At 44.1% G+C, this 144179-nt stretch overlaps 6 protein-coding genes across 8 annotated transcripts in view; 3 read left to right on the top strand and 3 right to left on the bottom strand.

Annotated features, from left to right (window-relative positions):
* Nucleotides 1-43449: 43449 nt before the first annotated feature.
* LOC310798932 (meprin A subunit beta-like) lies at nucleotides 43450-56668 on the top strand (the record flags this gene model as incomplete). The annotated part of the gene is made up of 13 exons (XM_083661489.1): nucleotides 43450-43525; nucleotides 43791-43812; nucleotides 44047-44085; nucleotides 44216-44247; nucleotides 44339-44417; nucleotides 44726-44843; nucleotides 45842-46020; nucleotides 46118-46336; nucleotides 54347-54508; nucleotides 55094-55309; nucleotides 55457-55888; nucleotides 56245-56421; nucleotides 56559-56668. The coding sequence occupies exons 1-13, from the start codon at nucleotides 43469-43471 to the stop codon at nucleotides 56666-56668; spliced, it is 1842 nt and encodes a 613-aa protein (XP_083517615.1). The 5' UTR covers nucleotides 43450-43468.
* A 4650-nt stretch (nucleotides 56669-61318) lies between these two features.
* Nucleotides 61319-63992, top strand: LOC310798832 (uncharacterized protein). Its single transcript, XM_083661391.1, has 5 exons — nucleotides 61319-61474; nucleotides 62315-62529; nucleotides 63439-63503; nucleotides 63598-63746; nucleotides 63847-63992. The coding sequence occupies exons 1-5, from the start codon at nucleotides 61333-61335 to the stop codon at nucleotides 63933-63935; spliced, it is 660 nt and encodes a 219-aa protein (XP_083517517.1). The 5' UTR covers nucleotides 61319-61332; the 3' UTR covers nucleotides 63936-63992.
* A 7872-nt stretch (nucleotides 63993-71864) lies between these two features.
* Nucleotides 71865-81470, bottom strand: LOC310798831 (uncharacterized protein). The gene is made up of 11 exons (XM_083661390.1): nucleotides 81349-81470; nucleotides 81106-81211; nucleotides 79943-81011; nucleotides 77364-77425; nucleotides 76882-77266; nucleotides 76610-76674; nucleotides 76221-76429; nucleotides 73808-74037; nucleotides 73127-73191; nucleotides 72884-73032; nucleotides 71865-72783 (listed from the first exon to the last, which is right to left on the bottom strand). Exons 2-3 carry the CDS (start codon nucleotides 81175-81177, stop codon nucleotides 80019-80021), a joined length of 1065 nt encoding a protein of 354 aa, XP_083517516.1. The 5' UTR covers nucleotides 81178-81211; nucleotides 81349-81470; the 3' UTR covers nucleotides 71865-72783; nucleotides 72884-73032; nucleotides 73127-73191; nucleotides 73808-74037; nucleotides 76221-76429; nucleotides 76610-76674; nucleotides 76882-77266; nucleotides 77364-77425; nucleotides 79943-80018.
* LOC310798931 (meprin A subunit beta-like) lies at nucleotides 81275-109355 on the bottom strand (the record flags this gene model as incomplete). The annotated part of the gene is made up of 14 exons (XM_083661488.1): nucleotides 109295-109355; nucleotides 106477-106561; nucleotides 105874-105892; nucleotides 105728-105766; nucleotides 105566-105597; nucleotides 105309-105390; nucleotides 103619-103736; nucleotides 87670-87848; nucleotides 87365-87577; nucleotides 84592-84756; nucleotides 82467-82682; nucleotides 81887-82318; nucleotides 81349-81525; nucleotides 81275-81285 (listed from the first exon to the last, which is right to left on the bottom strand). Exons 2-14 carry the CDS (start codon nucleotides 106531-106533, stop codon nucleotides 81275-81277), a joined length of 1740 nt encoding a protein of 579 aa, XP_083517614.1. The 5' UTR covers nucleotides 106534-106561; nucleotides 109295-109355.
* A 2988-nt stretch (nucleotides 109356-112343) lies between these two features.
* LOC310798930 (uncharacterized protein) lies at nucleotides 112344-132759 on the top strand (the record flags this gene model as incomplete). Its single annotated transcript, XM_083661487.1, has 22 exons — nucleotides 112344-112443; nucleotides 112683-112818; nucleotides 113092-113113; nucleotides 114281-114319; nucleotides 114453-114484; nucleotides 114576-114654; nucleotides 114968-115085; nucleotides 117953-118131; nucleotides 118229-118447; nucleotides 122319-122480; nucleotides 123066-123281; nucleotides 123428-123880; nucleotides 124044-124217; nucleotides 124388-124493; nucleotides 124588-125389; nucleotides 127055-127116; nucleotides 127214-127583; nucleotides 127791-127855; nucleotides 128036-128244; nucleotides 129085-129299; nucleotides 130209-130273; nucleotides 132654-132759. The coding sequence occupies exons 2-22, from the start codon at nucleotides 112762-112764 to the stop codon at nucleotides 132757-132759; spliced, it is 3750 nt and encodes a 1249-aa protein (XP_083517613.1). The 5' UTR covers nucleotides 112344-112443; nucleotides 112683-112761.
* Nucleotides 132760-137077: 4318 nt separating this feature from the next.
* The window catches only part of LOC310798829 (uncharacterized protein), a 153412-nt gene continuing 146310 nt past the window's right edge, over nucleotides 137078-144179 (bottom strand). For all 3 annotated transcript variants that reach the window (XM_083661387.1, XM_083661386.1, XM_083661388.1), the window contains 8 exons: nucleotides 142763-142824; nucleotides 142311-142665; nucleotides 142028-142092; nucleotides 141639-141847; nucleotides 139257-139486; nucleotides 138570-138634; nucleotides 138327-138475; nucleotides 137078-138225 (listed from right to left, as the gene is read on the bottom strand). In XM_083661387.1, coding sequence (XP_083517513.1) covers nucleotides 138137-138225; nucleotides 138327-138475; nucleotides 138570-138634; nucleotides 139257-139486; nucleotides 141639-141847; nucleotides 142028-142092; nucleotides 142311-142665; nucleotides 142763-142824 — 1224 coding nt within the window. In that variant the 3' untranslated portion in view covers nucleotides 137078-138136. The remainder of the gene's footprint in view (nucleotides 138226-138326; nucleotides 138476-138569; nucleotides 138635-139256; nucleotides 139487-141638; nucleotides 141848-142027; nucleotides 142093-142310; nucleotides 142666-142762; nucleotides 142825-144179) is intronic.

Genomic DNA, 144179 nt, shown 5'->3' with positions numbered 1-144179 from the left:
GTAATATTAACATCCACACAACGTCAAATTCTAACATCATCAGACGTTGATATTTAGTCGATTTTAAGTTATGTTATAAAGTAACTAAAATCCAACGTCTTCTAAACATCCCAATATTAACGTCATTATAACGTAAAATCCCAACATCATTAGACGTTGATAATATGTTGGTTTTAAGTTGTGTTTTTAAATAACAAAAATCTAACGTCTGTTAAACGTTGTAATATTAACGTCCCCACAACGTTAAATTCTAACATCATCAGACGTGGATATTTAGTCGATTTTTAGTTATGTTATAAAGTAACTAAAATCCAACGTCTTCTAAACATCCCAATATTAACGTCATTATAACGTAAAATTCCAACATCATTAGACGTTGAGATTATGTTGATTTTAAGTTGTGTTATAAAGTAACTAAAATCCAACGTTTTCTAAACATCCCAATATTAACGTCAATATAACGTAAAATCCCAACATCATTAGACGTTGATATTATGTTGGTTTTAAGTTGTGTTTTTAAATAACAAAAATCTAACGTCTGTTAAACGTTGTAATATTAACGTCCCCACAACGTTAAATTCTAACATCATCAGACGTGGATATTTAGTCGATTTTAAGTTGTGTTTTAAAGAAACTGAAATCCTACGTCTTTAAACGTTCCAATATTAACATCAATATAACGTAAAAACCCAACATCATTAGACGTTTATATTATGTTGGTTTTACGTTGTGTTTTTAAGTAACCAAAATCCAACGTCTGGTAAACGTTGTAATGTTACTGTCCACACAACGTTAAATTCTAACATCATCAGACGTTGACATTTAGTCGATTTTAAGTTGTGTTATAAAGAAACTAAAATCCAACGTCTTCTAAACGTTCCAATATTAACGTCAATATAACGTAAAATCCCAACATCATTAGACGTTGATATTTTATTGGTTTTAAGTTGTGTTTTTAATTAACCAAAATCCAACGTCTGTTAAACATTGTAATATTAACATCCACACAACGTTAAATTCGAACATCATCAGACGTTGATATTTAGTCGATTTTAAGTTGTGTTTTAAAGAAACTAAAATCCAACGTCTTCTAAACGTCCCAATATTAACGTCAATATAACATAAAATCCCAACATCATTAGACGTTGAAATTCTGATGGTTTTAAGTTGTGATTTTAAGTAACCAAAAATCCAACGTCTGTTAAACTTTGTAATATTACCGTCCACACAACGTTAAATTAGAACATCATCAGACGTTGATATTTAGTCGATTTTAAGTTGTGTTATAAAGTAACTAAAATCCAACGTCTTCTAAACATCCCAATATTAATGTCAATATAACGTAAAATCCAAACATCATTAGACGTTGAGATTATGTTGATTTTAAGTTGTGTTTTTAAGTAACCAAAATCCAACGTTTGTTAAACGTTTTAACATTAACGTCCACATAACGTTAAATTCTAACATCATTAGACGTTGATATTTAGTTGATTTTAAGTTGTGTTTTAAAGAAACTAAAATCCAACGTCTTCTAAACGTCCCAGTATTAACGTCAATATAACGTAAAATCCCAACATCATTAGACGTTCATATTTTGTTGGTTTTAAGATATGTTTTTAAGTAACCAAAATCCTATGTTTGTTAAACATTGCAATATTAACGTCCACACAACGTTAAATTCTAACATCATCAGACGTTGATATTTAGTCGATTTTAAGTTGTGTTATAAAGTAACTGAAATCCAACGTCTGTTAAACGTAGTAATATTACCGTCCACACAACGTTAAATTCTAACATCATCAGACGTTGATATTTAGTCGATTTTAAGTTGTGTTATAAAGTAACTAAAATCCAACGTCTTCTAAACATCCCAATATAAATGTCAATATAACGTAAAATCCCAACATCATTAGACGTTGAGATTATGTTGATTTTAAGCTGTGTTGTTAAGTAACCAAAATCCAACGTTTGTTAAATGTTTTAACATTAACGTCCACATAACGTTAAATTCTAACATCATTAGACGTTGATATATAGTTGATTTTAAGTTGTGTTTTAAAGAAACTAAAATCCAACGTCTTCTAAACGTCCCAGTATTAACGTCAATATAACGTAAAATCCCAACATCATTAGACGTTTATATTTTGTTGGTTTTAAAATATGTTTTTAAGTAACCACAATCCTACGTCTGTTAAACATTGCAATATTAACGTCCACACAACGTTAAATTCTAACATCATCAGACGTTGATATTTAGTCGATTTTAAGTTGTGTTATAAAATAACTAAAATCCAACGTCTTCTAAACATCCCAATGTTAATGTCAATATGACGTAAAATCCAAACATCATGAGATGCTGAGATTATGTTGATTTTATGTTGTGTTGTGAAGTAACCAAAATCCAACGTTTGTTAAACGTTTTAACATTAACGTCCACACAATGTTAAATTCTAATATCATTAGACATTGATATTTAGTTGATTTTAAGTTGTGTTGTAAAGGCTCTCTGCGTGCGATAGGTCTGCTCTGGGCAAATTGCCGGCGAGACGATGAGGGAGACGGCCGCCCTGTGAAGCATCTGGGGCTCCTGCCTCACCGTCCGCAAAGGCATGTCCTCTGGCTGGCCTGTAAGGGCCAGCTGCTGTGCTGCTGGGTGTAGGAGCACGGTCCACTCTGAGCGGTCGTCCATTATGGCGTATGTGTCCAGCCTCTGGTCCCCATGTTGGGTCACCACTTTGCAGACCTTACGGAGGGCATGATGGTTTCCCCATGGAGGTTTCCCAGTATAGTCGCCCCCCCCCCCCCCCCCCCCCCGGTTCCCCCTGGGGGAGCAGGGTGGCTTGATCCGTCAGGGGGAGCCGGGTGGCCGCTTCTTTCTGGGGGAACGGGCTTGGGGCCCGTTCTTGGCTTCCTCTGCTCGGACTTCTTGGCATCCCTAGAGGCCTTGGCTGGAGTTGTCTCCATGAGCCCGGGCAGGGCCAGGAGGTGAATTCCGGGAATAGGTAATCGTGATGGCTGGTCCCGCCCTCTGGGGGGGTCCCAGCTGTCGTGTCCGGCTATCTTGTGGGAATGGTTGACGCCGGCCGGCTGACTGTGCCCCGTGCTGTTGGTCCCAACGTTCGCCATGCCTACCTGAGTGTGGTGTATCCCAGTGGCGGGCTCGGCGGAGCCGTGCCCGTTGCACTCTATTGCATGCTCAGGGTCGGCGACCTTTGTTGGCGGACGTGTCCTGGGTGCGGGTGTTGGTGGCATTGGCAATGGCCGTTGCCCTTGTCTGGGCAGTGGAACCGGGGGTTGCGTAGTTTGGGTCATTGGCTCTGGGGCTGCCGTGCTGACCTGACCCTGGTCGTGGGAGGTGCGAGGCACGGGTGAAATGTTGAGCCGGGGTGCGGGCACCGGTAAAGTGGGTGGCGCCCTCCGGGGTGCTAACCCTGAGGCCGGTACGCACGCCGGCTCGAAGGACCAGTTTGTAAGGAAGTTTATGTGCTTGCCTTGTGTGAAGTGTGAAGTTGCCGGATCTTAGGTAAGGGCTCATGGGCAGTGGTCGATTAGAACCACAGAGATGTCTTTTCAGGCTTTAATGAAATATCAGGCAGATAGGAGCAAGGCAGAAGCCACGTATAGAGCTTACAGATTGCAGAAAGGGGAATAGGACCAAGAAGCATATCATAACAGAACAACACCTTTTTATACCCCCCCACATTCGGGGTATGACACCGTTGGTGATGTCACAACGTCCGGGGAGGTATGACATCATCGGTGACCTCATAAAGTCACGTCTGCCATCACAGTCAGCCTAGACCGTCTGCCATCGCTGATGACCTCACAGGTGAACTCTGACATCATCATCGCTGATGTCACGGCGGTGTCATCATCATTACGTCGTTGGCTCTGGAGCTGCCGTGCTGACCTGACCCCGGTCATGGGAGGTGCGAGGCACGGGTGAAATGTTGAGCCGGGGTGCGGGCACCGGTGAAGTGGGTGGCGCCCTCCGGGGTGCTAACCCTGAGGCCGGGACGCACGCCTGCCTCTGGTCTTGGGAGGCGGGAGGCACAGGTGGAACTGCCTGCTAGCCTGAGTCGTTTTTGAGATATAAGCTTTTACATATTACATGATAAAGCATGCGCGGTGTACACCAACATATGCAGGGTGAACACGGCTGTTTCTCAAGAGAGGTGAGGGCTAGAAGGCTGATCTTTTGGTATGTTTGTGGCACCCCCTGCTACTCTACGACCACCAAGTGTCAGCCTTCTAGCCCACACACAGCCCGCCCACATGGCACCAGGGCTACTTACTATCTAAATTGATCTCAGAAGGGTGGAGGGTGACGCCCCTTGGCCTCGCCCACTTCCATTTAAGGTTATCATTGTAGTTCAGGACCTCCGGCTGAACAGACGTGCAAAGAATTTAGTCATTCTATCCATCCGTTGCAATGCTATGGCAAATTAGCTGTTCCCCGGCCTTCTGAGCGACCCTGATTGGCTCTCATCTTGGCATGGCTTAACGGAATGAAGCGATATTCGCTACACCAGTTCAGGACCTCCGGCTGAACACACGTGCAAAAATTTTAGTCATTCTATCCATCCGCTGCAATGTTATGGCAAATTAGCTGTGCCCCGGCCTTCTGAGCGACCCTGATTGGCTCTCATCTTGGCATGGCTTAACGGAATGAGGCGATATTCGCTACACTAGTTCAGGACCTCCGGCTGAACACACGTGCAAAAAATTTAGTCATACTCTCCATCCGCTGCAATGTTATGGCAAATTAGCTGTTCCCCAGCCTTCTGAGCGACCCTGATTGGCTCTCATCTTGGCATGGCTTAACGGAATGAGGCGATATTCTCTACACTAGTTCAGGACCTCCCCCTGAACACACGTGCAAAAAATTTAGTCATTCTATCCATCCGTTGCAATGCTATGGCAAATTAGCTGTTCCCCGGCCTTCTGAGCGACCCTGATTGGCTCTCATCTTGGCATGGCTTAACGGAATGAGGCGATATTCGCTACACTAGTTCAGGACCTCCGGCTGAACACACGTGCAAAAAATTTAGTCATTCTTTCCATCCGCTGCAATGTTATGGCAAATTAGCTGTTCCCCAGCCTTCTGAGCGACCCTGATTGGCTCTCATCTTGGCATGGCTTAACGGAATGAGGCGATATTCGCTACACTAGTTCAGGACCTCCGGCTGAGCACACGTGCAAAAAATTTTGTCATTCTATCCATCCGCTGCAATGTTATTGCAAATTAGCTGTTCCCCGGCCTTCTGAGCGACCCTGATTGGCTCTCATCTTGGCATGGCTTAACGGAATGAGGCGATATTCGCTACACCAGTTCAGGACCTCCGGCTGAACACACATGCAAAAATTTTAGTCATTCTATCCATCCGCTGCAATGTTATGGCAAATTAGCTGTTCCCCGGCCTTCTGAGCGACCCTGATTGGCTCTCATCTTGGCATGGCTTAACGGAATGAGGCGATATTCGCTACACTAGTTCAGGACCTCCGGCTGAACACACGTGCAAAAAATTTAGTCATACTCTCCATCCGCTGCAATGTTATGGCAAATTAGCTGTTCCCCGGCCTTCTGAGCGACCCTGATTGGCTCTCATCTTGGCATGGCTTAACGGAATGAAGCGATATTCGCTACACCAGTTCAGGACCTCCGGCTGAACACACGTGCAAAAAATTTAGTCATTCTATCCATCCGCTGCAATGTTATGGCAAATTAGCTGTTCCCCGGCCTTCTGAGCGACCCTGATTGGCTCTCATCTTGTCATGGCTTAACGGAATGAGGCGATATTCGCTACACTAGTTCAAGACCTCCAGCTGAACACACGTGCAAAAAATTTAGTCATACTCTCCATCCGCTGCAATGTTATGGCAAATTAGCTGTTCCCCAGCCTTCTGAGCGACCCTGATTGGCTCTCATCTTGGCATGGCTTAACGGAATGAGGCGATATTCTCTACACTAGTTCAGGACCTCCCCCTGAACACACGTGCAAAAAATTTAGTCATTCTTTCCATCCGCTGCAATGTTATGGCAAATTAGCTGTTCCCCAGCCTTCTGAGCGACCCTGATTGGCTCTCATCTTGTGCATCTAGTCTTGTAGCGAAGCTTGTGGGCTTGCCTCGTGAAGTGTGCTGGATCGAAGTTGAGGGCTCACGGGCAGTGGTCGATCAGAACCACAGAGATGTCGGTCCTCGGATGCGGTTGAAGGAATACCACTCGTGACCTGGCTGGTTGTAGGCAGTCGGTCACCAGGGCCTGGCTGGTTGTAAGACAGCCAGGGTTCAGCTCGGGTTCGGATTTGGTCGTGGTAAGGGTAGACATTATGAAGTAGAAAAGAAGTATATAAGAAGTAAGTATACCGGATACAGCGTCACAGAACACCTTGTATATATATGTTATGTCTGACATCGCCGATGACCTCACAGGTGAACTCTATGCTATGACATCATCGGTGACCCCGTAAAGTCCCGTCTGCCATCACAGTCAGCCTAGACCGCCTGACGTCGCCGATGACCTCACAGGTGACCTCTGACGTCATCATTGATGATGTCACGGCAGTGTCATCGTCATTACGTCATTGACGCGCCGGTTCGCGAGCATCGACTGCCCCAAGAACAGGCCTAACGGTGGGCCATTATGGACCCTTTTCTACAAGTCTATTGAGGGTAATCTTCAGCCACATCAATCACATGGTTTCCTCCCGGTGTGCAGGGACCATATTTTCCATTGGGTAATGTGGGACGTGCACACGGTGACCTTGGAACTTTGACCCCACATGCCTGTCACTCTACTGAGGGATGGTACGCTCATGTGTATATTACAAGTCTTTGGTGTCTAAACATGATTATGAAACAATAAACTCCCCAAGTCCTTCAGGAAAAAAAGTTCCTTTGATCAACCTCTGCCCTGGGGGCCTGACAGCCCTTATGCCGCTGAGTCCAATGTTAGCAAAACGTTCTCTGAACATGGTAGCACTCCAATCTTTTAATATGTTGTATATGGGTCCCATATGAGTAGATTTGTGTTGTTTGGTGCCAATCGCTTTTCTCATTTCAAGATTGCGGGCGCTGGAACATACACAGTCGTGCCAAAATGAAATGGCCGCCATTCAACCAAAAATGGATGAAACGACTTGAAACTTGACATAACACCTCATTTCTATGGGTGAAGTAAACCGCAGGACAACACACTGCGGCCCCCACGGACCCCGCCCGCAGCAAAGCACCCCCGACGTTCACTTCACATCAAAGATGCCTTGCCACAAGCAGAAACCGCAGGAGCTACGACATGCCGCCCCCACGGCGGTATTCCTTGGTGAGAGTGTGGCCAGAGCACTCACACCGTTGGAAACCCTTCTACATCCTCAGCAGGTATCTCAGGGTCACCAGCGTTTCGCCCCCCCAGCCTGTACGCCTCGCCTGAGTGGGGCTGCGAAGATTAATCTTCGTCTGTAGAAGGGCTCCAACTGCGAGCTCTAGTCAGCCACACCGATCTTGCACCCCTTCTTCTTGTGCTCTGAGCAGGTTGAGCAAAGAGGTCCAGGGCACTGTGGTTTAACTCCTGACCCCGGTCCTCCGCCGACTAACAAGCAGTACTAATAAACCCAGAGATAACTCTCTGGATAGTATCAGGTGCTTTGCGTTGCTGTAGCTGCTCTTTGCACTTGGTCTTGTACTTGTAGCTAGCTTGCGCAGTGCCTCAGGGTGCCAGCCCTAACACTGTTGCGTGCCGTCTTTCCGAGCTGTCATCCGTTCTTTCACAGATGTCCGTGGGTCTTCCCCCACCGCCAATCTATACATATATTATGAATATATACTATAGTCAGATTTACATTCAAACATAAGTTGCTGCTATTTGGGCTACTTGGTGTTGGTGTGTGCTGTCTGGGCTACTTAATAATATATAATAATAATCATAAAAAAGGTATTCTGAACAAAGTAGCGCTCCGCCCTTTTAACCCACATTTTTTCTTCAAACGACACGAAACGTCAGCATCTGCATCGTTAGACTGTCCTACACAAAAGTATCAAACAGCTTTTCGATTGGTCAAAAATTGAGCCCACAGTGCATCAAAATGCACTGCCTAAACAGCATCTTAATTACCCTAATTACCTAGGGTAATTAGGTTGTATTTGTGATGTCATCAGTCACTCGAGCAATTGTGATGCCATCAGTGATGTCACTCGAGCAATTGTGATGTCATAAATCCTTCCTGGCTCACCCTATATAAGTGGAAGCAGTGTGTCCGTCCTGGCTCACCCTATATAAGTGGAAGCAATGTGTGTTTTTACATGCAAGCATCCAGTCCCATAAAACACCACTATTATGTTTAGGTAGAGGCTAAATAATCACACCATGTTGCTTGTTTCATGCTCTTTACTTCCCTGCCGTAAACCCACGCTTTTACAACAATGCCGTACATCGGGTGCAGTAACTCTTAAAGGCACAGTAACATGTACCTAAGTTAACAAGGCCAACCAGGCCGTAACATAACGTTATCAGACAACATTTTCTCCCCCCACCCCCCTTTTAAAGAACATAACATTCAGTCCACAACCCCCTGTGTCCCTTATCACCCAGTCACATAGTCTCCATGCCAGGCGGGCGGGACCCTCACTCTCTGAGGGCGCGCAGGCTGGGGAACAGCCTCTGGCTGTGGCGGTAGGTTACCCCCCACCCGATTTGCTCCTGGTCTGGGCTGCCAGCCGAGCGCCGTCGCTGCAGACAGGGGTGGTGCAGGTGCTGTTGGAGCTGCGACTCTGTGCAGGCGGTTTGCGTGCCAGCGGCTCCCGTTGTCCAGTCTGTACGTGGCCGGACCCAGCTGCTGAGTCACCTGGAGGGGTTCAGACCAGAATGACTTCAGCTTGTTCTGGCGGTGGGGATGTTTAATCCTGACCCAGTCCCCTGCAGACAGTGTGGGGGTCTGTACTCTGCGAGAGGCATCAAACCTCCTTTTCATCTGGGCCTGTGAACCTTGGACCCGGGCTCTGACTTTCTGGAGCCCTGGCCTCTCTTGTGCAGGAGCTGGCTCAGCTCTCAAACAGTCCAGTGGTTGCTTTAGCTCGCGCCCGATCATGAGCAGTGCAGGTGACACCCCCGTGGTGGAGTGCTTGGATGCCCGGATGGTCAGGAGAGTTTGGTTGAGTGCGGCACTGAAGGTTTTCCCTTCCTCCAGGCAGGCTCGGATTCCATTTTTGAGGGTTTTATTTAGTCTTTCCACCCCCCCATTACACTCCGGGTGATACACTGCTGTCCTGATGTGTCTGATGGACCGCAGTGCCAGGAACTCTGATAACTCTGCTGATGCAAATTGGGGCCCATTGTCCGTTGTGATGACACTGGGTAGGCCCCATCGCCCAAACAGGTTGGTGAGGCGGTCGATGACTGTGTGTGTGGTGATGGAGCTCAGTTCGACAGCCTCCGGCCACTTCAAATGCAGGTCATGCACCACCAGCAGGTAGCGCGCATGTGCGGGCGCCCCATGGAGCTCCCCACAGAGGTCAACCTGGATATGTTCCCATGGTGCAGATGGCCAAGGGATTGGAGTGAGGGGTGCTGTAGCCGGCTGGCCTGTCTTCCCGCTCAGAAGGCAGCAGGCGCAGTTACGCACCAGCTCCTCTATGTCAGAGTCTATATGGGGCCACCACACTGTATCTCTGCAACGTTGCTTCACCTTGACCACCCCCAGATGCCCCTCGTGCGCCATGTGCAGTATTCCGGCCCTCAGAGTCTCCGGTACAATGGTGCGGTGGCCGTGAGCGAGGCACACAGCCCCCCAGCAGGAGAGCTCATCACGGACCCGGTGGTAGGGAAGCAGATTGTCGTCCACCGTGGCAGGCCAGCCATCTTGGACATAAGCCCGGACGGTTTTGAGAGTCTCGTCTTCAGTTGAGGCCTGCTGCAGCTCTGCCAGGGTGACTACCGTGCTAAGGGGCCCATGCAGAATGTTGACCCAGTCTTCGTCGTCCTCCAAATCGGGTGTCACCCCACCCGTCTCCTTCGTCACGGAGACCGCTCTGGATAGGAGGTCAGCCGCTGTATTAGCACGCCCCGGCACAAACTTAAGGCTGAAGTTGTACTGATTCAGCCTATCAGCCCACCTCAGCAGTCTGATGGGCCTGTGCCCCGAGCCCCGGGTTGCCAGCAGTGCCGTCAGCGCCTGATGGTCCGTGCGGATGGTGAAAGCCCTGCCGTACAGGTAGACGTGCCAGCGTTCGCACGCCCACAGACAGGCCAGGGCCTCCCTCTCCCCCACAGAGTACTTCTGCTCCGCCGGAGAGAGTGCCCATGAGGCGAAAGCTACAGGGCGTTCCACCCCCTCCTGGACCTGGGAGAGCACCGCACCAAGCGCCACCCCAGAAGCATCACAGGTGACCAAGGTGGGCGCGCTCAGACTGAAATGCGTCAATGTGGGTGGGGACGTAAGCTGCTGCTTGATGGCATGCACGGCCTCATGGCAGGCAGGGGTCCACTCCCACACAGCATCCTTTCTGAGCAGCTGGCGCAGGAGGGCAGTTGAGTCAGAGTAGTGTGGTATGAACCGCAGATAGTAGGTGGCCATCCCCAGGAAAGAGGAGAGATGGGATGGCGACTGCGGGTCTGGCAGGGACAGAATGGCTTCAGTGTGGGACATGATCGGGGCAATACCGTCCTTGGAGAGCCTGAAGCCGAGGAACTCGACCTCCGCAACTCCAAACACGCACTTTTCAGCATTAAGTGTGACCCCCTGCTGTTCAAAACGTTGAAAAACCTGCTCCAGGCGAGCATCGTGCAGCGCGGTGGAGGGTGCGTGTACCACTACGTCGTCCAGGTAGATGGAGACCCCCTGGATTCCGGCCAGGATGAGTGACATCTTCTGAAAGCAACTTGGGGCCGATGACAGTCCAAACGCCATGCGTTTATATCTGAAAACCCCCACGTGCGTGACAAACGCTGTGAGGCTCATGCTGGCAGGTGCCAGGCGAGTCTGCAGGTAGCCGTGACGTAAATCCATCTTACTGAAGACAATGGAGCCGTGGAAATGACTAGTAAGCTCCTCGGCCGTGGGTAGAGGGTACTTATCCGGGATGATGGCTTTGTTTACATCCGTCAGGTCGACACAGAGGCGCAGCCCGCCCCCCCGTTTCTTGGCTATCACCAAGTTGGACACCCACGGTGATGCGTTGATTGGTTCAATGACATCCCCCTCCACCAGGCAGCGTAGCTCCGCCTCCACTGCATCACGGAGGGCGAGGGGAATGCACAGCAGAGGCTGGATAACGGCGCGGACAGACAGGTCAACAGTAGGCCGGTGAACAAATCCAGACATGCAGCCCAGCCCTTTAAACAGATGTGGGAAACGGTCGGGCCAGGAAATGGCGACCTGCAGGACATGCAGGCCCCTCGCATCAGTCATAGTAAAGCCCAGGGCGAGGAACAGATCAAGACCCATGATGTTGGCTCCCCTCTGTGTGATGTAGAACTTGGTGTCAGGGGCAAATTGTTGGTCATATCTGACAGGAAGGCGGGCCACACCCAAAGTGGAGATGGGGGAGTGGCCATAACCCGACAGAGCGTTACCTGCTGCTTCCAAAGGCACGTGTTTGAAGAGTCAATCATACGTGCATTTGTTCAGTATTGACACTTTTGCCCCCGTGTCCACCAGGAGCGGTACGCTTGCTCCACCCACACGACATGTGCAATGCTTGAGTGAGGTCTGTGGGCTCTGTATTGTGTTGATTGGAACAACAGCTGTATCTGAGTGGGCAGGAGGGGAGCGACAGCAGCGTGCAAAATGATTCATCATGTTGCAGTTACGACAGCGCTTGCCCACAGCAGGGCATGACTGATCTCTGGTTGCATGTCTAGAGGAGCCACAGTTATTACAGCACTTGGGCCCGCCCTCTCTAAGGCCTCTGTCCACTCTCTGTACATCCCAACTGTCACTCACCACGTCTGCAGCAGCGGTCCCTGCCGTCTCCTGAGCCACAGTCTGAACTGACGGGGCGAATGACGTCACAGGCTCGTGCACAGCGCGGCCCAACTTGCGCACCTCCGATAGAGCCGTTTCCAACTGCTTCCCAATCACTAACGCATCCGCCAGTGTCATGGAGTCTGGCTCCAGTAACAGCCTCTCTCTCAGCTGGTTACAGGACGTTTTCTCTATCAGTTGGTCCACTATAAGTCCATTCTCTAAAACCCCAAAGTCACAAAGCCTAGCCAGCTCGCGCAAGGCAGACACAAAGTGCGCGACCATCTCACCCGGCTTCTGAGCCCTCTGACGAAACTCAAAGCGGTGCATGCGTCGGCTCCTTCCCGTGCTGAAGTGAGACTTAGGGCCGCGGTAGCTGTAGCATACGAGCCATCCGTTAACGTGAGTGTGGCGAAGATCCGCTGTCCCTCCTGGCCGAGGCAGTGGCGGAGGAGCGCGCACTTCCTATCCTCTTCCAAATCGAGTGCCCCAAAGCCAGCAAATAATCCTCAAACGACCTCTGCCATCGATCCCAGGGAACAGCTGGGTCACTGGGGACGGGTAAAAAAGGTGGCGGCGGCGGCAAAATCAAGTCAGCCATCCTCGCTAAATAGGCTAAATAATCACACCATGTTGCTTGTTTCATGCTCTTTACTTCCCTGCCGTAAACCCACGCTTTTACAACAATGCCGTACATCGGGTGCAGTAACTCTTAAAGGCACAGTAACATGTACCTAAGTTAACAAGGCCAACCAGGCCGTAACATAACGTTATCAGACATAACAACCACCACCAAGAATCCAGTCAGCAATGGGTCGTGCCCGGCCACAACCCATTGCTGCGCAGCAGCTATAATTTTAATTATATTTTATTGGGGATACTGTAATCCTTTAAGGGACCACTCTCATTTGTTTTGAAACCATGCAGTAGCTATAGTAAAGATAAATTAAAATGTGCAATGTGTATACAGTGTTCCTGGCCATGGCATAAGGGGTTATCATACCAGTTTTTTATAAAGCAGGCTCTGGTAATGTTATACCTTCAAGGATTTTAGTAACCACATACTACTACTGATGTTGTAGAGGTTTTAAAGGCAGCCGTGGGGGACCAGTTCCCACCATCAGCTGTCTCTCTCAAGGGCCTGGCTCAGGTCTTGAAGCTTGCGTTGACACGGGTGTGTCTGCCAGGACACGGTCTAATAATCTCTGAGTACTTCTAATTATCCCGTCCTGTTCCGGACTGCTATTGGCTTCGTCTCCTGAATCACTCTGCATGGGGCGTGGTGTTCGTGGCATAGTTAAGAAGAGCTCATTCTACTTGATGTCATACATCGTCGGCAGGGGCATCACAGCTGTCATGATGTCACAGGGCAGCATTGTGATGTCATGGATGGACTCAGGGATGTCATGTGATGGACTCAGAAGGCCCAGAATGTGCCCTGGGAGCTGGCCGGCCCCTGGTGTTGATGCGAAGTCTCCGAAACAACTGACATAATTATTGTTATTGTTATTATTATTGTTATTATTATTGTTATGATTGCTATTATTGTGATTACTATTATTATTATTATTAGTATTATTATTATTATTAGTATAATAATAATAATAATAATAATAATAATAATAATAATAATAATAATAATAAAGTCTGACATTTAGTCATTTCTGGTCATATCAAAATCAAGACTGAGCAATTACAACATTTTGATCAAACACAAATATAAGTAAAATTAATAACAAAAAAGAAGTCAGAGGTCTAATCATAAATCAAAATCTGATTGATTGTCTGTACTACCAACAGGAAAGACAGATCCTCAAGAACAGATTGGAGAGCAATCGAATCAAGCTGGAGTTAAAATAAATATTGCAGTTGAATTCAGGGAATGTGGGGTATAGGGATATATTTTTTTTTAGAGGAAACTGGACGAAATAGAAGAATATAGTCAGGATAGTGTTTTAGAAGTCCGTTCTATCAGCGCAGTGTCCACGTAGAGTTAAGGAGATTGAAGTGAGCAGGATCAGAGAGAAGAAAGGAGTGTCGTATGCTGAGGCTGTTAAGTGCAGGGAGATTGAGAGAAAGGAAAAAGTGGTAGAGCAAAATGAATTGGAGCAGAAGAGTGGAAATGGTGGAATTGAACGAAATATTTGTGTGGACAAGAAAGGATTTTTGACATTCATGGCCATGGTAATTAATTGTGCGGAACAGGTCAAAGGAAAAAAGGAAAAGATTAAGATGATGATGGATGCAGCTAGAAGGTTCTTGAATGTTGTTGACATTTCTGGAGAGGAGATCGAGAAGGCGCTGAGGGATGAGTTTCCGCCGACTGAGTCATAGAATGGACATAATATCGTGAATGGGAGTACTATGGGTGGATATATGATGAACAATGTAAATAGTTTCCAATATGAAGAAGACATCAAACTTCATCCAGTTGGTGGCGGTAATGCACCTTTAAGTTGGCTGCCAACCGCCATAAAACACTAAAGAAGAAGAAGAAGAAGAAGAAGTCCGTTCTGATCCACACTCCATTTCAGAAGGTGGCGGTAATGCACCATAAGTTGTTTGCCAACCGCCATAAAACACTACTAGAAGAAGAAGAAGCTGGCATGAGTTTGAAGTTCCTGCGCGGGTTAAAGCATGAAGATGTTCACTTTTTGGCTCTCATCGGATGGTCTCATGGGATTAGCAGTATATTCAACTAAAGTAAGCAGGAAAGGTAAGTCCACTACTAGTAACAAATGAGGTTAGACCAGCCAAATCTGTGTTTTTAAGTCGCGCAAAGTGACGCTAATGGCGTTAGCATTAACGTTAGCATTGAGCTAACGCTAATGTTATGGGCTACGATTGCAACTCCCCAGCAAGTTACTGTTAGCCTACATTACTAACGTGATTATAGGTACAGGACACACTGGGCTGATGTACCACAGCCTGCCAGTTAACTTTCAGACCATGTCTGGCTAATTTGAATGAGTTTAGACTTATTTTAGTTTAAAGTGTGTTGTTACTAGTTAGCTTGCTAGCTAGGAGTTCTCTTCACATGCATGGCTTGCAGAAATGGAAATTCTGGGCCAAACTCAATTTATTTGGTGCAGGGTAATGGATAGCACAACTTAGTTGTGTCTTCTGATTTACTTCTCAACATGTGCTCATTAGCTCAGTGTCTATCAAAGTGTTTGTATGCAAAATGAGAATGTAGTGGGTAGCTTCAGCAGCACACATTGCTGTGTATTAATGTGTAAATGTATTCTTGTTAAGTTAGCTAAGAAAGCAGTATGATGAAACAGTATGAGATTTTGGTTGATTAAATTGATTGAGGACAAGGATGTTTGTACTCTATAGACCAGGAAATAACTGGGAGCCTGTAAGATGTTTCCCACCTGCTGCTGCAGTGTCCTCCCTGAAATCCATCCACAGCTTTCCCCCACCTGGATTTCATCTGTCTCCCTCTGCCTCTATGCTTCAGGTAAAATCTATTAGACTTCTGAGTACAAACTTGCTTGAATGATTCATAATTCACTGTATGAGAGAGTGACTGAGACGCTTTTATAGAAATGTCAGAGAAACCTGTATGTAAGTCATGCCTTTGCATATCTTTGCCAACAGCTACAGTGTGTCTAGCCACATATGTTCCGCTGTTCTCTGTTCCTCTGTGATCCACTCTGAACTCGCGTCACACAGCATAGCATAAGGAAATTGGGGAGTCAAGTGTTCAAAACTCTCTGCTACCAGTCTCCGACGTCCAATCACAGATCCAAAGATATAATAATATCCCTATGCTATGGAAGCCAGTAGTTTAGGCGGCGGTTTTAATGATATTCCTGCATGAAACAACCTTTAAAAAGCAGTCTTTCCACAGCCTGTGCTGAATTTACAGCAGGGTGTTTGATCTCACTATCATGGTGCATGCGTCTGAGCAAACATACAACATTGCAGTCACACGGATACGGCAGCACATTGATCAAACCATCAAATCAAGTGTTGAACTTGAATGATTTGTGTCTTGTAAGGACATACAGGCTAGGCACCACAAATATGGTGCATGACAGAAATAAAACTGATCTATCTAGTATCTATCCAGTGCACCTGGGAAGTAAAACTTCATGAAATATTATTATATCTTTGGATCCGCGATTGGACGTCGGAGACGGGTAGGAGAGCGTTTTGAACACTCTACTTCCCCAATTTCCTTATGCTACGCTGTGTGATGCTAGTTGAGAGTGGACCACAGAGGAACGGAGAACAGTCAGGCTGGGGACCTTCAACCTGCCTCTCGTCTCAACATGATGGAGCCCAGCAGATACAGGTAGAGCTGTTGTGTGGTGTGTTTCATTTCATGTTCACATGGATGACCAACAGAGGTTTGATGACCACTATTGACAAAGGCGCATTATCTCACAACACTACTATAGACGGTTTTCACAGAATGGCCAGTCCTCCACTTTAATGATTTTTTTAATGCAACAGGAAGTGAGCTGGGGTTCAATTTAGAATGTTTTTGTTGTCAAGTTAAAACCATTTATAATAAGGCATTATGACTGCATACAACCACACATAACATTACACTGCGTCATTGTATGGTAACACACTTGTCTGCTATCTTGTCTCTTGTGTCTGCTTCCAGGGCCAACCAAGTGATGCATCTGCCTCCCCCTCTGTCCAGCCAATGGACACGTCCACTGCCATCCACTCCAACTCCTCACACCTCTTCTGCCCAGTCTGAGGACAACAGCCCATGCTGGACCCAAGTAAGAAAACATCTGCATCTCACACTGGATATGCAGTACAAGCAACTTAAAAAAAAAATCTACTCCAAATTACAGGATTATTATTAACTTGTTGGATTAAATGTGGATGCAGGGGAATGTGATTGGCTCATTGTTGTTATACAATCTCTTTACTTCCACGGTGATAGACAGCTTGAAGTCTGGCATTGTAAGTGTGTATCTAACTTCTGTATCATGATGTACTTACTGCCGGGCACATTATAGAGAGCCAAAGTGAACGTCACTTCCTGCCTTTCTCTCGGTACGAGCATCTGGAAAAATATGAATGGGGGTGAATGGTGAGAGACAATACTTTTTTGATCCCGTTTGAATTCTGCCACGGGGTACACATGTACATTTGTCAATTTAAAAGATAACTTTGCAAGTCAAGAAAGTCGCAGTTTGTTCTGAAACTGAAACGTAAGGTTTAGTTTTGTCAATCAACTACATCTCTCGTGTCTCACAATACGTCACACCATCAACAACGTGGACTGGCAGGAGAGATGTCACTTATGCGACTGGTTGTGCATAGTCTTTCTGATTTATAACTTATAGTGGGACAGTTTTACCACAAACTGCGACTTTCTTGACTTGCATGGTTATCTTTTAAATTGACACAAAATGACATTTGTACCCCGTGGCACAATTCAAACAGGATCAAAAAAGTATCGTCTCTCGCCGTTCACTCCATTCATATTTTTTCAGATGCTGGTACAGAGAGAAAGGCAGGAAGTGACGTTCACTTTGCCTCTCTATATAATGTAAATCCAGCTTACAGTCCCTGGCTGGCTCACTATGCTGCTTCCCAGCCGGGGAGAAAGGCGCTGCCGTCATGCCGCCAGGAATGAGCCATGAACCGCGGATGGGACATTGTGAATAGCGATATTCTAGAATGAGAGTTATGAAAAGCCAATTAAATTACATAGGCCTTTGCATTAACATTAATCCAAGTAATCTTTTGCATGCTTATCTGCACAGATATGGACATTTCCGGTGATCTGTGCCTCCTTGTGCTGTTTGATGCCTGCCCGGTAGTGATGCGCGGGTCACCCAGAACCCGCCGGGTCCCGCGGGCTGGGCCGCCCCGCAGGCGGGCTGGGTTGGCAAATTATGAAAATATCGCGGGTGCGGGCGGGGCAGGCTCAGAACGTGACAAAGCAACATTATTAAATAATTTAGAGCAATGAAACACGCAGAGTAATTAACCTTAAAGACGTTAATTCTCTCTCGCATGTAGGTACACACAATCAGACAGACTCCTGCTGCACTCTCTATAGCCTACATGGAGTAAAGAAACGCTTCAATGAGGTAGCCTATGTGCTCTCAAAACAAACACTTTGGAAGGATTATTCGCTGTAATTATTATTTGAAGTGTCCATATAATGCCACCGCAGATTTTCTGTTGTGGACTCGACTGTGATCTATTTGTCAACTTTACTGCAACGTGAGTAGGCTGTGAACAATTGAGTGCGCATGAGGTAATTAAAAGAAATCAGACAGCGAGTCTGGCCGTATCTGCAAGCCGTGTGCGCACCTGCTGCACTACTACGTTTAGCCTACTACTGCAACAATTGAGAGCGCATGAGGTAATTAAAAGAAATGGGGAAGAATAAGAACTGTTTCTGTAGCCTGCCTAGTGCCTACCTCTATACCTGCTACCTCCATTTGAAACACTGCGCGGTCACGCCATCCGCACTTTGGGGAAGCGTAGTCGGTCGTGCTATCTGAAGACCATGGATTAATTGAAGAAAGACCGACATGAAAGCAGCAGCGCAACTCATCCAGAGCAGGCCTAGGCTACAACTGTTGTCGCGCAGGGCAGCATGTGAGTGTCTGTGTGTGTGTGTGTCTGTGTGAGAGAGAGAGAGGGGGGAGAGAGACAGAGTTATTAGCTGCTTTGCACACCTTGGAAGCTCTGCTGTGCTCCTCCTGCGTCCGGAGACATATTACATTAAATTGGCCGTTGCGGGCTGCTGGGTTGGGCTGGGTTCGGAATTTTCAGATATTTTAACGGGGCGGGCGGGGCGGGCTGGCTCCGATGACGGGTTGGGTTGGGGCGGGCCTTAAAAAAACCTGACCCGCGCATCACTAGAAAGTAGACATCATTATTGTAGTAAGCTAAATTATTTCATACTTGTAAAATAAAACTAGAGAAATTATTCCATTTTCGATTTGGGTCTTTTGAGAGGGGGGTGGGTCGTTCTCGCGTGGGATCCTTACGTCACCTGACAACTTGGTTTTCACTTTGAAAAACATGTCAAAGAAGCTGTCTGAGAGAGCCAAGTCATTAAAAAAATCGATCCTAACCCCTAAACTAAAAAGATTATTGCTCCTAAGGGACCCTAAAGCTGCGTTCACACCGACCTATTAAAGTTTTTCGCTGGCATCGAAAATACGCTCTCCGCCCGGGATGAAATATCCCAGCTCGAGCTAAATTACGCTGGCATCAGTCGCTCCCTGTTCAACGCTGATTGGCTGCCGTGTGAGAGTGTGTCAAATATCACACTGGCTTGGAACAAACCGCTGGTTATTGTGTGGCAACAAACCGCATTGACAGCTGACATGAAGGCTACGTTCACACAGCCAGCCTTAGTGCTTGAATCTAATCTTTTCCCACCTAAGTGACTCAGGTCAGTCTTTTTTATGACTGTGTGAACAGTACAAGTCACATTGAAAGTTACTTTTTTAAAGACGACCTGGGCTACTTTCAAATGTGGAAAAACATCAGATTCGAATCTGATGTTTTGGAATGTGACTCCGGTGTGAACAGACATCTTGCCCATATCTGACTTAATGCTTCAATGTGACTTTTACGTCATTCCAGAGCGACATTCGTCACTATTCTGCACTGGCGGGAGGAGGGAGGACCAGATTGTGATTACAAACATGGAGGACAGCTGCGAGGGAGGTAATCAGTGGAGGAACAGTGAGGTTTTAGACCTCATAAGTATTAGCAAGAAGTAGCAGCTATTGCTCCACAGAAAGCCATTATTAAAAAAAAATCTAAAGGCTCTCTTTCTCCTCTTCCTCGCTATCATCTGCACCTATATGACGGCACGGTGGCTCAGTGGTTAACACTGTTGCCTCACAGCAAGAAGGTCCCGGGTTCGAACCCCGGTCCGTCCCAGGTCCTTTCTGTGTGGAGTTTGCATGTTCTCCCCGTGTCCGTGTGGGTTTTCTCCGGGTGCTCCGGTTTCCTCCCACCATCAAAGAAAGACATGTATGTTAGGGTTAATACTCCTGGCTGTCAGTGCCCCTGACCAAGGTACTGGCAAAATAACTGGAGTTGGTCCCCGGGCGCTGCACAGTGGCTGCCCACTGCTCCTAGTTCTAGGAAGGTTCCTAGTAGAGGATGGGTCAAATGCAGAGGATGGATTTCCCCAAGGGGATAAATAAAGGATAACTTAACTTAACTATATTCCCTGTCTTCCACTGCACAATAACTTGTAAATTGAACCGTAAACAACAGATGAAACAACATCGTCAGCTACCGCCATGTTTACTGCTGTCTTCTTCTGGGTTTATGTAGAACAGCAGTGTGCTGCACATGCGGGTCACTTCAGGTCCGCGACCTGTTCACACTGGAGTCTGATATGGGCCACTTTTAAAAAGTCTGTGTGAACAGCCACACAAAAAATCAGATGTGAGCAACAAGTCAGATTCAAGCACTAATGTTTGCTGTGTGAACATAGCCGAAATGAAGTCTGTACTAGCTCACGTTAGGAGCACGCTGATAGGCTTAGCTTGTAAACAACTACAGTGGCTCGTAGTGGACAAATATCATGACATTGCGTAACGTTATAGCCCCCAGATGTCCGTCAATTATTGTGCCTGTTGACAAGCGATTTAAACAGAGCGACAGAGTGATTCCATAGGGTTGAATCAAGCGACAGAGAGAAAAATAAATATCTCTGTGTGAACACAGCTTTAGGAGCAAGAAATAAATGAGCACAGAATGATTAAAAAATAAGGAGGCTCTAGTTAGTCTCAAGAGATCAGAATGAGCAACAGATTTTTTTGCTATGGTTAGATGGATAACAGTGAAACTATGATCAATATAGTATTTTTTCTATGTTCTCCAATTGTGTTAACTATTACTACTAACTTAACTACTTTATTCAGAATTGACATCACAACATACGTTTACTTGCATTTCACTTATGGTTATCCGCTTGTGTAAAGTAAAGTAAAGGTAAAGTCCCACTGATTGTCACACACCTGAGTGTGCGAAATTTGTTCTCCGCATTTGACCCATCCCCTGGGGGAGCGGTGAGCGGCAGCAGCACCGCGCTCGGGAATCATATGGTGATCTAACCCCCCAATTCCAACGCTTTGATGCTGAGTGCCAAGCAGGCAGGCAAATGGGTCCCATTTTTATAGTCTTTGGTATGACTCGGCCGGGGATCGAACTCACAACCTCCCAGTCTCAGGGAGGACACTCAAACCACAAGGCCACTGAGCTGGTGTAAGCACACAAATTGAAATATATCATGAAACGACAATGGTTTAAGCAAGTGTACTCAAACTTTTGACTGAGTAATGGCTAACTTAAGTTCTGGCCAAGGGACAACAGTTGGAAATTAGCCATCTGGCTAACACTGTCACATTGACAGTGATGTTATGTGCACTGTAGTGCGAAAGCATGTGAACTAAGCACAAGGCCAAAACACATGCTGTGTGGCACTAAAAATCTTTTTCCAAGGTTGGCAGGTCTGCTGTAGCAAGAGTGAGCAAAATCTCAGAACACTGGCAATTGTACAGGAAAGAGGAAATGTCACAATTAAAAAAAAAAAAGATAGTGGAATATCCTCAACTGTTATGTACACAAGGCTGAATTAATTCAGTGATAAGCTCAGTGTCTTCTTGCCCCTAACTGTAACTTCTGTTCCAGCTACTAATGTTGGAGAAGACTTGCTGCACTCACTCTCCCGGGATGAAATCAACAATCTTTTTCCCGGTCCTGAAAACTTCCTGAGGCTGTATGGCACCTTGTGATGTGAGACAAAAGGGTCAGTGCAGGGAGCACGTCAGTGCAACACCAGCCCCCTGCAGGAAGCACCAGCACCCCAGTGCAACACCAAGATCACAGTGATAACATGTATGTGGTATTGCATTTAATATACTGTATGCATCTGTGAGTCTTTGGATGAAAACGTTAGGCCACGCAACAGCTTTAGTGTCTGTCCAGGGATCTTAGTATTCCATTCATTTGTAAGTGTTTGGAAACCTAATATTTCCCAATACTTTTTTCTTCTGATGTAACCTGCAGCCAGCACCCAAGTGCCATGCCGATCTGAAACCAGCAATGCCAGTCACCTGCAATGAGCACCGCAGAGCAACGCCAGGATAGCAGTGATGAAACATGTATGTATTTTTTAATACTCTGTATGCAATATTGCAACAATACATTAGCCCACAGTCCACATACCTTTTGTTTTTGGGTCATGGTTTCACTACGCATTTTATGCATAAGGAGAAAAAAATGCTTCCATTTCTAAAATGGAAGCATGGAAAATGGAAATGCTTATTAGCAAAAAATCTATTTCTGGTCTATAATATGAAAGTATAAAAAAACACTTGCAAATGTAAAAGTGCTTCTTAGTAGGGCTGAACGATTTGGGTAAAAAATCGAATTGCGATTTTTCTGACCGATATTGCGATTTCGATTTAATTTCGATTTTTTTTTAAATCAAGTTTCAGTGCAATATTAACTGTAATAAATGTAAAACACAATGGAGCATTTGCCTACCACATTCAAACATCACAATCAACAAACTGCTCTATATTATAATGCAAGGATGAGAACTTGGATCCTTCCAGCAACATTTATTTGCTTTTAAACAACAGCTGCAATTCTCTCTGTGTCTCAGTCTTTAACAATACAAACAAAACAAAAAGCACCAGCATCGCTGCAGCTCTTGAAGTAACTGCCCAAGGATCGCTTGGCCTTTTTTGCAGCCGATGGCCTGGCTCCTTCCTGTTCTGCACTTTGAGGCACAGCAGCAGCATCTGGGGGTGATGGCAGCCCTCTTCTCCTGCAAAACACACACAACACAGACACAACTGTTAAGTTTCACATTAATGCAATTCACAGCACACACATTCATTCACACATCAAATACGGGGCACAGGGCAGGCTATATACACAAGCAGTGTTTCAGTGAAGCCCTATTTTGCAAGGAAAGCCAGGGGAGAGAGGGGGAGGATAAGGAGAGAGGAGTGGGAGAGGAGAGAATTAATGCAAGTTACCTTTAGTGCCACCTGCACTTGTTCCATCTCTCTCTTCACCCGGGCCTTGATTTGTGGGACATTCTCTGCACTTATGTAGCTTGTTCGCAACTTTTCTGAAAAACAAAATAATTAACCAAATTATTCTATAAGTACTACATGGCTGTATTGCATTTTTAAGATTGGAACTAATTATAGATGATGTAGGAGGGAGAGAAAGTAGGGAGGAGAGATGGGGAGGGAGAGAGCAGAACGCTGGGAGAGAGGACATTAGCTACTACAGAATCATTCCATTTCCCAGACTGACAATATATTGGCTATATAATATATTGGGGGAGGTGAAGAGGGGCATTTAGACATTACTGTAGGCTTACCAAGCTAACGTTACAATACAAGTAGCCTACTGCATTCAGGCAGAGTCAGACTGATAATGTTAAGTGAGCTAGCCAGTTAGGGCTAGCAAGCTAACTTTACTAGCTAAATGAGCTATCTCCTTAGGGAGAGAGCTAGCGTTAGTAAAGTTAACTTGCTACGTTGCTAGCCCTAGCTGCTAGGCTAAATAACGTACCGATGGCAAGGTGTAGTCTGTGGTGAATCTGGTCCATCTGTTGATTTCCATAGCTTTTATGACGTTTGAAGCGTTGTCGGCACCGCGCTTGCTTAACACTGTCTAACTAACCGATGCTCTAAATCCAAAGTAGTTCCAGCCTTTCTTCGGTGCTAAATCATCCGGCGGCCGCTTCTTGTTCTTGTTCGGCTGAAGCTATTACACTTCCGAGTCTTGTTAGATAGCTGCCGTTCCATTGTAGAGAATCCAGTCAGTGGCGCACTATTAAAAATCCAGTCAGAGTGAATAATGTGTCAACTTTTGTAAAGTTCGCTAATCGGCTCGCTAGCTATATTCTGCAGACTGCTGCAGCCATGGGGCTGCAGCTAGGTTTCTCCTCCTCCATCCAGGCACGTTTGATGCTGGTGCTGCTGCGTAAACATACGTCCGTCTACTACGGCGTGCTGCTGCTGCGTAACGACGTCACGTAACGTGTACCTACATGCAGTCATGTCACATGTTAAATCGAAGCCTTTGCGATTAATCTAATTGCGTTGTTTCAAATCTCGGTTTCGATTTAAATTCGATTAATCGTTCAGCCCTACTTCTTAGCCATGACTACTTGTAGGATAACCTAGGTAATAACATTACGAGACATTGTACATTTTATTTTCGAAGCAAATAGATAGCCGGAGCTACTTTCCTGATAAAACAGGAAATGTCAGGAAAGTAGTCTCTTATGGGGTTGTGTTTCTGTGGCTTTCTCTTTAAAGCTGGAGTGAGTACATTTACAATTGCTGGAGTGAGTACATTTACAATTTGTTTATATAAACAAATGTCCATTACGTTCAAGGCATTGCCAAACAAGTTCCCACAATGCTGTATTTCTCAATATACCAGAGTTTTCAATCCGACACAGTCGTGCCCGACAGGTAGAAAACTCAGGTATACTGAGAAATGCACAGAGAGAGTTATGTGGTGCAGATAGGCTTAATCAGCATTGTGTGAAGTCGTTTTGCAATAGCTGAATATGTGCATAACATAAACATTCGTTTATGTTATGCACTCCAGCTTTAAGCAGCGAGGCCCAGTTCCATGTCTTTACGGTGAGACTTGTGCAGTATATTGGATACTGCATGCCTACATTATGTTTTGTACTTTGTCATTTTCACAATGACATAAGGAGAAGTGTTCACACTGTGATTTTTGTTTTAAGAGTCGCTTTATTGAAACTTGGTTTCAGTATCTGGTCAGCAAAAAAATTATACAAAATCTTTTTCTCCGATTTGATGTATAATGATTGTTTTAACTGTGATGGTTTTTCTAATTGGTAGTTTTCTAATCTTTTACATTGACTTTTGTCATCTAGGTTTCAGAAGACCCAAACGGTTTCCTGCGCCAACAACCTCTATCATCTCCAGTTGTGGTCATCAGTGAGGAAAACTGCATGATCGCCATGGGAGCATGCCAGTGGCGACCTTCGAAAGAGATCGGTTGAAAGAGGGACTTGTCTACCCGATGGCATATTATTATGTCCTACACCTCACTTACTCCAAGTGTGACTCAACAGTGCTCTCAGTACTGCAAGCTGAGATCCACCATGATGCCATCCGTGATGGACATTCAACCCCTTCCTACAAAAAGCCTATGGGCGAATGGAAGGCCTTCATGAGTGAGGTGAGTGTGAGAGAGTGAGGGACAGGCAAATGGAAGGCCTTCATGAGTGTTCTTTTTTTGGAGGAAAAATATATATTGGTCTGCCATCACTGTAGAAATGTCTTAAAACCTTGTCAATTGTTGTCTGAGCTTCAGTTCTGTGTTGTAACAGTCATGTTCTGCCATTTCACATTCAAGACCTTTTAAATGTGTTATTTTTTCAATGTGAATATATATGTTCTTAATCATGATGTTCATTTACGCTGAGTTAAAAATAATTTGCGTGCTTTTAACACCTTAAGTGCCATAGCCGAAATAATTCGTCTTACATAATCCAGCGCTTGAGTGCCAGAGCCGAGTTTTTTCGTCTTAGATCTTTTTCAGTGGTTTCCACTAGCTGGCGCCCTTGGGCAACATGTGAATGTGGATCCGACCTCTCCCGCTGCCCCGGAAGTACTCTAACAAAGATTTCTATATAGGGAAGGCGGGCTCTTTGATCAGCGGGTTGTGTAGGTAAGATTGAGCGAGTAGACAGAGACATAGCGATTTATATATAGAGAATTTCAGCAATTTAGCAATTTAGAGTCAGATTTAGAGCGAGTTGGTTAGCGTAGTTGATTTAGTTGTTAGTACAGTAGTAGTGTTTAGTATAGTCTTTATAAAGACTTTGTTTAGATAGATAGTTAGCGGTAGTTACAGTTAGTGTTCATTGTAGTTAGCTTAGCACATTTAGCGTCAGTTCATTTTAGTATTTAGCCTTTATTCTAGTTCAGTTTATTCTAGTTCAGTTTGATCGAGTTGGTAGCCGGTAGATTAGCCTTATTTCAGTTCAGTTTGAGCTAGTAGTAGCAGTAGTTTTATTTCAGTTCAGTTTTAGCTAGTCGTAGCAGTAGTTTTATTTCAGTTTAGTTGGGAGCGGGTGGCGTGTTTGTGCCATGCCGGCCAAACGCAAGCGGTCTTCGGCGGCTGCACGCAAGCGATCGGCCGATCAGAGATCACTGCTTGATTTCTTTTCCGTCCGAAACGAGCTTGTGCCGGAGACCGATTCCGAGGTCTCGGATGATGAACGGGGTGAGCCTCTGCATGTCGCGGCTGCGGCTGCAGGGCTCACGACTGAGTCCGAGTCGAGTGACCTCCAGTCTTCTCCAGACGCGGAGGATTCTGAGGAGGAGTGGGCCCCGTCGAGGAGCGAAGCTCCAGAGAGCAGTGGTAAGACGATGTTTGAGATGACTTGTGTAACTTGTGGAAATGTAATTACTATGACTATACAAAAGCCAGCAGTCAGTCAATTCATTTTACTTTTATTTCAGACTCTGAACAGTCTGAAGATGAGCCTGAGGCAGCCAGCTGTAGCGGTACTGGTGCTGCAGCCTCTGGTGCCAGGAAAATGGGTAAGAGCACACCTCAGAATCAGGTTTATTTTCACATCACAGGTTCCAGCCAGCATTCAGTACCACACATATAAAAAACACTATTTTATGGTAATTATGTATTTCTATAATTTGCAGATTGTGGCAGTGGAGCTGGAAGAGGGAAACGGCCTGCAGGTCCAGGCTGGAGTGGAGTTGACTGGGAGCCAACCCACATCCCCTTCACAGCTGAACCGGGTCATCATAGTGGTGGTGCTGCTGAGCCAGTTGACTTTTTCCAGCTCTTCCTGGACGATGAGCTGCTGCAGGCTATTGTTTTCCAAACTAACTTGTATGCACACCAGTGCATCAGTCAGGTGAGCGAGGCTCTGCCACATTCGAGGCTTGGGAGGTGGAAGGACACTGATGTGGCAGAACTCAAGAGCTTCTTGGGACTATACTTCCTCACTGGGATCGTCCAGAAGCCTAAACTGGCCATGTACTGGACCACAAATGAACTGACTGCTACCCCCCACTTCCCCAGAACCATGTCTCGCAACCGCTTTCAGCTCCTGACACGATTCCTCCATTTCAGTGACAATTTTGATGTTGATGGGTCAGACAAGTTGTTCAAGGTCCGGCCAGTTCTGAACGACCTGTTAGCAAAGTTCAGAGACATGTTCACACCGAGTCAAAACATTAGCATTGATGAGGGGATGCTCCTGTGGCGTGGGCGGTTGGCCTTCAAAGTCTACAACCCCCAAAAACCCATAAAGTATGGGATCAAGTCCTACATCCTGTGTGACTCCCACACAGGTTACTGCCACAACATGAAGCCGTACTGTGGTGAGCGGGCCACCCTAGGCGAGACGGTGGAGTTCCTCCTCGGGGACTTGGCAGGGCAGGGGTACCATTTGTACATGGACAACTATTACAACTCTGTTGGAATGTGTGCACAGCTGCTGGAGTGTCAGACACATGTCTGTGGCACTCTGAGGAAGAACAGAGGCGAGCCACCTGCTACCATGGTCACCAACCACACCGTGAAGCTGGGGGAAACGGTCATGCGCCACAATGGTGGCACCATGGTTCTGGCCTGGCGAGATAAAAGAATCGTGAAAATGGTTTCCACGCTGCACGACGACACGATGGAGACGGTGCAGGTCAGGCAGAAAGGCAGCAGAGAGAGGGTCGCACACACAAAACCCAAGTGTGTGGCAGACTACAACAAGTACATGAATGGGGTCGACAGATTGGATCAGAACATTGCATACTATCCGTTTGCCAGGAAGACAGCCAGGTGGCCCTTCAAATTTGTCATGTACATGTTTCAGATCTCTTTTTATAACGCCTTTGTTCTGTACAAAGCTAAACACCCAGCTAAACGCCACAGAAAGTGTCAAACATTGCTGGATTTCATATTGAGTGTTGTCGGTGCATGGACCAGACCTGTGGTGGGGGGTGGCGGGGAGGAGGTGGGGGCTGGCGGGGAGGAGGTGGGGGCTGGCGGGGAGGAGGTGGGGGCTGGCGGGGAGGAGGTGGGGGCTGGCGGGGAGGAGGTGGGGGCTGGCGGGGAGGAGGTGGGGGGTGGCGGGGAGGAGGTGGGGGGTGGCGGGGAGGAGGTGGGGGCGGGGGGCAGTGACCAACCACCCCGGCGACCATACCTGGACCCTCAATGCAGGCTGGAGGTCAATCTAGCAGGCCATGTAATGGTCCTCATACCACCCACACTCAAAAAAGATACCCCAACGAGGAGGTGTAGCATGTGTGCCAAGAAAAAGGTTAGAAGAGAGTCACGCTACATGTGTGTCAAATGTGGGGTCTCATTACACAGGGGTAGCTGCTATGAGGAGTACCACTCAAACAAGAACCTTGCTCAGCGGAGCAGGCGCTGAGTAGGCATGGGTTGTAAAAAAAAAAAACCTGCCAGGGATTGTTTTTGCTCTTTGTTTGATTGTTTGCTAGCTAGCAGGAATACATAAAAAGTACCTGCTGATTTTCATGTAACTTTGTGGATGGGTGTAACATGGGCCAAGGAAGTACCCATTACATTTTGGAGCAGTTCTGGATTCGGTGTACGAGCCCAAACCGGTTTGATCACGAACTGAAAAAACCTATAAAAAAAAAAAACATGTAAAAAAAAAAAAAAGCTGAGTGACCTGTGGTCTGCTGTTGTTTTGTATTTATTTTGACATTTATTTATTTTATTATGGTATTATTCCTCCATTATTGAAAACAACTATTGTTCAGATGTCTGATGTCTCACTGATGCCAAAAATAAATGGTTAAAGTGACTGTTCTGGCTATTTGATTGAATTTCACAAAACTGCGATTATCTCAGCTTTCCTTCCCAGAGGCCAAAACCATGCTGTATTCAACGGCTAATATCTACATAACTACTAACTCTACAAACTAACTCTTTTAGACAGAGAAAGCACACATTCTATTAGTTGTTTTTAGATGATTGGTGTTCACGAAGTCATAACACAAAAGAATCCTCGGCTGTTTTAAAATGAGCCAGAATCGTCAAAAACACCCCTGGCACAACTTACCTACAGGAATGAAAACATGGCTGGCACCCAATGTGTTAAAAGAAATAATTTTATGTTACATGCATGTGACATTGTGTCCATGTGGGGGTGTGCGAAGAGTGCTCCAAGTGGTGCTCTGCTTTAACTCCCTGTCGTGGGCGTCCCCCCCCCTCCTCTCTTTCACTCATTCAGAGCTTCAACACAACAAACATGGCTGCTGTGAGCACATACGGTCTTGTCTTGGACATGGACAGAGCGAAATATGGGATTATTTTGCTTACGTTACATTGCTGACAGTGACAGGGACTGACACTACATAGCCCGTCAGTAAACAATGTTTAAAAGTGCGGAGGCGAACTGGCGAAGGGAGCTGACCAAACGCCGACAAACATCCCGACTTAAAAGAGCAACAGGTTAGCGAATGTGATCGATAACCTAATTACATTCCCTCAAATAAGTTTTTTATTTTGTGACGAGCAAACATTTTTCACCGTCAGTTTGACGAGGAAATGTGCTCAGTACGAGCGACCCTCTGCCAAGTAACATTATTGAGTCATGACGCTGTTTATTTAATAGGGTGATCTGGTTGTAAAAATAAAACATTTACATCAGAAAGACATTGAAAGCAGTGATTGATAAATGAAATCCAATGTTTTTCTACAAATTGCATCATTGGGAGGTTGATTCTGGCACTCAATATTAAGGGTGGGCAATATATCGATTTTATATCAATATTGTGATATGAGACTATACATGGCAAGGCTGTCCAAACCCTTTTGAATGGGGGCCAGATTTGATAATGTGAAAATACCTGGGGGCCAGCTACTTTCTGTTGTATCTGAATTCTGTTGAATTGATACAGTACATAGAAGTTATGGCAAACTTAGTCTCGACGCCAGACCCATGAGAGTTCTTACGCTGATACACTAGGTTACTGCATGCTGCAGAGCTCTCTCTGGGTCTGGGACACTTTCCCTCAGAGGGCTGGTTATGGGAGGGAACCGTTCACTTGGCCAGTCATATGCCAGTGATGGCTTCAGTCCTCTCCAATCAGTAACGACTTTGCGATCAGACAACACGGGAGGCGCAGCCCATTTGCTCTCTCATCGGTGCTACGACCTGTCACTCATTCAATTTCAACCCGCCTTCAAAACCAGCAGTGGCTGTTAACTGGCACAGACTCACTTATGTAGTATACGGAGCGCAGCGATTCAACGTAATATTTGAGTCTGGGGAGAGACTATGGCAAACTAAGACAGATGGAATTGAATGCTTATGGGAGAGGAGAGTGACTGCTGTGAGGAAGATGTTGAAGATGATGATGGCTAAGACACATCCTTGTTTTACTCCTACTTTGACGTAGAAGGGTCAGACTGTTGTCCACTTATTTGAACGTGGGCTTGCATGCCGTCATGAAATAGCTTTAGAATGGAGAGGAATTTGGGTGGGACTCCAAATCGACTGAGTAGGTCCCAGAGTAGCTTTTGATTTACTGTGTCGAATGCCTTCGAGAGATCAATGAAAGCCATATACAGGTCTTGCTTATGTTCTCTGCACTTCTCCTGGATCCAGGCAGTGGTGGCCGATACAAATTGGCACTGACCTCAAACTATCCAATCAGACAAAAGTTGACATTTTCTAGGAAACGGAAGGTCAGATCGAGATGCCTATAAAGGACTATAATATATTTTCTCACCCCAAATCCATCCATGAGTCTCTACGAGTTACAGTTGCAGAGATACGTCCGCCCTGCATGCAGGACTACAGGAGAGACATAGAGGACAGCGAAGTTGGGGGTTTAAGTCACTGATCAAACACTCGATTTCAGTGATTGCTGTCAGAATATAGAGCCATTTAACACTTATTTTAACACAAAAACATTGCTGAATGTACCTTTAATGTGATAATCTAATTTCTTACGTTCTGAAAATAAATCCTGTTTTCTAAAATTCTGTATTCAATGTTGATTTTTTTCTTTTTGTGATACGAAAGTTTTGACATCAACCAGATTTAAATTTCTACCCATGTCTAGCCAACATTGGAGGCTGATGCCTAGCCAACGTTGGAGGCTGATGTCTAGCCACCGTTGGGTTTTGATGTCAACCCCAACCAAAATTCTGTGTCTATATAACGTTGGAGGCTGATGCCTGGCCAACGTTGGAGGTTGATGTCTACTCAACATGGGGTTTTGACGTCAACCCCAACCAAAATTCTATGTCTATCCAATGTTTGAGGCTGTCTATCCAACGTTGGAGGCTGATGTCTAGCCAACGTTTGAGGCTGATGTCAGCCCAAAGTTGGGTTTTGACATCAACCCAATTTTCATTCTCAACCAAACTTCTACATCTATCCAACGTTGGAGGCTGATGTTTATACAACGTTGGGGGCTGATGTCTGCCCAACGTTGGGATTTGATGTCAACCCGATTTTCATTTCCAACCAAAATTCTACATCTATCCAATGTTGGATGCTGATGTCTAACCAACGTCAGAGGCTGATGTCTATCCAACGTTGGAGGCTGATGTCTTGCAAACGTTAGGTTTTGACGTCAACCAGATTTTCATTCTCAACCAAAATTCTACATCTATCCAACGTTGGAGGCTGATGTCTATACAACGTTGGGGGCTGATGTCAGCCCAACGTTGGGATTTGATGTCAACCCGATTTTCATTTCCAACCAAAATTCTACATATATCCAACGTTGGATGCTGATGTCTAACCAACGTCAGAGGCTGATGTCTATCCAACGTTGGAGGCTGATGTCTTGCCAACGTTGGGTTTTGACGTCAACCAGATTTTCATTCTCAACCAAAATTCTACATCTATCCAACGTTGGAGGCTGACGTCTATACAACGTTGGGGGCTGATGTCTGCCCAACGTTGGGATTTGATGTCAACCCGATTTTCATTTCCAACCAAAATTCTACATATATCCAACGTTGGATGCTGATGTCTAACCAACGTCAGAGGCTGATGTCTATCCAACGTTGGAGGCTGATGTCTTGCCAACGTTGGGTTTTGACGTCAACCAGATTTTCATTCTAAACCAAAATCCTACATCTATCCAACGTTGGAGGCTGACGTCTATACAACGTTGGGGGCTGATGTCTGCCCAACGTTGGGATTTGATGTCAACCCGATTTTCATTCCCAACCAAAATTCCACATCTATCCAATGTTGGATGCTGATGTCTAACCAACGTCAGAGGCTGATGTCTATCTAACGTTGGACGCTGATGTCTTGCCAACGTTGTGTTTTGACGTCAACCCGATTTTCATTCTCAACCAAAATCCAACGTCAGTTCAACGTTGGAGTCCAACGTCGATATGACGTTAAACTGACGTCCCGTGCCAGCTGGGTGGTGTTTCTGAGGAGCAGAGACTTCCTGAAGGGGGACACTGCTATCTTCCTGTTTGCAGTGCAAGGTGTTCCCCCATCACGGGGGAAAAGCTCCGTTCATTTCCACACACCAGCGTCATTTTCCTTGAATTAAACATAGCTAAAAGCTGTTGTGTGGTGGGGCTGCGCAGACAACAAATGTAAAACATCGCCAGTTCAAATTTTTTTGTACTCCCGAGGAAAACAAAGAAGCCATTGGGAATTGGCGAGAAGAAAAATGTGGATCTAGCTGTCAAGGAAGTAAGTTGGAGTGTTCATCTTCCGTATATACGATCTTTTTGTGCAACACGCAACCATACACGCGACATAGAGGAACGCCAGGATTGGAGGGGGGGTTTCTGTTTTCCCCCGTCTTGGGCGTGGCTTCTGAATGATGACGCGTTACGCAGTGTCTCTATGTTTGGCAGTAGTGGGAAATCTGATACTGTGGCTTTCAGCTTTGTTAAAAATACAAACATTACAGAGGTGACATTTGACATCTGCTATAGTTTTAATTTGTGGTTTTGTCATCTCCTGGCTTCCCTAACTGCCTTCATATCCCTATCTAGATATTTCCAGTCTGCAGCATGAAAACGTTCTACCATGTCCAACATTTCTACCAACCAACTTTACTGCACACCCAAACAACCGGGACAAAGGCGCATGTGCTAAACAGTGAGTCCTGAGAGTTTTTGAAATTAACTGCTAATAATAGTATGACTCTTTGTGATATAAATCTAAAATCTTAATTCAGTGAGGGTGGCTGTGTCACCTTTTATGTGTAACGCTTAAAGCTACATTCATTAGGTTTCTGATATTTTAGGTTGGGCACAAAAGCGGAGTCACCTAGACACCTCTGTGTTTTGGCCTAAGAGACAGTAGTGTCATGGTACGTTTACACACATGTCTCCAGGACATTATGGAGCTGGATGAGCAGGAACCTTTTGAAGCTCAATGGTAGTACAACTGAGGCCCTGATCATTGGCTCCAAAACCTCTTTAAAGCCCAAAACACCACAGCAGTAGCGGAACGTACACCGGGGCAGAGGGTGCGCCCGCCTGGGGCCCACTCGTCAGTGGGGCCCCATAAAAAAAAAAAAAAAAAAAATGCCAGGCCAGGCCAGGCCTGAGTGTGAGAGCAATTCAATCAATAGACAATAACATTGGTGTATTTAAAATGAGATATTCCACTAAATATGGCTAAAACAGATTCAAACATGCAAAAAAGGCCAAGTTTTCCTCACCGCCGGCCTTAATTGGACCACAGCCACAAACATGATCATGGATGGCTTCCCTTTACCCTTCTCTAGCCAAGTCCAGAGCCTGTGTCCTTCTTGAGAGCACCCTTCCTTCCCTTGACACCTCACATAACAAACATCAGCCGGTCTGCTCTTTATCACCTTCACAACGAACATTTCCAGACTCCGCCCATCCCTGTCCCAATTCAGCTACGGAGGTCTTGGTCCACACATTCTGAATTGACTACTGTAATGCTGTTGTTCTGTGTGTGTCAGGATCGGAGTTAGACATGTGGATCTATTCGCGGGTAGTTGAGGGCCAAGACACTCTCCAAGAGTAGGGGAGTTGTGGAACTTGATAGCTGGGGCTGCACTGTTCGAGGTTTGGGAACGGTTGCAGAGATTGCAGAAGTTGCAGGTTGCAGAAGTTGCAGGTTGCAGAGGTTGCGGAGGTTGGTGTGATCCTTGATGTGAGTTTATGAATCACTGGCCAAGACCTGCAGGAGCAGGCCCTTATAGACCCGAATATGACATCACCTGTGTTATGACATCACCAGCGAAAGGCATGAAAGACACTTATGAATCATGACATCATCAGTGATCGATGACATCATAGTAGGAATGACGACGTCAAAGTAGGAATGATGACGTCATCCTAACAGTACCCTCCCCTCAACGGACGCCACCTGGCGTCCAATGAGGCCATCAAGGATGGCATCTGGGAGACAAAAATCCGCAGGTTCTGGTGGAGGTGCTCTTCCGCAGGTGGTTAGACGCAGGTGGTTAGACCCCAAAGGGGGTGTAGGAGAGTGAGGTGCTCTTCAGCAGGTGGTTAGATGCAGGTGGTTAGACCCCAAAGGGGGTGTAAGAGAGTGAGGTGCTCTTCAGCAGGTGGTTAGATGCAGGTGGTCAGACCCCAAAGGGGGTGTAGGACAGTGGAGGTGCTCCTCCCTAATACTGGATATCGAAGCCATAGATGGACCGATACGTAGACAGAACTTCTACCGGGTCCGGTGGATCCTCTGGGGCCGGCCATCCCCCGGGGCACGATCCAAACACGGGAGGCTGGGGACCATCAAAAGGGTCAAATGCTGCCGTCTCCGAAGGCAGAGCCACAGGGGGATCTGACTCAGCGAGGCCTGCCCTCCCGACCTGTAGTTTGGGGAGGTCACCCACCGTCTCCTCCTTTAAACGCCTCTTATTTCTTCTTGCTCTTGACCGAGGGCTGACGACACTACGGGAGCCTCCCAGCATGAAGCTGGAACCTACGTGTGGGTCAAGGACAGGAATTGGCTGCTGCTGGGGTACGGGTTCAGACTCGGCGAGGGGAAGGTCCACAGGTTGTGCCTCAGGTACGGGTTCAGACTCGGCGAGGGGCAGGTCCACAGGTTGTGCCTCAGGGCCAGCAGACTCGGAGGCCCCCTGCGGGGGGACGGAGCCGATCTGCAGGCAGCGATTGAACTTCCCAATGAGACGATCGACAGTCCTCTCCAACTCCTTAACCCTCTTGGAGACACACTGCCACTCCTGGGTCCTGCAGGGAACGCTACCCAACCGTACAGATTTCTTGGCTGGACACGTAGAGTCTTGATCCACTGAGAGTACCACGGGCCGGCGAGCGGTGGGACCACTTACTGGACGCTGGGAGCAGGGGGAGAGGTAATGCCCGGCTCGACCACAGTACAGGCAGCTCCGGGTGTCCAAACGGCGCTGCCTCTCCTCTGGTGTGATGCGGACCCTGCCGGTCAGATCACGGTACAGATGGCTGCTGGGACTCAAATGTGGCTGCCCCTGCTCTGGGATGACGCGAACTCCCCCCCAGAATATGCCCTTAGCAGCTGGAGGCGGCCGAGAGGCAGAGCTAGAAGCAACGGCCGCTGTGGACGGGGGGGTAGCAGGTCTGGAAACCTCCGGAACGACGGTGCGCTCGGAAGCTGGGGCAGGAGGGGCGGAAGGCTGCGGAATGGCACCCTGGGGGCCTAGCCCGTCGAGACGATCTAGCCGGCCAATCAAGAGGGCGTGCCGATCAGCGGCTTCGGAAGCCAGAGCCTGGATTGCTTTTTCCTGCTGGGCAATCAGCTCAAGTATTGTCGGCAAGTCTCCGAACGTGATGGGACGGGTGGAGACATCAGGATGAGTGGAGATATCAGGATGAGTGGAGATATCCAGCTGACCGCCTGGTGGGTCAGCTGAAGCGACCGGCCGGGTAACTGGCGTTGGGGCGACTGATCGCTCAGAAGCTGGGGCAGGGGGGGCAGGAGACCGCGGAATGACGCCCTGGGGGCCTAGCCCGTCGAGACGATCCAGCCAGCCAACCAGGAGGGCGTGCCGATCATCGGCTTGGGAAGCCTTGAAAGCTGCCTCCCTCTGGCCGTCGAGCACGTCCCGAAGGCTGTCCGCGAGGAGCGCCTGCTCCCGTCGCGTCTCGGTGAGTCGCGCACCCAGGCCAGAAATAGTAGAAATCAGCGCTGTTTGGAAGGTCTCGTCTGGTGGACCACCTGACGTGGCCGGCGGGAAAACTGGGGTCTCGGGAGCTTCCTCCTTGACTGGCGGAAGTGTGTCCGCTAGATCCGCTTTAGAGTGATTCATACTGTCAGGATCGGAGTTAGACATGTGGATCTATTCGCGTGTAGTTGAGGGCCAAGACACTCTCCAAGAGTAGGGGAGTTGTGGAACTTGATAGCTGGGGCTGCACTGTTCGAGGTTTGGGAACGGTTGCAGAGATTGCAGAAGTTGCAGGTTGCAGAAGTTGCAGGTTGCAGAGGTTGCGGTGGTTGGTGTGATCCTTGATGTGAGTTTATGAATCACTGGCCAAGACCTGCAGGAGCAGGCCCTTATAGACCCGAATATGACATCACCTGTGTTATGACATCACCAGCGAAAGGCATGAAAGACACTTATGAATCATGACATCATCAGTGATCGATGACATCATAGTAGGAATGACGACGTCAAAGTAGGAATGATGACGTCATCCTAACAGTGTGGCCTTCCCAGTTCCCACCTTCAAAACATCAGAAATCATTCAGAACTCGGCTGCCTACTCAACCGACCACATCGGCCCCCCGTTCTCACCCGTACACTGGCTCCCTGTTCAATACCAGATTGACTATAACAACCTTCTGCACCTTCAAAGCCCTCCACAAACTGGCCCCATCCACTTATCCTTCTGACCTGGGAACCAGGAACACACTCCCTCCTCCTGCTCCTTTCACTCATCCTCAGCTCACGCTACATGCTCTTAGCCCGGGGCTATCTAAGCCCTGGGCTAAGAGTAGGGCTAATCGTGCGTTCCTTTATCGCAAAGAACTGGGATGTGGAGGCTAAATGACATCCGTTTAGTTACCATTCCATTTGCATAAAAGTTGAGCTGGGAAGTTCACTGTTCACTGGTCAGATCCACTCACTAGCCAGGCTAGCCATTGTTAGCAATAACAGCTGATAACAAGGCATTTCGTCACATTTTGCGCATACAAACACTGCAGCCTCATGTCCACACAGATAGATGTTAGGCAGTGCTGTGTGTACAGCTGATTTAATGAGACACAAACAAGACAGAAGTGCTAAATAGCATTTATACGATTATAACTACTGTTGTTGTGCGGAGCAGCCATGTTGGATTTTTTAGGCCGGGGCTGCTGAGGCTCCTACGAGTTTGGAATGGGAAATACCAGCTCTGGTGACGTCACCGTCCCAGCTCATGAACTTTGAACCGTAAGATTACCAGTTCCCAGTTATAAAGGAATGCACGATATGATAGGCCCAGGCTAACTTAGCCCCTTTTCACACACACACACACACACACACACACACACACACACACACACACACACACACACACACACACACACACACACACACACACACACACACACACACACACAGCACATCCAGTGCAATATGAGTTTAGTAGCTGACTAGAGATTGTTTTATGTGTGTGTGTGTGTGTGTGTGTGTGTGTGTGTGTGTGTGTGTGTGTGTGTGAGAGAGAGAGAGAGAGGAGAGAGCGTATGTACTGTATGAGTAAGAGATAAATCAAGTGAGACAGAGAGTCATTATATGAGTGTCCATGAGTAAGTTATGTATGTATGTATGTTATGTAGCCTACAGCAGTGGTTCTCAACTGGTGTAGCCTCAGGACCCACTATTTTCCTTGTCATGAAGTCGCGACCCAAAATTCAGATTTTTTTTTAAACCACTCAAATTTATTGCACAAAAAAGTAGCACATTAATTTAATACACAATGCCTTCATGCACTGTTATAAACCTCAAATGAACAAAAAAGTGCAACAGAAGTGCAACTAGGCCTAAAAACCAATTTAAATAAGGCAGACTTGAATTACAGGCCTATATGTTTTTAAATTTAAACAAGTCAAACTGGTCATGCTCAGAAAGTCTTATTTGAACTGTATGAAATATGAAATAAAAGGCAGACTTGAATTACATGCCTATATGTTTTTAAACAAGTTAATAATAATACTAATAATACTAATAATACTAATAATACTAATAATACTAATAATACTAATACTAATAATAATAATAATAATAATAATAATAATAATAAAACAAGTTAACCTGGTCATACTAATCCAGTTTCAATAGTCTGAATTTAACTAATATGAAATAAAAAGGCAGACTTTTCTTGAATCACAGGCAGCTATATGCTTTTTAGTTAAACTGGTCATAACTTTCTATTAAACTGGGGCCATGCTAATCCAGTTTCAATCATCTGAATTGAACTAAAATTAAATATGAAATGAAAAGACAGACTTCTCTTGAATTACAGGCAGAGCATATGCTTCAGCTTGTTAAACAAGTAAAACTGGTCAGGCTAATCCAGTTTCAATAATCTGAATTTAACTCAAATGAAATATGAAAAAAAAAAAAAAAAAAAAAAAATTGGCCAATGTCCGCGACCCAATCAAAACGGCCCCGCGACCCACCTTTGGGTCGCGACCCACCAGTTGAGAAACGCTGGCCTACAGTATGTGTGTAATTTGTAAAAGAGTACGAGTTGAAGAACCGGATGGACAAACCCGTCTTTATTTGTCACACGACAATCCAACACACGCATGCGGCCACACACACACACACACACACACACACATGCTGACGGACGGTGGCCGGTGAAATATAGTCTCTGCATTTAGCCCATCCAGGCTTGTCCTCCCTCCGGTGGCCAGGCGAGGAGTAGTGGGCAGCTTTTTTAGTGTGCGGTGCCCGGGGACCAACTTCAGTTGTAGTGGTCAGTGTAGCATTACATTTACATGACATTACGTCATTTGGCAGATGCTTTTATCCAAAGCCACTTACAATAACACATTTTTGTCAGCAATAGAGCAATCAACTATGCAACACAGTCTGTGACAACTACAACTTTTGAAGGAACAGTGGTACAAGTTTAGTTTAGGTTAGTTTTTTTTTTAATTTTCTTTTTTTTTAATTAAAGAGAAAGAAGTTTGTTCAAGAAGGGCCCAGATGGAGCCTGAAAAGGTGTGTCTTTAGTCTTTTCCGAAAGATCGGCAGTGATTCGGCCGTCGTGACCGAAGGTGGAAGCTCGTTCCACCATTGAGGTGCCAGGGACGAGAAGAGTCGCGAACGGGATGAGCGACTTTTGAGCCCCCGTAGTGGAGGAGGGGCGAGGCGTCCTGCACTGGTGGAGGAGCGGAGGGAACGGTGAGAGATTTGGAGCCTGACCATAGATTGTAAGTACAGGGGGGCTGTCTGGTGTACTGCCCTGTAGGCCAGAACCAGTGTTTTGAATTGCATGCGTGCCGAGATGGGAAGCCAGTGAAGGTCCCGGAAGAGGGGAGTGACATGAGAGAATTTGGTTTGGTTGAATACCAGATGGGCTGCAGCATTCTGAATGAGCTGAAGTGGTCGGATGGCTGCAGCAGGTAGCCCAGCCAGAAGAACATTGCAGTAGTCCAGGCGAGAGATGACAAGTGCCTGGACCAGGAGTTGTGTTGCTTCCCTTGTGAGAAACGGACGGATTTTGCGGATGTTGTACAGGGAGAACCTACAGGAGCGGGCAGTTGCTGCGATGTAGGCTGAGTTGGACAGCTGATTGTCAAGGATCACTCCAAGGTTCTTAGCCGTTTGAGAGGGAAACACAGTAGTGTTGTCAATGGAGATGGAAAGGTCGTTGAGGGGACAGTCTTTCCCGGGGAGGAAGAGTAGCTCTGTCTTACCAAGATTCAGCTTGAGATGGTGGGCAAACATCCAAGCACCAATGTCTTTGAAGCATGCAGCGATACGTGCCTCGATTTGTGTGTTTGAGGGGGGGGGGGGGGGGCGGAGAGATTGTCTGTTTAGATGGAAAGTCGGTGTTATCTGCTGCAGAGCAGGGCCAGCTAGCCAGGGCTGAAGTTGCGGTTAGCCCACTTTGGAGTGGGCCAGGATTGTGCAAGTGTGAAAGCTGTCTTAGCCCCAGGCTAAGACACTGACTTAACCTCACTTAACCTCACTGACAATTCCTCATGTTGTGGAATTTCACTGAACGTGTTTTTCCAGTGGTACCTTTTAAAGTATTTCTTCTTTTGTTGTAGGAATGTTTGGTGATGCCTCTATCCCTCGGGTCATCACGACGACGCTCCATCCTGTTCTGTGTCTCCATCCTGCTCAACTGATACCTGTTTCATTGCTACAAGAATGGGTGGATGTTGAAAATGGCACCAGCGGGGTCATAATCTCACCTGCTAATAGTTAGAGCTTTCAGATCTTATGTGATTTGTGTGCGATGTTTGCTTACAGTGTGTGAAGTGTGCACTTCCCAATTGATGCCAGTGAAATAGAAAATCATATTGATCTTTACAGCAACGCCAGTAGAGCTGTGGAAGTAGCATGTGTTGTGGTTGCAGCATTTTACGTGAATGTTCTCTCAGAGACATAAAGCAGAGTTTTTCATTGAATTTCATTGTGTTGGTTGTGTTTTTTCATGTGACGTGATTTTGTAGTTAGTCAGAATCCTGTTGTCTCCATTGAGGCACAGCATTTTTGCCTTCAAGGTCCGTGTTTATCAAGCTTCTCACAATGATTCATAAGAACACTAGATTTGACTTAAAGGAAGGCATTGCTGATTATCAACCCACTTTGTATCATTATAATCTAGGTAATATAAGAAATACGAAAACATCGTAGCTAACTTGATCTAATTCTCAATTTAAGCGACGTGACTAAATCTTAAAGGCTGGAAGCAAGCCGACCCATTGCCTACTGCATCGTGAGTGACCATAAAACATTCGATTTTGAGCAAAAACAAAAAATAACAGGGGGGAGAAATCTAATTCCAGCCTTAAAACTCTGTATACTGTATAAGGATCTTTCTAAATGTCTATGGAGAAAATTAACGGAGAACTTACTTCCGGGGTGGGAAACGTCACGAAAAGTCACATGACTGTTCTATGGCTCTATATCCTTTACATCAGAGGTTCCCAACCTTTTTTGTGCCGCGATAGATAGATAGATGGACCGCGGACCGGTTGTCAATTTTAATATATATATATATATATATATATATATATATATATATATATATATATTTGACATTTGACATTTGTTTAGACTAAATTATATGATTATGCCATACTATGATTTTGTGTAAAGAAATTATATAATTCAATATATTCAATTATATATATCAAATATATCTTGACAGCATAAATATCTAATTGCACAAACATAACACAATGTCCGAATCATGGGTGTTTTAAAGATAAATGAGTTGGATTTCAGTCAATTAGGAAGCTGTGCCACACCTCAGAGGTTGAGGACACCTGTAAGTCACCGGAGTTTGTGTAGTAAAGCTATCATTATGTCCCTGTGTGGTGACAGCTTTAGCGCTTGTTCTGCAACATGACATATCATCATCATCATCATCATCATCATCATCACTTTATTGTCAGACACAAGGTCCATTAAAAAACACACACAATACATATAAAACAGGTAACAACACAATAAGAGCAACTAACATTTCTACAGTAAAGCACTGTTACAGTGTTTCCAGATGGAAGACATGTATCTAGTGTCACTGAGATTGGGTTGAGAGAGCAACATAATGAGCATATTCTGAGACATATTCAGACGACAGATAAACCTATACATCAGGTTTCTCAACAGGGCATGAAAGGTGCTCACTCCTGCTCCACAACACATTTCACTGGCGCTACTACACCTTGGCTTCCTAAGAAGGATCCTCAGGCAGTCATTATAAGCAACCTGGAGCTTTTTAATGCTAGCCTGCTTATACTTGACCCACAGGGGGGCAGTATACAGAGGAGTACAGTAGGCTCTAAACAGGTTAACCTTTACATCATCTGAGCTAAAATAAAACTTCTTCCTCAGCATGTTAGCTTGAGCATACAGTACACGCCTCTGTCTGTACATGTCATCATCATCACTCATTTGATCAGTTATAATATGACCCAAATATTTAGTTTGACAGCAAACTGCCAGCACCTGCCCAGACAGATAAAAAGAAGGAAAGGAGAGATCCTTATCACCTCTTGTTCTGCAGATCATAGTGACACTCTTTTTAGCATTATATTTCACATCAAAACGACCTCCATAGTCAGAACAGATATTCAGCAACTGTTGGAAACCAGTACTGCTTGGAGACAGGATGACCAAATCATCGGCGTACATAAAGTGATTTACAGAGGTGTTACCAATCACATATCCCGTTCAGCAGCTGCTGAGCTGTACAGAGAGTTCATTCATATATAGATTGAACAGGGCGGGGGAAAGAAGCCCCCCCTGACGGACGTCATTCCCGACACCAAAAGGAGCAGAGACCGTATTACCCCACCTTACCTGCATGGTCTGGTTAGCATACCAGAATGCCAGGATTCTAATGATGCTATCAGGCACGCCCCTCTCCCTCAGCTTTAAAAATAGTTTCTGGTGGTTGACTCGGTCGAATGCCTTAGAGGCATGAATAAACCCCACTAAAACAGAGGAATGCTTACCTTTATACATATCAATAACCTCTTTCAATGCATAGATACAGAGGTCAGTGCCATGCTTGGCTTTGAATCCAAATTGATTGTCAGACGTGACTAAAAAGGAACTTAAATGATCTAATAAAATTCTCTCTAAAACTTTAGAAAGTACACTGGCCAGTGCAATAGGTCGGTAGTTGTCCACACTCCCCACCTTACCTGCCTTGTCCTTGATGACTGGCACCAAAGTGACCGACAGCAAGGAGTCCGGCAGCAGCCCATGTGTCATGAGGCCTGTAAAACAGATGGAGAGCAGGACAGCCACCCTGGGGCTCGCATGTTTTATGATGCTCTGATTTGCATTTGAAATGCGACAGCTAGTGTCACAACAGATGACAGATCCCTGTCACTGAATCACTGAAGAATGTGATGTAAACCTGTTCACATTGTCTGGAGAGAACTGTTGCATGCACGCTGAACACTTTCCGTCATATATAGTAGGCTACTTCAAAGCTGCATTCGAGGAAGAGACACATTCAACCAACTTGCTGACACAAGGTAAACATCAATAGGCTTATAGATACACATTTTCTGTCCTCTTACCTAGATAAATACAGATTTTACGGAAAGCAATTTAATCATTCATCAATTGGTGATTTGAAGTTTGTGTTGCAATATTCCTAATTTGTTTTGAACAAATCAAATGCATTTTGTTGGATACTAGTGGCTTAATTTGATTTGTTGCAAATATTATCAAATAAAAATAATAATAATATATGGGTGAACCTTTTTTAGGTGTTTATTTGTTTTCTTTTCTTTTTACATAGCCTCTGTTGTACAAAGTAAGTCTGGCCAGAGACATACTCTAAAGAGGATGAATACCTATATTCTCCTTGTGGTGAGCTTGGCAGTCTCATCAACATTCTCCATGGTAAGAGTTATTATTTGTTGTTGATTCATTATCTATTCCATTTTAATCGAAATGTGGCTTTAGATTGAATATGAATTAGCCTCTCCTGATAAGAGAAAATGGTACAAAAGTGCTAAAATGTGTCATTTGAAAATTGATAATGATTTGATTAGTGTTTTCTAAGAACCCTAATTTGTGTTATGGCTCAAGTCATATTGATATGAAATGATATGATGATATGAGATGATCATATGATATGATTATGAGATATGTGTTTTTCTAACAGCCTGAGCGAAGAAGGAAAAAGGGTAAAGCTTCTCTTGATTTTTGACTTCATTGCTCAATGGTACTGTATGGACAAGGTTCCTGACGTTCACTTAGCCTCTTATTCTGTGACTGATCAGCTACATGTATGTAACATGTAAACATGTCACCTTATTGTTCTTCTTGTCTGTGTCTTTATCTGTATGCCTTATCTGCTACTTGGTAAGCTTTCATCTGCAACTTCACAAAGCTGCATTTCCTCTATTTATCTTTTTCAGAAATTGATGACGAGAAGGACATCACTGAAATAAACAAGGGTAAAGTTAAACACAAAGGGATTTGAAATAGAGCTGTGTGTGTGTGGAGGCTTCATCCATGCCATGTGCCATTAAATACTTGTACTTGGATTTCCTTGGAAACATATTCACTTTTCTCTGCTTTGTACAGATGCAGGCTTGTTTGGGGATGATATTATGATGGTAAGTTTAACATTGTGTATACTATAGGTAAATCATTAAAATATAAAACTGATGTATGTGGACTTGACTTTATTCTTATATATTCTTGAAGAGCACACAAAGGTCCACCATTATTGAGCAGAGTCAACTATGGACATCCCCAGTTCCATATATCTTGGAAAACGACCTTGGTAAATTTTGCACTCAGCACATCATTATTAGATGCTCAGGTGAAGTTATATTGTGTGTTTTTGCAATGCGCCCTGAATTACGGTATGTCTGTTTATTGTGTCTCAATCCAGTGTTTCTGCCCCACGATACATATTGTTAAAAAAAGAAAATTTGCGATATTAAATTTCAATATATTGTCTCATCCCTATTAGACGTGAACCTCCTCCATCCATTTCATTGTCTGACCTTTCTCTCATTTGATCATTGCATGGACCATGCATGTCTTTAACACAACCTTGGCATCATCACCAATGAACTCATACTGAAGAGATGAATGCTAGAGGAATCATCCTGAGAGCCTTTGACCAGTTCAGACTCAAGTCATGCATTGACTTCAAACCCAGGGACTCTGAGGACTATTACATTTCTGTCCAGAAGCTAAATGGGTACGTATTGTCCAGCAATAGCTTATAACTCTGATGACAATATCTTTCTGGTTGCTGCTGTTGTTTTGGATTGCATACATTTGTGGATGAAACAATGTCAGCATGCACACCATTAGCCTGGTTAAACCCAGCCTCCACGGGACCTCTATCTATATGCTATCAGTCACAAGTCTTGTGACTGATAGCACATAGAGGTCACGTGGAGGCTGGGTTTACCCAGGCTAGCACACCATGCATATGACATGTAAACCTCTTGCATAGCCCATCATTCGAGGAGCCTTGTCATTTATGTAAGCTCTAAATAAATGCATTTACATGTACATTTAAGCCATGTTCAGACTAGGAGGACAAATCTGATTTGTGAACTTTAGTGACCTAATGACTTTATCCAGATTGGTTTTATGAGTCTGGACGCTCCAAGTCTGATTTGTGTCACTTGTCCCAAACCACATATGGAGGTAGTTTCCAATCTGCTTTCGACTGATGTGACTTAAGTGCGGACGCGCAGATCCACCAAATCTGATTTGAACGTCACTCGCAACTCATCATCAAATGCTTCTGCGCAGGAAAACCACGTCACCAACGAACGTATTTACTGATGCCCACGTCGTTACCATAGCAACCCATGCAGATAGGCTGTTTAGATCTGGACACACAGATCCGACTTGAGAATCAGATTTGTGGCAGTGCGGACACACTCCCAAATCAGATTTGGGAAACCAATCAAGATAATGATGATTAATGACTTTATCAGCAAATCGGATTTGCCTGTAATGTGACCATGGCCTTCGTCATTTAGCTGATGCTGATGAGATTCCTTTTGTATAATAAGAGTATAGTAGTGCTAAAGTGTATATGTGTTTATTCCTGCAGTATTATAGACCAAGACAGTAGAACTAAAAGTATATGTAAACAACTATTTCAAGTAACTTTCTGGCGTATCTGTGATATGAGTAGCCTAAATCTGAAATTGATGATGAGTGCCTTTTGCTTTTTAGATGTTCCTCATACATTGGGCAAGTGTTCAATGGACTACAGGTCCTCTCCATCGGACAATATTGTGATTCACTTGCCATCGTTGAACATGAATTCCTCCATGCTCTTGGCTTCTATCACGAACAGTCCAGATACGACAGAGATGATCATGTAACCATTGTGTTCGAAAACATCCTAGAAGGTTTGATTAAGAGTCTGATTCTGATATTTCTATTCATTGCTGTCACAAATGATTACTTTAGGGTGGTGAGGTAATTGATTTTTGTGTCTGTCTCTAGGTAAAGAGCGAAATTTTGCAATAAAACGCGAAGAATTCACCAGCACCCAGGGAGTTGCATACGACTACAACTCAGTGATGCACTATGGACAAAATGATTTTACCAATGGCAATGGCTCTACCATTATCACCAAAGACCCCAAATTCCAGGACGTGATTGGTCAAAGACTGGAAGTGAGTCCTGATGACATGCTCAAGCTGAACCGCCTCTACAAATGCGGTAAGTGCCATCGAATATTCAAGCTGTCTTTTGCTAATATATGTACAGCAAGATGAGTTAAAGGGTGCTGACACCTATCGTAGTTTAATAATTAACTATTCCCATGGCCAAGTTAAATCAGTGTTCCTGCCTCTTTTAAGCTTGCCTTGAAAAAATGGCTGGTTGGCTCCCAAATGGGTTCCTAACCTTTTATTTTCTTTTGTCTCTTGTATGCTCATAGTTTTTAAACCCTAGGTAGGTCTTTGATTTATTATATGAGCTGGTCTCTCTTTTTATTTATTTATTGGTGCATTTTTTGTTGTTATTTAAATAACCATTCGTCATTGAGTGTATGGTTGTGTTGTAAAATGTTTTCATTGTTTGTGTTTGTTGCCCGCGCACACACGCGCTCATACCTGCACACATATTCACTCCACTTGTCCCATACAAAGGACCACAATGGAAACAAGCCCTTGGGCTTTATTGTGTTATATTCCTTTTGATCAATATTTTTGTTGTATTGTCTTGCACAATTCTGCTCTTATTGAATCAATAAAGTTATCAATCAATCAATCAATCAATGGTCTTCCTGCCCACTCCAGTGAGTTGAGTTAAGGGTAGTTTAAGAAACCGTTATTTCTATGGCCAAGTTCAGTGTTCATGACATGACATGCCATCATCCACAGAAAGGAATTCTTGGGACGATCGCAGTTCGACTGACTCGCTGATGATTTTTTGAGATGATCATGATGATCATGATGTCCCATATTATGGGACACAATAATTCATATTCACCAATACAAATGGTGTATCCCACTTGGTTGCAGGGCAACTTGCACAATTTTGCCAACTTGTGTACAGGGCTCATTGTCTGACTGCAAAATGCCTAGGTTAACCACTTTTCAACTGTTCGATATATTCAATATAATTTGTGATCATATATGTTGAACAGAAGGACAAAAAGCCAGCACTCAAAATAAATCCTTTTGGGTTTTTTTAATACCTTCAAGCAGCAGTGACAATGGACGTTTCGGCGTAAGCCTTCCTCAGCATTGTGCTGACAGTAGACGGACATGACGTATAAATAGTGTCAAACCGGAAGTACAATCAATTACATCATCAAGTACTGGAAATATCTCACACCATAAAATATCAAAGAATACAATATCAAAAACATCAGAGAATATCAAAAAAGATAAGGTACAATTTAAACAGTACACTTGTATAGATAAGTCTGTATATATTACACAGCAGGAATGCATCAATGTTTTGCATATGAGAAGAATGAGGCTGGATGGCCACACTTGTGTTATATAAGCACAGATAGAAAGTCAACATATTAGAATAACAAAAAAAATATTAAAATAGAATTAGAAAAATACATAATAAAATGCATACAAGTGAATGCATTGGATAGAGATACTGCAGGTCCACACATGACGCTCCCACACTGCATTACAGTGCAAGAGCATCATGTGTGAACCCACAGCACATCCACCCAATGCACTCCCTAAAGGAAACAACCTAGCAAAAGTTCTTCATTCAAGCCCTTGGGGTGTTCTGTCTGTAAGGTATGTATCCAAAACGCCTCTCTTTGTAACAGGGCCTTGTCTCTGTCACCCCCCCTCTTCAGTGGACTGACATGTTCTATACCCTGGAACCTGAGGGAACACACGTCGTGACAAAACTCATTAAAATGCCTGGCGACAGAGGACTTTACATCTCTGTTTCTAATGCTACTCTTGTGTTCTGAAATGCGAGTTTTCAACTCTCTGATAGTTTTTCCAATGTATACTAGCCCACATGGACACTTCAATAGATACACAACAAATTTAGTTTTACACGAAATCCTACTCTTAATTGAGTACTTTCTTCCAGAGTGAGGATGGAAGAATGTCTCTCCTCTGATCATAGCATTACATTGAATACAGTTAAAGCAAGGAAAATTACCATTCTGTACATCAGACAAAAAATGGGAGGGGCCAGGGGGGCGTGTGTAGCAGTCAGCTCTGACGACCATATCTCGGACATTTCTAGCCCGTTTTTGAGCAAACAAGGGAGGCTCACCAAATAAATGGCCCACTTGGGGATCACTTTGCAAAATGTTCCAGTGACTTAAAATACATTTTTTTATTTCCTGAGAAGCAGGTGAAAAAGTAGCGGCACACACTATTCTAGACCCTCGGGCAGGGGCGGACTTCGGGACCAACAGGTCCTCACGTTTCAACCCCCTGTATATCATACAGTCATATATGTTCAAAATGCTAAAGCCTACGATTAAGTCCCCACTCACTGTATATGGTATGGGACTGGTAGAATGTATTATGGAATAAGATTTCTCCAATGTGAGGTCTCCAGACCATAGTTCAAGAAGAAGGCCACTCACGCATAATCCGATCATCCCCTGACGTCAGTCAAGTTCTAGCATAACGTGGTCAGTCAAAAATCCTAGTATGACGTCTGCTATGACGTCAAACATGACGTCAGTTAATCCTCATATATATAGCAAGGGTTCTACGTCACCTCTCTCTCTCTGGCCGATCATAGCAGCAGCAGCTCACGGCAGTCCATCTCCCTTGAAGCCGGCCTCCGAAGCGTTGTTTTGCACCAGATCCGCAGACCGAATCAGCACCCACGGGCCTTCTCTACCCGTGGATATTCCCATTCCTGGCTGTCGAGTTCCGAGCCGGAGCAGCCCACGGACCGTGACGGCAGCTTAGACATCGGTCCCCTGTCCCGGACCGGCCACGGAGCGTACTTGCCTTCCGAGGTGTCTGACGAGGACGTTGGCGAAGCGACCGGACCACGGGCTGCCAGCATGGCCCCGACGAGAAGGCCCAGCGCGCGTTCCCGTGTATAACAGAGGACGAAGCGCCGCGCCGTGGACGCCCAAAAACGCGTGCGAGCGTGCCGGAGGGAGAGGCCGCTCGGCGCGGACGTGCGAGAGGCCGCGGGCGAAGACCAGTGGAGGCGGCTGCCCCGAGAGCCGGGAGCCGCCGGGGAAATGCAGGCCGCGGGGCCGCCGCGAGACGCCACGTACTTCCTGGTCGGGAACCGGCTTGGAGAAGCGCTGAAGCTGGAGTTGCCGTAGCATCTCGGGCACTCCGGGCAGACCGAGAGGTCCATGGGGCGAACGGTTCATTCTGGCGGCGACAGCTGAAGTGTAGTGCAGTTTGCTTTCCCTTCCAAATCCAGCGACGTAAGGTGGTCCATTCACGAGGGGAATAAGCACTCCCAGGAATACATGGACGATAGAGGTTTGACGTTACATGCAGTTGAGCAGAGGGTCGCACTCGGCAGTAAAACCCGCATCCATGTAACGTTGATCCATCGGGTGTCCTGTTCTTCCTGTCACGAAGACTATAATCCACCAGATCACATGACGTTTTGTCATCAAGTCTTTAATCCACCGCCACACTTCAGGACATCCTCTTAATCCAAAACAGAGCGTGAAAAGTAGCTGTCTCTCTCCTTGTTGTTGTGTTTGTGAAACGGAGGTTTACGGTAACCAGAGACCTTTTATTGTAAAGATGCGACAGCACACAGCCAATCCGCCATTTTGGAGACTAAGCTTCTGCCCCAGCAAGGAGCCTTCTCATTCTCAATTATCTTTGCTGTTACACGCAGCTGAGTTTGTTTATTTTCTACCTCTGGGTCCCCAGTGACCCCACGTGACTGATGGTGACTGATAAATTAAATTAGGAAGCTTCCGTGATGATGACAATGATAATTTCTTAACTTTAGCCGATCTGAGGGGGTTCATTTGAACAACAATCTTAAAAAAAAAAAAAAAAAAAACTGGGGGCTGGGACCTGGGCCGGTGTAAACTCTACCACGACGGCAAGAACCACGCGGGCAGAACCTACCTTCCTGGAGCCCGACGACACCTTCATAATACCAGACTCAGCTGTAAGTCGCCAAAAGTCGAGAGTGCCTGCCGCAAAGAGCTGTAAGTCGCCAAAAGGTCGAGAGTGCCTGCCGCAAAGAGCTGTAAGTCGCCAAAAGTCGAGAGTGCCTGCCGCAAAGAGCTGTAAGTCGTCAAAAGTCGAGAGTGCCTGCCGCAAAGAGCTGTAAGTCGCCAAAAGTCGAGAGTGCCTGCCGCAAAGAGCTGTAAGCCGCCAAAAGGTCAAAGGCCGGAAGGGGGACACTGCGAAATACGAATCCGGTACATAAACGGACTCGATCCGGATCCCCTCCCTCTGATGGACCCGTGCAGGCGCTCTGTGCGGGCGGCTCTAGGAAGGGACCGCCTGAGCGGAATCCACGGACTGCCCCTGCCCGCCTCTCTCAAGAGCTACCTGCTCTACCAAGGACGGGGTTGACGACCACAGCACACCGAGCATACCCCGGAGGACCAGTCACCCGTGGACGCGAAAGGACCCATGAGGAAAGTATCAGTACTTCAGCATTTAAACGGGCAATCTACCAGTCCAGTAAAATCAATTCCAAAAAAAAAAAAAAAAAATTTTATTAGTCCCGCAAAGGGCAATTTAAGGCATGAATACTGCAAACAAGCTGTACAAGTGCATATTAGACTTGTTCAAGGGTTCAAATCAAAAGGTCAAGGTACAGACCTAGTCTAGATAAACTGACCACTTCTCGTACTGTGGCTGTTCACCAGTCGAATGGCCTCTGGAACCAAACCAAACTTCCTTCTGCTTGTTTCGCAGGCAGGCTGTCTAAAGCGCTTTCCTGATGGCATTAAGTCAAAACAGACATGAAGGACATGCGTGGAGTCATTGATTACCTCGTGCGCTTTCTTGAGCACTCGTGCACTACTAAACTGTACTAGGGATCCTTGTGCTTTGCCTATAATGCCTATAATCAGACGTATTCTCATCTCTTTAATACTCCGTCTGCCCGCAACGGCCCGCCCCACCAAACAGAAATACTGTCTTACATTGCTCTGAAAACACCACATGTACCGTAGGTGTCCCTCGTGCTTTGACTAAATAAAGCGAAGCTGACTGACAAGTTATTTGGCCTGTGATCTGACTATTCTACCCAGCGGGCATCTCAGCCTGCCTATTTCCGAAGCCTAAGCGGAAATCGCTTCCTGCCAAATGGCCAGCGGGAGTCACAATAATAATAATAATAATAATAATTATAATAATAATAATCACAATAATAATAATAATAACCACGCAAGGGGCCATTCTAACACCCCTGGCCCACGGAGCTTGTCTGAGCATCAGCTAGAATGAGTGTTACTGCATAACTTCGGACCGAAGCCAGACGGCCCAGGGAATGCTGACGTCTTTCCGCGTTAAGCTACCCGGTCTTAATACACCACCTCCTGTTCTTAACGAATTTCAAAGTAAAATGCCTCTGGCATTTCTTCAGAAGCAGAATCAGAATGACTTAATGATCCTCGAGGGGAAATCGGGACAGGTTACAGTAGCTCGCTCACAGTACACACATAGCTTAAAATAAAATAAACAGTAGTAAATGCAACGCAAATGCAATATTAAGCAATAAGCAGAAAAAACACAACATAGCATAGAATAACTAGTAAATGCGCTAGAAGAAAAAAATAAATAAATAAATAAATAAATAAATAAATAAATAAATAAATAAATAAGTGGAATGTCTAAGTAGCAAAATACAAAACACGTCAGGTAGGTATACATTCCGTGTCAATTATCATTATTGCACCCTGGACTATATTAAGTCGGCTTGCCCTATACGCCACACGTGGCTCAGCCAGGCACAGTTAACCTATCGGCTGGCTCAGTCTCAGGGAGACTGAGCGTCTCCGAGGCGCTCTTTAAGAGAGGCATTAAATAGACTAATGGCCACAGGCAGGAATGATTTCCTGTGCCTCTCCGTACTGCATCTAGGTGGAATCAGTATCTCACTGAATGTACTCCTGTGTTTGACTAGCACGCCGTGGAGTGGGCGCGAGTCATTGTTCACGATGGAGCGTAGCCTGGACAACGTTCTCTTCTCTGACACCGCAGCCAGAGAGCCCCGCTGCCCCAGCACACAATAGCATACAGGAAGGCACTAGCCCCTTCTGCCCTTTCTCGTTCATGGCTCACTACGTCAAGCCCAGGCCTCGGACCGGCCCCTCGGCTCCCCTGCTCCTCATCGCACCCTGTCACCACACGACAAGATCCCGGTTCACCCTGCACCTCAAGCAGACGCTCCAGCAATGCAACCCCCGACGAAGGACTACTCCAGCCACTCCTTCAGGATCGGAGCGGCCACCTCGGCCGCCGAGCAAGGAGTGCCCTCCGCCTCCCTCCAGCAAACGGGCCGCTGGCCCTCATCGGCATTCTCCAGCTACATCCGCCCGGAGCAGGCGGCCATACTGGCGGCCCAAAGAACCCTCCTCCCTTAATCGAACTACTCCAGCCACTCCTTCAGGATCGGAGCGGCCACCTCGGCCGCCGAGCAAGGAGTGTCCTCCGCCTCCCTCCAGCAAATGGGCCGCTGGTCGTCATCGGCATTCTCCAGCTACATCCGCCCGGAGCAGGCGGCCATACTGGTGGCCCAAAGAACCCTCCTCCCTTAAATCGGTGAGCATGGCAACAAACAATGTCCCGGACTTCCGTGCCGATGAAGAAAATGTCTCGTTGGTGGTGGCTCCCCGAAAGCATGGCGCCAGCAAGGCGCAGTAAACTCCCCGGCTCATTTTTGGGGGGGGACAGAGAAAGAGAGAGCAGAAAGTCAGGGTAGTCGCGCCAAGGCAGCCTAGTAGGCCAAGCCGGGAAGCGCCAAGCTAAATTTTAATGTACCAAGATCGAAGGCCCGACCGAGTTGGGAGCGCCGGCCGCAAATAGCCGTAAGCCGCTAAAAAGGTCGAAGGCCGGAAAGTACAATCGCGAAGCGCCAAGGCGGCCAGGTAGGCCAAGCTGGGAAGCGCTATCGCGAGGTGCCCGACCGAGTTGGGAGCGCCAGCCGCAAATAGCTGTAAGTCGCTAAAAAGGTCGAAGGCAGGAAAAGCAAGATCGAAGGCCCGACCAAGTTGGGAGCGCCAGCCGCAAATAGCTGTAAGTCGCTAAAAGGTCGAAGGCCGGAAAAGTGCAATCAACTACTGGCGCCCGCAGATCTCAATTAACCTCCGGTAATCAGATCTTCCTTTTGGGGGATCTCCTAGCCCATGCAGGCGCCCTCCTCTGCCTCAAGAGCAGCGCCACTGGCCAATGGAGTCAAGCGCCAAAGCATTTGCCATGCACGCCGATTGTTAAATAAAGTTTGTCTAATCCTACCAACTGGCCTCTCCTGATTGAAGTGAGGTCTCCAGACCATAGTTCAAGAAGAAGGCCACTCACGCATAATCCGATCATCCCCTGACGTCAGTCAAGTTCTAGCATAACGTGGTCAGTCAAAAATCCTAGTATGACGTCTGCTATGACGTCAAACATGACGTCAGTTAATCCTCATATATATAGCAAGGGTTCTACGTCACCTCTCTCTCTCTGGCCGATCATAGCAGCAGCAGCTCACGGCAGTCCATCTCCCTTGAAGCCGGCCTCCGAAGCGTTGTTTTGCCCCACCCACCTCCCCAGTCCGCCACCAACGAGTCTTGACTCCTGATCCCCCACGGGGGGGGGATCTCCTAGCCCATGCAGGCGCCCTCCTCTGCCTCAAGAGCAGCGCCACTGGCCAATGGAGTCAAGCGCCAAAGCATTTGCCATGCACGCCGATTGTTAAATAAAGTTTGTCTAATCCTACCAACTGGCCTCTCCTGATTGAACCACATTTTTGTGTATGTCTTGTACACTAACGATTGTTGCAGCAAGAGTTAGGTGCAACATTTTAACATCAACAAATGATTACCATTATGTTTGATGTATTAGTATGATTATTATAAATGAGACCATTTCCAGGACGATTGACAAGGGGGGGGGGGGGTGTCCGCATACTTCTGACATTCATTTGTATTGTCAACCGCTAACTGCTATACTGTGCAATGTACAGTATCCCATTTCCTGTTCCTGCAGAGCACATGATGTGTTGTGAGGCTTTAATGTGAAACATTAAAGTAATATTTTTGTATCCTCTGTTCTTCATACACCTCCACAGAGTCATCCATTGCATTTAAGATGTACTGCGGCTTTGACGATGAGACCATGTGTGGAATGAAACGCTGTTCAAAGAGTGGAGGGAGCGACTGGGAAAGAGTATCAAAGGCTGTTGGGGGTCCTAGCACTGACCACACCGGCCTATCTAGTGCCACTGAAAATGGTAAGATTTCTAAATGACTTTGATCCTATAATTCATACAGTTTTTTTCTCCAAGTAGTATTTTATGATTATTTATTCACTTCCTCATATCGCCATTTCCAGAAATTAGAACGTAACATACAACTGGGCAATCAGGGCCACCATTGTCAAAGCAGTAACGGCATCTCCCAAAGTAACACAAAAAAACGATGGGTAGGGGTAAAAATAAGAAATGAGATTGGGTCATAGACTCAATAACACTAATTAAACCAGAAGAATAGTATGTGTATAAAAGTAGTTTCTTAGCGGAAAATAAGTTTTCGGCATTCTTCTGAGTGGATTTGGCGACACTGATTGGCTGAAGGAGTTGGCTATCAAGGCAAGTACTGCCGCCCACTGACATCAACGTGAGCGCGGCTGGAACTCCAGGCTGATGTAGCGCGAAACAGAATGTGAGATCATCAGGATGATTTTTTACCAGGCTACCAAAATGCTTAATTCCTCCAAGTTTCATAAAAAAAGTGTTTGAGATCTCACGGTCAGATAGACGGACACAGTCCAATCCGCCTCAATACAATAACACTAGTCTATGCTGTTCTATTTCAAGATGCAGGTCACTTCATGCATGCCAGCACCGCATCCGGTCAGGAGGGAGACTCCGCCTGGCTGGAGACTAAGAGGATGAAGCTCAGCAGGGAGTGTCACGTCCAGTGTCTCCAGTTCTACTACTTCCACAGCGGCAGTGAGTCAGACCAGCTCAACATCTGGATCAGAGAGTTCAACGACTCTAGAGGACAGCTACGCCTCATGGGACAGATCACTGGTAAATATAGTGTTTTCTCTTTCATTGTGATTTATCATAGTTTGCATTCAGGTTGTATCTGATCTAGTGCACCATGTGTAAGTTGAGTAATTGAATGTAGTCATCACAGTCACAGCACATATTTAATTGCTAAAATCCTCCCTCCAGGTCCGCCCACATCTCATTGGCAGCTCCACCATGTTCCCCTGGATGCCGCCATGGACTTCCAGGTGGAGTTTGAGGTTCATAAAGGAGCAGGAAGCTCTTCAGGAGGCTTCTCCATCGATGACATCAACCTGTCTGAGACCGAGTGTCCACATCTGACCTGGCAGATTAATGACTTTGAGGAACGTCTAAGAAATAGTGCGTATGGAACCAGTTTGTTCAGCCCACGCCAGCACTCTGCAAACGGGTACGCCTACCAGGTGGAGATAGAGCTTTACAGAAGATATTTTGGGGTGTATGTGAGGCTGGTGTCTGGTGACTATGATGACCAGCTGGAGTGGCCTTGTCAATGGAGGCAGGCGACCTTTGTAATGCTGGATCAGAACCCCAACATCCAACTGCAGATGTCCAAGCAAACGAGCATTACCACTGATGGTGAGCTTCTGAAAAGCTGCATGAAATGCTCCAAAAATGCATGAAATCTTAAAAGAAAGTTACCACTTAAACAGAAATGATAAGAATACAAAGAATTATACTACTAAATATTTAATACGGGCGGCTGTAGCTCAGGAGGTACAGCGGTCGTCCACTAATCGCTTTGGATAAAAGAGGTTGATGGTTCGATTCCCGCTCTACTGATTGTAAAGCGGTTTGGATAAAAGCGCTATAGAAATGCAGGCCATTTACCATTTAATACGGATGAAAGAAATATTGCTTATATAAAAACAGCCTATATTACAGATTTTCCTTTTAGGTTATTTACTTTTTTGTTGTACACCTTCTGTAAACAGGTAGCTATCGTTGGGATAACCCTCGTACCACTGGAACCGAATATGCCGATGACGAGGAAAATCAGACTTACTTTGTCGGCCCTTCGGTTGGAAGAAGGAAGTTCGCAGGACGGCAGGAGATGAATTCTAAAGACTTCCTCAATGGAGGGAGCCTTGTTTTGCTCTTCAACTTCCAAGGTAGGCAGACAAAAATGTCACTGACAGACAAATGATGTCTTCACTTCTTTTCTTTCTTTGTAGTTTTTAAATGATTATTCAAACTGGAAGCGTTACAGTCTGACATGATCTTACAGTAAGTTTCCTCTCCTCCTTAGATATCTCCAGTCTTGCTGAGGCCAGCGCTCTTCCATGTGCTAAACGGCCACCAATGAAGATCACACATCCTCCTACAGTGATGGATGTAGGGCCATGTGGCTCACGGTAGGACATTGAATGTTTTGGTTCTTATCGTGTGTATACATTTTTGAGCATGAAGATTAAATATACTATTCAAACGATGCTATGCCTTCTGCAGGCCCCTGACCACCATCCGCCCACCTCAAACAACAACAACAACACCAACAACACCACCACCAACAACACCAACAACAACAACACCAACAACACCACCAACAACAACAACACCAGCGCCAACAACAACACCAACATCAACAACAACAGCAACAACAACAATACCACCACCAACAACACCACCAACAACAACAACACCAGCGCCAACAACAACACCACCACCAACAACAACAACATTAACACCAACATCAACAACAACAGCGCCAACAACAACAACACCAACAACAACAACAACAACACCACCACCAACAACAACACCACCACCAACAACAACACCAACAACAACAACACCAACAACAACAACAACACCACCACCACCAACAACACCACCACCACCACCAACAACACCAACAACACCACCACCAACAACACCAACAACAACAACAACACCAACAACAACAACAACAACAACAACACCACCACCAACAACAACAACAACACCAACAACAACAACACCACCACCAACAACAACAGCTACTCTAACCACAACAGCTGCTCCAACAACCACAACAGCTGCTCTAACCACCACAGCAACTGCTACAACCACCACAACAGCTGCCCCAACAACCACAACAGCTGCTGCAACCACAACAGCTGCCCCAACAACCACAACAGCTGCTCTAACAACCACAACAGCTGCTCTAACCACCAAAACAGCTGCACCAACAACTACAACAGCTGCACCAACAACCACAACAGCTGCTGCAACCACAACAGCTGCAACTACAGCTGCTACAACTACTTTCTCAGTCAGTTTCTCATCTGATGAGACATTTTCAACTGACCTGTCAGATTCATCATCTACAGCTTTTGCAACTCGAGCCACAAAGATAAAAACAGCGGTAAGTCTCCCACTTAAAATTAACCCTGTGATATCAGACAGATCAGGGCATTTGCTCAAAGGATTGAAAATATATACAGTATTGCTGCTGCGCTATATTGTTTCACTGGCAAAAACTATTAACTAAGACATTTTCAATATATTCAACTTTCAGAATTACCAATTTGTCCCCAAGCCTAATTCTGCTTCTACCATTCTTGCTAGGCAGTCTTAAGGTCTTTGCGCACACAGTCCGGTTTTTTCGTATGCGTTTTTTAATCTGTCACCTGGAAACACAGACAGGTCAAACAGCTCCCAAAAGCCTATTGAGTGATGCGAAAAACGCAGAAAATCAAACCTTTTCCGAAAACTTAAATGATGGATGAAAGTGCTGCAGTGACACAACATGAGGTCATATTTATTTTAAAACGTGCGACAATTTCGGGTGAAAAATACGGACTCGCTGTTCAAAATTTCCACTTGGTCTTTGCAATACGTCTTAACACATTCACTGCCACCAGTTTTTTTTTACTGTAGGTAGCTTCTGCCAAGGTTTTTTTTGAGGATTCTGGCTCATCTTTCAAGAGCCGAGGATTATTTTCTGCTAGGACTTTGTGAACACAAAATATCTCAAAATAACTAATAGAATGTGTGCTTTCTCTGTCTAAAAGAGTTAGTTTGTAGAGTTAGTAGTTATGTAGGCATTAGCAGTTGAATACAGCATGGTTTCAGCATCTGAAAAGGAAAGCTGAGATAAATGCCTTTTTGTGAAATTCGATAGAACAGTCACTTTAACCATTTATTTTTGGCATCAGTAAGACATCAGACATCTAAACAATAGTTCTGAACAGTAATTTCCTCCATAACAGCACCCCCACCCCCCTCTCCTTCAAACTCCTCCCTCCGTGGGTGTGTCTCTGGTGGCTTTGCAGCGTTTGTCACAAGCGAGTTTCTGCTGCCTGTCTGTGCTGCCTGGCTGCTGGCGGCCCCTCACGGGCGAGTCTGGATGGGGCTCGCTCGTTTCTTGGGGTTTCGGTTGAGAGATTTGATGAAGCTTTGTGCGATTCTGGGCTTTATGCTGCGTGTTTCAAAGTGTGTTGCACCCAGTCTATTTTTGGAACCCCCCACCGTTGTGCGCCACCGTTGTGCGCCACCGTTGTGCGCCAGCGCAAAAGCGTTTTCGCCAAACCATTCTACAGTATGAGAATGGTTTCCTCACGCTTTTCCCTGCAGTTTTGGCTCGGCTTTCTCTAGTCTGGAGAGCATTGTCGCCACTTAGTGGGTCGGTGGAATGGGTTGTACATGTTCGGTGGCTCCCATATTTTTATAGGAGATGTAAAAGGGTTTGATCCACGTCCCACCGTTTTTTTTTTTTGACGAGATAACTCGTCGACGGCAGTCAACCGTTGGATTTTTTTTGACGAGATAACTCGTCGACGGCAGTGAACGTGTTAATAGGGTATAGCTTGTTTTCTACAATGGTGGATCCTACAGTGAAATACCCAGGTCTCTTGTGGGATGACATCTGATTCCAGTTGCTGCGTTTCAAATAAATATAATCACCCCATCACTATGTGAGGATAGGATGCACTCTCAGTGCACTTCTGTTTTTGTAATTTTACAGTGGTATCAGGGGGACTAATAAAGACTAGAACGACCGCACCGCGGATATATGCCTCTGCCAATGAGCAGTTGACATCCATGTCTGGCCAGACTTAGATGTTTGAGCCAAATGTGAAGAAATTCCGTGAAGGCAAAGGGCGTTTGTGAGGTCACAGTGACCTTGACCTTTGACTACCAATATGTAATCAGTTCATCCTTGAGTCCAAGTGGACGTTTGAGCCAAATTCGAAGAAATTCCGTCACGGCATTCCTGAGATGTCGCATTAACGAGCTTGAAAATAGCATTTGTGAGGTCACAGTGACCTTGACCATTGTCCACCAAAATCAAATCAGTTTATCCTTGAGTCCAAGTCGACGTTTGAGCCAAATTGGAAGGAATTCCGTCAAGGTGTTCATGAGATATTGTGTTAACAAACTTGGGAATGGCATTCGTGAGGTCCAGTGACCTTGAACTTTGACCTTTGACCACCAAAATCTAATCAGTTCATCCTTAAGTCCAAGTCGACGTTTGAGGCAAATTTGATTAAATTCCGTCAAGGCGTTCCTCAGATATGACGTTAACAAACATCGTATGGACCGACGTACGGACGGACAAACCGAATCCATAATGCCTCCGGCCTGGCTATCGCCGGCGGTGGCATAAAAATGGCTAATAAAGGAAATTCTGAAAAGAAGGAAATTGAATTGTGTAATTAAACGTTAAAATGAAATAGTGAAAATTCTCCAAATTCAAGAGACTAAGGAAAAGAAAACATTAAGAGTATGCTTACAACCTGCTTTTATTCCTGCAGCTTGAGACCCTTTACAAAGCGGCGTACCCCTCCTCCTTCAGCCTTCCCCTCCTGGAAGTTTACTGTGGTAGTCAATAAAGAACTAATTAAGAAAATTATCCAAAGAAGGAAATTGAATAATGTAATTGAACAATGTGAAAATGTAGTAAAACTACTTGAAATTAAAACGACTACGGTAAAAACACAAAAGATATAGCAAACATAAAAATGCTTACAACCTGCTTTTATTCCTGCAGCTTGAATCTCTTTACCAAGCAGCATACTCCTCCTTCAGCTCCTTGACAGTGGTGTCATTCAGGTAATTTGTTTATGTTCAGCTTTGCAAGAATGAAAGAATAAACACCAGAAAGTCATGATGATTGAAACAATTTGTTTTTCTGCATTTCCAATTGCAGTAGTGGATCGATCGTCAACAACATCAAAGTTAGTTTCGCGGACTCATCTGTTCCTACATCTACCCAGATTGGAAATGTGTTGATCAATGGAGCGTCAAGCATTACAACCTTCGACATTGACACCACCACTGTTTATGTGGGTGGCACGCTCACAACTACTACAGCTGCTCCTACTACAGCTGCTGCTAAAACTACAGCTGCTAAGACTACAGCTGCTAAGACTACAGCTGCTCCTACTACAGCTGCTCCAACTACAGCTGCTGCACCAGTTGCACTTCTCCAGTCAGAGCTGGCACATCCATTCACAAAAGAACTCATGAACTCCAATAGCACACAATTCAAAGAGCTTTCAGTCACAGTTGTTGCCATGGTAAGAATAATTTCATCGTTTTGTTGATGTTGTCTTGTTAAGCAAATCATTACACTGTTCATTGCAACTGATAAACAAAGCATTCTAATGCAGATTTCACATGCATTGAAATTCATTCCATCCCATTTGATATTCATTTGGAGAATATTGTATCTGAAATGCACTCAATAATTATGTCTGATTTCCCCCCCGTTTTTCTTCTTGCAGTATCATATAATCTTCAGTGAGAAATTTGGTGTTCTCTTCATCCGCACCTATGTTATAGCATTTAGGTAAACTACAAATTCTACTTCCTTTTAAAGCCTCTCTCATGTATGTTTCTATGTGGATAATGATGTTATCTATATCTGTGTGACACCTATAAGTTACATATTTAAATAAGTCATCAATATAATTTATAATTTTCATAGATTTTGACTCTTGACTTTATGATTTTGGCATTTGTGATGCAGCCGTGGTGGAGCCAGAGCACAATCCCGTCGTGGAGCCAGAGCACAAGCTAATAACACGCAAGCAGAAATGGGGATTGAGTTCAACAGGACTGCTCCAGCTTCATCTATCCCAGCGGCTGATACCATTGTGGCGGCTGTGACAGAAGCTGTGAATAACCCCAACAACACCTTCAACGTCACTATTAATACCAACTCTCTCCAAATATCAGGTAAGTTAACAGTTAACACATAAGTCTAAATTCCACTCTACTCATTATTTGAAACATCATTTTAATTTGCCTGAATTGAAAAGTTGGGAGCAAAATCATGCTTGTAAATGTGAAACAGACATAGCTTAGTGACAAGTGCAATTTGTGGCAGGATTGACTATTCTAGATATCTGTCACTCAATGAAAATGCTTGTCAGTCACTAACTGGTAATTTGCTTAAATTCAGTTTGGTCTTTATATAATCCCATAGGGCAATTTGGTTTGCAGCTAAAACACCACCACCACACATAAAAACACAGTAACCATGTGACAATAAAGACATTAATAAAACATCACTCAAACACAATGGGAGTGAAAAGTGAGTGAATCATTTCTCAAGAACAGCCATTTTGTAGATCGGCATGGGACTAGCTTGTGACCATGGGTGTAGTGAAGGGTAAACGCAAGTAAATGCAGTTTACCTACCTCTTTGAAATGAGGCAGATAGTTGACTCACCTATTTTCAGATCAACTGTATAAATCATTGAGGGCAAACAAGGTGGGTAAACTACTCGCCTTGGATAGTTTACCCACCTCTGTATTTACAACTACACCCCTGCTTGTCACTACTTTCTTGACAGTATCGCAAATTCAGAATTATATGATAAGACGCTTGCAGTTTGCAAAACCAATTCTCTTTGACAGGATTGTTTTGATGCAGCAGCCATGTAGCATTGTGGAACTAAAGGTCTAAATGACATCAGACATGTTTTTGCCTTGCACATGACTGTACGATGCATTACTGATATACTCACAATGTAAGGGCAAGCTATTAATAATTTATTCTTCAAAAATTCACAGGTTATTTAAACCACAGAGCAACCACTCCAGCCCCCACCACAGCTGCTGCCACCACAGCTGCTGCCACCACAGCTGCTGCCACTACAGCTGCTGCCACTACAGTAGCACTCACTGCCGTACGGGTCACTTTCTCATCTGATGAGACATTTACAAGTGACTTGCTGACTTCAACATCTTCAGCTTTTGTAACTCGTGCCACACTGATAAAGACAGAGGTAAGTCTCCCACTTAAAATGAAGCCTGTGGTAGTATCTATTGCATTCTGATATCACAAGAGACCAGACAATATACATTGCTGCATCCTAATCTTTTTTTTTTTTTACAAAAATGTCTTAAAATATCTAATAACTATGTCATATTCTATAATAAGCCTTCCTTTGGGGGCAGATGTTGAGAAACTAATCACATCACATCTTCCAACAATAATTTTTGTCTGTTAAAACACATTTACATGTATTTGGGATTTTCTAAATGGTGGAAATTCAAGAAAATTACAGTACGTGGCCGTATACATTTTCAAATCAAATTTCAATCTAGTTTACAATAGCATTAACCCTCTCCATTCAGTTTGGGCTATATTGTCACTCACTGGCAAAAACTGTCTAGGTAATTCCACTTTTAACCATTAGGTAGTCGTGCATTTCCCCTTTTGTCATTTTAGTGGGGTAGTAAATATAATAAATAAAATGAGGAAAATAAGGAAATTAAATGGTGTAATTAAATAATGTGAAGTAACATAATAAATAGTTGAAATATTAATAGGATAATTAAAAAGACTAAGGAAATAAATAAATATAAATATAATAAATAAATATGCTTATTAAATAATTATGTATGCCATACTATAATTATTATACTATTGCCATTTATCACAGACTTTATTATTACTATATACTATTTATCATACTGCTGCCACTATTAATAGTCTGTGTCTATATACTGTGGCGCCTGGTGAATTGCTTTGGTGAATTGTTATTTAATTGGTGATTGTGATTGTATTGTATTGTACTGAATGGTTGCACGATGGGGAGCCTGGAATTTCGTTGTGTAAATTCTTATGCAATGACAAATAAACTACTACTACTACTACTACTACTACTTACAATCTGATTTTATTCCTGCAGCTTGAGCCTTTTTACAACGCAGAGTTCTCCTCCTCCTTCAGCTCCATCACAGTGACGTCATTCAGGTAATTTGTTTATGTTCAGCTTTTCTAGAATGAAAGAATGACCAGAAAGTCACGATGATTGGAACAATTCTTTTCTCTGTAATTCCATTTGCAGTAATGGATCAATCGTCAATAACATGGATGTTACTTTCACGGCCTCATCTGTTCCCACTGCTACCCGGATTGGAAATGTTTTGATCAATGCAGCTCCGAAAATTACAGCCTTCAACATTAACCCCAACTCTGTTTCTGTGGATGGCACAGGTATGCAATATTGAGTAATACTGTACTTGGATCAAAAAGTGCAAAAACTTTCCACACTTTTTTAAATACATGTTTCTTTTTCTTCTCTATTCCTTTACAGCGATTTCAAGTGGAGTAAGCCATGAGATCAGTCTCCTCACTGCATTCTTCTTGGTGGCGTTGTCATGGCTACTCTCAAACCAGCAATAAGTGTCAGCAGAGACATGTCAAAGGACTATGGCCACCGTCACTGGAATGAGAAATTAATACGAGATTTGTGAGAGTAAGGTCTGAAGCAGTAAGCGTCGGAATAACCTCCAGATATTAAATTCCAAATTGTAATGTAAGACATTAAGTACAATGGGCCAGGCAAATTTAGAGGATGCCTCCTGGTTGCATTTCAGTCACTATCCAACTATGCAAATGACAGCATACATATACACCTTGGAACGCCAGTTGGAAACCACTGAACACACGGTCCAATGAAAAGAAAATAATATGGCAATACTACAAATAAAAACACAATGATTTAAATCATGGATAGTCCATCCAAAATAATTGCACTATGTACATGTACAATTTGCCTCATTGAATGCCATGTGATATAGCAATATTTTAATAATAAATTAATAACTTTAGAATTGTTGACTTTAAAGGTCAATTTATGTGTAGAAAATTATATGAATGAAGTAAATACAATATCTGTGTTCCCACAATAACTATCAAAACATCCAAAATGATCATATTAAAGTTGTAAGAAAGGGCTGGCTCCCTGCAGTGACGCTTTGTTGTTGAGGAACTGATCACAGATATTGCTGCATGCAGGGTGAATGCTTCAGCAACAATGTATCCTTATATTCTATGCTTTATTTATCTTATAGTTATCATGGTCCAGTGACTTTTTGTGTAAGTCTAGACCACATTTGTCTATCAAATGGTTAAACAATGTCCATGACAATGAACAATGTCCTGTATGATTATCCAGTCAATTTTATTATTTATACATCTATTTATACTGTTATACATAAGTGTATTCTGTGAGCTTACATTATAACGTTTGTACAGCCTACTTTATGTAAAAAAGATATCTTTATGATGAGCAGAATAAAATTGATTTAAAACAGTCTGTCTAACTATGTGACTTTGGGGAGTGTGTGTGTGTGTGGGGGGGGGTGGGGGGTGGGGGGTAGAGTCGGACAAGCACACTGGATTGTGGCATATTCAAGGCCAGATTTTTCAATGAAAAAAGCAGAAATTATATGTATTAATGATGTATACAGACAACCAAATCCTGCCTCATCATAGAAAGTCATACATTCCCCCCTCCATATTAGCCACTGCTGTTACCGTGCCAGTAAATCAGGTTTGACCAGCTGCACATCAAACTTGGCACAAACATCTATATTATATTAAAAGGGAGCAAGTTGTTTGTTCTCTGTCTGTTCTGTTTACATTTTTGTCCCACTGATGATGTCATAGGCATTGTGACATCATCAGTGATGTCATAAGATCAATTGTGATGTCATCGGTGATGTCATAAGAGTAAATGCGATGTCATCAGTGATGCGAAGTTGTGACATCATCAGTAATGTCATAGCAAGTGAGCCCGCACAGCGGTCAAGCTGAGCCTAGGAATCAATCAATCAATCAATCAATCAATCTATCCATCCATCAATCTATACATTTGGCAATGTGGACTCTGTTTGTCTGTCTGTCTGTCTGTTTGTTTAAAGAATTTTGTCCGGCCACAGCTACAGTATGCCGTTTTACGTGCGATCGGGCTGAAACTTTCAGGGGGTGTAAAGAGCACCCACCTGGGTGATGGTGACCTGACGGAGACACATTTTTAAATTAGAGCAATTACGCCCTAATTGCTCTAAGGCTGATTGCCATAAGACAAAAGTTAAGTGATTAGCACTGAAGTGCTAAAGTTCAGTGATTATGTCATCAGTGATAATCTGATGTCTGTTCTCTGTCTGTCCGTTTACATTTTTGTGCCGGCCACAGCTATGTTAGTCAGTGATGATGTCACCAGTGATGATATCAAGGCTGAGGCTAAACATCATATCCACTTTTTTTAAAAGAAAGATGAGCTAGCAGCAGCAGCGCTAGTACTACTGGTAGCACCGAACAAGAGCCAGTGTTGGCCGTGGCGAGCAGCACCTGCAGGCCACCACCCAGTGACACTGAGAGGGGAGAGGTGGAGGAGGACGTGCGGGACGAGCGCCCGCTGCAGCCTGCGCCCGCCAGCGGGACGGGGACCTAATCTCCGGACCTCACCGTGGATCAGAGCACATGCAAGCCACCATCCAGTGACACAGAGAGGGGTAACATCTATCTGATCACATAACGTTGTCTATGTGCTGCTGGTGATTATGTTTTAATCTGTGTCTGGACTGGTGTGCTGTCACCAAAATGTGTTTTTAATCTGTGTGTCTGCCTGGTCGGTCGGTGTGCTGTGACGATGTTTTCATCTCTGGTGCGCTGTCACCTTTTCATCTGGTCAGGACAGGTGCGCTGTCACAGAAAATGTATTGCCTGTCATGTGGCCGTCACCAAAGAAGGAAATTGAATAATGTAATTGAACAATGTGAAAATGTAGTAAAACTACTTGAAATTAAAAAGACTAAGGTAAAAACAAAAAATATATAGCCAACATAATGCGGTAACACTTTACAATACTGGTGCAAACATGTGCATGAATGCATGCTTAACTCATGATGAATTAAGCCATTAATTGATGCTTACCGCATCATCAACTAATGAAAGGTATGTTTGATGAACACACTGAGTCATATATGAATTACTATTAATTAAGTAGGCTATGCCTATGTCATCATAGTTAATTCCTCATCAACACATACATCAACACACTGTGTTCAATAATACCGTAATTCATGTGTTAATTACCACTATCGACATCCAGCTCCCTGCAACCTGATAGATTTCTCTCCCAAATCTATGGTATTTTGATCAAACATTTCTCCATAGGCCCAGGTTGGACTCAACAAGAGGCAGATACTTCAGCATGGCGGCCCTACATGCTGATATGAAAATATGCAATTACAGAGATGATCTTGTCATTTGTTAATTCAAATATATCTTTAATTATGTTTTAACTGTTCTGGTCTAGGTCATCGGAGGAGCTGCTGTGAGTGTGTTTAGATAACATTCTCCCTCCCTGTTAGGAGACGTGCTGACCATAGAGAGGTGAATGATTCAACCACACCAGGTTGTCAGTTAATGGATTCAACAGATGGTTGAATGGTTCTGGCTAGCAGTAAAACTTCTCTTAGACTGTTATCTGAGGATGGTCTATTAACCTTTAATGGATATATGGTCTTGCTCAGTCACGTTTGGAAAACAACATAGGGTTTATGGCCCTTCTCTGGGATAGAAGCGTGCAGGAGAATGGGGGAAGCCGCATTCCACGGGATGCCCCAGCAAGCAGAAGCTATGTGGAAAGGAAGCGTTTCTCTCATGCTTGACTATTGTTGCTTATTATTCAATATATATCCTACTGATTGACTGACTGGTTTTGATATCTGATATGGAATAAAGTTTAGACTATACATTCGATGTGCTGACTTTTTCCCCCGAGGAGACAGGAACAGACGCAGCACAGAGCAGAGGAGAGGAACCATGATTTGAATCTCAGACGGCCCGGCTGGGAATGTTGGATGATCAGCAGAATATATATTGGTTATCTTATGAGAATAGAGTGTGTTTAGATCAGTCTGATGTTGTATTTCTGTGTTTTAAATAACTTCAAATTTGTCCCACTTGCTGCACGATAGGAGAGTGCTATAATATTTAGATAAATGATAGCCTATTGATATTATGTAATTATAGAATGGAAAATAAAGGTATAGTCGAATTAGTTGATAAGTGGTATTTGATAAGAGTTTCTCATCCGGGTTAAGCAGGGTGAGTTTTTCTCTGTTTTGATTGAAGAATACGCTCTCATTCTGGTTACATCCTTATAAGAGTGGTTACAGACCGAGAGACAGTAAGTCTGAACTGTAAGATGTTTTAAATCCAGTTCAGACTGGGATTAACCCAAATATAGCTGAATTCGATCCTATCCAGAATATAGTTTAGTTTAGCAAGTCTAACAATAACCTTACATAATGTTCTAAACCATAGGACTTTAATAGGTAAATAGCTAAATTAGCTGACCCAAATTATAAGAATCAAAATAGGAATTTAAAGTAAATATATTAACAGCTGCTTTGGTAGATAGGAACTAATAGATAACTATTTCAAGGAGAAGGTTAGTGCTGTGACCTCCAGTGGAAGCCAGGTCACATGATTGCGGACCAAGAGGAGGAGAAAACATGCCTATCATAAGAGTGACAGACCAATGACAGCTCAAGCAGTGAAGGATGTCCCCCAGGAGGAGGAACTTTCAAGGAGAGACCAGCCCACACATGAAGATGCAGTTTAAAAGGACAGGCAAAAGAGAAGGGAGGGGTCGGTTTTCAGGGGTCTTCTTTTGACCTGCTATATATTTTGCTGTGAGGGAGAGACCACTGGAAAATCCACCTCAGAGATCTCTGAATGGGTAATATAAATACTTGACCTGTCTTTGTACTGAATATGCTAAATCCTCTATATAAAATAATGTTCTAAATATCAGAATTGCTTGTTGTATTGATTTTTCATATATCTGGAATGATTGGACACACTGGAAAGGTATTAACATATGTCACACCTTCTGATTGGAGTGGGCACTTTTTAGCTAGGTTGAACGAGGTACAGAGAAATCCTTTCCATCAAACCGGAACTTTAGCGTTACCAGACCGCAATGCCGATAGTCCACAACCAGAACCAGCTGAGCGAGGCGGTGTGCAGCGTGTCATGGACCGGCTGGATCTAACCTCTCCCAGCCATTACCTCGTTCATCATGGGCATTCCTTCCTCTTCGAAGCTTGGTCCACAGAACATGTGGCCGGTGTTTTGTGCCTATCTTAACGGGTGTCTAAATGCACGACCCAGCAGGCCAGCCACCCACTACCCAGGCTAAGAGCCTCTCTCCTGGCCCGACACCCAGGGCAGCACCCCTACCACCACCCTAGCCTGGGTAAACCCAGCCCCCACGTGACCTGCTCTCAGACCTGTAGGTCTGAGAGCAGGTCACGTGGGGGCTGGGTTTACCCAGGCTACCACCACCCAACCCCTACCCCTTGTCTTTTGAAGCTTCGCTGTCTCTTTCTCCCTCTCTTCTTTCTTTGGCGCTTGTAGTTGTTCATGTTGCTTGCTCGCTTGTTTAGCTGATGTGATGCTGACCTGCACAGTGCTGTGCTTCTTCCGTTTTGAGATTTTCCTCATGCACGTGACCACAACATATGTTGTGGTCATATATAATATAGATGTTTGTGCCAAGTTTGTGCAGCTGGTCAAACCTGATTTACTGGCACGGTAACAGCAGTGGCTAATATGGAGGGGGGAATGTATGACTTTCTATGATGAGGCAGGATTTGGTCGTCTGTATACATCATTAATACATATCATTTCTGCTTTTTTCATTGAAAAATCTGGCCTTGAATATGCCACAATCCAGTGTGCTTGTCCGACTCCACCCCCTACCCCCCCCCCCCCACACACACACACACACTCCCCAAAGTCACATAGTTAGACAGACTGTTTTAAATCAATTTTATTCTGCTCATCATAAAGATCTGGGCCCCTATTCTCCCACAGGCCTTCGGCGCTAAAACGGGCCTTAAACACAAAAAAACGTGCCTTGCGCCTGTCTCGGGAAGATATCAACATGGCTTTACGCTGGCAAATGCGCTTTAGGCGGAATGGGCGTGGCGCACTCCCTGAATGGGCGAGAATGGGCGTGTCGGCCTTAAATACCGGCCTAATGATATCTTCCCACCTGCCGTAAAATTTAGCGCTTAGCGCTTTTGAAAACCAGGCCTATTCAGTGCGCTGGTTGCGTGGAGCGCTCCCCTCTGGCTCTCCTCTGTCACCCTTCTTTGTGTCACTCTCTCCCTCTCTCCTCAGTCTGACTGGCAATCTCTCTGACTCCCTCGCTCAGACAGACACAACACGTCCCATAGAAAAAAGAAGTTGTGAAATCTCCCAGCATGCATTGGACTAATCCATTTCGCTACTAAATAGCAACCAAATGAGCTGAAATAGATATAAAGGTAGATCTAAATAATGTGTAATGGTAACACAACCTGCAATTGTAGAACATTTCAACATTGGACCAAATAAAACATCGAAATGAAAACACCACCCTATGTGAAACATATATGTCATATTGGGGCTATATGTATCCCTGGTGAGTGACAGTGTAATGCGGTTCTACTGGCATGTGCTATGTGATGTCCGCTCCAATAAATTGGCTCTAGCTACTTCACATTTTAGTTTTACAATAAAAACACATTTATGCAATGACTTTACATCAGGGGTGCCCAATACGTCGATCGCGATCCCGGTCGATCGCGAAGGTAGTGTGGTAGATCGCATGGCATTGAGGGGGGGATTTTTTTTTATTTTTTATAATAAAATAAAATATAATGGAAGTACATGCAGTTGTTTATTTTAATTATGGATCATAATACAATGCAATTGTATTGTAAAGTGAGAAAAAATAAATCATGTATTGGGAGAAAAAGTGATGCATCGATTTAAGATGCATCGATAATCGTAATCGAATCGAATCGTAGCCCTCTGAATCGTAATCGAATCGAATCATGTGGCCTGTGAAGTGAATTCACAGCCCTAATGTCAAGTGGTTGTGGGACAACGAGAAAGTGTTGTGAGGTTAGTTACTGCAGGCTGGAAACGATGTGTGTGCGTTTGCGATGTTGAAACTGGACTGGTAGATCTCGGGAGGCTGGCTACTTGAAAAGTACGGTAGATCTTGGGTCAAAAAAGTTTGGGCACCCCTGCTTTACATAATGTAGGCTATATTTATGTGCATATCCTACCATCCTAGCAGGGGAGAAGAAAAGGTGGCAAAACGATATCATTCTGGATAAACTTTCACCAATCTAATTAATCTCATCATATAGGGATAGGCTATATTTTTCTAGCTGATGCTTTTAGAACATTCTTTTCACTTTGATCTTGCTATAGTGTAGCGTATTTACATGCTTGCGGTATTTAAACTGCAGTTAGATTGGTTTGAGAATAATATGGAATAATATGGAATAATAGCCAGACAGACAGAGGGGATAAAAGGGGGGGGGGAGATCAGAGCCCTCGGCTTTGAAGCCGGACTGGATCGCTCCGTGGAATTGGATCTGAAAAGTGAAGCATGTGATTTGTTTACTGCACTTACCCAATCAGCAGATAGTGCATAATTTTACGCTTAAAAGGCGTGGTTGTAATGCTTAATGCTGCGTGTAGCGCCAATACCAAAATATCAAGTGCGCTGGTCCACGCCCACTGACCAGCGCTGCATCGGGGCGGCTTTAGCTCAGGAGGTAGAGCGGGTCGGCCAATGACGGAAGGGTTGGCGGTTCGATCCCCGCTCCCTCCCAGCTGCTGTTGTTGTGTCCTTGGGCAAGACACTTAACCCTCCTTGCCTCGTATGATTGGTATGAATGTAGACATGAATGATGGTGGTCGGAGGGGCCGTTGAGCGCCGATGTGTGGCTGCCACGCTTTCAAACCACCGGTACGAATGGTGTGAATGAATAATGATTCTGTGAAGCGCTTTGAGCACTTGGAAAGGCGCTATATAAATCCAATCATTATTATTATTATTATTATCTGGCGTTGAGCGCAGTTCATAGGCCGATGCAACGATAGAGCCATACTCTTCTTCTTTTTTACATAAAGTAGGCTGTACAAACGTTATAATGTAAGCTCACAGAATACACTTATGTATAACAGTATAAATAGATGTATAAATAAGAAAATTGACTGGATAATCATACAGGACATTGTTCATTGTCATGGACATTGTTTAACCATTTGATAGACAAATGTGGTCTAGACTTACACAAAAAGTCACTGGACCATGATAACTATAAGATAAATAAACCATAGAATATAAGGATACATTGTTGCTGAAGCATTCACCCTGCATGCAGCAATATCTGTGTTCAGGGGTTCCTCTGCCTTTCCGAAGCCCTGCCACTCCGAACGTTAACTTCCAGTATTCGGACTGGCGGTCGTTCACCTTAGAAGCCGCAATGCCGACCTTAGGTTTAGGCGTGGGGGTGGGAGAGGTTAGGTTTTGGGTTAGGGTCTGGGAGAGGTTAGGTTTAGGCATGGGGGGAGGTTAGGTTTGGCGTGGGGGCTGGGAGAGGTTAGTGAAAAACGGGGAACATAGACCCCCTTTCTGAGTGCCGATATTTCGGAGTGGCAGAACGTCGGAGTGGCAGCATGTAACCCTGTGATCAGTTCCTCAACAACAAAGCGTCACTGCAGGGAGCCAGCCCTTTCTTACAACTTTAATATGATAATTTTGGATGTTTTGATAGTTATTGTTGAAGTGGGAACACAGATATTGTATTTACTTCATTCATATAGTTTTCATTCTACACATAAATTGACCTTTAAAGTCAACAATTCTAAAGTTATTAATTTATTATTAAAATATTGCTATATCACATGGCATTCAATGAGGCAAATTGTACATGTACATAGTGCAATTATTTTGGATGGACTATCCATGATTTAAATCATTGTGTTTTTATTTGTAGTATTGCCATATTATTTTCTTTTCATTGGACCGTGTGTTCAGTGGTTTCCAACTGGCGTTCCAAGGTGTATATGTATGCTGTCATTTGCATAGTTGGATAGTGACTGAAATGCAACCAGGAGGCATCCTCTAAATTTGCCTGCCCCATTGTACTTAATGTCTTACATTACAATTTGGAATTTAATATCTGGAGGTTATTCCGACGCTTACTGCTTGAGACCTTACTCTCACAAATCTCGTATTAATTTCTCATTCCAGTGACGGTGGCCATAGTCCTTTGACATGTCTCCGCTGACACTTATTGCTGGTTTGAGAGTAGCCAGGACAACGCCACCAAGAAGAATGCAGTGAGGAGACTGATCTCATGGCTTACTCCACTTGAAATCGCTGTAAAGGAATAGAGAAGAAAAAGAAACATATATTTAAAAAAGTGTGGAAAGTTTTTGCACTTTTTGATCCAAGTACAGTATTACTCAATATTGCATACCTGTGCCATCCACAGAAACAGAGTTGGGGTTAATGTTGAAGGCTGTAATTTTCGGAGCTGCATTGATCAAAACATTTCCAATCCGGGTAGCAGTGGGAACAGATGAGGCCGTGAAAGTAACATCCATGTTATTGACGATTGATCCATTACTGCAAATGGAATTACAGAGAAAAGAATTGTTCCAATCATCGTGACTTTCTGGTCATTCTTTCATTCTAGAAAAGCTGAACATAAACAAATTACCTGAATGACGTCACTGTGATGGAGCTGAAGGAGGAGGAGAACTCTGCGTTGTAAAAAGGCTCAAGCTGCAGGAATAAAATCAGATTGTAAGCATATTTATTTATATTTATATTTATTTATTTCCTTAGTCTTTTTAATTATCCTATTAATATTTCAACTATTTATTATGTTACTTCACATTATTTAATTACACCATTTAATTTCCTTATTTTCATCATTTTATTTATTATATTTACTACCCCACTAAAATGACAAAAGGGGAAATGCACGACTACCTAATCGTTAAAAGTGGAATTACCTAGACAGTTTTTGCCAGTGAGTGACAATATAGCCCAAACTGAATGGAGAGGGTTAATGCTATTGTAAACTAGATTGAAATTTGATTTGAAAATGTATACGGCCACGTACTGTAATTTTCTTGAATTTCCACCATTTAGAAAATCCCAAAAACATGTAAATGTGTTTTAACAGACAAAAATTATTGTTGGAAGATGTGATGTGATCAGTTTCTCAACATCTGCCCCCAAAGGAAGGCTTATTATAGAATATGACATAGTTATTAGATATTTTAAGACATTTTTGTAAAAGAAAAAAGATTAGGATGCAGCAATTGTCTGGTCTCTTGTGATATCAGAATGCAATAGATACTACCACAGGCTTCATTTTAAGTGGGAGACTTACCTCTGTCTTTATCAGTGTGGCACGAGTTACAAAAGCTGAAGATGTTGAAGTCAGCAAGTCACTTGTAAATGTCTCATCAGATGAGAAAGTGACCCGTACGGCAGTGAGTGCTACTGTAGTGGCAGCAGCTGTAGTTGCAGCAGCTGTGGTCGCAGCAGCTGTGGTGGCAGCAGCTGTGGTGGCAGCAGCTGTGGTGGGGGCTGGAGTGGTTGCTCTCTGGTTTAAATAACCTGTGAATTTTTCAAGAATAAATTATTAATAGCTTGCCCTTACATTGTGAGTATATCAGTAATGCATCGTACAGTCATGTGCAAGGCAAAAACATGTCTGATGTCATTTAGACCTTTAGTTCTACAATGCGACATGGCTGCTGCATCAAAACAATCCTGTCAAAGAGAATTGGTTTTGCAAACTGCAAGCGTCTTATCATATAATTCTGAATTTGCGATAGTGTCAAGAAAGTACTTTCCACTCTGTCTGACCTCGGCATTTCAGGTTCTGCACTCTCCTGGTTTGCTTCCTATCTCTCGAACCGCTCATACCAGGTCTTATGGAGAGGGTCCGTCTCCAGATCCTGCCCTCTTACCACTGGTGTCCCCCAGGGCTCAGTCCTGGGCCCCTTACTTTTCCTTCTCTATATCAGATCTCTTGCCTATGTGATCTCTTCTCATGGCTTCTCTTATCACTGCTATGCTGATGACACCCAACTTTTCCTTTCCTTCACCCCCTCCGACACTCAAATCGAGGCTCGCATCTCTGCATGTCTCAAGGACATTGGCGACTGGATGTCTGCCCACCACCTCAAGCTCAACCTTGGTAAGACAGAGCTACTCTTCCTCCCAGGGAAAGACTGTCCTCTCACAGATCTCTCCATCTCCATCGACAACACCACTGTACTGCCCTCCCAAACAGCTAAGAACCTTGGGGTGATCCTCGACAACCAGCTGTCTTGCTCAGCCAACATAGCTGCGACAGCACGCTCCTGTAGGTTCTCCCTCTACAACATCCGCAAAATCCGTCCCTTCCTCACAAGAGAAGCGACTCAACTCCTGGTCCAGTCACTTATCGTCCCTCGCCTGGACTACTGCAACGTGCTCCTGGCTGGCCTACCTGCCACCGACATCCGACCGATTCAGCTCATTCAGAACGCTGCAGCCCGTCTGGTATTCAACCAACCCAAATTCTCTCATGTCACTCCCCTCTTCCGGGACCTCCACTGGCTTCCCATCTCAGCTCGCATCAAATTCAAGACACTGGTACTGGCCTACAGGGCAGTACACCAGTCAGCTCCCCTGTACCTGCAATCTATGATCAGGTTCCAAACCTCTCACCGCTCCCTTCGCTCCTCCACCAGTGCAGGGCGCCTCGCTCCTCCTTCGCTATGGGCGCTCAAAAGTCGCTCATCCCGATCTCGACTCTTCTCCTCCCTGGCACCCCAATGGTGGAACGAGCTGCCACCTTCGGTCAGGACTGCTGAATCACTGCCGATCTTTCGGAAAAGACTAAAGACTCACCTTTTCAGGCTCCATCTGGGCCCTTCTTGATCTAACTTCTTTCTCTCTCTTTCTTAAATATATATATATATATATATATATATATATATATATATATATATATATATATATATATATATATATATCCTAAACTAAAACTCGTACCACTGTTCCTTCAGGATTTGTAGTTGTCATAGACTGTGCTCCATAGTTGATTGCTCTATTGCTGACAAAAAGTGTGTTATTGTAAGTCGTTTTGGATAAAAGCGTCTGCCAAATGACGTAATGTAATGTAATGTAATGTAATGAAAGTAGTGACAAGCAGGGGTGTAGTTGTAAATACAGAGGTGGGTAAACTATCCAAGGCGAGTAGTTTACCCACCTTGTTTGCCCTCAATGATTTATACAGTTGATCTGAAAATAGGTGAGTCAACTATCTGCCTCATTTCAAAGAGGTAGGTAAACTGCATTTACTTGCGTTTACCCTTCACTACACCCATGGTCACAAGCTAGTCCCATGCCGATCTACAAAATGGCTGTTCTTGAGAAATGATTCACTCACTTTTCACTCCCATTGTGTTTGAGTGATGTTTTATTAATGTCTTTATTGTCACATGGTTACTGTGTTTTTATGTGTGGCGGTGGTGTTTTAGCTGCAAACCAAATTGCCCTATGGGATTATATAAAGACCAAACTGAATTTAAGCAAATTACCAGTTAGTGACTGACAAGCATTTTCATTGAGTGACAGATATCTAGAATAGTCAATCCTGCCACAAATTGCACTTGTCACTAAGCTATGTCTGTTTCACATTTACAAGCATAATTTTGCTCCCAACTTTTCAATTCAGGCAAATTAAAATGATGTTTCAAATAATGAGTAGAGTGGAATTTAGACTTATGTGTTAACTGTTAACTTACCTGATATTTGGAGAGAGTTGGTATTAATAGTGACGTTGAAGGTGTTGTTGGGGTTATTCACAGCTTCTGTCACAGCCGCCACAATGGTATCAGCCGCTGGGATAGATGAAGCTGGAGCAGTCCTGTTGAACTCAATCCCCATTTCTGCTTGCGTGTTATTAGATTGTGCTCTGGCTCCACCACGGGATTGTGCTCTGGCTCCACCACGGCTGCATCACAAATGCCAAAATCATAAAGTCAAGAGTCAAAATCTATGAAAATTATAAATTATATTGATGACTTATTTAAATATGTAACTTATAGGCATCACACAGATATAGATAACATCATTATCCACATAGAAACATACATGAGAGAGGCTTTAAAAGGAAGTAGAATTTGTAGTTTACCTAAATGCTATAACATAGGTGCGGATGAAGAGAACACCAAATTTCTCACTGAAGATTATATGATACTGCAAGAAGAAAAACGGGGGGGAAATCAGACATAATTATTGAGTGCATTTCAAATACAATATTCTCCAAATGAATATCAAATGGGATGGAATGAATTTCAATGCATGTGAAATCTGCATTAGAATGCTTTGTTTATCAGTTGCAATGAACAGTGTAATGATTTGCTTAACAAGACAACATCAACAAAACGATGAAATTATTCTTACCATGGCAACAACTGTGACTGAAAGCTCTTTGAATTGTGTGCTATTGGTGTTCATGAGTTCTTTTGTGAATGGATGTGCCAGCTCTGAGAGGAGAAGTGCAACTGGTGCAGCAGCTGTAGTTGGAGCAGCTGTAGTAGGAGCAGCTGTAGTCTTAGCAGCTGTAGTCTTAGCAGCTGTAGTCTTAGCAGCTGTAGTTTTAGCAGCAGCTGTAGTAGGAGCAGCTGTAGTAGTTATGAGCGTGCCACCCACATCAACAGTGGTGGTGTCAATGTCGAAGGTTGTAATGCTTGACGCTCCATTGATCAACACATTTCCAATCTGGGTAGATGTAGGAACAGATGAGTCCGCGAAACTAACTTTGATGTTGTTGACGATCGATCCACTACTGCAATTGGAAATGCAGAAAAACAAATAGTTTCAATCATCATGACTTTCTGGCGTTTATTCTTTCATTCTTGCAAAGCTGAACATAAACAAATTACCTGAATGACACCACTGTCAAGGAGCTGAAGGAGGAGTATGCTGCTTGGTAAAGAGATTCAAGCTGCAGGAATAAAAGCAGGTTGTAAGCATTATGTTGGCTATATCTTTTTTGTTTTTACCTTAGTCGTTTTAATTTCAAGTAGTTTTACTACATTTTCACATTGTTCAATTACATTATTCAATTTCCTTCTTTGCATAATTTTCTTAATTAGTCCTTTATTGACTACCACAGTAAACTTCCAGGAGGGGAAGGCTGAAGGAGGAGGGGTACGCCGCTTTGTAAAGGGTCTCAAGCTGCAGGAATAAAAGCAGGTTGTAAGCATACTCTTAATGTTTTCTTTTCCTTAGTCTCTTGAATTTGGAGAATTTTCACTATTTCATTTTAACGTTTAATTACACAATTCAATTTCCTTCTTTTCAGAATTTCCTTTATTAGCCATTTTTATGCCACCACCGGCGATAGCCAGGCCGGAGGCATTATGGATTCGGTTTGTCCGTCCGTACGTCGGTCCATACGATGTTTGTTAACGTCATATCTGAGGAACGCCTTGACGGAATTTAATCAAATTTGCCTCAAACGTCGACTTGGACTTAAAGTCCCTGGAAACCAGAAATATTTCTTTATTATTTAGCATTTTGAGTTCATCACATCACAGGACCCTATGTTAATAAGCTACCAGCCAAATTTGAACGATGATGAACGTTGCAAAGTATATAAATTTAGGTTTGACAGGTGTGGCAAAACGCATGAGATTTCATTATTTTTTAGAGTGTACTTTCTCCCGCGGAATGTGTGGGCGTGTCCGTCTGCAGCAGGGACATTTATCTCCTCCGAGAGAGAGAGCGCGAGAGAGAGGGGGGGAGGGAAACGGAGAAAGAGATCAAGTTACACAGCACTTGCGAGTGTGTGTGTGTGTGTGTGTGTGTGTGTGTGTGTGTGTGTGTGTGTGTGTGTGAGAGAGCCACCAGCCTGTGTGTCTCTCGCTCTCTCTCACTAGTCGAGAGAGAGAGAGAGAGAGAGAGAGAGAGAGAGAGAGAGAGAGAGAGAGAGAGAGAGAAGCACATGGCCTGGCTGAAACCCGACACCTTGCTAATCTCACAAGCATAGCACTTGGCAGACGCACACAGAGGGAGACGGACAGCAAGGGAGCGCTGTCACTGGGGGCAAAGAACGGACTTGCCATAGGTGGGTGCGGATTGCGCGCGTGTACAAAGGTTATATAGAGCTTATGACGTCATAAGCTCCTGCGTTTTAGCACCTCACGCACTGCTGTCTTCAATGAGGAAGTACTTTGTAGAATCTTGTAGAAAAGTGGCGATTTTAAGGCTTTGGGTTGAAAGTAATGTATAATAATTTCGGAGGCACAAAATTACTAACATAAGACCCTAAATAACATAGTTAGAACGTTTTTGTGGATTTTGGTTTCCAGGGACTTTAAGGATGAACTGATTAGATTTTGGTGGTCAAAGGTCAAAGTTCAAGGTCACTGGACCTCACGAATGCCATTCCCAAGTTTGTTAACACAATATCTCATGAACGCCTTGACGGAATTCCTTCCAATTTGGTTTAAACGTCGACTTGGACTCAAGGATGAACTGATTTGATTTTGGTGGACAACGGTCAAGGTCACTGTGACCTCACAAATGCTATTTTCAAGCTCGTTAATGCGACATCTCAGGAATGCCGTGACGGAATTTCTTCGAATTTGGCTCAAACGTCCACTTGGACTCAAGGATGAACTGATTACATATTGGTAGTCAAAGGTCAAGGTCACTGTGACCTCACGAACGCCCTTTGCCTTCACGGAATTTCTTCACATTTGGCTCAAACATCAAAGTCTGGCCAGACATGGATGTCAACTGCTCATTGGCAGAGGCATATATCCGCGGTGCGGTCGTTCTAGTCTTTATTAGTCCCCCTGGTACCACCGTGAAATTACAAAAACGGAAGTGCACTGAGAGTGCATCCTATCCTCACATAGTGATGGGGTGATTATATTTATTTGAAACCCAGCAACTGGAATCAGATGTCATCCCACAAGAGACCTGGGTATTTCACTGTATGATCCACCATTGTAGAAAACAAGCTATACCCTATTAAGACGTATTGCAAAGACCAAGTGGAAATTTTGAACACCGAGCCCGTATTTTTCACCCGAAATTGTCGCACGTTTTAAAATAAATATGACCTCATGTTGTGTCACTGTGTCACTTTCGTCCATCATTTAAGTTTTCGGAAAAGGTTCGATTTTCTGCGTTTTTCGCATCACTCAATAGGCTTTTGTGAGCTGTTTGACCTGTCTGTGTTTCCAGGTGACAGATTAAAAAACGCATACGAAAAAACCGGACTGTGTGCGCAAAGACCTTAAGACTGCCTAGCAAGAATGGTAGAAGCAGAATTAGGCTTGGGAACAAATTGGTAATTCTGAAAGTTGAATATATTGAAAATGTCTTAGTTAATAGTTTTTGCCAGTGAAACAATATAGCGCAGCAGCAATACTGTATATATTTTCAATCCTTTGAGCAAATGCCCTGATCTGTCTGATATCACAGGGTTCATTTTAAGTGGGAGACTTACCGCTGTTTTTATCTTTGTGGCTCGAGTTGCAAAAGCTGTAGATGATGAATCTGACAGGTCAGTTGAAAATGTCTCATCAGATGAGAAACTGACTGAGAAAGTAGTTGTAGCAGCTGTAGTTGCAGCTGGTGTGGTTGGAGCAGCTGTTGTGGTTGTTGGGGCAGCTGTTGTGGTTGCAGCAGCTGTTGTGGTTGTTGGGGCAGCTGTTGTGGTGGTTGTAGCAGTTGCTGTGGTGGTTAGAGCAGCTGTTGTGGTTGTTGGGGCAGCTGTTGTGGTTGCAGCAGCTGTTGTGGTTGTTGGGGCAGCTGTTGTGGTGGTTGTAGCAGTTGCTGTGGTGGTTAGAGCAGCTATTGTGGTTGTTGGAGCAGCTGTTGTGATGCTTGGAGCAGCTGTTGTGGTTGCAGCAGCTGTTGTGGTTGCAGCAGCTGTTGTGGTTGTTGGTGCAGCTGTTGTAGTTGTTGGGGCAGCTGTTGTGGTGGTTGGGGCAGCTGTTGTGGTGGTTGGGGCAGCTGTTGTGGTTGTTGGGGCAGCTGTTGTGGTGGTTGTAGCAGTTGCTGTGGTGGTTAGAGCAGCTGTTGTGGTTGTTGGAGCAGCTGTTGTGATGCTTGGAGCAGCTGTTGTGGTTAGAGCAGCTGTTGTGGTTGCAGCAGCTGTTGTGGTTGTTGGAGCAGCTGTTGTGGTGCTTGGAGCAGCTGTTGTGGTTGCAGCAGTTGCTGTGGTGGTTGGAGCAGCTGTTGTGGTTGTTGGAGCAGCTGTTGTGGTTGCAGCAGTTGCTGTGGTGGTTGGAGCAGCTGTTGTGGTTGTTGGAGCAGCTGTTGTGGTTGTTGGAGCAGCTGTTGTGGTGCTTGGAGCAGCTGTTGTGGTTAGAGCAGCTGTTGTGGTTGCAGCAGCTGTTGTGGTTGTTGGTGCAGCTGTTGTAGTTGTTGGGGCAGCTGTTGTGGTGGTTGGGGCAGCTGTTGTGGTTGTTGGGGCAGCTGCTGTGGTGGTTGTAGCAGTTGCTGTTGTTGTTGTTGTTGGTGGTGGTGTTGTTGGTGTTGTTGTTTGAGGTGGGCGGATGGTGGTCAGGGGCCTGCAGAAGACATAGCATCGTTTGAATAGTATATTTAATCTTCATGCTCAAAAATGTATACACACGATAAGAACAAAAACATTCAATGTCCTACCGTGAGCCACATGGCCCTACATCCATCACTGTAGGAGAATGTGTAATGTTCATTGTTGGCCGTTTGGCACATGGAAGAGCGCTGGCCTCAGCAAGACTGGAGATATCTAAGGAGGAGAGGGAACTTACTGTAAGATCATGTCAGACTGTAACGCTTCCAGTTTGAATAATCATTTAAAAACTACAAAGAAAGAAAAGAAGTGAAGACATCATTTGTCTGTCAGTGACATTTTTGTCTGCCTACCTTGGAAGCTGAAGAGCAAAACAAGGCTCCCTCCATTGAGGAAGTCTTTAGAATTCATCTCGGACCGTCCTGCAAAGAACCTTCTTCCAACCGAAGGGCCGACAAAGTAAGTCTGATTTTCCTCATCATCGACATATTCGGTTCCAGTGGTACGAGGGTTATCCCAAAGATAGCTACCTGTTTACAGAAGGTATACAACAAAAAAGTAAATACGGTAACCTAAAAGGAAAAGCTGTAATATAGGCTGTTTTTATATAAGTGATATTTCTTTCATCCGTATTAAATGGTAAATGGCCTGCATTTCTATAGCGCTTTTATCCAAACCGCTTTACAATCAGTAGAGCGGGAATCGAACCATCAACCTCATTTATCCAAAGCGATTAGTGGACGACCGCTGTACCTCCTGAGCTACAGCCGCCCGTATTAAATATTTAGTAGTATAATTCTTTGTATTCTTATCATTTCTGTTTAAGTGGTAACTTTCTTTTAAGATTTCATGCATTTTTGGAGCATTTCATGCAGCTTTTCAGAAGCTCACCATCAGTGGTAATGCTCTTTTGCTTGGACATCTGCAGTTGGATGTTGGGGTTCTGATCCAGCATTACAAAGGTCGCCTGCCTCCATGGACAAGGCCACTCCAGCTGGTCATCATAGTCACCAGACACCAGCCTCACATACATCCCAAAAAAACTTCTGGAAAGCTCTATCTCCACCTGGTAGCCATACCCGCTTGCAGAGTACTGGCGTGGGCTGAACAAACTAGTTCCAAACGCACTATTTCTTAGACGTTCCTCAAAGTTATTAATCTGCCAGGTCAGATGTGGACACTCGGTCTCAGACAGGTTGATGTCATCGATGGAGAAGCCTCCTGAAGAGCTTCCTGCTCCTTTATGAACCTCAAACTCCACCTGGAAGTCCATGGCGGCATCCAGGGGAACATGGTGGAGCTGCCAATGAGATGTTGGGGGACCTGGAGGGAGGATTTTAGCAATTAAAATATGTGCTGTGACTGTGATGACTACATTCAATTACTCAACTTACACACGGTGCACTAGATCAGATACACCCTGAATGCAAACTATGATAAATCACAATGAAAGAGAAAACACTATATTTACCAGTGATCTGTCCCATGAGGCGTAGCTGTCCTCTAGAGTCGTTGAACTCTCTGATCCAGATGTTGAGCTGGTCTGACCCGCTGCCGCTGTGGAAGTAGTAGAACTGGAGACACTGGACGTGACACTCCCTGCTGAGGTTCATCCTCTTAGTCTCCAGCCAGGCGGAGTCTCCCTCCTGACCGGATGCTGTGCTGGCATGCATGAAGTAACCTGCATCTTGAAATAGAACAGCATAGACTAGTCTTATTGTATTCTGGCAGATTGGACTGTGTCCCTCTATCTGACTGTGAGATCTCACATACCTTACTTGGAATAATGCATTTTGTGTTCATTCCAGTATTTAAAAATTCCACTAATCAACCTAATTTGGTTGCTATGATTACAGCTCAGATTTTGAAATTCTAATATGACAATATCCATAACCACATGCACCACAACTGTGTGCAGACTTCCAGGGATGTGCGCGCCCCAACTCAGTGTGGTGCAGGCTTGCCAGTTGCCAGAAATGCCAGAAACAGTTTAATTTGGAAAAATTGAAAAACCAGCTTTGTCAGTCCCTGCCTGTGCCAATGCTCAAGGCCCATGTGCAGTTTCAGATTGATTGGCCAACCTGTTGATGAGATAAATGGATGCAGACAGACAGACTTTGGGCCCTATCTTCGCAAAAGCAGTAATTTAGCATTTGCGCTCATTTAACGCAGAGCGCAGCGCATGCCTGTTATAATTGTACTGGACATAGGTGTGCCACATGCCGAACTAGGCGTTTCAGCGCAAAAATGTGGGGATAGATGGCATTATCCTATCGTCAGCAGCGCACAATTACTTTGCGCTAAGAACTTTTAAAAGCACCTCTTACGCGCTAAATACCCCATTGCGCTTGAGTGCACCATAATTTCCGTGCAGCGCAGCGCAGTGCAGAGTAAGATTCCTTTTGGATATGTCATTACGCACAGCCTTGCCACGCCAGGACATCAAATTATGCTGCTAAAATTGGGCATTAGCAGATAATTCAGTGAGGCAATCGACTATAACTCACTGAGAAACTTTTATCACATCGCAAAGAAGGAAATGAATTGAGAAAACTTGTTGGACAATGGACATAGGCTATTCACCTTCATAACCCGGAGGGTCGTTGGCACCACAGACGATCTGTCAATAAGCTCTCTCCATCTCTCTCTGTCCTCGGCACGAGTGAGTACACTCTATTACGCATGGAGAGAATTACAGCATATAGCATGCCTCGCGCAAACAGCGATTGCGAGGAATCTGATTGGTTTGTTTGATGTAACGCCCAGGCATTGCCAGGCCACACCCGTGAATAATTCTGGTACTTAAGACCGCCCAAATCCTGTTTGCCCAGGCATTTTGGAATCACAGATGATTTTGGCACGGCTCTAATTTGCACCTGCGGCACGTGTGAACGAGTGAACGTTTCCGTATCCCCGCCGAGAATTGCATCCCCAACTTATTTTGGGGCTGTTTTAACTTAGAAATCAGGGAGGTCACGTCTACCCAGACAGTTATATCACTTTTAAACAGTTACATTTCTGTAGGAAATCATTACAATATGCTCCCGTGGGGTGGGGATGCGTTTAGCTGCTGCCGAGCGGGGGTGCAAAACTCGGCATAACACCTGGACAAATGTGCAAGGCAGACTGCTATCTTTCCTGCCTTAAGGCACGTGATTGGCTGAAAGCAAACATGATGAATCTGTCAATCAGAATCATACATCTGATTGACAGCTTTATCAGCCAATGGTGACGTTCGTTGACCTGCGACGTCAGGGGAGTCTCAAAATTCACCACACAGATTTCTCTCACAAATATAGAAAGAGGTTCACAAATGAGAAGCAGTTTGTAAATGCACATTCAGCAATTGGCATGATCTGTGAATTTATATTACAAGTGTGCCTCAAAATAATATTTGACGGAATTTCTTCAAAATGGCTTAAACGCCCACTTGGACTCAAGGATGAAGGATGATTAGGTTTTGGTGGCCAAAGGTCAAAGTTCAAGGTCACTGTGACATTAGCACCACCTGTTTCATGCTCGTTAATGCAATATCTCAGGAATGCCTTGACAGAATTTACACAGATTTTTTTTTTTTTCATTTCCATTTTCCTTACCATTTTCAGGACTGGCAGTAGATAGGCTGGTGTGGTCAGTGCTAGGACCCCCAGCAGCATTTGATACTCTTTCCCAGTCGCTCGCTCCACTCTTTGAACAGCGTTTCATTCCACACATGGTCTCATCGTCAAAGCCGCAGTACATCTTAAATGCAATGGTTGACTCTGTGGAGGTGTATGAAGAACATGGGATACAAGAATATTACCTGTTTTGCTCAAATATCTGTAGGAACCGAAAATGGGATACATTGCAGTAGTGATTGCTGGAGAGTACAAATTAATGTCAGCACCCATATATATGGCCAAAGGTATGCATGCAGACACCCGTTGTTAATCTTTGTGGAAATAGAGAGCCGCAGGGATGACGTATTTTTGTAGTCAGAACACGGAAGTCCCAGACTTCCTGGTTCTTCACTGTTTCTGTCTATGGGATTTTTGAATAGGTTTTTGCCGCGATGCTTCAAATACGGTCTCTGGGCAACGCAAGATTAATCAAACGCGAACCAGAGTTCAGTCGGATAATCTTCACACATGAGGACCACTTTGATGAGTTTTGTAGCGTAAATGCGAGCCCTAGAAGTAAAAAGCTCGAGCTAAGCTAATCCAGCACTACACACTGTCGCATAGGCTTCCACGTCACGTCAGCACTCAACCTGGACTGTTGTTGATGTGTGCACTGATTACCCCGGGCTGAACGGGGCTGAACCAGGTGAGGGAAAGAGAATTTCCTTGTTCGTCCTTTGAAGTGGTGACGTTATTGACGTATATATCCCCATCGACTCAACAGTGTAGTCTCATTTAGCCGTTTGCTAGCTAGCCGCCTTTTTAACGGCACGTAAAAGCTTCAAAACTCATAAAAGTGGTCCTCGTGTGTGAAGATGATATTACTAAACACTGGTTCGCGTTGCCCAGAGAGATTATTAGAAGCATCGCGCCAAAAACCCATTCAAAACTCCCATAGGCGAAAACAGTGAAGAACCAGGACTGTAGCATCGATGATTTCCGGACTCGTTCCTGCGGCTCTCTATGGCCTCATCTGTAGATGGTAAATTAGCTGATACCTCAAACATAATGCTTGTTGATGTTCAAATGTTACACCTAACTTGCTGCAACGGCGTTCTCCTATGTCACGTGCATGGTTGCGTGTTGCACAAAAAGATCGTATATACGGAAGATGAACACTCCAACTTACTTCTTGACAGCTAGATCCACATTTTTCTTCTCGCCAATTCTCAATGTTTTGCTCAGGAGTACAAAAAAACTTTAACTGGCAATTTTTTACATTTGTTGTCTGTGCAGCCCACCACACAACAGCTTTTAGCTATGTTTAATTCAAGGAAAATGACGCTGGTGTGTGGAAATGAACGGAGCTTTTCCCCCGTGATGGGCGTGGCCTATTTCATGCAGTGTCTCTATAGCTGGATTCAAGATAGTCCCAAATCTTCAGTGAGTCAGTCAGCCTGTGATAGTCCCAAGGATTACAGATAATGTAGCCTACCATATGCCATGAACACTGAACCTGGCCATAGGAACAGTGAATTATTAAAGGACGGCTTTCCCGTGGGGAATATGAATATATATTAAATCTCACGCCCCTAAGGTTTTCGAATCCGTTGAAATTTTTGAAATTGGTTATTCACTGCCATGCCTATCAAGCATCTATCACATTATTTCCATGTCGCTCTGACGCAAAACGTGTCAGAGCGACAATCCCCGCCTTGCGGAAGTCGTGCACCTATGAACTACAACTGTTGTTGGCCATGGTCCCGCCTCTAGAGGTCCTCCACGCCCCTTCAGAGGCCTTGACCAAAAACAAAAAGGCAGCCATCTTTTTCAACCGCCTAGCCTGCTGTAGCTAATATTAGCTTTCCATAGTTCCTTGCAAAGAGACCAATCTCGGGAACGGAAGCACGTACCGACACGGGACTGGCGGCATTGGAAAGCTCGTCAAATTTTACATCTAGTAGTAGGTGGGTTGAAGTAACGAAATCAACGCTGAGCAATGTACCCGTTTTTACACATTTTTACAGAAAATAGTTACAACATCAGATGCGCGTAACTCCTACGAAAATGCCTTAAAATGCATGATTTTTTTTTTATGAAGACATCTCCCGACATATATACTTCGGTTTAAATTTGGTGCAATTTGGAGGCAATTTTATTTTCGATTTATTTCTTCTTCTCTATATGTTTTATTGTTGAAGCCTTCTTCTTCTTCTTCTTTGAGTTTTATGGCGGTTGGCAAACATATATGTGCATTACCGCCACCTACTGGAGTTTGATATCAGCCAAATGCCTGAGGGGTGGACATGAAAACAAAGGCCACGCGAGCCCAGTGCATTGTGGGAAATGTAGTATTTCGAGTCCCTGCACCCGCACCTCCCCCCCACCACCCCCCCCCCCCAACACACAGAGTGGATTTCGGTTGATATCTCTGTGAGTAAACCTCCAATTTCAAAAATTTCAACGAAAACCTTAGGGGCGTGAGATTTAATATATATTCATATCCCCCACGGAAAAGCCGGCCTTTAAACTACCTTTAACTCATTTCGCTGTACACTGTTACGGCCTTAGGCCGTAATTGTAGTATTTTATTCCTTGTGTGTGTGGAGCGAGACCTCACTTCTGTGGGAGGATCTTTGCTGCTTGTGTGTGGAGAGTGAGAGGACTGCTGTGTGAGCACCTTTATTCCCTGCAGGTGTGTTTGCAGTAGGGGATTGGCTGGCCAGTAGAGATTGGCTGGTGACATCGTCGCTGGGGATTGGCCACTTACCGCATTGGTAGAGGCGGTTCAGCTTGAGCATGTCATCAGGACTCACTTCCAGTCTTTGACCAATCACGTCCTGGAATTGTGGGTCTTTGGTGATAATGGTAGAGCCGTTGCCATTGGTAAATGCATATTCACCATAGTGCATCACTGAGTTGTAGTCGTATGCAACTCCCTGGGTGTTGCTATTGGTAACTTTGTCAAAGTTCCCTTCTTTACCTAGAGACAGAACATTGTCAATTACCTCACCACCCTAAAGTAATAAAAGTAAGTTGTGGTTGTAATGAATAAGAGATTAATCTGAGTCAAACCGTCTAGGATGTTTTCCAACACAATGGTTACATGATCATCTCTGTCATTTCTGGACTGTTCGTGATAGAAGCCAAGAGCATGGAGGAATTCATGTTCAACGGTGGAAATTGTATCACAATCTTGTCCGATGGAGAGGACCTGTAGTCCATTGAACACTTGCCCAATGTATGAGAAACATCTAAAAAGGAAAAGGTATATACTATAAATACTATTATACACATTTTCTCACATCACTGATAAGCCAGAAAGTCACTTTATCTAGTTGACATCATTTTTGTGAAACTGTCTTGCTCAATCAAATACAGTGGGAATAAACACGTTAAATGAAATGGCAGATAAAAAAAAAAAAAAAAACAGTGTTTTTTTTGGTCCGAGTGAAATGTTCTATAGTCTCTCCTGATTCTAAATATAGCTGAATCGTTTGGTTTGAGCAAGTAAAACAAATTTTATACGCATTTTACGAAATGTCTATGAGAAAATAAATGGCGGATGAAAGGTCTCTGGTGGACCTGTTGAAGCTGGAAGTGACGTGGACTTTGGCTCTCTATTCTTTTTACAGTCAATGGAACAGACATGCTGTACACCTCAGCCCCTAGTGGCCATGCCCTAAAAATGCTGGAGTGTTAATCAGGTGTAATACCAGCAGCTGCAAAATGTCATATTGTATCTTTAGAAATGTATCTGACCTGTCTCTCTCCCTGCACCGTGTAGGTTATACTTCCAACAAAATTCTAACAGACACATAATACAAGACATTCAGATCACCTTCACCCCCCATACTGTCTCACTACCAACAATGGACCCATTTTTAATATACTACAGCTGTGCCATATTATGGAACACATAGGCTATATCAATATTGCCACGCATCATATCAACTCATTTAAATGCAAACTTAGAACCTGAGTCACACATAGCCCTCGTACATCACACATCCACCTCACATTGCCATCTTAACTGTCTATACTCACTTATTTTTTTATTGCTTTTTTCTTTTGTTCCTGTTGATTTTCTTTTCTTTGTCTATTTGTTTTCTTGTTTCTGTTGTATTGTAGGCTTTGTATGCATTATTGTTATTATTATTATTATTATTATTATTATTACCTGTATAGGTTTTTGGGTCACGAAGCCCACAGGCCTTTGTCCGGTGAACACGCAAATTTCCGGGCCCTACTGTGCGGCACGTGGGGGCGTGAAAAATCAGGGGGTGGACTTTACATGTCTTCTGGGCCCCCCTCTGCGAGTGGACACCACTTGTTTGCCCATCAGTCCTACAGATAACCCACAATGATTTTTTGTCATTTTCATGCCATTTTCTTGCAGTTCAAGCATGTTCCACAGTGTGGCACAGTCCCACATTACCCAATGGAAAATATGGTCCGTGCACACCGTGTGCACGTGTAGCACTTATGCTGGAATAAGTGTAAATAGGAGACATATATAATCAAGTATACAGTAGAGTATGGACTAGTTCCAGGTTTGACTATGGAGCTGGTGGAAGAGTAATGAACACACCGACACAGAACTGCAAGAACCGGTTTGTATTAGATCAACAAAATGAAAATGCATATGTAACCATGCAAAGAAGCCAGTTACATAAATTGACAACGCCACCTTGGGAATTTCACCCAAAGAGTTAAACCAAAGTTCAGTTTTACCCTTAAATGAAAAGCAGAGGCAAGATGTTCCAAGTATAACAAGGGTACATGTTTATTTAATGCACAAAGTCCAAGTTAAAAGGTTAACATGCTAAAAGGCTGGTTGTTTATAAATTAAAAACACATTTAGATAGTTCTAAATGGGAGCTGCTCAACGACCAGGAGGAGGGGTTAAGAGTCCCCAGAGAGGGAGCTAAAAGCTAAAATGCGATCCCAAATTAAGACTAGGTGGGGATACACTACAAACAGCACGGCAAACCAAAAACACAAACCCACAGATAACTAGGAACACGGGGATTCACACACTCAGCCCCTCTCAATGGGACAATTTCTCCACTCCTGGCCGGGACAACCTGCAGTCAGAACGTAACAATTAAAAACAGGCAGTGGTATAACAGAAAGTGAAATAGTACAACAAAATAAATAAAACAATAAAGAAAGGGCAAAACAGCAGCTGGCCGCTACTGTAAAGAGACAGGCGAAACACAAGTATTAATACATATATCTATATGTTCTGTGACAAATACCTCTATGAACATTTTACCTTCACAGAGAATAAAGCTCTTGGGATTCTCAAGCTGTGATGAATGTTCTAGGCCGCATGTTCACTTCTGCCTACAAACAGTCATGGTTAGACAGTAACAGTGGAAATAACCAGGAAGTACCTGCATACAAGTCACCCAACATACAACCTTACTCACATAGTGTCAGCAACCAAGCTCCAAGCAACCATTTCCAGGGAAAACCAAAGAGTGTGGGATAAGGACAGCTCAGCCCCACAAGACACAGTATTTATTGAGGTGCACCTAATTATCTAAGCAGCAGCACCTGGGCCTGGATGGGTGTAAATCACTAGGGAGGGAACCTGACTACAACATGGGCCAGCCCTCTAAGTTAGCCTGGCTACACATAACAAAAAACACTTGAAAATAAATCAAGAAAAACAACAAATAAAGTAAATATAAAGAGGCCTTTTAGATAACAAAAAGAGTGGGTTTACACCTTCTGTAAAGTAGCACTACTAGTGGTGATTTCCGTTCAGTCCATTAATGTTCAAATCAATTCATTGAGTCAAATAATCACATTTCTATTCATTTCATTCCCATCTTCTTCCCCGTCATAAATACTATGCAATTGCACAATCCCATAAAGCCTTCAATTCAGTTCACACTATAAAGTGACTATTGTGACTAAAGTGCTTCAAGTTTGACAATTGTTATGACAATAATTGCACAACCCATATGACCTGTGTGCAATGAGGGAGAAGGGGAGAGAAAAAATGAGTAAAGACTAGTGTGTAAAGTTCTACCACCCAAGGGGAATGGGGCCTATGGTAGGAGTGAGTTAGGCTTGAGGCCTGCCCAGAGTTCAAGGTTCTTCTGGTTTAGCTCGCCATCCATTTAGCTCCAGCTATGAAGCCCATCCAGTATTCGCATGCACGGTTTCCTCCACAACAGCAGCAGTTCCTCAGATCAGACACTGTTGAGTGATGGCTTGATTACAATTTGCATATATAGTGAAGGCTGTAGTTGGCATGGTAGCTTAGCATTTATCTTGGCATGTAGCTTAGCATTTATCATTGCTGGTTTTAGCAATGATGGCAGAAGATTTCCATGCTTTCTGTAATGAGGATGCACTCACCCATGTGGTGTAAAAAGCAGTGTTGCATCCAGTTTCCAATATTCAGGTTCCAAATGTCCAATGTCAGTCAACGTGAACATGAGTCAAGGTTTGTGGCCTGCTTGCATCAAGGTGTGGGGTCTGCTCTCAGCAGGTGTGAGTGAGAGAGTGAGGCAGTGATTTCCTCTTCCCAGACCAAGAAAAGGGGGCGGGTGCAGGACTGAAGAGCCTGCAGCCGATTGGCTCAGGTGTTTGAGTTGACAGTTTTGCTTGTCCAATCATTATACAGGACTGTGGATAGGTGAGTGTGTATATGGCAGAATGTTCAATTCACCTGTGTTACACACGTCCCACATTACCCAATGGAAAATATGGTCCCTGCACACCGGAAGGAAACCATGTGATTGATGTGGCTGAAGATTACCCTCAATAGACTAGATGCACAAAATGAGTTCAGCTGCAGTACTTAATTGAAGCTGCACGTGGGGTTCCGTCTCGCTACTTGGGGGCGGGGCAGTGTAGGCTACTCAGAACAATCAAGGTGTAACTAGAGAACCCATAGTACATTGTCAAAGAGTTGTTTTCGTGCTATTTTCAATTACTGATTTTTACAGAATTGTGGTAAATGACACAAAGGTGACTTTGACAGAAGCGGACACAGCTTTAAGGCCATAACATTGCAGTGGATGCATAGAATGACTAAAGTTTTTGCACGTGTGTTCAGCCGGAGGTCCTGAACTAGTGTAGCGAATATCGCCTCATTCCGTTAAGCCATGCCAAAATGAGAGCCAATCAGGGTCGCTCAGAAGGCCGGGGTACAGCTAATTTGTCATAACATTGCAGCGGATGGATAGAATGACAAAAAAATTTGCACGTGTGTTCAGCCGGAGGTCCTGAACTAGTGTAGCGAATATCGCCTCATTCTGTTAAGCCATGCCAAGATGAGAGCCAATCAGGGTCGCTCAGAAGGCCGGGGAACAGCTAATTTGCCATAACATTGATGCGGATGGAGAGAATGACTAAATTCTTTGCACGTGTGTTCAGCCGGAGGTCCTGAACTACAATGATAACCTTAAATGGAAGTGGGCGAGGCCAAGGGGCGTCACCCCCCACCCTTCTGAGATCAATTTAGATAGTAAGTAGCCCTGGTGGCATGTGGGGACCTCAGGACGACATCCTGAGGGACTGTTTTGACCAAGTAGCATGGGAGGAGTTCAGAGCGGCAGGAGACCTGGGCGCGTACGCAGAGACGGTGTCATGCTTCATTAAGAAGTGTACCAACGACATAGTCCCCACAAAGAAAGTAAAAATAATGCCAAACCAAAAGCCCTGGATCAACAGCGAGGTCAGGGCTGCCCTACACGCCAGGACCACCACCTTCAGTTCAGGCACACCAGAACAATACAAGCAGGCACAATATGCCCTCCGGACCGCTATTAAAAAAGCACAGAGAGACTATGGAAGGCAGCTGGAGTCAAAACTGGACACCAACAACCCCAGACACCTGTGGAAAGGCCTCCATGCTGCTACAGACTTCAAAGAGGTGAAACGACAGAACCCCAGCACATCACCCACCCTACCGGACGAACTCAACGCGTTCTACGCTAGGTTCGACCCCTCTGGCAGAGCGCCTCCCATCCCCCCTCTCCCAGCCCTCTCCCACTCCCTCCCCCCCATCACCTCCCACCCTCTCCTCCCCCCCACCCTCCCCTCCCCCCCACCACCACCCCCCCTCTCCGCCCCCCCCTGCCACCTCCCTCCCCCCATCACCCCCCCCTCCTCCCCTGCCACCCCTCCCCCCTCATCACGAGTTTGGTGTCATTTGGAATAACTTTGGTTTTTTGGAAAAAAAAAAAAAAAGACGGATGTCGGATGCAACAATTCAGTAAAAATCAGTAATTGAAGCTAGCCCTTTCAAAGTTGCTGGACACGTAGGAGACAGTCTAAAGCCTACTCTCAGCAAAGGGTAGGCTAATCGGAGCTACGCTGAGCGAGCTGTGGTCCCGCAGAGTTGAAAAAAATAAGAAAACGCACGAAATTACGAAATCCTGCAAAATTTACATCTCTTTTTGGGCCAGGGACACAGTTCCACTCAACCTTGAGCCGAAATTTTGGCTACAGTGTATGTTGACAACCCCTAGTACATGCTCAAACCGTCATTTTGGTTGTAGCTTCAATTACTGAATTTTAGTGAATATAAAGATACGACATTTTTTTTGTAAAGAAAAAAAGTTCCGTTTTGACCTCCCATTTTTTGTGGGCTGAAAGAGGAGTGTGAGAGGAGTTCCCACAAAAAAAATTACACCTTGAAGTTACTTCCCCTAGGAGTTATTCAGGTTTGATTTTTTTTTTTTTTTTTTTTTTTTTTTTTCAAATTTTTTTTTTTTTTTTTTATAGCCATGTAGGTACTCTAAGGACTCCATTTTTGGCGAGGAGCCCGAAAACCGACTTCATTTTGGCCAAAAAGCAAGGGAAATGGCCGAAACGCGACTTCCGATTTTTAGGGGGCGTTTTGACCTCCCATTTTTTGTCGGCGGGAAGAGGGGTGTGAGAGGAGTTCCCCCAAGAAAGGACAGCCTTCTAGTCCTTTTACTTTAGGAGTTATTAGCACCCCTAGTTTCAACATTTTTAAACGATTGGACCGCCCCCCTGCCTAGGGGGAGGGGACTTTGGCTAATCTTTTCTCAGGATCTACTCTCCTATAGGAGGGCTACATGCTCCAATTGAAATTATAGCTCCAGGTGGTCCAGGGGAGTTAATTGACAACCCTAGCTGAAATTTGCACTAGGTTGTTAGGGTTGTAGACCGTTCACCCATGTTGAAGGGCTAAGTTGGAACTAGGGTTAGGAAGTTAGACATGTAGTCTTATGTAGTTTTATGCGCTGGTCCCGAATATGGGCGGGGCTTCCGCCGGAAGTGACCGGAAGTGGGTGTAAATAGGCTTTGAACATGGCATTTTGGCCAACCCTAGGCTGTTTTGCATATGGGTTGTTGGGGGGGTGTCATATGAGCATGAATTGGGTTGATTGGAGTCGTTTGGTGAAACGGCTAAGAGACTTTTTTTTTTTTTTTGTATGGGAAAAGTACTTGGTGTTTTTTTTTTTTTTTTTTTTTTTTTTTTTTGCTAATGCTAAGCTAACTTTTTTTATCTTTTTTTTTATGCTAAGGTAATGCTAAGCTAACATGCTAGCAACTTCCCGCACACTCCCGCCGGACCACGACCCGCTACAATTTGCATACCGCCCCAACAGGAGCACAGCGGATGCAGTAGCACACGTGCTCCACACCATTCTTACACCTATGTAAGAATGCTGTTCGTGGACTACAGCTCAGCATTCAACACCATAGTACCCTCCAGGCTGGTAAGCAAACTCAGGGATCTGGGACTAAACACGGCAATGTGCGACTGGATCCTGGATTTCCTAACAGACCGCCGCCAGGTGGTGAGGGTGGGCAACCTCACCTCCTCCCCACTGACCATCAGCATAGGAGCGCCCCAGGGGTGCGTCTCCAGCCCCTTCTGGTACGACCTCTACACCCACGACTGCGTGGCGACTCAAACTTCAAACTCCATTGTGAAGTTTGCAGACGACACAGCAGTCGTGGGGCTGATCTCGGGGGACGACGAGACGGCCTACAGAGAGGAGGTGAGGGTCCTGGAACAATGGTGCCAGGACAACCACCTCTCTCTGAACGTCTCCAAGACCAAGGAGATAATTGTGGACTACAGGAGAGGGGGGGGCGCACACCCCCCAATCACCATCAACGGCGCAGTGGTGGAAAGGGTGGACAGCTTCAAGTACCTGGGAGTCAACATCCACCAGGACCTGACCTGGGCCGGCCACACCGCCACTGTTGTCAAAAAGGCCCAACAGCGAATACACGGACTCAGGCGCCTGAAGAAATTTGGGCTAAGGAAAGAAATCCTCAGGGACTTCTACAGAGGCACCATTGCAAGCCTGCTGACTGGCTGCTTCACCGCCTGGTACGGGAACTGTACCGCCATGGACCGCAGGGCGCTACGGAGGGTGAGGCGCGCGGCCCAGCACGTAACAGGAGATGAGTTGCCAGATCTGCATGAACTGTATAACCAGCGGTGCCTCAGGAGGTCCCTGAAGATCATCAAAGACACAAACCATCCCCACAACAGCCTGTTCTCCCTGCTACCCTCAGGGAGGAGATACAGGGTTCCAAAAGCACGCACAAATCGCTTGAGGAACAGTTTCTTCCCGCAGGCCACGAGACTCCTTAACATACACAAATAGTGTAGTAGTCGTACCGTACCGTACTGCAGCTGCTACCATTATGTATGCCTAATGTTTAATTGTATGTTTAATAAGGTACATGCTATTTGCACCTGTATGTCAAATACGTCGAATTTAAAATGTCTGAACACGTCCAACGTATGCACAATGCCTAATGTTAATTGTATGTTTAAACATGCTATTTGCACCTGCATGTCAAATACGTCGAATTTAAAATGTCTGAACACGTCTAACGTATGCACATGACATGTGCACCTATGTGCAATGAATAAGCCACTGACTTGTCTTATCGCTATTCTGCCTTATTGCCTATTGCTGCTTAGTATTGCTTATTGATGCCTATTTCTTATTGCCTATTGCTCATTGCTTGTTGCCTATTTGTACTATGTCATAAACGGAGTCCACAGCACAAGAATTTCACACGTGATACTTGTACCATGGAGTGACAATAAAAATCTAGAATCTTGAATGTGGGCGGGGCCAAGGGCCACATGTGTGGGCTAGAAGGCTGACACTTGGTGGTCGTAGAGTAGCAGGGGGTGCCACAAACATACCAAAAGATCAGCCTTCTAGCCCTCACCTCTCTTGAGAAACAGACGTGTTCACCCTGCATATGTTGGTGTACACCGCGCATGCTTTATCATGTAATATGTAAAAGCTTATATCTCAAAAACGACTCAGGCTAGGAGGCTGAGATTTCAACTGCAGCCTCTCCTTATTATACAGGACCAGCCCTGTGAGTAGCAGGAGGATTGGAAGAAGTTGGATTTTTTGCCTTCGGCAGCTGAGAGCTGGTTTCCAGATTTTGGTCCAAAATTCAAATTGCTCCTATTGACTGGAAACTCAGCACACTAATAGAGCACCGTGGTGGTATTAACATACTTTGGTATCAGCCTCCTAACCTGAGTCGTTTTTGAGATATAAGCTTTTACATATTACATGATAAAGCATGCGCGGTGTACACCAACATAGGCCGGGTGCACACGGCTGTTTCTCAAGAAATGTGTGGGCTAGAAGGCTGACACTTGGTGGTCATAGAGTAGCAGGGGGTGCCACAAACATACCAAAAGATCAGCCTTCTAGCCCTCACCTCTCTTGAGAAACAGCCGTGTTCACCCTGCATATGTTGGTGTACACCGCGCATGCTTTACCATGTAATATGTAAAAGCTTATATCTCAAAAACGACTCAGGCTAGGAGGCTGAGATTTCAACTGCAGCCTCTCCTTATTATACAGGACCAGCCCTGTGAGTAGCAGGAGGATTGGAAGAAGTTGGATTTTTTGCCTTCGGCAGCTGAGAGCTGGTTTCCAGATTTTGGTCCAAAATTCAAATTGCTCCTATTGACTGGAAACTCAGCACACTAATAGAGCACCGTGGTGGTATTAACATACTTTGGTATCAGCCTCCTAACCTGAGTCGTTTTTGAGATATAAGCTTTTACATATTACATGATAAAGCATGCGCGGTGTACACCAACATAGGCCGGGTGCACACGGCTGTTTCTCAAGAAATGTGTGGGCTAGAAGGCTGACACTTGGTGGTCATAGAGTAGCAGGGGGTGCCACAAACATACCAAAAGATCAGCCTTCTAGCCCTCACCTCTCTTGAGAAACAGCCGTGTTCACCCTGCATATGTTGGTGTACACCGCGCATGCTTTACCATGTAATATGTAAAAGCTTATATCTCAAAAACGACTCAGGCTAGGAGGCTGAGATTTCAACTGCAGCCTCTCCTTATTATACAGGACCAGCCCTGTGAGTAGCAGGAGGATTGGAAGAAGTTGGATTTTTTGCCTTCGGCAGCTGAGAGCTGGTTTCCAGATTTTGGTCCAAAATTCAAATTGCTCCTATTGACTGGAAACTCAGCACACTAATAGAGCACCGTGGTGGTATTAACATACTTTGGTATCAGCCTCCTAACCTGAGTCGTTTTTGAGATATAAGCTTTTACATATTACATGATAAAGCATGCGCGGTGTACACCAACATAGGCCGGGTGCACACGGCTGTTTCTCAAGAAATGTGTGGGCTAGAAGGCTGACACTTGGTGGTCATAGAGTAGCAGGGGGTGCCACAAACATACCAAAAGATCAGCCTTCTAGCCCTCACCTCTCTTGAGAAACAGCCGTGTTCACCCTGCATATGTTGGTGTACACCGCGCATGCTTTACCATGTAATATGTAAAAGCTTATATCTCAAAAACGACTCAGGCTAGGAGGCTGAGATTTCAACTGCAGCCTCTCCTTATTATACAGGACCAGCCCTGTGAGTAGCAGGAGGATTGGAAGAAGTTGGATTTTTTGCCTTCGGCAGCTGAGAGCTGGTTTCCAGATTTTGGTCCAAAATTCAAATTGCTCCTATTGACTGGAAACTCAGCACACTAATAGAGCACCGTGGTGGTATTAACATACTTTGGTATCAGCCTCCTAACCTGAGTCGTTTTTGAGATATAAGCTTTTACATATTACATGATAAAGCATGCGCGGTGTACACCAACATAGGCCGGGTGCACACGGCTGTTTCTCAAGAAATGTGTGGGCTAGAAGGCTGACACTTGGTGGTCATAGAGTAGCAGGGGGTGCCACAAACATACCAAAAGATCAGCCTTCTAGCCCTCACCTCTCTTGAGAAACAGCCGTGTTCACCCTGCATATGTTGGTGTACACCGCGCATGCTTTACCATGTAATATGTAAAAGCTTATATCTAAAAAACGACTCAGGCTAGGAGGCTGATATTTCAACTGCAGCCTCTCCCTTTTATAGAGGACCAGCCCTGTGAGTAGCAGGAGGATTGGAAGAAGTTGGATTTTTTGCCTTCGGCAGCTGAGAGCTGGTTTCCAGATTTTGGTCCAAAATTCAAATTGCTCCTATTGACTGGAAACTCAGCACACTAATAGAGCACCGTGGTGGTATTAACATACTTTGGTATCAGCCTCCTAACCTGAGTCGTTTTTGAGTTATAAGCTTTTACATATTACATGATAAAGCATGCGCGGTGTACACCAACATAGGCCGGGTGCACACGGCTGTTTCTCAAGAAATGTGTGGGCTAGAAGGCTGACACTTGGTGGTCATAGAGTAGCAGGGGGTGCCACAAACATACCAAAAGATCAGCCTTCTAGCCCTCACCTCTCTTGAGAAACAGCCGTGTTCACCCTGCATATGTTGGTGTACACCGCGCATGCTTTACCATGTAATATGTAAAAGCTTATATCTCAAAAACGACTCAGGCTAGGAGGCTGAGATTTCAACTGCAGCCTCTCCTTATTATACAGGACCAGCCCTGTGAGTAGCAGGAGGATTGGAAGAAGTTGGATTTTTTGCCTTCGGCAGCTGAGAGCTGGTTTCCAGATTTTGGTCCAAAATTCAAATTGCTCCTATTGACTGGAAACTCAGCACACTAATAGAGCACCGTGGTGGTATTAACATACTTTGGTATCAGCCTCCTAACCTGAGTCGTTTTTGAGATATAAGCTTTTACATATTACATGATAAAGCATGCGCGGTGTACACCAACATAGGCCGGGTGCACACGGCTGTTTCTCAAGAAATGTGTGGGCTAGAAGGCTGACACTTGGTGGTCATAGAGTAGCAGGGGGTGCCACAAACATACCAAAAGATCAGCCTTCTAGCCCTCACCTCTCTTGAGAAACAGCCGTGTTCACCCTGCATATGTTGGTGTACACCGCGCATGCTTTACCATGTAATATGTAAAAGCTTATATCTCAAAAACGACTCAGGCTAGGAGGCTGAGATTTCAACTGCAGCCTCTCCTTATTATACAGGACCAGCCCTGTGAGTAGCAGGAGGATTGGAAGAAGTTGGATTTTTTGCCTTCGGCAGCTGAGAGCTGGTTTCCAGATTTTGGTCCAAAATTCAAATTGCTCCTATTGACTGGAAACTCAGCACACTAATAGAGCACCGTGGTGGTATTAACATACTTTGGTATCAGCCTCCTAACCTGAGTCGTTTTTGAGATATAAGCTTTTACATATTACATGATAAAGCATGCGCGGTGTACACCAACATAGGCCGGGTGCACACGGCTGTTTCTCAAGAAATGTGTGGGCTAGAAGGCTGACACTTGGTGGTCATAGAGTAGCAGGGGGTGCCACAAACATACCAAAAGATCAGCCTTCTAGCCCTCACCTCTCTTGAGAAACAGCCGTGTTCACCCTGCATATGTTGGTGTACACCGCGCATGCTTTACCATGTAATATGTAAAAGCTTATATCTAAAAAACGACTCAGGCTAGGAGGCTGATATTTCAACTGCAGCCTCTCCCTTTTATAGAGGACCAGCCCTGTGAGTAGCAGGAGGATTGGAAGAAGTTGGATTTTTTGCCTTCGGCAGCTGAGAGCTGGTTTCCAGATTTTGGTCCAAAATTCAAATTGCTCCTATTGACTGGAAACTCAGCACACTAATAGAGCACCGTGGTGGTATTAACATACTTTGGTATCAGCCTCCTAACCTGAGTCGTTTTTGAGATATAAGCTTTTACATATTACATGATAAAGCATGCGCGGTGTACACCAACATAGGCCGGGTGCACACGGCTGTTTCTCAAGAAATGTGTGGGCTAGAAGGCTGACACTTGGTGGTCATAGAGTAGCAGGGGGTGCCACAAACATACCAAAAGATCAGCCTTCTAGCCCTCACCTCTCTTGAGAAACAGCCGTGTTCACCCTGCATATGTTGGTGTACACCGCGCATGCTTTACCATGTAATATGTAAAAGCTTATATCTCAAAAACGACTCAGGCTAGGAGGCTGAGATTTCAACTGCAGCCTCTCCTTATTATACAGGACCAGCCCTGTGAGTAGCAGGAGGATTGGAAGAAGTTGGATTTTTTGCCTTCGGCAGCTGAGAGCTGGTTTCCAGATTTTGGTCCAAAATTCAAATTGCTCCTATTGACTGGAAACTCAGCACACTAATAGAGCACCGTGGTGGTATTAACATACTTTGGTATCAGCCTCCTAACCTGAGTCGTTTTTGAGATATAAGCTTTTACATATTACATGATAAAGCATGCGCGGTGTACACCAACATAGGCCGGGTGCACACGGCTGTTTCTCAAGAAATGTGTGGGCTAGAAGGCTGACACTTGGTGGTCATAGAGTAGCAGGGGGTGCCACAAACATACCAAAAGATCAGCCTTCTAGCCCTCACCTCTCTTGAGAAACAGCCGTGTTCACCCTGCATATGTTGGTGTACACCGCGCATGCTTTACCATGTAATATGTAAAAGCTTATATCTAAAAAACGACTCAGGCTAGGAGGCTGAGATTTCAACTGCAGCCTCTCCTTATTATACAGGACCAGCCCTGTGAGTAGCAGGAGGATTGGAAGAAGTTGGATTTTTTGCCTTCGGCAGCTGAGAGCTGGTTTCCAGATTTTGGTCCAAAATTCAAATTGCTCCTATTGACTGGAAACTCAGCACACTAATAGAGCACCGTGGTGGTATTAACATACTTTGGTATCAGCCTCCTAACCTGAGTCGTTTTTGAGATATAAGCTTTTACATATTACATGATAAAGCATGCGCGGTGTACACCAACATAGGCCGGGTGCACACGGCTGTTTCTCAAGAAATGTGTGGGCTAGAAGGCTGACACTTGGTGGTCATAGAGTAGCAGGGGGTGCCACAAACATACCAAAAGATCAGCCTTCTAGCCCTCACCTCTCTTGAGAAACAGCCGTGTTCACCCTGCATATGTTGGTGTACACCGCGCATGCTTTACCATGTAATATGTAAAAGCTTATATCTCAAAAACGACTCAGGCTAGGAGGCTGAGATTTCAACTGCAGCCTCTCCTTATTATACAGGACCAGCCCTGTGAGTAGCAGGAGGATTGGAAGAAGTTGGATTTTTTGCCTTCGGCAGCTGAGAGCTGGTTTCCAGATTTTGGTCCAAAATTCAAATTGCTCCTATTGACTGGAAACTCAGCACACTAATAGAGCACCGTGGTGGTATTAACATACTTTGGTATCAGCCTCCTAACCTGAGTCGTTTTTGAGATATAAGCTTTTACATATTACATGATAAAGCATGCGCGGTGTACACCAACATAGGCCGGGTGCACACGGCTGTTTCTCAAGAAATGTGTGGGCTAGAAGGCTGACACTTGGTGGTCATAGAGTAGCAGGGGGTGCCACAAACATACCAAAAGATCAGCCTTCTAGCCCTCACCTCTCTTGAGAAACAGCCGTGTTCACCCTGCATATGTTGGTGTACACCGCGCATGCTTTACCATGTAATATGTAAAAGCTTATATCTAAAAAACGACTCAGGCTAGGAGGCTGATATTTCAACTGCAGCCTCTCCCTTTTATAGAGGACCAGCCCTGTGAGTAGCAGGAGGATTGGAAGAAGTTGGATTTTTTGCCTTCGGCAGCTGAGAGCTGGTTTCCAGATTTTGGTCCAAAATTCAAATTGCTCCTATTGACTGGAAACTCAGCACACTAATAGAGCACCGTGGTGGTATTAACATACTTTGGTATCAGCCTCCTAACCTGAGTCGTTTTTGAGTTATAAGCTTTTACATATTACATGATAAAGCATGCGCGGTGTACACCAACATATGCCGGGTGCACACGGCTGTTTCTCAAGAAATGTGTGGGCTAGAAGGCTGACACTTGGTGGTCGTAGAGTAGCAGGGGGTGCCACAAACATACCAAAAGATCAGCCTTCTAGCCCTCACCTCTCTTGAGAAACAGCCGTGTTCACCCTGCATATGTTGGTGTACACCGCGCATGCTTGGCTAGGCTTGGCTAATGTGTACTAGGCTCTATTAGGCTGTGCTAGGCTGGACTAGGCTGGGGTGTACTAGGATATATTCAGCGGTACTATGCTATACTAGAATGTATTAGGCTGTGCTAAGCTACACTGTAATGTACTTGGCTTTACTGAACTATACTATAATGTACAAGGCTCTATTTGGGTGTACTGGGCTGGACTAGGCTGTACTAGCCTGGGCTAGGCTAGACTAGGGTGAACTAGGATATACTCAACTGTACTAGGCTATACTATAAATTACTAGGCTCTATTAGGATGTAGTAGGTTGTAATGGGATGTACTATGCTGGGCTAGGCTGGAGTAGGCTGTACTATGCTGTAGTACAATGTACTAGGCTATACTACAATGTAATAGGCTCTATTAAGGTGTACTAGCTTGTACTAGGATGAGCTAGGCTGTACTAGGCTCCATTAGGCTGTGCTAGGCTGGACTAGACTGGGCTAGGCTAGACTAGGGTGTACTAGGCTATATTCAGCTGTACTAGGCTATACTAGAATGTACTAGACTGTACTAGAATGTACTAGGCTGTGCTAAGCTACACTATAATGCACTTGGCTTTACTGAACTATACTATGATGTACAAGGCTCTATTTGGGTGTACTGGGCTGGACTAGGCTGTACTAGCCTGGGCTAGGCTAGACTAGGGTGAACTAGGATATACTCAACTGTACTAGGCTATACTATAAATTACTAGGCTCTATTAGGATGTAGTAGGTTGTAATAGGATGTACTATGCTGGGCTAGGCTGGAGTAGGCTGTACTAGGCTGTACTATGCTGTAGTACGATGTACTAAGCTATACTACAATGGGCTATACAGGGCTGGTCCTCTATAATAAGGAGAAGCTGCAGTTGAAATATCAGCCTCCTAGCCTGAGTCGTTTTTGAGATACAAGCTTTTACATATTACATCCCCTGTATAAATAAAGGTAAAAAAAAAAAAAAAAAGATAAAGCATGCACGGTGTACACCAACATATGCAGGGTGAACACGGCTCAAAATGGCTCAAATGGCTCTCTGCTCCCCTCTATTGACAAAATATAGTCAGTACAGACATGTTCACGAAAGAAAGTAGCAAGTGTTCAGTAACCTAAGTTACTGAGGTTCGTGAACACGAAATGTCTTCCGGCACGAGTTGTTCATTTGCCTTAGTTTTTTGTATTGAGCACTGCCTGCTGTGCACACACTTTTATTATTATTATTATTATTATTATTATTATTATTATTATTATTATTATTATTATTTTGTTTTCTGATGTAGAGACCCTGATTAAGCCCTTCCAGGGTTTCCTGTCTTCTACATGCACATTACTTTCCTGTTTGCATAAAAAAAAGATACCCGTTTATGTTTTTATTGTGTGCAAATAAATAAAACTAAAACCATTTGGTAACATCATCGGCTAAATGACTACCGGTAAATGCCTTTATCTAGAGCTGACATAAACAACATAAGACATTTTAAATGTCATGTGCATAGATGTGCATGATCAAATTTAATTCACAAATGTATGCAAACCAGTATAAACAAAGCAATGTAAAACAACAACAACAACAACAACCACCACAACAAAATTGTTATCACAGTTATAAGCTATTGCTGGACAATACATACCCGTCTAACTTCTGGACAGAAATGTAATAGTCCTCAGAGTCCCTGGGTTTGAAGTCAATGCATGACTTGAGTCTGAACTGGTCAAAGGCTCTCAGGATGACTCCTTTAGCATTCATCTCTTCAGTATGAGTTCATTGGTGATGATGCCAAGGTTGTGTTGAAGACATGCATGGTCCATGCAATGATCAAATGAGAGAAAGGTCAGACAATGAAATGGATGGATGAGGCTCATTCATGTTCCTGGTACTGATCAGACAAGAACACTGGTGCTTTCTAGGAATTGGACGATATATCATCATAAAAGGAGTAAGTGGGTTCTGTTTTGTTTATATTTTTGTCCCACATCAGCAATTGTGATGTCACTGATGATGTCACAATGTCTATGCGAAGTGAAGCAATCGTGCGCTGAGTGACGTCACTCGTGCACTCCATGAAGTGATCAGTGATGGTCACTTGAGCAATTGTGATGTCATCAGGGATGCCAAGTTGAGCAAGGGGGCGGGTCTCTGCCTGCCAGCACATAAGCTGTGATATCCCTTAACAGAGCCAGTGGGCGAGCCCTTGCTCGGACACAGTTTTCCCAGCCTGCATAGCACACTAGCTGCTGTGTGTGCCCCATCATGCCAACACGTGCAGGGGGCATAGACAGTGCAACCTCTCCTCTCTCACCCCGTCATGGGGAGAAGGATAGAAAGCGTCCAGCTGAATCATCCTAGACCAAAAATAACTGTTATGTTCTTGGGTGCAAAAGACGGACTCTGCCTGAGTACTCAGGTCTCCTCCACACAGCAGCAGCAGCTGGGATGGACCCACACAGAGTGCATAAATCAGCCATCAGTTAGCCCAAGTCAACACAAGCAGCGCCGTCTTGAGTGACAGCGACTTAACAATCTGTTTAACAAGGCGCCAAAAGTACAGTGTGCTTCATGGCTATTTGTGACGCGTCTGGTGTTTGCACCTATGCCAGTAGGGCTGTGAATCTTCACTGGCCTCACGATTCGATTCGATTACGATTCAGAGGGCTACGATTTGATTTGATTACAATTATCGATGCATGCATCTTAAATCGATGCATCGCTTTTTTTCCCCAATACATGATTTATTTTTTCTCACTTTATTTTTTCTCACTGTGTGGCTGCTTTTAAAATAAAAGTGCATTTGGAATTGCATTGTATTATGATCCATAATTAAAATAAACAACTGCATGTACTTCCATTATATTCTATTTGATTATATATATATTTTTTTATAATCGATTTTTGACATTTGTGAATCGATGCAGAATCGTGCACGTCCGAATCACGATGCATCTTATAATCGATTATTTTTGATACCCCTATATGCCAGTAGCAAAAGCAACAAAGCACTGCTAAAAGTGTGAAATGTAACTTGTAGGAGAGGTGAGCCTTGACGACTGGATTGAGGAACACTAAACAGTATACGCCATAATTCAGTGTCTGTTGCAAAAACAAACACAATATAACTCACAGAGCTTTTAGGTTATAGATTATAGATTATAGATTATAGATTATAGAGCTGCTCCACCTGAGCATCTACATGTAATAATGATGTAGCCTGGGTAAACCCAGCCTCCACGTGACCTCTATCTATGTGCTATAGAGGTCACGTGGAGGCTGGGTTTACCCAGGCTAATAATGATGTGCCGAGTCACTATGCAGACAACATTTACCAAGGTCGTTTTCCAAGACATATGGAACTGGGGATGTCCATAGTTGATTCTGATTAATGATGGTGGTCCTTTGGGTGCCCACCTATGTATAAGAATATATAAGACATGTAAGTCACACTTCAGTTGTTTTACAGTATATTTGACTGATTTCCCTATAATATCCAATATAAACTGTATAAAGTTATTATCCTCCTGCTTGGAACTTCTTCTTGATAAAACGATATACCATAGTCTAATATACACAATGTTAAACTTACCATGAGAATATCACCCCCAAATAAGTTTGAATCTGTAATACAAAGCAGAGGAAAGTGAATATGTTTCCAAGGAAATCCGTACAAGCATTTAATGGCACATGATGTGACTGATGAAGCCTCCACACACAGCTGTATTTCAAATCCCTTCTTGTTGAACTTTACCCTTGTTTATTTCAGTGATGTCCTTCTCATCATCAATCTCTGAGGGGAAAAGAAGAAATGCAGCTTTGTGAACTTGCAGATGAAATAGAAAGATGTGTACCTTGTAAGCCATGAATTCAAACCAGCTGAAATGAAGAAAAGCTTACCCTTCTTCCTTCGACCGGGCTGTTAGAAAAACACATATCATATCATATATCATATATCATATATCATCTGCACTCGATTCCCTCTGTCCACTCACCAACCAACTCACCACTCGTTCCTCTCCCCCTGCTCCCTGGCTGTCCGAAGCCCTCCGAAATTATCGGATGGAGCTTCGGGCAGCAGAAAGAAAATGGAAGAAATCACAGCACCCCAACGACCTCTCAGCCTATCAACATATTTTCTCCAAATTCACCCATGCAGTTTCATCAGCCAAATCATCCTTCTTCATTTCTGAAATACAGTCCTCCGCCACTAACCCCACCAAACTATTTTCTACATTCTCCTCTCTCCTCAATCTATGATATAATATATCATCTCATATCATATCAAGGGTTCTTAGAAAACACAAATCATTATCAATTTAATTATTAAAAGAAAAATTACAGGACTTTTGTACCATTTCCTCTCATTATGAGGAGACACTGATACATATTCATGTTAAAATCCCATTTTGATTAAAATTAGATCAGTTAAAATAGACAATGAATTTACAGAAAGTACAATCAAAACAACTATTAAAAAACTACTATTAAACTAACTCTTACCATGGAGAATGTTGATGAGACTGCCAAGCTCACCACAAGGAGAATATAGGTATTCATCGTCTTTACAGATATGCCTTGGGCCAGACTACTTTGTAAAAGAAGGAAAAAAATCCCCACATAGAGGATATTATTATTGAAATGTTTTTTTATTTTTTTCCACAATAATTATTATCAGACAGGACAGTATATACGTGGGCATGTAAGGTATTCAAAAAATAGTGTACACGTTTGTATAACATACAGTAGAGTTTGCATGTATACGTGTTAAGAGGTAATTTTCTCCCTTTTTCCCCCTCCCTTCCCGCCCCACCATCCTCTGCCCCAAAAATAAGCCCCAGCAACCCAACCCACAGTGCCTTCTGAACCACCCGACCCACAGTGCCTTCTGAACCACCCAACCCACAGTGTCTTCTGAACCACCCAACCCACAGTGCCTTTTGAACCACCCAACCCACAGTGTCTTCTGAACCACCCAACCCACAGTGCCTTCTGAACCACCCAACCCACAGTGCCTTCTGAACCAACCAACCCGCAGTGCCTTCTGAACCACCCAACCCACAGTGCCTTCTGAACCACCCAACCCACAGTGCCTTCTGAACCAACCAACCTGCAGTGCCTTCTGAACCACCCGACCCACAGTGTCTTCTGAACCACCCAACACAACCCACAGTGCCTTCTGAACCACCCAACCCACAGTGCCTTCTGAACCACCCAACCCACAGTGCCTTCTGAACCACCCAACCCACAGTGCCTTCTGAACGACCCAACCCACAGTGCCTTCTGAACCACCCAACCCACAGTGCCTTCTGAACCAACCAACCCGCAGTGCCTTCTGAACCACCCGACCCACAGTGTCTTCTGAACCACCCAACCCACAGTGCCTTCTGAACCACCCAACCCACAGTGCCTTCTGAACCACCCGACCCACAGTGTCTTCTGAACCACCCGACCCACAGTGCCTTCTGAACCACCTAACCCACAGTGTCTTCTGAACCACCCAACCCACAGTGCCTTCTGAACCACCCAACCCACAGTGCCTTCTGAACCACCCAACCCACAGTGTCTTCTGAACCACCCAACCCCCAGTGCCTTCTGAACCACCCAACCCACAGTGCCTTCTGAACCACCCAACCCACAGTGCCTTCTGAACCACCCAACCCTCAGTGCCTTCTGAACCACCCAACCCACAGTGCCTTCTGAACCACCCAACCCACAGTGCCTTCTGAACCACCCAACCCACAGTGCTTTCTGAACCACCCAACCCACAGTGCCTTCTGAACCACCCAACCCACAGTGGCTTCTGAACCACCCAACCCACAGTGCCTTCTGAACCACCCAACCCACAGTGCCTTCTGAACCAACCAACCCGCAGTGCCTTCTGAACTACCCAACCCACAGTGCCTTCTGAACCACCCAACCCAACCCACAGTGCCTTCTGAACCACCCAACCCCCAGTGCCTTCTGAACCACCCAACCCACAGTGTCTTCTGAACCACCCAACCCACCGTGCCCTCTGAACCAACCCACAGTGTCTTCTGAACCACCCAACCCACAGTGCCTTCTGAACCACCCAAGGAAGAGGAAGAGAGACTGCCGCTGCGAGTGCACAGCGCTACTGTGTGTGTGTGTGTGTGTGTGTGTGCGCGTGCGTGCGTGCGTGCGATTCGATTAAATCTTATGACATGATAAGATCATTCATTTTCATTCATTCATTTTAGCACCGCTCTCTTCAATGAGGAAGTGGAAATCCAGACCTTGTAGAAAAGTGGCGAATTTGGGGGTTTGGGTTAAAACTAATGTCTCCTACTTTCTGAGGCACACAGACTCACATAAGACCCTAAATTTAATAGTTAGAAGGTTTTTGTGGATTTTGTTTTCCAGGGACTTTAACTGTAATAGGCCATGCCTTGCACAAATTGAAAATGAGTGGACCAGGTCAACAATGTGGTTCCACTGTTCTTCTGGAAATTAAGTACCTACATCCGCCTCCCGTGAACTTTTTGTTTGGCCGGGGAGGCTTGTGTTAAAGGAGTCAATTAGACCGTAGATGATAGAGGTGAGATGACATCGACGCTGAGGATTCAAAGTAAGAAAAATATCCAGTGGTTATTCGGGGGGCGATTGGGAAAGTGAGGAAACCATTTTTGTATGAAATGTCTCATCTGAAAAAAGCGAAACAAGTGAAAGCCTGGCAGGTCAAAGCGGGATGAAAGCTCGGTGAAAGACGAAAAGATTCCACCATTATACAGGTCATTGATGTGTTTTATGCCCTTGTTAGACCATATAGGAAATGTATGGTCTGTCCATTCTTCAAACAGATGATTCAAAACTGGGGCCAGAGCAGAAGAATTGTGGAGACCAAAGTGTTTTCTGAACTGGACCCAGATTTGTATTGATTACAAAACTATCGAATTTGTGGTAGAGACAACAGGCAGAGGCAATTGAGAGCATAGGAACACAAGGAAAAACGTACAGATGACTGTTCCATACAGGTCCAAACAGAAATTCCAACGTCTGCATTATAGAGCCAATATAACATTTTGTGGGTGGTACATGCCCAGTAATATTGTGAAAAGTTGGGGAGTGCAAGACCCCCAAGGCAATTGAAATGTTATTTTGTTGAATATCATATCTTAATGTGATATTTGTAACAAATCAAATAAACGAATATCCAACCAAATGCATTTGATTTGTTCAAAACTAATTATCACAACGCAAACTTCATCAATTTATTCATTATAAAAGTGCTTTCCATAAAATCTGTATTTATGTAGTAAGAAGACAGAAAGTGTATCTATATCTTATTGATAATGTTTACCTTCTGCCAGCCTGTTGGTTGAGTACTCTTCCTCAAATGAACTCCGTAAGCTTTGAAGTACTATATATTGAGGCCCCTCCTTCATTACCACCACTGACGTTCATTACCACCACTGACGTGCCCTTGAACAAGGTCCAATAACCCCAGCTGCTCCAGTGGAGTTGCTCAGTGGCCAGCAGAACAGAATGTGGTTGTACTGGTCAGCTTCCAGGTATGAATGTGAACAGGGCACTCCTGAAAAAGAGAGCGTTGCTGTAGTGAGACTCCCCTCGTATAAATAAAGATAAAAGAAAGAAAGATAGATAGAAAGAAAGAAAGAAATATGTGCAAAAAAATAAAATACAAATTGCTCTCTTCAAAAAATCCCAACAGGTTTTACCAAACAGTCTAGCTCTAGAGTGTCATATTTCTGCTTTGGAAGTTCTCCTTGAAGTTATGCAATGATTGCTTGACTGATTACTTCATCACATGCTTTGTCTGTCTGCATTATTATCATGTGATCAACAAGTGTGCTAAAAATATATTGTGTTGCGTTCATTTTTATCTTTTGATTTGATCTGATCTGATACTTTGGTCATGGTACAGCTACATTTTGACATTTGGATGATTGTTTCCTGCTACGTCATCTCAGCAACCTTAACTCATTGAGTGCCAAGGACGAGTATGTTCGTCAATTGGTTTAGTAACGTAGAGTGCCAAGGACGAGTATGTTCGTCAATTGCGTTTTTTGACGGTGGGACGTGGATCTAAGCCTCTTACATCTCCTATAAGAATATGGGAGCTATTGAATGTGTATAACCTATTTTACAGAACCCTTAGGTGGCGACAGTGCTCTCCAGATTACAGAAAGGCGAGGAAAAAACAGAGAAGAAGTCGTTGGGGAAACGGAAATCGCATCGCATCCGTATGCATCGATATGCATGAAGCATAGCTGTGCCTGCAGCAGCCAATCTGCTGCCACAATTGAGCCCCTCCGTGTCCGCTGCGACAGCCCATCCGCATGACCAGCCGTGGAGTTGTTATTATTCTCAACTGGAAGCATGGGAGCCGGTGACAAACACACGCGGAACGCTGTAAAAAAGCTGGATGTAGCCTGGATGTAGCGCACCCTTCACTGTGCACAGCAAACGCAGCAGAAAGCCACCAGAGACACTCCCACGGAGGAGGGGTTTGCAGTTGAGGGGGGGGGGGGGGGGGGGGGGGGGGGCACGCAGAGCAGCACACAACACTGACCCAGACAGACCCAGACAGCAGGACAGGATTGGCAAACGCAAGCCAGAATATCCGATGCCCACCAGCAGTAAATCAAGACCAGCAAGAAGCTGCAACCAGCAGCGCACGCAGGGGCCAGCGCTGCTGGTTGCAGCTAAAAAATATTATTCTGCCAAACAAAATTCCCTGGCCTTCACTGTTTTATTGAAGGAAATTATTTTTGAGGTGTGACTACATCAGAAAATATTAGCTTCAGAGTCAGTGATGTGCTTGAAATGTTTAATTTCACAAAAGGCTCATTATCTCAGCTTCTAGAAAAAAACGGCTGTTTTTGGTTAAATCAAGCTATCTTCTCCGGCTGATAACTAAAGAACGGAAAATGATATCAATAAACCTGTTTTTGCTGATGATAGAAGAGAGTCTCATCGTTCTTTTTGCGTGTTCGGTGTTTACATAGTAATATCACACAATATTCTGTGGGCCTTGAGAAATCACTGAAAACGCTCTGAAACTCTGGCACTGGGAGCGTCCGTTCTCCAAAAGTGGCTGGCACTCAATGAGTTAAATTCCCCCTCCCATGGTAGCTGATTTTTTTTTTTTTTTTTTTCTGCCATCAGGGACATTGCTTTAGAGAAACTAATGATATCTATATTATTTATTATGAGGTTGAATTTGTTTAAGTTAAAAGGTAAGTTTAAGTATATTAAATTAGGTTTATGTTATCCTTGTTTAATCTGCCAAGGACCTCAGGGACCTGCCAAGGACCTGTCAGGGATCAGTCGGCAATTCAAAGTCACTGCATAGGAATTAATTTTGTCATTTTGTATTTGACAGTGAATGAACCTGCTGGTTGTAGTCTGTCATGCAAAGGGCAAAGGTCAAAGTGTTCTGTAGTTACACATCAAAAGGAGGAACAGAGAAAGTGAAAGCAAACAAGCTCAAAGTCAAAATAGTGATCAATAGTGGAAAAAGGAGCTTCTTGGTTTCTTTTTAATGCAGAAGTGTTGGTGCACAGATAACCTGCACAGGTTTACAATACAATGTAACTTAATGCAGAAGTGTTGGTGCACATAACCTGCACAGGTTTACAATACAATGTAACTTAATGCAGAAGTGTTGGTGCACACTACAGATAACCTGCACAGGTTTACAATACAATGTAACTTAATGCAGAAGTGTTGGTGCACATAACCTGCACAGGTTTACAATACAATGTAACTTAATGCAGAAGTGTTGGTGCACACTACAGGTAACCTGCACAGGTTTACAATACAATGTACAACTTCAAAAAATAGAGGAGACACGGGCAAGAAAAACGCAACGCTTCGTCAGGCTTACACATAAAAAGTCAGATGATTGATGTCAAAATGGAAACTATTATATATTTTCAGGGTCTAAAACTGAAAGACCACAAACTGTCAAATGTTGTGACACTAGTTGCTGCAGTTCACCCCTAAAGCTGTCGTTATGTCCCTATAAACCACCCAGTATGTTTCAGACACTGTGTGCTAGTTTGTGCAATTAATTGTTTACACAAAATAATTAGTTTGAGGATTCAGCCAGACTTCTTTTGGACTTTGTAAACACCATCTTTGTCATAAAGCACTTTGTAATTAACGTTTATATATATATATATATATATACGGTATATATATGTAAGTCACCGGAGTTCGTGTAGTAAAGCTATCAGGATGTCCCTGTGTGATGACAGCTTTAGTGCTTGTTCTGCAACATACAAATAGTTTGAACTGCGACAGCTAGTGTCACACCAGATGACAGATCCCTGTCACTGATCAGTGAAGAATGTGATGTAAACCTGTTCACATTGTCTGGAGAGCCAAGTTGCATGCACGCTGAACACTTTCCCTCATATATAGTAGGCTACTTCAAAGCTGCATTCGAGGAAGAGACACATTCAACCAACTTGCTGACACAAGGTAAACATCAATAGGCTTATAGATACACACTTTCTGTCCTCTTACCTAGATAAATACAGATTTTACGGAAAGCAATTTAATCATTCATCAATTGGTGATTTGAAGTTTGTGTTGCAATATTCCTAATTTGTTTTGAACAAATCAAATGCATTTTGTTGGATACTATAGTGGCTTAATTTGATTTGTTGCAAATATTATCAAATAAAAATAATAATACTATATGGGTGAACCTTTTTTAGGTGTTTATTTGTTTTCTTTTCTTTTTACATAGCCTCTGTTGTACAAAGTAAGTCTGGCCAGAGACATACTCTAAAGAGGATGAATACCTATATTCTCCTTGTGGTGAGCTTGGCAGTCTCATCAACATTCTCCATGGTAAGAGTTATTATTTGTTGTACTGTCTGTCGATTCATTATCTATTCCATTTTAATCGAAATGTGGCTTTAGAATGAATATGAATTAGCCTCTCCTGATAAGAGAAAATGGTACAAAAGTGCTAAAATGTGTCATTTGAAAATTGATAATGATTTGATTAGTGTTTTCTAAGAACCCTAATTTGTGTTATGGCTCAAGTCATATTGATATGAAATGATATGATGATATGAGATGATCAAATGATATGATATGAGATATGTGTTTTTCTAACAGCCGGAACGAAGAAGGAAAAAGGGTAAAAGCTTCTCTTGATTTTTGACTTCATTGCTCAGTGGTTCTGTATGGACAAGGTTCCTGACGTTCACTTAGCCTCTTATTCTGTGAGTGATCAGCTACATGTATGTAACATGTAAACATGTCACCTTATTGTTCTTCTTGTCTGTGTATTTATCTGTATGCCTTATCCAGTGGCGTGCCTGACCAAGTTGGTGCCCTAGGCAAGATTTTTTCTGGTGCCCCCCCCCCCCCCCAAAGAAAATATAATCCAAATTATATCGCAGCTAATCCACCACTGCAGTGCAGGGTCAGAATCGCCGTTCCCCAGTGGCGCTGGAAGTACTTTTAGGTAGGGGGTGCTGTAAGGAAGGGACTCTCGGTGCTGCCGGGCAGCACCGAAGAAAATTTTACGTTTTTTGGACTTTCATCCATATTTAGAAGAATATTTAATTTTAAATTAACATTAGGATTATACTGTTGTGATGTCATTATTCAGTATCGTCTCCTTTTCTCACTCACTTTCATGTAAGCACCTGTCGTTTTACACTACAACAGACAGCAACACAGGCATAAACACTGAACTTATTATTATTATTATGGAAAACCAGATTATGATGAAAATCAAACACTTTTGAAGAGAGAGTGTATGAAATAAGATTAGAGCTGGGAAGCACAAACTGTTTTTTAATGCATTTTGTTGGTGGTATAAACACAAGACAGCCAAATCCAACAATTTCGAAAATCTTCAGCACCCTCAGCACCCACCTTCCAGCTCCCTTGGGCTTCCCCCACTCTGGGAAAAAGCTCCGAGCAGGTAGAAGAGGGTGCGGCCGTGCAGGGGGTGGGGTGGTATGGATTAGGGACCGTGGTGAAAGTGCTGCAGCCCAGGCAGCCAGAAAGCCAGAATTAGAAAAATGATTTCACTATTATTTAAAGACTTAAGACGTTGTTGTGCTTATTTTTTGTCTACTATTGTAAGATGATAGTAGGCCTATTATCATGAAAAAGTATTTGTAAAAAAAAAAAAAAAAAAAAATTACCCTCTCTGGCGCCCCCAACGGCTCAAGCGCCCCTAGCATTAGCCTAGTTCGCCTAATGGACGGCACGCCACTGGCCTTATCTGCTACTTGGTAAGCTTTCATCTGCAACTTCACAAAGCTGCATTTCCTCTATTTATCTTTTTCAGAAATTGATGACGAGAAGGACATCACTGAAATAAACAAGGGTAAAGTTAAACACAAAGGGATTTGAAATAGAGCTGTGTGTGTGTGGAGGCTTCATCAGTCACATCATGTGCCAGTAAATGCTTGTACTTGGATTTCCTTGGAAACATGTTCACTTTTCTCTGCTTTGTACAGATGCAGGCTTGTTTGGGGATGATATTATGATGGTAAGTTTAACATTGTGTAGACTATAGGTAAATCATTCAAATCTAAAACTGATGTATGTGGACTTGACTTTATTCTTATATATTCTTGAAGAGCACACAAAGGTCCACCATTATTGAGCAGAGTCAACTATGGACATCCCCAGTTCCATATATCTTGGAAAACGACCTTGGTAAATTTTGTCTGCATGACTCAGCACATCATTATTAGATGCTCAGGTGAAGTTATATTGTGTGTTTTTGCAATGCGCCCTGAATTACGGTATGTCTGTTTATTGTGTCTCAATCCAGTGTTTCTGCCCCACGATACATATTGTTAAAAAAAAAAATTGCGATATTAAATTTCAATATATTGTCTCATCCCTATTAGACGTGAACCTCCTCCATCCATTTCATTGTCTGACCTTTCTCTCATTTTATCATTGCATGGACCATGCATGTCTTTAACACAACCTTGGCATCATCACCAATGAACTCATACTGAAGAGATGAACGCTAGAGGAATCATCCTGAGAGCCTTTGACCAGTTCAGACTCAAGTCATGCATTGACTTCAAACCCAGGGACTCTGAGGACTATTACATTTCTGTCCAGAAGCTAAATGGGTACGTATTGTCCAGCAATAGCTTATAACTCTGATGACAATATCTTTCTGGTTGCTGCTGTTGTTTTGGATTGCATACATTTGTGGATGAAAAAATGTCAGCATGCACACCATTAGCCTGGGTAAACCTGCAGCCTCCACGTGACCTCTATCTATGTGCTATCAGTCACAAGTATTGTGACTGATAGCACATAGATAGAGGTCACGTGGAGGCTGGGTTTACCCAGGCTAGCACACCATGCATATGACATGTAAACCTCTTGCAGCCCATCATTCGAGGAGCCTTGTCATTTATGTAAGCTCTAAATAAATGCATTTACATGTACATTTAAGCCATGTTCAGACTATAGGAGGACAAATCTGATTTGTGAACTTTAGTGACCTAATGACTTTATCCAGATTGGTTTTATGAGTCTGGACGCTCCAAGTCTGATTTGTGTCACTTGTCCCAAACCACATATGGAGGTAGTTTTGAATCTGCTTTCGACTGATGTGACTTAAGTGCAAGGCCGGATTAACCATAGGGCAACCGGGGCAGGTGCCCCGGGGCCCTCGGGGTGAAGGGGCCCTCAAAAAAAAAAAAAAAAAAAAAATTGGTCGGGCTCATGTTGGGCTCCACAGAACTATGACACAAATCTAAGACCAATCAGGACAAAATAAAATGTGTTTCCAAGAAGATTAAGTCTGATGATTTAGTCTCATTGGATGCCTGTGGGCAAGTGGTGACCAGGGGCGCGGGAAGTGGGGGTGCTTGTGGTGCTGCGGCACCCTCTGCTGTTTTGTATTGGAAATGTAATGTCAATTATTTTTTCATCATTGTAAAGCCACAGCACAGTGAAGAGGATATTAATGTAAAGATTAGCCTCTTCCTTTTGCTCTCAGAGTGCATCAGATTCATGCATTTTACTTTAAAATGTACAAAATTTCTTTGTCCAGGGGGGGCACGGCCCCCCCTAGAAACCCCCCAGTCAGACTAATATTTTTATCCTGCTGTTTGCAAAGCCTAGAATCGCCTATGAGTGAGTGAGAAACTGAAACTCAGAAACTAAATAATGACATAACAGTATAATACTAATGTTAATTTAAAATGAGATACTCCTCTAAATATGGCGAAAAAACATCCAAACATCCGGATGATAGGTAGGGGGGCCCCTGGGAGCTTCAGTGCCCAGGGGCCCCTGGGGGTGTTAATCTGGCTCTGCTTAACACATTGACTGCCAGCCGTTTTTTTCTTGCTGTAGGTAGCTTCTGCCAAGCCGTTTTTTGAGGATTGTGGCTCATTTTACAAGAGCCGAGGATTATTTTCTGCTTGGAGTTTGTGAACATACAATATCTCAAAAGTACTAATAGAATGTGTACTTTCTCTGTCTAAAAGAGTTAGTTTGTAGAGTTAGTAGTTATGTAAGCATTAGCAGTTGAATACAGCATGGTTTTAGCGTCAGAAAAAATATTCAGAGATAAACGGCTTTTTGTGAAATTCGATAGAAATGTCACTTTAACCATTCATTTTTGGCTCTCTCTCTCTCTCTCTCCATCTCTCGCTCTCTCTCTCTCTCTCTCTCCCTTCCTCTCGCTCTCCCTCCCTCTCTCTCTCTCTCTCTCTCTCTCTCTCTCCCTCCCTCTCGCTCTCCCTCCCTCTCTCTCTCTCTCCCTCCCTCTCGGGAGGGAGACGCACTAGGTTTAATCCTAGTGAGAGGGGGAGAGGGAGAGAGAGAGAGAGAGAGAGAGAGAGAGGGAGGGAGGGAGAGAGAGAGAGCGAGAGAGAGAGAGAGAGAGAGAGGGAGAGAGCGAGAGGGAGAGTTGCTTCAACTCCTCCCTCCGTGGGCGTTCTTCTTGGCTGCAGCGGCCGTCACAGTCTCAGTGCTTTTGCTGCTGTCCTGTGCCTGTCTGCACGGCCGCTGTTTGAGGAAGTCGGCATGGACTCGCTCGCTTCTTGGAGTTTTGGTTGAGAGAAGCTTTTGCGATTCTGGTCATATTTATGCTGCGTGTTTCAAAGTGTGTTCCACCTGTAATGTATTATGTAAATTTGCAATCCCGCATCGCCAGCAATCAGCGCGAAAACGAGAGCGTTTTCCCCCATCCATTTTCATGAGAATGGCTGGGGTGAGAATGGCGTGACAAGTTAAAAAAATGCTTGCGTTCCTCTAGTCAGGAGAGCACTGTTGCCACTTAGTGGGTCGGTGGAATGGGTTGTAAACGTTCGGTGGCTCCAATAATTATATAAGAGATGTAAAAGGGTTAGATGCACATCCCACGGTCAAAAAAAAAAAAATCATTTTTTTGACGAGTCAAGTCGTCGCTGGCAGTGAACAGCTGGATTGTGTTTGACGACTACACTCGTCGTTGGCAGGCAAGGTGTTAAGTGCGGATGCGCAGATCCACCAAATCTGATTTGAACGTCACTCGCAACTCATCATCAAATGCTTCTGCGCAGGAAAACCACGTCACCAACGAACGTACATATTTACTGACACCCACGTCGTTACCATAGCAACCCATGCAGATAGGCTGTTTAGATCTGGACACAGATCCAACTTGAGAATCAGATTTGTGGCAGTGCGGACACACTCCCAAATCAGATTTGGGAAACCAATCAAGATAATGATGATTAATGACTTTATCAGCAAATCAGATTTGCCTGTAATGTGAACATGGCCTTCATCATTTAGCTGATGCTGATGAGATTCCTTTTGTATAATAAGAGTATAGTAGTGCTAAAGTGTATATGTGTTTATTCCTGCAGTATTATAGACCAAGACAGTAGAACTAAAAGTATATGTAAACAACTATTTCAAGTAACTTTCTGGCGTATCAGTGATATGAGTAGCCTAAATCTGAAATTGATGATGAGTGCCTTTTGCTTTTTAGATGTTTCTCATACGTTGGGCAAGTGTTCAATGGACTACAGGTCCTCTCCATCGGACAATATTGTGATTCACTTTCCACCGTTGAACATGAATTCCTCCATGCTCTTGGCTTCTATCACGAACAGTCCCGATACGACAGAGATGATTATGTAACCATTGTGTTCGAAAACATTCAAGAAGGTTTGATTAAGACTCTGATTCTGATATTCCTATTCATTGCTGTCACAAATGATTACTTTAGGGTGGTGAGGTAATTGATTTTTGTGTCTGTCTCTAGGTAGAGAGGGAAATTTTGCAATAAAAAGCGAAGAATTCACCAGCACCCAGGGAGTTGCATACGACTACAACTCAGTGATGCACTATGGACAAAATTATTTTACCAATGGCAACGGCTCTACCATTATCACCAAAGACCCCAAATTCCAGGACGTAATTGGTCAAAGACTGGAAGTGAGTCCTGATGACATGCTCGAGCTGAACCGCCGCTACAAATGTGGTAAGTGCCATCGAATATTCAAGCTGTCTTTTGCTAATATATGTACAGCAAGATGAGTTAAAGGGTGCTGACACCTATCGTAGTTTAATAATGAACTATTCCCATGGCCAAGTTAAATCAGTGTTCCTGCCTTAGAATCCGCCCACTATTTCTATGGCCAAGTTCAGTGTTCATGACATGACATGCCATCATCCACAGAAAGGAATTCTTGGGACGATCGGAGTTCGACTGACTCGCTAAAGATTTTTGGAGATGATCATGGCACTATCTTGTATCCAGAGATAAGATAGTACCATGTTCAATCAGGAGAGGCCAGTTGGTAGGATTAGACAAACTTTATTTAGCAATCGGCGTGCATGGCAAATGCTTTGGCGCTTGACTCCATTGGCCAGTGGCGCTGCTCTTGAGGCAGAGGAGGGCGCCTGCATGGGCTAGGGGTTGGTGGTGGACTGGGGAGGTGGGTGGGGCAAAACAACGCTTCGGAGGCCGGCTTCAAGGGAGATGGACTGCCGTGGGCTGCTGCTGCTATGATCGGCCAGAGAGAGAGAGGTGACGTAGAACCCTTGCTATATATATGAGGATTAACTGACGTCATGTTTGACGTCATAGCAGACGTCATACTAGGATTTTTGACCACGTTGAGATCGGATTACGCGTGAGTGGCCTTCTGCTTGAACTATGGTCTGGAGACCTCACTTCAATCAGGAGAGGCCAGTTGGTAGGATTAGACAAACTTTATTTAGCAATCGGCGTGCATGGCAAATGCTTTGGCGCTTGACTCCATTGGCCAGTGGCGCTGCTCTTGAGGCAGAGGAGGGCGCCTGCATGGGCTAGGAGATCCCCCAAAAGGAAGATCTGATTACCGGAGGTTAATTGAGATCTGCAGGCGCCAGTAGTTGATTGCACTATTCCGGCCTTCGACCTTTTTAGCGACTTACAGCTATTTGCGGCTGGCGCTCCCAACTCGGTCGGGCACCTCGCGATAGCGCTTCCCAGCTTGGCCTACCTGGCCGCCTTGGCGCTTCGCGATCGTACTTTCCGGCCTTCGACCTTTTTAGCGACTTACAGCTATTTGCGGCTGGCGCTCCCAACTTGGTCGGGCCTTCGATCTTGCTTTTCCTGCCTTCGACCTTTTTAGCGACTTACAGCTATTTGCGGCTGGCGCTCCCAACTCGGTCGGGCACCTCGCGATAGCGCTTCCCAGCTTAGCCTACCTGGCCGCCTTGGCGCTTCACGATTGTACTTTTCCTGCCTTCGACCTTTTTAGCGACTTACAGCTATTTGCGGCTGGCGCTCCCAACTCGGTCGGGCACCTCGCGATAGCGCTTCCCAGCTTAGCCTACCTGGCCGCCTTGGCGCTTCACGATTGTACTTTTCCTGCCTTCGACCTTTTTAGCGACTTACAGCTATTTGCGGCTGGCGCTCCCAACTCGGTCGGGCACCTCGCGATAGCGCTTCCCAGCTTAGCCTACCTGGCCGCCTTGGCGCTTCGCGATTGTACTTTTCCGGCCTTCGACCTTTTTAGCGACTTACAGCTATTTGCGGCCGGCGCTCCCAACTCGGTCGGGCCTTCGATCTTGGTACATTAGAATTTAGCTTGGCGCTTCCCGGCTTGGCCTACTTGGCTGCCTTGGCGCGACTACCCTGACTTTCTGCTCTCTCTTTCTCTTTCCCCCCCGTTCTACGTCACCTCTCTCTCTCTGGCCGATCATAGCAGCAGCAGCCCACGGCAGTCCATCTCCCTTGAAGCCGGCCTCCGAAGCGTTGTTTTGCCCCACCCACCTCCCCAGTCCACCACCAACGAGTCTTGACTCCCGATCCCCCACGGGGGGGGGATCTCCTAGCCCATGCAGGCGCCCTCCTCTGCCTCAAGAGCAGCGCCACTGGCCAATGGAGTCAGTCACCATCAGTCACATGGGGTCACTGGGGACCCAGAGGTAGAAAATAAACAAACTCAGCTGCGTGTAACAGCAAAGATAATTGAGAATGAGAAGGCAAGAGTATATAGTGCCTTTTTGAAAACAGCGCTGCGGCCATTTTGGCCTGAAATACGGCTCCTTGCTGGGGCAGAAGCTTAGTCTCCAAAATGGCGGATTGGCTGTGTGCTGTCGCATCTTTACGATAAAAGGTCTCTGGTTACCGTGAACTTCCGTTTCACAAACACCACGACAAGGAGAGAGACAGCTACTTTTCACACTCTGTTTTGGATTAAGAGGATGTCCTGAAGTGTGACGGTGGATTAAAGACTTGATGAAAAACGTCATGTGATCTGGTGGATTATAGTCTTCGTGACAGAAAGAACAGGACACCCGATGGGTTAACGTTACATGGATGCGAGTTTTACTGCCGAGTGCGACTTTCTGCTTGACTGCAGTAACGTTAAACTTTTATCGTCCATGAATTCCTGGGAGTGCTTATTCTTTTCGTGAATGGATTATTTTACGTCGCTGGATTTGGAAGGGAAAGCAAATTGCACTACATTTCAGCTGTTGCCGCCGAATGAACCGTTCGCCCCATGGACCTTTCGGTCTGCCCAGAGTGCCCGAGATGCCACGGCGCTCCGGCTTCAGCGCTTATCCAAGCCGGTTCCCGTCAATCACCGTGAATCTGCCCGGCGGCCTGGAGGTCAGTGCGACCAGGAAGTACGTGGCGTCTCGCGGCGGCCCCGCGGCCTGCATTTCCCCAGCGGCTCCCGGCTCTCGGGGCGGCTGCCTCTACTGGTCTTCGCCCGCGGCCTCTCGCACGTCTGCGCCGATCGGCCTCTCCCTCCGGCACGCTCGCACGCGTTCTTGGGCGTCCGCGGCGCGGCGCTTCGTCTTCTGCTCTCCTACCGGGGCCGTCGCAGTGGCGCGCGGGGGGCTATGCTGGCAGCCTGTGGTCCGGTCGCTTCGCCAACGTCTTCGTCAGACACCTCGGAAGGCAAGTACGCTCCGTGGCCGGTCCGGGACAGGGGACCGATGACTGAACTCGACATGCCAGGAATGGGAATATCCACGGGTAGAGAAGGCTTGTGGGTGCTGATTCGGTCTGCGGATCTGGTGCAAAACAACGCTTCGGAGGCCGGCTTCAAGGGAGATGGACTGCCGTGGGCTGCTGCTGCTATGATCGGCCAGAGAGAGAGAGGTGACGTAGAACCCTTGCTATATATATGCGGATTAACTGACGTCATGTTTGACGTCATAGCAGACGTCATACTAGGATTTTTGACCACGTTGAGATCGGATTACGCGTGAGTGGCCTTCTGCTTGAACTATGGTCTGGAGACCTCACATGTCCCATATTATGGGACACAATAATTCATATTCACCAATACAAATGGTGTATCCCACTTGGTTGCAGGGCAACTTGCACAATTTTGCCAACTTGTGTACAGGGCTCATTGTCTGACTGCAAAATGCCTAGGTTAACCACTTTTCAACTGTTCGATATATTCAATATCATTTGTGATCATATATGTTCAAAATGCTAAAGCCTACGATTAAGTCCCCACTCACTGTATATGGTATGGTATGGGACTGGTAGAATGTATATGGAATAAGTTTTCTCCAATCTACATTTTTGTGTATGTCTTGTACACTAACGATTGTTGCAGCAAGAGTTAGGTGCAACATTTTAACATCAACAAATGATTACCATTATGTTTGATGTATTAGTATAATTATTATAAATGAGACCATTTCCAGGAAGATTGACAAGTGGGTGTCCGCATACTTCTGACATTGATTTGTATTGTCAACCGCTAACTGCTATACTGTGCAATGTACAGTATCCCATTTCCTGTTCCTGCAGAGCACATGATGTGTTGTGAGGCTTTAATGTGAAACATTAAAGCAATATTTTTGTATCCTCTGTTCTTCATACACCTCCACAGAGTCATCCATTGCATTTAAGATGTACTGCGGCTTTGACAATGATACCATGTGTGGAATGAAACGCTGTTCAAAGAGTGGAGCGAGCGACTGGGAAAGAGTATCAAAGGCTGTTGGGGGTCCTAGCACTGACCACACCGGCCTACCTAGTGCCACTGAAAATGGTAAGATTTCTAAATGACTTTGATCCTATAATTCATACAGTTTTTTTCTCCAAGTAGTATTTTATGATTATTTATTCACTTCCTCATATCGCCATTTCCAGAAATTAGAACGTAACATACAACTGGGCAATCAGGGCCACCATTGTCAAAGCAGTAACGGCATCTCCCAAAGTAACAAAAAAAAACGATGGGTAGGGGTAAAAATAAGAAATGAGATTGGGTCATAGACTCAATGACACTAATTAAACCAGAAGAATAGTATGTGTATAAAAGTAGTTTCTTAGCGGAAAATAAGTTTTCGGCATTCTTCTGAGTGGATTTGGCGACACTGATTGGCTGAAGGAGTTGGCTATCAAGGCAAGTACTCCCGCCCACTGACATCAACGTGAGCGTGGCTGGAACTCCAGGCTGATGTAGCGCGAAACAGAATGTGAGATCATCAGGATGATTTTTTACCAGGCTACCAAAATGCTTAATTCCTCCAAGTTTCATAAAAAAAGTGTTTGAGATCTCACCGTCAGATAGACGGACACAGTCCAATCCGCCTCAATACAATAACACTAGTCTATGCTGTTCTATTTCAAGATGCAGGTTACTTCATGCATGCCAGCACAGCATCCGGTCAGGAGGGAGACTCCGCCTGGCTGGAGACTAAGAGGATGAACCTCAGCAGGGAGTGTCACGTCCAGTGTCTCCAGTTCTACTACTTCCACAGCGGCAGCGAGTCAGACCAGCTCAACATCTGGATCAGAGAGTTCAACGACTCTAGAGGACAGCTACGCCTCATGGGACAGATCACTGGTAAGTATAGTGTTTTCTCTTTTATTGTGATTTATCATAGTTTGCATTCAGGTTGGATCTGATCTAGTGCACCATGTGTAAGTTGAGTAATTGAATGTAGTCATCACAATCAGCACATATTCTAATTGTTAAGATCCTCCCTCCAGGTCCACCAACATCTCATTGGCAGCTCCACCATGTTCCCCTGGATGCCGCCATGGACTTCCAGGTGGAGTTTGAGGTTCATAAAGGAGCAGGAAGCTCTTCAGGAGGCTTCTCCATCGATGACATCAACCTGTCTGAGACCGAGTGTCCACATCTGACCTTGCAGATTAATGACTTTGAGGAACGTCTAAGAAATAGTGCGTATGGAACTAGTTTGTTCAGCCCACGCCAGTACTCTGCAAGCGGGTACGGCTACCAGGTGGAGATAGAGCTTTACAGAAGTTATTTTGGGATGTATGTGAGGCTGGTGTCTGGTGACTATGATGACCAGCTGGAGTGGCCTTGTCCATGGAGGCAAGCAACCTTTCTAATGCTGGATCAGAACCCCAACATCCAACTGCAGATGTCCAAACCAAGGATCTTCACCACTGATCCAAGTGATAAACTCAGTGATGGTGAGTTTCATAAAAGTAGGATGAAATGCTGCAAAAATGCATGAAATCTTATGTATATATATACATATGTATATGTATATGTATATATAAAATAAAGATAAAATTAAGATTTAAAATAAAATAAAATGTATTTACTTTTTTGTTGTATACCTTCTGTAAACAGGTAGCTATGTTTGGGATAACCCTCGTACCACTGGATCCGAATATGTCGATGAGAATAATGAGTCTTACTTTGTCGGCCCTTCGGTCGGAAGAAGGTACTTCGCAGGACTGCAGGAACTGAAGTCCAAAGACTACCTCAAGGGAGGGAGTCTAGTTGCACTCTTCAGCTTCCAAGGTAGGCAGACAAAAGATATCTTCACTGCCAGCTTTGATTCTATATGTCTGGTTCTGTTTGGGGTTTTTCCAACAATAAAAATGGATTTGTAACTGTTAAATGACTTGTACACCTGACTGGAAGCGTTACAGTCTGACATGATCTTACAGTAAGTTCCCTCTCCTCCTTAGATATCTCCAGTCTTGCTGAGGCCAGCGCTCTTCCATGTGCCAAACGGCCAACAATGAAGATTACACATTCTCCTACAGTGATGGATGTAGGGCCATGTGGCTCACGGTAGGACATTGAATGTTTTTGTTCTTATCGTGTGTATACATTTTTCAGCATGAAGATTAAATATACTATTCAAACGATGCTATGTCTTCTGCAGGCCCCTGACCACCATCCGCCCACCTCAAACAACAACAACAACACCAACAACACCACCACCAACAACAACAACAGCAACTGCTACAACCACCACAACAGCTGCTCCAACAACCACAACAGCTGCTCTAACCACCACAGCAACTGCTACAACCACCACAACAGCTGCCCCAACAACCACAACAGCTGCCCCAACCACCACAACAGCTGCCCCAACCACCACAACAGCTGCCCCAACAACTACAACAGCTGCACCAACAACCACAACAGCTGCTGCAACCACAACAGCTGCTCTAACCACAACAGCTGCTCCAAGCATCACAACAGCTGCTCCAACAACCACAACAGCTGCACCAACAACCACAACAGCTGCTGCAACCACAACAGCTGCCCCAACAACCACAACAGCTGCTCTAACCACCACAGCAACTGCTACAACCACCACAACAGCTGCCCCAACAACCACAACAGCTGCTCTAACCACCACAACAGCTGCACCAAGAACTACAACAGCTGCACCAACAACCACAACAGCTGCTGCAACCACAACAGCTGCTCTAACCACAACAGCTGCTCCAAGCATCACAACAGCTGCTCCAACAACCACAACAGCTGCACCAACAACCACAACAGCTGCACCAACAACCACAACAGCTGCTCTAACCACCACAACAGCTGCTCCAACCACACCAGCTGCTACAACTACTTTCTCAGTCAGTTTCTCATCTGATGAGACATTTTCAACTGACCTGTCAGATTCATCATCTACAGCTTTTGCAACTCGAGCCACAAAGATAAAAACAGCGGTAAGTCTCCCACTTAAAATGAACCCTGTGATATCAGACAGATCAGGGCATTTGCTCAAAGGATTGAAAATATATACAGTATTGCTGCTGCGCTATATTGTTTCACTGGCAAAACTATTAACTAAGACATTTTCAATATATTCAACTTTCAGAATTACCAATTTGTTCCCAAGCCTAATTCTGCTTCTACCATTCTTGCTAGGCAGTCTTAAGGTCTTTGCGCACACAGTCCGGTTTTTTCGTATGCATTTTTTAATCTGTCACCTGGAAACACAGACAGGTCAAACAGCTCACAAAAGCCTATTGAGTGATGCGAAAAACGCAGAAAATCAAACCTTTTCCGAAAACTTAAATGATGGACGAAAGTGACACAGTGACACAACATGAGGTCATATTTATTTTAAAACGTGCGACAATTTTGGGTGAAAAATACGGACTCGGTGTTCAAAATTTCCACTTGGTCTTTGCAATACGTCTTAATAGGGTATAGCTTGTTTTCTACAATGGTGGATCATACAGTGAAATACCCAGGTCTCTTGTGGGATGACATCTGATTCCAGTTGCTGGGTTTCAAATAAATATAATCACCCCATCACTATGTGAGGATAGGATGCACTCTCAGTGCACTTCCATTTTTGTAATTTTACAGTGGTATCAGGGGGACTAATAAAGACTAGAACGACCGCACCGCGGATATATGCCTCTGCTAATGAGCAGTTGACATCCATGTCTGGCCAGACTTTGATGTTTGAGCCAAATGTGAAGAAATTCCGTGAAGGCAAAGGGCGTTCGTGAGGCCACAGTGACCTTGACCTTTGACTACCAATATGTAATCAGTTCATCCTTGAGTCCAAGTGGACGTTTGAGCCAAATTCGAAGAAGTTCCGTCACGGCATTCCTGAGATGTCGCATTAACGAGCTTGAAAATCACACTGACCTTGACCGTTGTCCACCAAAATCAAATCAGTTCATCCTTGAGTCCAAGTCGACGTTTGAGCCAAATTGGAAGGAATTCCGTCAAGGCGTTCATGAGATATTGTGTTAACAAACTTGGGAATGGCATTCGTGAGGTCCAGTGACCTTGAACTTTGACCTTTGACCACCAAAATCTAATCAGTTCATCCTTAAGTCCAAGTCGACGTTTGAGGCAAATTTGATTAAATTCCGTCAAGGCGTTCCTCAGATATGACGTTAACAAACATCGTATGGACCGACGTACGGACGGACAAACCGAATCCATAATGCCTCCGGCCTGGCTATCGCCGGCGGTGGCATAAAAATGGCTAATAAAGGAAATTCTGAAAAGAAGGAAATTGAATTGTGTAATTAAACGTTAAAATGAAATAGTGAAAATTCTCCAAATTCAAGAGACTAAGGAAAAGAAAACATTAAGAGTATGCTTACAACCTGCTTTTATTCCTGCAGCTTGAGACCCTTTACAAAGCAGCGTACCCCTCCTCCTTCAGCCTTCCCCTCCTGGAAGTTTACTGTGGTAGTCAATAAAGGACTACGGTAATTAAGAAAATTATGCAAAGAAGGAAATTGAATGTAATGTAATTGAACAATGTGAAAATGTAGTAAAACTACTTGAAATTAAAAAGACTAAGGTAAAAACAAAAAAGATATAGCCAACATAATGCTTACAACCTGCTTTTATTCCTGCAGCTTGAATCTCTTTACCAAGCAGCATACTCCTCCTTCAGCTCCTTGACAGTGGTGTCATTCAGGTAATTTGTTTATGTTCAGCTTTGCAAGAATGAAAGAATAAACGGCAGAAAGTCATGATGATTGAAACAATTTGTTTTTCTGCATTTCCAATTGCAGTAGTGGATCGATCGTCAACAACATCAAAGTTAGTTTTGCGGACTCATCTGTTCCTACATCTACCCAGATTGGAAATGTGTTGATCAATGGAGCGTCAAGCATTACAACCTTCGACATTGACACCACCACTGTTGATGTGGGTGGCACGCTCACAACTACTACAGCTGCTCCTACTACAGCTGCTGCTAAAACTACAGCTGCTAAGACTACAGCTGCTAAGACTACAGCTGCTCCTACTACAGCTGCTCCAACTACAGCTGCTGCACCAGTTGCACTTCTCCTCTCAGAGATGGCACATCCATTCACAAAAGAACTCATGAACACCAATAGCACACAATTCAAAGAGCTTTCAGTCACAGTTGTTGCCATGGTAAGAATAATTTCATCGTTTTGTTGATGTTGTCTTGTTAAGCAAATCGTTACACTGTTCATTGCAACTGATAAACAAAGCATTCTAATGCAGATTTCACATGCATTGAAATTCATTCCATCCCATTTGATATTCATTTGGAGAATATTGTATTTGAAATGCACTCAATAATTATGTCTGATTTCCCCCCTGTTTTTCTTCTTGCAGTATCATATAATCTTCAGTGAGAAATTTGGTGTTCTCTTCATCCGCACCTATGTTATAGCATTTAGGTAAACTACAAATTCTACTTCCTTTTAAAGCCTCTCTCATGTATGTTTCTATGTGGATAATGATGTTATCTATATCTGTGTGACACCTATAAGTTACATATTTAAATAAGTCATCAATATAATTTATAATTTTCATAGATTTTGACTCTTGACTTTATGATTTTGGCATTTGTGATGCAGCCGTGGTGGAGCCAGAGCACAATCCCGTCGTGGAGCCAGAGCACAATCTAATAACACGCAAGCAGAAATGGGGATTGAGTTCAACAGGACTGCTCCAGCTTCATCTATCCCAGCGGCTGATACCATTGTGGCGGCTGTGACAGAAGCTGTGAATAACCCCAACAACACCTTCAACGTCACTATTAATACCAACTCTCTCCAAATATCAGGTAAGTTAACAGTTAACACATAAGTCTAAATTCCACTCTACTCATTATTTGAAACATCATTTTAATTTGCCTGAATTGAAAAGTTGGGAGCAAAATCATGCTTGTAAATGTGAAACAGACATAGCTTAGTGACAAGTGCAATTTGTGGCAGGATTGACTATTCTAGATATCTGTCACTCAATGAAAATGCTTGTCAGTCACTAACTGGTAATTTGCTTAAATTCAGTTTGGTCTTTATATAATCCCATAGGGCAATTTGGTTTGCAGCTAAAACACCACCACCACACATAAAAACACAGTAACCATGTGACAATAAAGACATTAATAAAACATCACTCAAACACAATGGGAGTGAAAAGTGAGTGAATCATTTCTCAAGAACAGCCATTTTGTAGATCGGCATGGGACTAGCTTGTGACCATGGGTGTAGTGAAGGGTAAACGCAAGTAAATGCAGTTTACCTACCTCTTTGAAATGAGGCAGATAGTTGACTCACCTATTTTCAGATCAACTGTATAAATCATTGAGGGCAAACAAGGTGGGTAAACTACTCGCCTTGGATAGTTTACCCACCTCTGTATTTACAACTACACCCCTGCTTGTCACTACTTTCTTGACAGTATCGCAAATTCAGAATTATATGATAAGACGCTTGCAGTTTGCAAAACCAATTCTCTTTGACAGGATTGTTTTGATGCAGCAGCCATGTAGCATTGTGGAACTAAAGGTCTAAATGACATCAGACATGTTTTTGCCTTGCACATGACTGTACGATGCATTACTGATATACTCACAATGTAAGGGCAAGCTATTAATAATTTATTCTTAAAAAATTCACAGGTTATTTAAACCACAGAGCAACCACTCCAGCCCCCACCACAGCTGCTGCCACCACAGCTGCTGCCACCACAGCTGCTGCCACTACAGCTGCTGCCACTACAGTAGCACTCACTGCCGTACGGGTCACTTTCTCATCTGATGAGACATTTACAAGTGACTTGCTGACTTCAACATCTTCAGCTTTTGTAACTCGTGCCACACTGATAAAGACAGAGGTAAGTCTCCCACTTAAAATGAAGCCTGTGGTAGTATCTATTGCATTCTGATATCACAAGAGACCAGACAATATACATTGCTGCATCCTAATCTTTTTTTTTTTTTACAAAAATGTCTTAAAATATCTAATAACTATGTCATATTCTATAATAAGCCTTCCTTTGGGGGCAGATGTTGAGAAACTAATCACATCACATCTTCCAACAATAATTTTTGTCTGTTAAAACACATTTACATGTATTTGGGATTTTCTAAATGGTGGAAATTCAAGAAAATTACAGTACGTGGCCGTATACATTTTCAAATCAAATTTCAATCTAGTTTACAATAGCATTAACCCTCTCCATTCAGTTTGGGCTATATTGTCACTCACTGGCAAAAACTGTCTAGGTAATTCCACTTTTAACCATTAGGTAGTCGTGCATTTCCCCTTTTGTCATTTTAGTGGGGTAGTAAATATAATAAATAAAATGAGGAAAATAAGGAAATTAAATGGTGTAATTAAATAATGTGAAGTAACATAATAAATAGTTGAAATATTAATAGGATAATTAAAAAGACTAAGGAAATAAATAAATATAAATATAATAAATAAATATGCTTATTAAATAATTATGTATGCCATACTATAATTATTATACTATTGCCATTTATCACAGACTTTATTATTACTATATACTATTTATCATACTGCTGCCACTATTAATAGTCTGTGTCTATATACTGTGGCGCCTGGTGAATTGCTTTGGTGAATTGTTATTTAATTGGTGATTGTGATTGTATTGTATTGTACTGAATGGTTGCAAGATGGGGAGCCTGGAATTTCGTTGTGTAAATTCTTATGCAATGACAAATAAACTACTACTACTACTACTACTACTACTTACAATCTGATTTTATTCCTGCAGCTTGAGCCTTTTTACAACGCAGAGTTCTCCTCCTCCTTCAGCTCCATCACAGTGACATCATTCAGGTAATTTGTTTATGTTCAGCTTTTCTAGAATGAAAGAATGACCAGAAAGTCACGATGATTGGAACAATTCTTTTCTCTGTAATTCCATTTGCAGTAATGGATCAATCGTCAATAACATGGATGTTACTTTCACGGCCTCATCTGTTCCCACTGCTACCCGGATTGGAAATGTTTTGATCAATGCAGCTCCGAAAATTACAGCCTTCAACATTAACCCCAACTCTGTTTCTGTGGATGACACAGGTATGCAATATTGAGTAATACTGTACTTGGATCAAAAAGTGCAAAAACTTTCCACACTTTTTTAAATACATGTTTCTTTTTCTTCTCTATTCCTTTACAGCGATTTCAAGTGGAGTAAGCCATGAGATCAGTCTCCTCACTGCATTCTTCTTGGTGGCGTTGTCATGGATACTCTCAAACCAGCAATAAGTGTCAGCAGAGACATGTCAAAGGACTATGGCCACCGTCACTGGAATGAGAAATTAATACGAGATTTGTGAGAGTAAGGTCTCAAGCAGTAAGCGTCGGAATAATCTCCAGATATTAAATTCCAAATTGTAATGTAAGACATTAAGTACAATGGGGCAGGCAAATTTAGAGGATGCCTCCTGGTTGCATTTCAGTCACTATCCAACTATGCAAATGACAGCATACATATACACCTTGGAACGCCAGTTGGAAACCACTGAACACACGGTCCAATGAAAAGAAAATAATATGGCAATACTACAAATAAAAACACAATGATTTAAATCATGGATAGTCCATCCAAAATAATTGCACTATGTACATGTACAATTTGCCTCATTGAATGCCATGTGATATAGCAATATTTTAATAATAAATTAATAACTTTAGAATTGTTGACTTTAAAGGTCAATTTATGTGTAGAAAATTATATGAATGAAGTAAATACAATATCTGTGTTCCCACAATAACTATCAAAACATCCAAAATGATCATATTAAAGTTGTAAGAAAGGGCTGGCTCCCTGCAGTGACGCTTTGTTGTTGAGGAACTGATCACAGATATTGCTGCATGCAGGGTGAATGCTTCAGCAACAATGTATCCTTATATTCTCTGCTTTATTTATCTTATAGTTATCATGGTCCAGTGACTTTTTGTGTAAGTCTAGACCACATTTGTCTATCAAATGGTTAAACAATGTCCATGACAATGAACAATGTCCTGTATGATTATCCAGTCAATTTTATTATTTATACATCTATTTATACTGTTATACATAAGTGTATTCTGTGAGCTTACATTATAACGTTTGTACAGCCTACTTTATGTAAAAAAGATATCTTTATGATGAGCAGAATAAAATTGATTTAAAACAGTCTGTCTAACTATGTGACTTTGGGGAGTGTGTGTGTGTGTGGGGGGGGGTGGGGGGTGGGGGGTAGAGTCGGACAAGCACACTGGATTGTGGCATATTCAAGGCCAGATTTTTCAATGAAAAAAGCAGAAATTATATGTATTAATGATGTATACAGACAACCAAATCCTGCCTCATCATAGAAAGTCATACATTCCCCCCTCCATATTAGCCACTGCTGTTACCGTGCCAGTAAATCAGGTTTGACCAGCTGCACATCAAACTTGGCACAAACATCTATATTATATTAAAAGGGAGCAAGTTGTTTGTTCTCTGTCTGTTCTGTTTACATTTTTGTCCCACTGATGATGTCATAGGCATTGTGACATCATCAGTGATGTCATAAGATCAATTGTGATGTCATCGGTGATGTCATAAGAGTAAATGCGATGTCATCAGTGATGCGAAGTTGTGACATCATCAGTAATGTCATAGCAAGTGAGCCCGCACAGCGGTCAAGCTGAGCCTAGGAATCAATCAATCAATCAATCAATCAATCTATCCATCCATCAATCTATACATTTGGCAATGTGGACTCTGTTTGTCTGTCTGTCTGTTTGTTTAAAGAATTTTGTCCGGCCACAGCTACAGTATGCCGTTTTACGTGCGATCGGGCTGAAACTTTCAGGGGGTGTAAAGAGCACCCACCTGGGTGATGGTGACCTGACGGAGACACATTTTTAAATTAGAGCAATTACGCCCTAATTGCTCTAAGGCTGATTGCCATAAGACAAAAGTTAAGTGATTAGCACTGAAGTGCTAAAGTTCAGTGATTATGTCATCAGTGATAATCTGATGTCTATGTTCTCTGTCTGTCCGTTTACATTTTTGTGCCGGCCACAGCTATGTTAGTCAGTGATGATGTCACCAGTGATGATATCAAGGCTGAGGCTAAACATCATATCCACTTTTTTTAAAAGAAAGATGAGCTAGCAGCAGCAGCGCTAGTACTACTGGTAGCACCGAACAAGAGCCAGTGTTGGCCGTGGCGAGCAGCACCTGCAGGCCACCACCCAGTGACACTGAGAGGGGAGAGGTGGAGGACGACGTGCAGGACGAGCGCCCGCTGCAGCCTGCGCCCGCCAGCGGGCCGGGGACCTAATCTCCGGACCTCACCGTGGATCAGAGCACATGCAAGCCACCATCCAGTGACACAGAGAGGGGTAACGTCTATCTGATCACATAACGTTGTCTATGTGCTGCTGGTGATTATGTTTTAATCTGTGTCTGGACTGGTGTGCTGTCACCAAAATGTGTTTTTAATCTGTGTGTCTGCCTGGTCGGTCGGTGTGCTGTGACGATGTTTTCATCTCTGGTGCGCTGTCACCTTTTCATCTGGTCAGGGCAGGTGCGCTGTCACAGAAAATGTATTGCCTGTCATGTGGCCGTCACCAAAGAAGGAAATTGAATAATGTAATTGAACAATGTGAAAATGTAGTAAATCTACTTGAAATTAAAAAGACTAAGGTAAAAACAAAAAATATATAGCCAACATAATGCGGTAACACTTTACAATACTGGTGCAAACATGTGCATGAATGCATGCTTAACTCATGATGAATTAAGCCATTAATTGATGCTTACCGCATCATCAACTAATGAAAGGTATGTTTGATGAACACACTGAGTCATATATGAATTACTATTAATTAAGTAGGCTATGCCTATGTCATCATAGTTAATTCCTCATCAACACATACATCAACACACTGTGTTCAATAATACCGTAATTCATGTGTTAATTACCACTATCGACATCCAGCTCCCTGCAACCGGAACTTTAGCGTTACCAGACCGCAATGCCGATAGCCCACAACCAGAACCAGCTGAGCGAGGCGGTGTGCAGCGTGTCATGGACCGGCTGGATCTAACCTCTCCCAGCCATTACCTCGTTCATCATGGGCATTCCTTCCTCTTCGAAGCTTGGTCCACAGAACATGTGGCCGGTGTTTTGTGCCTATCTTAACGGGTGTCTAAATGCACGACCCAGCAGGCCAGCCACCCACTACCCAGGCTAAGAGCCTCTCTCCTGGCCCGACACCCAGGGCAGCACCCCTACCACCACCCTAGCCTGGGTAAACCCAGCCCCCACGTGACCTGCTCTCAGACGGTCTGAGAGCAGGTCACGTGGGGGCTGGGTTTACCCAGGCTACCACCACCCAACCCCTACCCCTTGTCTTTTGAAGCTTCGCTGTCTCTTTCTCCCTCTCTTCTTTCTTTGGCGCTTGTAGTTGTTCATGTTGCTTGCTCGCTTGTTTAGCTGATGTGATGCTGACCTGCGCAGTGCTGTGCTTCTTCCGTTTTGAGATTTTCCTCATGCACGTGACCACAACATATGTTGTGGTCATATATAATATAGATGTTTGTGCCAAGTTTGTGCAGCTGGTCAAACCTGATTTACTGGCACGGTAACAGCAGTGGCTAATATGGAGGGGGGAATGTATGACTTTCTATGATGAGGCAGGATTTGGTTGTCTGTATACATCATTAATACATATCATTTCTGCTTTTTTCATTGAAAAATCTGGCCTTGAATATGCCACAATCCAGTGTGCTTGTCCGACTCCACCCCCTACCCCCCCACACACACACACACACTCCCCAAAGTCACATAGTTAGACAGACTGTTTTAAATCAATTTTATTCTGCTCATCATAAAGATCTGGGCCCCTATTCTCCCACAGGCCTTCGGCGCTAAAACGGGCCTTAAACACAAAAAAACGTGCCTTGCGCCTGTCTCGGGAAGATATCAACATGGCTTTACGCTGGCAAATGCGCTTTAGGCGGAATGGGTGTGGCGCACTCCCTGAATGGGCGAGAATGGGCGTGTCGGCCTTAAATACCGGCCTAATGATATCTTCCCACCTGCCGTTAAATTTAGCGCTTAGCGCTTTTGAAAACCAGGCCTATTCAGTGCGCTGGTTGCGTGGAGCGCTCCCCTCTGGCTCTCCTCTGTCACCCTTCTTTGTGTCACTCTCTCCCTCTCTCCTCAGTCTGACTGGCAATCTCTCTGACTCCCTCGCTCAGACAGACACAACACGTCCCATAGAAAAAAGAAGTTGTGAAATCTCCCAGCATGCATTGGACTAATCCATTTCGCTACTAAATAGCAACCAAATGAGCCGAAATAGATATAAAGGTAGATCTAAATAATGTGTAATGGTAACACAACCTGCAATTGTAGAACATTTCAACATTGGACCAAATAAAACATCGAAATGAAAACACCACCCTATGTGAAACATATATGTCATATTGGGGCTATATATATCCCTTGTAGATTTAACGTGATTTAGATGAGTGACAGTGTAATGCGGTTCTACTGGCATGTGCTATGTGATGTCCGCTCCAATAAATTGGCTCTAGCTACTTCACATTTTAGTTTTACAATAAAAACACATTTATGCAATGACTTTACATCAGGGGTGCCCAATACGTCGATCGCGATCCCGGTCGATCGCGAAGGTAGTGTGGTAGATCGCATGGCATTGAGGGGGGGATTTTTTTTTTTTTTTTTTTTTTTTTTTATAATAAAATAAAATATATATGGAAGTACATGCAGTTGTTTATTTTAATTATGGATCATAATACAATGCAATTGTATTGTAAAGTGAGAAAAAATAAATCATGTATTGGGGGAAAAAGTGATGCATCGATTTAAGATGCATCGATAATCGTAATCGAATCGAATCGTAGCCCTCTGAATCGATATCATTCTGGATAAACTTTCACCAATCTAATTAATCTCATCATATAGGGATAGGCTATATTTTTCTAGCTGATGCTTTTAGAACATTCTTTTCACTTTGATCTTGCTAGTGTAGCGTATTTACATGCTTACGGTATTTAAACTGCAGTTAGATTGGTTTGAGAATAATATGGAATAATAGCCAGACAGACAGAGGGGATAAAGGGGGGGGGGGAGATCAGAGCCCTCGGCTTTGAAGCCGGACTGGATCGCTCCGTGGAATTGGATCTGAAAAGTGAAGCATGTGATTTGTTTACTGCACTTACCCAATCAGCAGATTTGTGTGTGCATAATTTTACGCTTAAAAGGCGTGGTTGTAATGCTTAATGCTGCGTGTAGCGCCAATACCAAAATATCAAGTGCGCTGGTCCACGCCCACTGACCAGCGCTGCATCGGGGCGGCTTTAGCTCAGGAGGTAGAGCGGGTCGGCCAATGACGGAAGGGTTGGCGGTTCGATCCCCGCTCCCTCCCAGCTGCTGTCGTTGTGTCCTTGGGCAAGACACTTAACCCTCCTTGCCTCGTATGATTGGTATGAATGTAGACATGAATGATGGTGGTCGGAGGGGCCGTTGAGCGCCGATGTGTGGCTGCCACGCTTTCAAACCACCGGTACGAATGGTGTGAACGAATAATGATTCTGTGAAGCGCTTTGAGCACTTGGAAAGGCGCTATATAAATCCAATCATTATTATTATTATTATTATCTGGCGTTGAGCGCAGTTCATAGGCCGATGCAACGATAGAGCCATACTCTTTTTCTTTTTTACATAAAGTAGGCTGTACAAACGTTATAATGTAAGCTCACAGAATACACTTATGTATAACAGTATAAATAGATGTATAAATAAGAAAATTGACTGGATAATCATACAGGACATTGTTCATTGTCATCGACATTGTTTAACCATTTGATAGACAAATGTGGTCTAGACTTACACAAAAAGTCACTGGACCATGATAACTATAAGATAAATAAAGCATAGAATATAAGGATACATTGTTGCTGAAGCATTCACCCTGCATGCAGCAATATCTGTGATCAGTTCCTCAACAACAAAGCATCACTGCAGGGAGCCAGCCCTTTCTTACAACTTTAATATGATCATTTTGGATGTTTTGATAGTTATTGTGGGAACACAGATATTGTATTTACTTCATTCATATAATTTTCATTCTACACATAAATTGACCTTTAAAGTCAACAATTCTAAAGTTATTAATTTATTATTAAAATATTGCTATATCACATGGCATTCAATGAGGCAAATTGTACATGTACATAGTGCAATTATTTTGGATGGACTATCCATGATTTAAATCATTGTGTTTTTATTTGTAGTATTGCCATATTATTTTCTTTTCATTGGACCGTGTGTTCAGTGGTTTCCAACTGGCGTTCCAAGGTGTATATGTATGCTGTCATTTGCATAGTTGGATAGTGACTGAAATGCAACCAGGAGGCATCCTCTAAATTTGCCTGCCCCATTGTACTTAACTTAACAGTTACTTAACAGTGCCAGCCCTTTCAGAGCTTTTCAGTGATTTCTCAAGACCCACAGAATATTGTGTGATATTACTATGTAAACAACGAACACGCCCAAAGAACGATGAGACTCTCTTGTATCATCAGCAAAAAAAAGTTTATTGATATAATTTTCCGTTCTTTAGTTATCAGCAGTAGAAGATAGGTTGGTTTCACCAAAAACAGACGTTTCAAACTAGAAGCTGAGATAATGAGCCTTTTGTGAAATGAAGCATTTCAAGCACATCACTGACTCTGAAGCTAATATTTTCTGATGTAGTGACACCTCAAAAATAATTTCCTTCAATAAAACAGCGAAAACAAAGGAATTTTGATGGCAAAATAATATTTTTTAGCTGCAACCAGCAGCGCTGGCCCCTGCGTGCGCAGACCCTACACCTTCTTGCTGGTCTTGATTTACTGCTGGTGGGCATCAGGTATTCTAGCTTGTGTTTGCCAATCTGTCCATCGAGCCTGCTGTCTGGGTCGGTGTTGTATGGTACCCTGCGTGCCCCACCCCCCTCAACTGCAAACTCCTCCATGGGAGTGTCTCTGGTGGCTCTCTGCTCTGAATTTTCCGCTGCACGTTTCAAAGTGCGCTGCACCCAGCGTATATTTTCTCAGCGCTCCGCCGTTTTTGTGCGCCGGCTTCCAGCTGAGAATAATTTAACTTTTCAGAAGGACGCTGGTGTCGGGTGCTCCTTTTCTGGCAACTAATCATATGGAGAAACTATCGCAACAGACAGAAATGCTCAATTGTGGGAGCAGATTGGCTGCTGTTCACAGGCACATCTAACGTTAGCTCCAGCATGCATCGGTTTCCGTTTCCCCACGGCTTCTTCTCTGTTTTTTCCTCACCTTTCTCTAATCTGGAGAGCACTGTCGCCACCTAATGGGTCCGTAAAATAGCTTATACACCTTCAACATCCCCCATATTTTTACAGGAGATGCATCAAGCTTTGATCCACATCCCACCGTCAAAAAACACAATTGACGTCTTTAGACGTCAATGGCACTCTACGTTACTATTTGAATTGACGTCTTTAGACGTCATTGGCACTCAATGAGTTAATGTCTTACATTACAATTTGGAATTTAATATCTGGAGGTTATTCCGACACTTACTGCTTGAGACCCTCACAAATCTCGTATTAATTTCTCATTCCAGTGACGGTGGCCATAGTCCTTTGACATGTCTCCGCTGACACTTATTGCTGGTTTGAGAGTAGCCAGGACAACGCCACCAAGAAGAATGCAGTGAGGAGACTGATCTCATGGCTTACTCCACTTGAAATCGCTGTAAAGGAATAGAGAAGAAAAAGAAACATGTATTTAAAAAAGGTGTGGAAAGTTTTTGCACTTTTTGATCCAAGTACAGTATTACTCAATATTGCATACCTGTGCCATTCACAGAAACAGAGTCGGGGTTAATGTTGAAGGCTGTAATGTTCGGAGCTGCATTGATCAAAACATTTCCAATCCGGGTAGCAGTGGGAACAGATGAGGCCGTGAAAGTAACATCCATGTTATTGACGATTGATCCATTACTGCAAATGGAATTACAGAGAAAAGAATTGTTCCAATCATCGTGACTTTCTGGTCATTCTTTCATTCTAGAAAAGCTGAACATAAACAAATTACCTGAATGACGTCACTGTGATGGAGCTGAAGGAGGAGGAGAACTCTGCGTTGTAAAAAGGCTCAAGCTGCAGGAATAAAATCAGATTGTAAGCATATTTATTTATATTTATATTTATTTATTTCCTTAGTCTTTTTAATTATCCTATTAATATTTCAACTATTTATTATGTTACTTCACATTATTTAATTACACCATTTAATTTCCTTATTTTCATCATTTTATTTATTATATTTACTACCCCACTAAAATGACAAAAGGGGAAATGCACGACTACCTAATCGTTAAAAGTGGAATTACCTAGACAGTTTTTGCCAGTGAGTGACAATATAGCCCAAACTGAATGGAGAGGGTTAATGCTATTGTAAACTAGATTGAAATTTGATTTGAAAATGTATACGGCCACGTACTGTAATTTTCTTGAATTTCCACCATTTAGAAAATCCCAAAAACATGTAAATGTGTTTTAACAGACAAAAATTATTGTTGGAAGATGTGATGTGATCAGTTTCTCAACATCTGCCCCCAAAGGAAGGCTTATTATAGAATATGACATAGTTATTAGATATTTTAAGACATTTTTGTAAAAGAAAAAAGATTAGGATGCAGCAATGTATATTGTCTGGTCTCTTGTGATATCAGAATGCAATAGATACTACCACAGGCTTCATTTTAAGTGGGAGACTTACCTCTGTCTTTATCAGTGTGGCACGAGTTACAAAAGCTGAAGATGTTGAAGTCAGCAAGTCACTTGTAAATGTCTCATCAGATGAGAAAGTGACCCGTACGGCAGTGAGTGCTACTGTAGTGGCAGCAGCTGTAGTTGCAGCAGCTGTGGTCGCAGCAGCTGTGGTGGCAGCAGCTGTGGTGGCAGCAGCTGTGGTGGGGGCTGGAGTGGTTGCTCTCTGGTTTAAATAACCTGTGAATTTTTCAAGAATAAATTATTAATAGCTTGCCCTTACATTGTGAGTATATCAGTAATGCATCGTACAGTCATGTGCAAGGCAAAAACATGTCTGATGTCATTTAGACCTTTAGTTCTACAATGCTACATGGCTGCTGCATCAAAACAATCCTGTCAAAGAGAATTGGTTTTGCAAACTGCAAGCGTCTTATCATATAATTCTGAATTTGCGATAGTGTCAAGAAAGTACTTTCCACTCTGTCTGACCTCGGCATTTCAGGTTCTGCACTCTCCTGGTTTGCTTCCTATCTCTCGAACCGCTCATACCAGGTCTTATGGAGAGGGTCCGTCTCCAGATCCTGCCCTCTTACCACTGGTGTCCCCCAGGGCTCAGTCCTGGGCCCCTTACTTTTCCTTCTCTATATCAGATCTCTTGCCTATGTGATCTCTTCTCATGGCTTCTCTTATCACTGCTATGCTGATGACACCCAACTTTTCCTTTCCTTCACCCCCTCCGACACTCAAATCGAGGCTCGCATCTCTGCATGTCTCAAGGACATTGGCGACTGGATGTCTGCCCACCACCTCAAGCTCAACCTTGGTAAGACAGAGCTACTCTTCCTCCCAGGGAAAGACTGTCCTCTCACAGATCTCTCCATCTCCATCGACAACACCACTGTACTGCCCTCCCAAACAGCTAAGAACCTTGGGGTGATCCTCGACAACCAGCTGTCTTGCTCAGCCAACATAGCTGCGACAGCACGCTCCTGTAGGTTCTCCCTCTACAACATCCGCAAAATCCGTCCCTTCCTCACAAGAGAAGCGACTCAACTCCTGGTCCAGTCACTTATCGTCCCTCGCCTGGACTACTGCAACGTGCTCCTGGCTGGCCTACCTGCCACCGACATCCGACCGATTCAGCTCATTCAGAACGCTGCAGCCCGTCTGGTATTCAACCAACCCAAATTCTCTCATGTCACTCCCCTCTTCCGGGACCTCCACTGGCTTCCCATCTCAGCTCGCATCAAATTCAAGACACTGGTACTGGCCTACAGGGCAGTACACCAGTCAGCTCCCCTGTACCTGCAATCTATGGTCAGGTTCCAAACCTCTCACCGCTCCCTTCGCTCCTCCACCAGTGCAGGGCGCCTCGCTCCTCCTTCGCTATGGGCGCTCAAAAGTCGCTCATCCCGATCTCGACTCTTCTCCTCCCTGGCACCCCAATGGTGGAACGAGCTGCCACCTTCGGTCAGGACTGCTGAATCACTGCCGATCTTTCGGAAAAGACTAAAGACTCACCTTTTCAGGCTCCATCTGGGCCCTTCTTGATCTAACTTCTTTCTCTCTCTTTCTTAAATATATATATATATATATATATATATATATATATATATATATCCTAAACTAAAACTCGTACCACTGTTCCTTCAGGATTTGTAGTTGTCATAGACTGTGCTCCATAGTTGATTGCTCTATTGCTGACAAAAAGTGTGTTATTGTAAGTCGTTTTGGATAAAAGCGTCTGCCAAATGACGTAATGTAATGTAATGTAATGAAAGTAGTGACAAGCAGGGGTGTAGTTGTAAATACAGAGGTGGGTAAACTATCCAAGGCGAGTAGTTTACCCACCTTGTTTGCCCTCAATGATTTATACAGTTGATCTGAAAATAGGTGAGTCAACTATCTGCCTCATTTCAAAGAGGTAGGTAAACTGCATTTACTTGCGTTTACCCTTCACTACACCCATGGTCACAAGCTAGTCCCATGCCGATCTACAAAATGGCTGTTCTTGAGAAATGATTCACTCACTTTTCACTCCCATTGTGTTTGAGTGATGTTTTATTAATGTCTTTATTGTCACATGGTTACTGTGTTTTTATGTGTGGCGGTGGTGTTTTAGCTGCAAACCAAATTGCCCTATGGGATTATATAAAGACCAAACTGAATTTAAGCAAATTACCAGTTAGTGACTGACAAGCATTTTCATTGAGTGACAGATATCTAGAATAGTCAATCCTGCCACAAATTGCACTTGTCACTAAGCTATGTCTGTTTCACATTTACAAGCATAATTTTGCTCCCAACTTTTCAATTCAGGCAAATTAAAATGATGTTTCAAATAATGAGTAGAGTGGAATTTAGACTTATGTGTTAACTGTTAACTTACCTGATATTTGGAGAGAGTTGGTATTAATAGTGACGTTGAAGGTGTTGTTGGGGTTATTCACAGCTTCTGTCACAGCCGCCACAATGGTATCAGCCGCTGGGATAGATGAAGCTGGAGCAGTCCTGTTGAACTCAATCCCCATTTCTGCTTGCGTGTTATTAGATTGTGCTCTGGCTCCACCACGGGATTGTGCTCTGGCTCCACCACGGCTGCATCACAAATGCCAAAATCATAAAGTCAAGAGTCAAAATCTATCAAAATTATAAATTATATTGATGACTTATTTAAATATGTAACTTATAGGCATCACACAGATATAGATAACATCATTATCCACATAGAAACATACATGAGAGAGGCTTTAAAAGGAAGTAGAATTTGTAGTTTACCTAAATGCTATAACATAGGTGCGGATGAAGAGAACACCAAATTTCTCACTGAAGATTATATGATACTGCAAGAAGAAAAACGGGGGGGGGGGGGGGGGGGGATCAGACATAATTATTGAGTGCATTTCAAATACAATATTCTCCAAATGAATATCAAATGGGATGGAATGAATTTCAATGCATGTGAAATCTGCATTAAAATGCTTTGTTTATCAGTTGCAATGAACAGTGTAATGATTTGCTTAACAAGACAACATCAACAAAACGATGAAATTATTCTCACCATGGCAACAACTGTGACTGAAAGCTCTTTGAATTGTGTGCTATTGGTGTTCATGAGTTCTTTTGTGAATGGATGTGCCAGCTCTGAGAGGAGAAGTGCAACTGGTGCAGCAGCTGTAGTTGGAGCAGCTGTAGTAGGAGCAGCTGTAGTCTTAGCAGCTGTAGTTTTAGCAGCAGCTGTAGTAGGAGCAGCTGTAGTAGTTATGAGCGTGCCACCCACATCAACAGTGGTGGTGTCAATGTCGAAGGTTGTAATGCTTGACGCTCCATTGATCAACACATTTCCAATCTGGGTAGATGTAGGAACAGATGAGTCCGCGAAACTAACTTTGATGTTGTTGACGATCGATCCACTACTGCAATTGGAAATGCAGAAAAACAAATAGTTTCAATCATCATGACTTTCTGGCGTTTATTCTTTCATTCTTGCAAAGCTGAACATAAACAAATTACCTGAATGACACCACTGTCAAGGAGCTGAAGGAGGAGTATGCTGCTTGGTAAAGAGATTCAAGCTGCAGGAATAAAAGCAGGTTGTAAGCATTATGTTGGCTATATCTTTTTTGTTTTTACCTTAGTCTTTTTAATTTCAAGTAGTTTTACTACATTTTCACATTGTTCAATTACATTATTCAATTTCCTTCTTTGCATAATTTTCTTAATTAGTCCTTTATTGACTACCACAGTAAACTCCAGGAGGGGAAGGCTGAAGGAGGAGGGGTACGCTGCTTTGTAAAGGGTCTCAAGCTGCAGGAATAAAAGCAGGTTGTAAGCATACTCTTAGGGCTCTATTCTCCCACAGGCCATCGGCGCTATTACGGGCCTTAACCGCAAAAAAACGTGCCTTGCGCCTGTTTCGGCAAGATAGCAATAGGCTTTAGGCTGCCAAATGCGCTTTAGGCCGAATGGGCGTGGCGCAGTCCCAAAGTGGGCGTGTCGGCGCTAAATACCAGCCTAGTGATATCTTGGGACCTGGCCTACATTTAGCGCTTTGCGCTTTTTAAAAGCAGGCCTATTCTGTGCCTTCACTGCTTCTTCTCTGTCACCCTTCTCTCTCTCTCTCTCTGAGTTCCCAGCATGCATTGTGTTTCTTCATTTCGCTACTAAATAGCCACCAAATGAGCCAAAATAGATATAAAAGGTAGTTCTAAATTAATGTGTAATGGTAACACAGCCTGCCATTGTCAACATTTCAATATTGGACCAAATAAAACATCGAAATGAAAACACCACCCTATGTGAAACATATATGTCCTCCTGGGCCTATATATACCCCTTGTCGAGTTAACGTGATTTAGAGAAGTAACAGCGGAACGCGCTTCGGAACGCGCTTCTAATGGCATCTGCTATACTGTGATGTCCCTCCAATAACTTGGCCCTATTTCACATTTAGTTTTACAATAAAAACACATTTATGCAATGACTTGACATAATGTAGGGTATATTTATGTGCATCATCCTTCCTGCAGCAGGCGAGAGAAAATGATATCTTTCTGGACAAACTTTCACCAATCTAATAGGCTATATTTTTCTAGCTGATGCATAGAACATTATTTTCACTTTGATCTTGCTATAGTGTAGCGTATTTACATGCTTGCAGTATTGAAACTGCAGTTAGATTGGTTTGAGAAGCATAATAATATGGAATAATAGCCTATAATGCAGACAGACAGGCTGGATGAAGGGAGGGGGGGGGGGCAGAGCATTTGGCTTTCGTCTGGTTTTGCGGGATCACTGGAATTGGAGCTAAAAAGGCAAGCGTGCGATTCGTTTATTGCACTTATCCAATGAGCATGACGGTGCATAATTTTACGCCTAAAAGGCGTGGTTGTAATGCTTTGGGCTGCATCTAGCGCCAGCACGACGATAT

The sequence above is a fragment of the Poromitra crassiceps genome (genome assembly GCF_964638095.1).
Source record: "Poromitra crassiceps genome assembly, chromosome: 26".
Taxonomy (NCBI): domain Eukaryota; kingdom Metazoa; phylum Chordata; class Actinopteri; order Beryciformes; family Melamphaidae; genus Poromitra; species Poromitra crassiceps.
This window is presented reverse-complemented; position numbering and strand designations above follow the sequence as displayed.

Coding starts and splice junctions, on each gene's coding strand:
- LOC310798832 (XM_083661391.1), top strand. CDS start 61,333: ATGGGGATTGAGTTCAACAGGACTGCTCCAGCTTCATCTATCCCAGCG. Junction 61,475..62,314: donor CAACTCTCTCCAAATATCAG/GTAAGTTAACAG, acceptor AAAAATTCACAG/GTTATTTAAACCACAGAGCA. Junction 63,747..63,846: donor TGTTTCTGTGGATGGCACAG/GTATGCAATATT, acceptor ATTCCTTTACAG/CGATTTCAAGTGGAGTAAGC.
- LOC310798831 (XM_083661390.1), bottom strand. CDS start 81,177: ATGTGCCAAACGGCCAACAATGAACATTACACATTCTCCTACAGTGAT. Junction 81,012..81,105: donor GTAGGGCCATGTGGCTCACG/GTAGGACATTGA, acceptor TGTCTTCTGCAG/GCCCCTGACCACCATCCGCC.